This window comes from Hippoglossus hippoglossus, chromosome 12 (assembly GCF_009819705.1).
Source record: "Hippoglossus hippoglossus isolate fHipHip1 chromosome 12, fHipHip1.pri, whole genome shotgun sequence".
NCBI classification, from domain to species: Eukaryota; Metazoa; Chordata; class Actinopteri; order Pleuronectiformes; family Pleuronectidae; genus Hippoglossus; species Hippoglossus hippoglossus.
The window spans coordinates 73055-213526 of NC_047162.1; the positions used below are offsets into that span (position 1 = coordinate 73055).

General features: G+C 40.4%; 4 protein-coding genes across 7 annotated transcripts; all 4 read right to left on the bottom strand.

Annotated features, from left to right (window-relative positions):
• Window positions 1–5406: 5406 nt before the first annotated feature.
• sdhaf4 (succinate dehydrogenase complex assembly factor 4) lies at window positions 5407–8423 on the bottom strand. The gene is made up of 3 exons (XM_034602887.1): window positions 8260–8423; window positions 6142–6255; window positions 5407–5837 (listed from the first exon to the last, which is right to left on the bottom strand). The coding sequence occupies exons 1-3, from the start codon at window positions 8327–8329 to the stop codon at window positions 5728–5730; spliced, it is 294 nt and encodes a 97-aa protein (XP_034458778.1). The 5' UTR covers window positions 8330–8423; the 3' UTR covers window positions 5407–5727.
• A 22970-nt stretch (window positions 8424–31393) lies between these two features.
• ncapd3 (non-SMC condensin II complex, subunit D3) lies at window positions 31394–92720 on the bottom strand. Of its 2 annotated transcripts, none has more exons than XM_034602717.1 (35): window positions 92474–92720; window positions 86883–87052; window positions 85897–86059; window positions 84862–85028; window positions 84389–84547; window positions 83749–83810; window positions 83573–83660; window positions 81003–81136; window positions 80278–80350; window positions 79952–80077; window positions 78481–78733; window positions 78193–78231; window positions 75764–75856; window positions 75590–75663; window positions 75299–75433; window positions 74873–75093; window positions 74485–74676; window positions 74280–74377; window positions 74097–74206; window positions 69792–69899; window positions 69455–69569; window positions 65869–65964; window positions 65488–65726; window positions 54025–54104; window positions 53388–53525; window positions 53089–53222; window positions 52725–52933; window positions 49365–49475; window positions 47068–47235; window positions 45633–45745; window positions 45153–45211; window positions 37837–37884; window positions 36894–36956; window positions 33080–33128; window positions 31394–31817 (listed from the first exon to the last, which is right to left on the bottom strand). In XM_034602717.1, exons 1-35 carry the CDS (start codon window positions 92523–92525, stop codon window positions 31736–31738), a joined length of 4221 nt encoding a protein of 1406 aa, XP_034458608.1. In that variant the 5' UTR covers window positions 92526–92720; the 3' UTR covers window positions 31394–31735. The 2 variants fall into 2 exon arrangements, with proteins under 2 accessions (XP_034458608.1, XP_034458607.1); XM_034602716.1 differs by having other exon boundaries at window positions 33080–33137; window positions 92474–92718.
• Window positions 92721–104916: 12196 nt separating this feature from the next.
• Window positions 104917–111339, bottom strand: calhm3 (calcium homeostasis modulator 3). 2 transcript variants are annotated; one of them, XM_034602852.1, is made up of 5 exons: window positions 110983–111339; window positions 110517–110665; window positions 107055–107182; window positions 106828–106955; window positions 104917–105858 (listed from the first exon to the last, which is right to left on the bottom strand). In XM_034602852.1, the coding sequence occupies exons 2-5, from the start codon at window positions 110636–110638 to the stop codon at window positions 105400–105402; spliced, it is 837 nt and encodes a 278-aa protein (XP_034458743.1). In that variant the 5' UTR covers window positions 110639–110665; window positions 110983–111339; the 3' UTR covers window positions 104917–105399. The 2 variants fall into 2 exon arrangements, with proteins under 2 accessions (XP_034458743.1, XP_034458742.1); XM_034602851.1 differs by having other exon boundaries at window positions 110517–110805.
• A 17289-nt stretch (window positions 111340–128628) lies between these two features.
• ska1 (spindle and kinetochore associated complex subunit 1) lies at window positions 128629–137050 on the bottom strand. 2 transcript variants are annotated; one of them, XM_034602865.1, is made up of 7 exons: window positions 136997–137050; window positions 136391–136476; window positions 136131–136246; window positions 135196–135290; window positions 132568–132705; window positions 129509–129678; window positions 128629–128909 (listed from the first exon to the last, which is right to left on the bottom strand). In XM_034602865.1, exons 2-7 carry the CDS (start codon window positions 136470–136472, stop codon window positions 128761–128763), a joined length of 750 nt encoding a protein of 249 aa, XP_034458756.1. In that variant the 5' UTR covers window positions 136473–136476; window positions 136997–137050; the 3' UTR covers window positions 128629–128760. The 2 variants fall into 2 exon arrangements, with proteins under 2 accessions (XP_034458756.1, XP_034458757.1); XM_034602866.1 differs by lacking the exon at window positions 136997–137050 and adding an exon at window positions 136792–136912 and having other exon boundaries at window positions 136391–136488.
• Window positions 137051–140472: the final 3422 nt, after the last annotated feature.

Consider the following 140472-nt stretch of genomic DNA (forward strand, 5'->3'; position numbering starts at 1 on the left):
ATGTTGGGATGTGCAGCTCAGTTGCTGTTTGAAGTACTCCTGCAGGACATCGCGTCGCTGCTAGGAGGTTGCTAGAGCTTGGATTGCGAGGAGGAAAATAAATGAAAAACAGGTTGTCACGTTCACCATTTGTATTTTATTGCAAAATTAACATAATAAAGAAACAAAATATAAAAGTCCAAAGTCTGACATAAAGATGATAACTGGGATGAGGCTGAGGTCAATGATGGTTTGCGCTGTACCCGCCTTCCACGTCATGCTCTCCCTATTATAGGAAATAGCCTATAAAACTAAATAAAGCTAAATTTGCAACTGTGATTAAGATGTTGAGTTTTTTAATCACTGAGATACTCAAAATGTTGGAAAACGCTTGGAATTGTAAAATAAAGCTAAATTTGCAACAATGGTTAAGATATTGAATTGCTTATTTAGAGAGTTACTCAAAATGCAGGAAAATGCTTAAAACAGTGAAATAAAGCTAAATTTGTACAATGATTCCGATGTTGAGTTTACTAATTCCAGATTTGCTCAGAGTACAGGCAATACGATTGAAATGGTGAAATAGAGCTAAAAAGGTGAAGTAAGGCTAAATTTGCACCAATGGTTAGGGTGGTGGGGTTTTAATTACTGAGTTGCTCAGATTACAGTTCAGTAACTGAAATGTTGAAACAAGGCTAAATTTCCAACAATGGTTAAGATGTTGAGTTTCATAATCACTGGTTTACTCAGAATACAAGAAATCGCTTAAAATTGTGAAGTAAAGCTAAATTTGCAACAATGGTTAAGGTGTTGATTTTCCTAATTCCTGATTAAGTCAAAATGTAGGAAAAAGCTTGAAACTGTGAAATAAGGCGAAATTTACAACAATAGATACTCAAATGTAGGAAAAATCTTGAAATGGTGAAAGAAAGCAAATTTTTAACAATGGTTGAGATAATGAGTTTCTTAATCACAAAGTTACTTGAAATTTAGGAAAACGCTTGGCATGGTTAAATAAAGCTAAATTTGCAATGATGGTTGATATGTTGAGTTTCTTAATGACAGAATGCATGAAAACCCTTGAAATGGTGAAATAAGCTACATTTTCAACAATGGTTTAGATGTTGAGTTTCTAAATAACAGAGTTATTAATAATACTGGAAAACACTTGAAATGATGAAATACAGCTAGATTCACAACAATGGTTTTGATGTTGAGTTTCTGAACCATGGAGTTGCTCCGAAAGAAGGAAAATGCTTGAAATTTTAAAACAAGGCTAAATATGCATCAATGGCTAAGATGTTGAGTTTCTAAATCACAGAGTTATTCATAATACTGGAAAACATTTGACATGGTGAAATACAGCAAAATTTACAACAATGGTTGAGATGTTGAGTTTTGCAATCAGAGTTGCTCAGAATGCAGGAAAACGCTTGAAATGGTGAATTAAGGCTACATTTGCAACAATGGTTAAGATATTAATTTTCATAATTACTGAAATGTCACTCAAAATGATGGGAAATGCTCAAAACTGATTAAAAAGTAAAGTCAGCTACATTTTCATTATGGCAGCCATAACGTGCTCCTATTAAATACGATTTAAAGATCCTTAAGAGGTGACGAATCACTTTCACTTCACTCTTGTTCAGGATGACCCCCACTATCTGTATGTCAAGTTTCAAGTTATTTTACCGGAGAAATGAAAAGAAAATTAAATGGAAAGTCAGCTACTTTTTCATAACTTGCTCGTATTAAATATTATTTAAGAAATCCTTAACCCTTGTGTTGTCCCTGCTTCCCCCGGCTGTTGGCCCCCTCACATAGCCCACCCCATATTAGGACGCACACGTAGCGCAATAGACAAGTGAGCAGCCCTTGCAGATGTATTTGTTACACCCGCGGCACATGGTGTGAGTTTTACAGTCCTTTTTCCTGGGGCATATCTGACACCTCTTACTCGCCCCGAGCGGGGCTGCTGCTAGGGCTATGGAGGAGGCCGGACACTCGGGTCGAGCGTCGTAGTCAACAGCTCTCTGTGCGGCGGTGGCTTTTACAGCCTTCACAACCGCGGCGGACGCGTCCGTGCGGGGGATGCGCTCCCTTCGTGCGATGAACGGAGTCACGAGAGCCTTTCCCAGCTGCTCTAGGAACACCCTCCACTTGTTCCGCTTGCCCGGCATCCAGTCTGGGTTGATCTCTTTCAATATCACGAAGGCGTTGTAGGAAGAGACGTCGAGAATGTTGTGAAAGACGACCAGGGGCCAGCGCGCGGTCATCCTCCTGCAGCTGTACGTTCCGATCACCTTGTCTAGGTTGTCCACGCCACCTTTGTTGCGGTTGTAGTCCAGGATGATGACCGGTTTCCCGTCCTCGCGGTCGCTGATGTCGGCCTCAGGGTGCCGTGTGCTCAGGAGCACCACATTCCTGTTTTTCTTTGGGATGTAGGACACAAGAGTGGCAGTGGGCGTGAATGCGAACTTGGATGAGAACACCTCTCTTCCCTTGACCGCGAGCAGCCCGGTCGGGAGCTCGGGCTTGTTCTTCCGAACAGTGCCGACCACGGTGAGCTTCCTCTCCAGGAGCTGCCGCGCGAGTTCGTAGGAGGTGAAGTAATTGTTGCACGTGACGTTACGACCGTGCAGTCCCTCCGTTACATCGAGCACTACCCGCAACCCCTGGTTCCGTTCTGAGCGTCCGCCGCTCGGCTTTCCGGTGTACACTTGCATCTTCCAAGCGTAGCTTGATTTCGCATCGCAGGCCACCCACGACTTGATCCCGTATTTCGCCGGCTTGCTGGGCATGTACTGACGGAATGGACACCGGCCTAGGGAGAAAAACAGGAGGAGAAGAGATGAGAGGAGATGAGATGAGGACGAGGACTAGCAGCCGCTATCTACATAACATAACATAACTAACATAACATAACATAATAATAATATAAAATGTTATGTTATGGCCGCCAATTTGTCCGTGGCTCGTCTCGTGCGTCTCGTCTCGCGGTTGTCAAAGCGCAGCAGTCTGGAGTACGTGTGGAAGAGTTTTAGGGGCATCGTGGCACGTAATATCCCCCGGCCGCTCTCGGCGTCCCACAGGCTGGCGGCGGCCTCGCCCCGGGACCTGTACACGCCCGCTAAGATCAGCAGCCCTACGTAGGCGCGCAGGTCGGTCTCGTCCATCCCTTTCCATTCGTCACCGTATTTTCGACGACCCTCCCGATTCATCATCTCCAGGATGATGTTCTCTACCGTCGGTGTGATGAACAGGTGGAACGTCGAGGCTACGTCACCGGTGCGGGACGTCGCGTGGATCGTGGGGCCCCGGGGGACCCCGCTTTGAGCCGCAGCAGAGGAGGAGGAAGAGGAGGAGGAGGAGGAGGAGGAGCAGTGGCCCTCCTCTCGGCCGTACGCCCTCGAGGACCATGTTATTTCCCCGTTTCTTGAGGGGAAGGTCTCTCTTTCCACGAGTCCGGTGGTGGTGGTGGTGGTGGTGTCGCCGTGGTCTTGTCCTCCTTCTTCTTCTTCTTCTTCCAAGGAAGCATCACCCACTGGGTCGTAGTCTTCGTCACCGTCGTCGTCTTCGTCTTCGTCTTCATCGCTATCGCCGTCTCCGTCTCCGTCCTCTCTGTCTTCTTCTCGGTCTGCTTTTCTGTCTGCTTCTCGGTCCGCTTCTCGGTCTGGCTCTTTCGCGTCCTCTTCGGATTCAGAGGATGGTTGCTGGGAGAATAGCTGTTGGAGAACCTGTTCTCTGGTGAAACGCTCCTGACGCGACATCGTGCCATGGTCCGTGAGAGAGTGGCACACTGAGACTTATATGTGGGTCTAATGTACCCCCCCTTGATTTCAATTGGAATCAGGTGTGGGTCTAAATGACCCCACAGAGCACCACAGCGCCCTCTCTGGGGGTCTAAATGACCCCTCCCATGACAATCGAGAATGACAATCCATTGGTCTCAATTACCCCAGGAGAATTGGATAATGACAATCCTTGGGTCACCCTCACCCTAACCCTGACCGGCCAGGGCTTGCGTATGATCGCACGCACGCACGCACGCACGCACGCACGCACGCACGCACACGCACACGCACACACACACACACTCTGGGTCGACCCAGGAACAACACAAGGGTTAAGAGGTGACAAAGAATGTTCATCTTTATCTGTATGTCAAGTTTCAAGGAATTTTACTGTCGAAAGTTAGAGAAGATTCATCCATTCACCCACTCACACACACATACAGTGCATCTATGGGCAGCACTTTTTCTACAAGGACACTTCGGCGTGCAGAAAACTGGGATCAAACCTCCGACTTTCTGATTAGAGGACAACAGCTCTACTCATTCAGCCACAGCTGCCACAAAATGCACCCATATTCACACCATTTGAAACAAAACCATTTGGCCAGGAGAAAACAACTAAAGAGTTAAAAGGGTTCTGTCAATAACCATTATAAACAAATCACCTACTGATTTTAAGGGTGTAAAGAAAATTGTTTCATTATGAAACTTAGACTATGGCAACCACCGGTGACAAATGGGAAACACAGATGATACAAAATACATTAAAACAGGATTGCTGTGGAACTCAAAATGTAAACTGTTCCATTATTAGTCTATGAATTTCTGATAATGTTACTTAGCATAGCACAACAAAGAGATAAATATTATGCTTGTGTATTTTTATCGAGTATTTAAATGCCAAATAGAACAAGCCTTTTCCCTAAATTTTGATGTTGAATAAGTAAGATTCTCCCACATGTAGTTCAGAAGCCCAATATTATTGACCTCTGACAATTAACTGTCACTTTTTCCTTGTTTCAGTGCTGGACATTGTGTGCAGAGGTTTTTATACACACTATGGAGCACTGTGAAGTTAGAAAACTGCACGTTTATTCTACCAGTTTTTTCATAAAATAAAACTGAATTTGTGTTATTGTTCACGTATGTGGCTTTTATATTAGTTTGAATGATTTGCTAAGCTGGTGTTACTTTTTCAAACATTGCCTGTCAGCTATTTTAGAGGTCTGTTAAGCAATCGATACAATCTTAAGACCCAAGTTCACAACTTTTCAAAATAAAATCTCAAAACGAATGTTGTGCTTTTACTTGGGACAGTATTGACTCTGTTGCAACAATGAGGATTATGTTCATGATTCTGATAATAGCAACAAAACTAAGTAAAAAGTAAGAGTTAAAACAAACAGACAATCTTTCAACAGAGGATTGGATTGCTTTTCTATGGAAATATAGGAAGCCAAATGGTCTATTTGAATGCACAAGTAATACACAACTACCTTTACTGTAAAGAATGCTGTTTAAGACATATTATGTTATCAAGACTATCCAGTATGAAATTCTTGTTTTACCTGAACAATGGAAAAGCGTCATGCTCAGATGTTTCGAGCTACAAAAATTGATAGACTCGTACAAAGACTCACATTTCCTTTTATTGATCAACACAGGACCAGTTCACACTCACCTGCAATAATACAACAATCATATATCAGATTTAAGATGATATTTTACATTAACTGCAAGGGCACACTTAACACGCTGTGTAAAACATTTGTTTTGGCCGTCATGTATGTTTAGAAGTATGAATACAGTGATAGGCAGAAACAGTGTGTGTCTTCTTACATTCTGTAGTCTTCCAACACTGACTTCTGGCAAAAACAACCAATGATTTAAGAAGTGTCACTGACTCTACATATTCATAATGCAGATGTGACACATCAGATTTATCAATAATGCATTAGAAGTCCACACAGCGGCCTTTTCTTTCCCAGTCTCCATAACGGGTGGGTTCTGGACCCCGAGGGCCCCCCTTCTCCTTGGTTAAAGGGTTAACATCGCCTGGGAACTCTGGAGAAAAATAAGATACAAAACAACCAGACTGACTAAAAGATACTGCTTTAGTTTACATGTGCATTTACTCTAAAAATTAACAGCTCATGTTTATCCAATGGATGATGTCAACGTAATATGCTTTCTGATCAGACACACTGATCATATTTTTATTAGAGATGGTATTTTAGGTCCAGTAACAATAACTGATGTTTTTGCTTTTACTAATATCGACAAACTAATCAAGAGCATTGTTCTCACAAAATTTGTGTGCAGTTTGTGTCCAAACTATAGAAATTGTCTAATGTTGCATTGTCCTCACTTTCCAGAACATCTTTGCTTTTGTCTTCTGGGCTGTCAAACCGACCCTTTGGCGTTTTAGCTTTTTTCAGTGGCTCTTTGTCCATCACTGCTCCGCTGGCTGCTCGTGAACAACCTGAGAATAAGACATTTAGAGAAAAGAGACAGCCGTGATATTAGTTTAAGGTTGAATAATGGACAGGATCACAGGACTTTCACTTGGGTCCTGTTCAGACCTGGTATTAACATCCACCTTGAGATCTGATCACAAGCGGGCAGCATTAAGTACGCATGTTCGCACCTGACATTAAAATGCATCCTGAATGTGTCCCCTGTGATCAGATCTTACTTCCCCACTCTTTATTCAAATAATTGTGTACGCCATTTCTGTCAGCAAAAAACAAATTATGTTATTTTGATGAAATCTGGGTTTACAGAGGCCTGTAATAACGAAGCAAGTGATGATCAATCTAGCTCAGAGTACATCTCCTCATTTCTCCATTAATAGACGAGTCAAAGAAGGATGCAACATTTCCCCGTTTGTATTTATTCTGGCAGCAGAAATTTTGGCAATTCATATAAAAAAATTCTGACACTCAAAAATAATGTTTTTGATGAACAAATTATCATAAGTCAACTAGCTGATGACACCACTATCCTCTGTAGAACAGAGTAGAACAAATCCCCAAGGTTTTGATTTTATAGATGTTCTTTAAAGCATCAGGTTTAACCATGAATTGCAACAAATGTGAATTAATGGATATACATGATTGCAACCTCACAGAGGTTTACAACATCCCCATCAAGTCATCTGTAAAATATCTGGGAATTCATGTAAAAACAGTCAGAGTAACCTTAAACATACAAAACAAAATTCTTGAAATAAAGTCCAAACTGAATATGTCGCTACAAAGAGACTTGACTGTTTCTGGAAGAAAATACCTAATCAAAATGGAATCCTTAGCAAGGTGCATTTACCCCGCGTATTCAATGGCAATACCCAATAAATTCATAAAATACATCAATCAAATAAACTGTCCTTATTTCACAAACAGGCACTATCATCCAATGAATTGCTAAGAGTGAGATTTAAAATTGATCACAATAACTGCAGCTTTTGTGACACTGGAATTGAAAGTACTGATCATCTGTTTTTCCGATTGCATGTATTCTGTTACATTCTGGGAAGACTTACAAGACTGGCTGTCAACTAAAATCCAGCTGCCCTCTCAAGAGAAAACATTGTGTTTGGTATCGGCTCGGGAGACATTAAGAGTGGCCTGATGGTTTACAACCTGATTCTCCTGACAAGAATTTTCATCGAAACATCTAAATGGAGGAAAAATGAAACCCATCTTCTCTGTGTTCAGAAGGGACCTGATGGACAATCATCTCAGTGCCTTAAAAATAATGGAGGTGAAACATGCAAAGTCTCTTCTCAGAGCTTATGAAGACCTTAAAATATATGAGGACCTCTAGTGGAACTAAAAAATAACTTAATTTGGAATTTATGTATTTACTCATTGACTTTTTCTTAATTATTTTAAATGTTATTTTATGTAATTTCATTTGTGCATAATGTGCCTTGTTATTTGGTTGTATTTACCATGGTTTCAATGCCTTGATATTTGTAAGATTCAAGTTTTCAATAAAAAAGATCAGCGGCTCGGTCGCGTAATGACATCGTCATCAGTCTCGGAATTAATACTGTTTCGCCATGTCGTTTCGAATCCCTCTCAAGTTTTTTATACAATATTTATTTTTCTACCCTTTGATTTATATTGTTATCTAAAGCTGATGTTGACACGGACATGTTATATCAACTCGTAATGTGTATTTGTTGATGTTTATTTCAGCAAGACCTTCAGTATACCACCACACTTCTGACACAGGCGCTTTGTAAAAAATTACGAATCTGCGACCAAATCTGAAATAGACAGGAATTTATTGTTGGTCCTGAAGTAAAAGTCACTTCACCGCGGTAAATAACGAGGGGCGAGTGAAGTCGAAGACAACAAACAGTCGTGTCAGATATGAAGACATCGTGGTAACGGTCACTTAAACAAGGGCTTGAACATGCAGACGTAATAATGAATGAAATAATTAAACTCAGGAAGAGACCGAGGCCCGTTTAGCTAACCTGTCCACCCGTCCACCGTTAGGCCCACTGAGACGATGTGTCTTCCGGCTGAAGTGTAGAGGCGCGACATGACAGAGTTGTCTGTAGCTGTCACAAACAACTCCTCTCTGACCCAGTACAAAAGTATGCTGTTGTTGATTGTCGTACTTCATCCACGCAATTTTCATCATCACCAAGCGACGGAAAGTGTAGTGCCGTATTTATTAGACGCCAGTAGAGGGGGACAAAGCACTGCAAATATCAGACCACATACCACAAATTCATCTATAAGGGAGCCAGAAGACAACGCGAGGGAGAGAGTATGAAAACCAAGACAAAATGAAAGAAAAAAGAGGGGGAATTCCATTACAATATCTCCTACTATTTCCCAGATCTAGTTTATCTCGTTTGCCCCTGAAACAGAACTAGGCTACAAGGGAGGGAATGAGAAAGTAGAGGAAAGAAAATCAGAAAACAGAGAAGGGAGCACAAATTAATAAACAAGGCAGAAACATTGCATATACAATATATTTGCAAAAAACCTATTTAGCAACATATGAGGGCATTATTCTACAGCCCACAGTTTGGTGGTGTGAAAGTGCATAAAATGGTTTGACATAACAATAACAAGTAGGCATTAAAGGAAGCAACTGGCGAGATCAATCTGTAAATTGGGAGTGCAGCTCTCCAAACAATTACACCATAGCGCAAAGATACAATATGATCTTATTCGATCATGTGACGCGAAAAAAACACACATGCTGTAAAATAGCATGTGCAAGTTTGTACAAATATCAATAGTGTTAACATGAAACAAAAAGTACAAGGGGTCAAATCCAATGTGCCTTACCATCGCAAATACAAGCTTCAAATGAGTTCTATTTGGTCAATTATAAATCTTGAATAATTGATGAATAATGATTGATGAACAATAAACTGTACATAATATCACACAAACTTGCACAGAAATAATTTTGTATCGTATACACATACTCCTGTCGAAACAGCTATAGCTCTCTCCTCTGTGGCTTCCTGCTTGCTCTCTATCTCTTTGCCCAGGTCTACTGGGCTGCGTTCAGAAAATCCAAATAGTCTCCTTTCCTTGTTTACTTGTTTACTTGTTACTCATTTTTATTTGATAGGGTGATTAAATACAAGTCTTTTAATTTAAAGCTGAGCAAAAGAAGGCTTAAATATTGGTTACCAGATTGGTTTTGAACGTGGGTGAAGACGTGGTGAATTCATATTGCTGACTTGCTGTTTCCCTAAGAAGTTGGGGGCAAGGCCAACCTGTTAAGAGGAAAAAATTATCTCATATGAAGCTGTGAATGGTAAATGGTAAATGGTTTTGTATTTATATGGCACTTTTCTAGTCTTGATGACCACTCAAAGCTCTTTACAGTACAGTTTTACATTCACCCATTCACACACACATTCATACAGTGCATCTATTAGCAGCACTTTTTTTTCTATGAGGGGCAATTCAGGGCTCAGCATCTTGCCCAAGGACACTTTGTTTTGCAGATGAGGAAGACTGGGATCGAGGACAACCGCTCTACCCCTCAGCCACACAGCCTCATTCCGATCCGACATCATCATAATCAAGGTTTTGTTTTAGGAAAGATAATAGTTTCATAGAAACGATAATCTTGGTTTTCAGTCAACACAGTAAACAGGAAATTTTCTGCCGTTAGGAATCTTTAAATAAAATAAAGTTTAAAAATAGATGCAGCTAGCCACAGTGTGAAGTAGAGTGGGATCATGGGAGTTGTTGTCCTCAGGGCTTGTGGTTCAGGAGCTAAATTCTCCTCAAAACAAACAGAGCCATTGATTTAATCCAATAACAAACTGAATACAGAAGCTTTTATGTTGAAAATCTTTGCATTGAGAATCTGGAACCATGAAATGTTTGAGGTTTTACTTTGTACATGAAAAATTGCTAACAACATAGTTGACTTTGACTATAAAGCTGCTGTGAGCCGAGCTGCTGCTGCTAACGTTTGCTCAGAATGTTTCTCTGATAACTTTAGATCCAGACGTCCAACGACAAAAATTCTTCATGCTGTTTAAATATGTATTATTAAAAATCACAGAGGTCTTATAAGTGTGAAAATGTGACTTGAAACTGGATAAAAAGTCCATTTAGACTTCTGTCAAACAAACACTACACTGACACATGCACAAAGGGAACATGATGCCAGTGACAGGCGACCAAATGAAACACACTGTTACCTTAATATAAAATGACATATTTCTCCAGATTTGAATATATAATAACACAAATCAACAACATATGTAACAGAAGTCTAGTTCTTCTTAGACTTTTAGAAAAGTTACATATTATATCTTTTAAAATGATTGGCAATTCGGGGTTCAGCATCTTGCCCAAGGACACTTCGGCATGCAGATGGGGAAGACTGGGGATCGAACTGCCGACCTTCAGGTTGGAGGATGACCACTCTACCCCTCAGCAACAGCCGCCCAGAAGAAGGAAAAGCGTAAACGCCTTGCAGAAATAGAGGTGCTGCTCTCTGAAGCAGAGAAGGCATACCATTCCTCTCGTTCCATGAAATATCAATATTACATTACAAAATTGAAGAGTAAATATAACATTATTTTGAGTGACCAGGTTAATAAGCAAATACTTTAGTTGAGACAAAAGCAATTTGAATTGAATGATAAGTCAAGTAAATTGTTGGCCAGGCAGTGGCAGGGTGCACAGGCAAGTAGGTCCATTCTTAAACTTAAGTCTTCCACTGGTCAAACGTTAACTAATCCACGTGATATAAATGAATACTTTAGAGAGCTATATTCAAAGTTATACAGCTCTAGCTGTAATGCATCTGATGAAGATATTGAGAATTTCCTGGATTCTGTTGAATTACCGAAAATAAGTGACTGCTAAGCTTGATCTAGATACAAATTTAGTTTGTGAAATTAAAGAGGCAATAAAATAATTTCCAAGTGGTAAGGCTGCAGGTCCAGATGGGTTTGTTTTTTTAAGTCCTACAGTGATTTCATTGCCCACCTGCTATCTAGAAAGATTAAACATTCAATAGCCAATGAGATATTTCCACAATCTTTTTACGAGGCAAATATTAGTCTAATACTTAAGAAAGGGAGGGACGATTCAGATCCGCTGGCATATAGACCCCTCAGTCAATTAAACTATGATCAGAAAGTGTTAGCAAAAATGCTGGCCACTAGGCTGGGCAGGCATATATCCTCATTAATACAACCTGATCAAACAGGCTTTGTATCGGGCAGATTCTCTTTTTTTAATACCCTGAGATTATTTAATATAATGTATGCAAAACATAAAGTAAATGACAAGCTTGTAGTTATCTCGTTAGATGCAGAAAGGGCGTTTGATCAAATTGAATGGAGATATATGCACGCCACATTGAGACACTATGGATTTGGTGAATTTTTTCTATCACTCATCAAGATGCTTTATGCTTGTCCTACATCTGCCATTCTCACTAATGGGAACAGGTCATTACTTTTTAACCTGAAGCGTGGGACAAGGCAGGGCTGCTGTGCCAGTCCTCTAATGTTCAATTTAGCACTCGAGCCTCTGGCTATTAGTATAAGACAGCATACTGATATTAAGGGAATTAAGAAGGGCGATATTGAATGTAAACTATCTCTTTATGCGGACAACCTGTTAATCCCTTCCTCCACTCTTCTCGCTAGTTAAATGCTTTGGTAGCCTGTCTGAATATTCCATTAATTTGAGGAAAAGTGCATTTATTCCTCTTTCAGAAAGTTTAGATCCTCTTTTTCTTGAATCTCTTCCTTTTGAAATTGCCATGGATCAGTTCACTTAATTGGGCCTATCTATTCCTGTAAATCCGACACTCTTACTTAAGAATAATTTTACTATTCAGTTAGACAAGCTGAAGGACTTTGCCTCTATCTCTTATAGGGCATGTAAATACGATTAAAATGGTGTCACTCCCCAGATTTATGTACTTGTTTCAAAATATTCCAATCAACCTTCTGTTATCTTTAAAAAAAAAACTTGACTCAATAATAAGGCTGTTTGTCTGGGGGTATAAACCACATCGTATTGCCAAGACCCACCTACAAAAGCCCCAAAAACTGGGGGGTTTAAACCTTCCAGTGTTCCAACATTACTATTTGGCAACTAATGCCAGAGCCCTAATATATTGGCAAGATCAGCTTCCCCAGACATATGAGCTCCATGATGCACCCAAGTGGTTGCAATTGGAATCGAATGCTGCAAGAAACAGCTCTCTGTCAGCTCTTCTTTTTTCTACTAAGGATTATCCAATGCATCTAGTTAAGGACAATTTTGTTCTCCAAAATTCACTTAAAATTAAAAAAAAAAGATTAAAATGGTGCTTCAAGCTCCCGAATGTTTGTAACATTCTCCTATTTGTTCAAACCATAATTTTATTCCATCTCAATCTGATCAGGCATTTATTTACTGGAAGGGCAGGACTGACTACTATTGCAGACTTGTACATGATAATAATCATTTTGCATCCTATATGGAACTGAAAGAAACCTTCTACCCACCTCAAGCTCACTTTTTCCGTTACTTACAAGTTAGACATTTTGTTAAAAGTTATGTAAAAAACTTTGAAAACCCACCCAGGAACACTCTTTTTATGTTTTAATAAAACAACATCCTAATTCTAAACATCTTGTTTCAAAATTTGTGACACTATTTGCTAATGAGTCTGTTGTTTCATCAGAACATACAAATTCTGCCTGGGAGGCAGATCTAGGTGTAGAGGATCCATTTGGGCTCAATTAATGCCAGGTTGCAGTTGATTCATTTTAAAGTCATGCACAGATTACATTATTCCAAAGAAAAAATGTATCTGATCTGTATGTGACGGATGTAAATCTTCAAAAGGCACTCTAGGCCACACCTTTTGGTTTTGTCCTAAGATTGTTTCCTTCTGGCAGGATATTTTTAAATGGTATTCTAAAATGTATGATCTATTGAACCTGACGCACTGGTTGCCCTGTTTGGCTGATCTGTAGCTTCTCTTGCACTGCCACAAACTCTACAGCAGACCCTTATGTTTGGTATGCTAATTGCAATGAGAATAATACTCAGTGAATGGAAAGCTACCAGTGCTCCTCGTTTCTCCAGATGGTTAATGGAACTGGTTTCAGGGATACATCTTGAGTGGCTTCGGACCAACACGCATGGTTTTCATAAAAAATTTGAGAGCACTTGGGGCAGAATGATTAATATAGGCGGTAACGCTGTAGCTTATCTCTGTAGAGTCTGGCTTCTTTTCTTTTTTTTTTGTCCTTTGTGATTATTGTCTTTTATGCTTTTGTTTGTATTGTATGTTTCGTCTTTATTTTTTTCTTTGTGAAGTTAAATATAATTTTAAAAACACACAAAAAAAAAAAGTTATCTGACCACAACAAGATGCAAACACTGCTGACAGTGTTTGGAACTGGCTCACTGTGACTGACCTGCTGTAGTGCTGCAGCTGCTGCTGACAGATGCTGCAGACAAGGCTGATGACTGGGAGTAAGAAGGAGATGCTCACAGGAGATCGATGCTACAGGAAGAGAAAATCAGATCCCAGATTCAAAAGATTTGTATGAAATAAAGTGAAAAGGGAACATTAGTGGGGGAAAGGTTGGGCGCGAGTGTGTGAGTTTGTGTTTGTGTGTGTGTGTGTGTGTGTGTGTGTGTGTGTGTGTGTGTGTGTGTGTGTGTGTGTGTGTTGGCACCTACTAAACATCACAGAGTAGCAGTAATCTTACCAATAAGTGGAGGAGGTTTATGTACAACTCTTGATTGAATTCAAAGCAGTAGCTTTCTGTTGGCCATGTCCTGAAAGTAGTCTATGACGTCACTGTGGTTGATTGGAATATCCTTTTCAGTTGCCAATAAAAGAAGGTCTCCTCTTTGCAAAGGCTGCAGAGTTTGGTTTTGACCAGCTTCAATTTTGAGAAAGAACATTCCACAGTTGCTGTGGACACCGGAAGTGTGCCATATGTCTTAAGCAGCTCAGTCATGTTAGGGAAAACCAGATCTGCATTATTTTCTTGGACCACTGAAAGCATAGATGTCACACTGGTGGGGGGCATGAGTATGACGTATGGAAGACCTTAAGTACAGTCTGCAATTTGTCCTCCTCTTCAATGTAATAGAAGTGGCAGAGTTTCTTCACACCTTGGAGTGCTTCTGTTGTAATTTTTGCTGTTTTCCAATTCTCTGGGACTATCTCGCAATGGTAGGCATTCAAGATTTCCCATGTGGAATTATTTCCTCCTTTAAAGAATCTCTGAAGCTCTTGTGTCATTGTGTCCACAAAAATATAATACACTTTAACACTTTTACACTTTAGTACTCTTCCAAAGTTTGGAAAGCATGGTCAGCAGTAGTTGATGTGGCAGCAAACTTGAATTTGCTGCCCCACACACACACACACACACACACACACACACACACACACACACACACACACAGTAAAGCCCACCGCAAACCTGGGAAAATCCCCGTAACTATCTTTAAAATGGTGGACAGAAGTACAATTCACCCATGACAAAAGAAAGACATACAGAAACAAAACGGCCATCATACGTGTTTTCCTCAGGCAGAAGCAGCAGTGGTTGGCAGATGTCGCCTAACGTTACTTGTACAGGCTGCGCAGTGAACACAGCAATATAAACCACAACCATGCATGTTCATTGCTCACTGCGTTCATGTAGAAATACACCAAAAATGTGCAAACCCCAGTTATCGACGTTGAAGTTTATCGTCCAGCTGTCTCAGTTGACGCTGGGCATCTGCAGTGTCCGCGCGTGGTCGCATCTGCGGAAGACGGGAAGAGGGCATGTCAGGTCAGGTGAGCTCAGGTCAGGTGAAAACTCATCATGTGACTGACGGCAGCCAGGTCATTTTATTTATAGCTAAATTATTATTAATTGTTAAATGATCTTCATGAAGGGCCATGGGCATGATTTCATACAAAATCAAGGGCAAAGGGGCAGGTGCTCCAGCACCTCCTGTCCCCCCCTCTGTACGTGCATGGTGAACAGAGTCATATCTGTGGCGGAGCTGGTGAGGGAGCTATGGGCATATTCTACCCAAGCCAAGTGGGAACTCCAGGATGAGGGATGTCGGGCAGAGACACAGCGTAGAGCTGCCTCCAAATCCTGGTTGGCCCGCTCGGTCTGCCCGTTGGTCTGAGGTTGATAGCCGGAGGATAAGCTAACAGATGCCCACAGTGCCAGGCAGAAAGCCTTCCACACCTGGGAGGTGAACTGGGGCCCTCGGTCTGAGACGATATCCAGGGGTAGCCCGTGTAGCCGAAAAACATGCTAGGTAAGCAGGTCAGCTGTCTCCAAGGTTGAGGGGAGTTTGTGACGAGGGAAAAAGTGTACACTCTTAGAGAAACGGTCTACAATGTTGAGTATGGTAGTGTTACCTGCCAATGAGGAAAGACCAGTGACGAAATCCACAGTGATATGGGACCATGGACGGTTGGGTATGGGTAATGGTCGAAGCAGTCCAGAGAAAGGTTGGTGGGAGACCTTTCCGCTGACGCAGACAGAGCAGGCGGAGACAAAGGACTTTCCTAGGCGATGGTAGGCCACCAGAAATGTCGCCTGATGAATTCCAGGGTGCGTTGGACTCCAGGATGGCATGTTAGCTTGGACACATGTTCCCAAAGGAGCACTTGAGATCTGAGAGGGACAGGGACATAGAAGCAGATAGGAGGACTGTTTCGTGGGCCGGGATCAGTCTACTGGGCCTCCTTAACCCGGGACTCCACCTCCCAGAAGGCAGCTGCCACAATGCACGAAGGAGGGAGGATGGGCTCTGGAGGTTTGCTGGGGGAGAGAGGGCATCAGGTTGCGGGAACCAGGTCTGTAGGTCAGAGTAAAGTTAAATATACCCAAGAACAGAGCCCACCTAGCTTGTCGAGGGTTTAATCTCTTGGCTGACTGGAGATAAGCTAGGTTCTTATGATCAGTCCAAACGATGAAGGGATGCTCCATCCCCTCCAGCCAGTGCCACCACTCCGCCATAGCCAGCACCACCGCCAGTAGCTCACGATTACCAATATCGTAATTTTGTTCGGCTTGGGAAAGGCGATGAGAGAAAAAAGCACAGGCGTGTAATTTGCCATCCTCCACAGAGCGTTAGGAGAGGATGGCCCCAACCCCGGTGTCCGAGGCATCAACCTCCACCACGAACTGTAGGGAAGGGTCTGGGTGAATGAGAACTGGAGCGGTGGAGAACAGAGCCTTAAGTTGAATGAATGCTTTAACAGCGTCAGGGGACCAGGTGAAAGGGATAGTAGATGAGGTTAGTATTGTGAGAGGTGTGGCTACCTTACTGTAGTCCCTGATGAATTGACAGTAGATGTTGGTGATGCAGGTTTCCAGGTCTCAGGGCAGGGCCACTCCACAACCGCCAGCACCTTGGCTGGATCTGCCCGGATTTGTCCCTTCTCAATGATATAACCCAGGATAGAAAGTCTCTGGAGCACTAACCTGACATGCTGTTGATGTTGTGGCAGACTTCTGGAGAAAATGAGGGTGTCATCTAGATACACAAACACAAAGCGGTGAAGCATATCCCCGAGGACATTGTTGACTAGGTTCTGGAAAATGGCGGGGGCATTGGTGAGGCAGAACAGCATCACCCGATACTCAAAGTGTCCCGGAGGGGTGTCGAAATCTGTTATCCATTCATTGCCCACTTTAATCAGGACCAGGTGGTAAGCGTTGCGGAGGTCTAGCTTGGTGAAGATGGAGGCTTCGTCAAGGGGACCAAAAGCTGAATCAATCAGAGGGGGTACTTATTCTTGACCGTGATACTATTGAGGGCTCGATGGTCAATACAGGATCCTACAGGGGATGAGGATGGTCGGATAAGTCCTCCAGCCAGCGCTTCCTGGATGTATTGTTCCATGGTCTCCTTTTCAGGTTTGGACAGGTTGTAAAGTCTGCTGGAGGGAAGTGTGTGGTCAGGGAGGAGTTTGATGGCACAATCATAGGGTCTGTGAAGGGGTAATGTAAGGCTGTAGTTCTTACTATAAACCTCCTCTAAGTCGTGATAAACTGAGGAAACATGGGATATGTCTAGGGATTTAGAAACAGGAGAGTGACGGGAACCTGAAGACGGGCAGGATGATCAAAGGAAGTTGGAGTGGCAATGTACGCTCTAACCTACTACTACGCCGCTTCTCCAGTCAAAGTGGGGATTGGGGAATTGCAACCAGGGTTAAGTGAGGTGAGTGAATGACTAAGAACTGGATGGACTTTTGTTGGTTGCTGAAAGTGATCAGGGTAATAGGGGTGGTTTGGTGGGTGATTTTAGCCAGGTGTTTGCCATCTAAGGCCTTCACCTCTATGGGTTAAGGAAGAGGCGTGAGAGAGATGTTGCTCTGAGATACTACATTAGAGTCCATGAAGTTCTCATTAGCACTTGAATCCACCAAGGCCTTGAGGGGGAGAGAGAGAGAATTAGTAATAACCCTAGAGTTAGCAGAGCTCGGGACGGGGTTCTGTTGGTGGAGGATCTTGTCTGGCTCAACAGGGTACCTCCTCTGCCTAATGAGCCTAATCTTTTGGCCGATTAGAACACTGGACGAGTGTGTGGCCAGGCTGGCCGCAGTAAAGGCAGAGCCTCTCTCTAAATCTTGCTATGGTGAGCCGAGTCCGTCCCAGCTGCATGGGCTCCTCAATGGGTTCAGCAGAGGTCGAGCAGGGTTATGGATCAGAACCCTAACCCTAACCCATTGTGGCCCGCGAGTCAAAAAGTTTGCCCACCCCTGAGCTAGCCCGTTCACCCGATTTATGTGAAATTTGGTCAGGACAGCCTAAAAGAGTTGGTGATGCCACAGAATCAAACTTGTGAGTTTTCATCAGGGGGCATGCCCTTGGGATGGCTGCTAATCTTGCTGTAACTTCAATGTTTTCGCTCCAATCAGTCTTAAATTTCAATTTTGTAATGAGGAATCCGCCCTGAAGAGTTATATATGCAAATATACTATGATAGTCACACAGGACTGGTACTTCCTGTTTTATACTTTGACATGTTGCTCCTACATTTTTCATTTGATCCACCTAAAAATTGGTCAGGGAAACTTTGAGATGCTGGTGACGCCGTGCTGTGACCCTTAAGCCTTCAGATTGAACCCGCAACAGCGTGCATTTCGATGGAACACCAACAAACAGGAAGCGGCTGTAACGTCACTGCACATGCTCCAATCTGCCTCAAAATGCACATGTACAATGAGAGTCACTATGTGAACAATGTTGGCAATATTGACAATATTTGGCAGCTGAGGCAGAATAGCTCAACAGCGCAACCTAGTGGAAACTGGAAATAGTCCCTCTGGTTCAAACTTCATTGGAATAACCTAAATTTTTCACAGCTGACTCAAGACCTCAGCTGAATCGTGAGACATGATCAGTGAGCATTCTCAGGCGCCACCCGATGGACACAGGTACATGGACTGACCCTGTTCCCATCGAGTTTCAAGCGAATGCCTCTTCGTGGGGTAGATGGGGTGTACACGGTTGCCTCGGTGCCGTGGAATCACATCTCCGCGGTGGCAAGGCTCGGGACCGCATTTTACTTGCAGTAGTCTAGTTAATTTTGTTTTTACAACTTGATGCAATATGTATTTTGAAATATGTTTTAATCACAATCCCTTGCCTTTTATACCAAAACTGTGGTTATCACATTTATTATCGAACATAATTTGATCTAATATTGACAGTTTTATCTGAATAGACACCAAGTAGCATCTGTCTTGTATGGTTTATTGGCGGGTGGCAACCAACGTCAAGGTGCATTACCAACATCTGTCTCAGTTGTAATCCTCAAGAAGCCACACACAATATTAATGTCTGGTTGTTACATGCACTGCTGTCAAACCCACCAACATATGTGCACTTGGTACTGTGTAATACTGTTGTGTGACTACATGTGGTGTATATGTAAGAAGGAAGTATATACCAAATAAAAACAGTTTCATTACCATTACAACTTGCCTACTCTTTTAATATGGGTTATATAATTAATGAAAATAATAATATTAATACTATGTATAATTATGTTTAGCCTATTGCATTGGATAGATTCTAAAACAAAATTATATTTATCAAACCTAAATAGGGACATATTGATAACAAATTCAGTGATTTTGCTATCTCAAAAGTGTGTTTTTGACAACATGGGGTATGTTCACAAGCCATCTTGGCTGCTATTAGCTATCTGTAATAATAAAGGCCGTGGATGATATGCTCTGCCGCAAAGGCGATCAGTGTTAGAATCGTTTGTTGGTGATCGGCGCTCGAATAGTTTGGTCAACCTTTCGTCTTTACTGAGTGATCAAAGTTCAATTTTAGTGGTTGTCAAACCCATGGGCGTCGTCATAAATACAACGCCGCTTTTTATGTAATCATTCATTTGCAATAAAATGGCTAAAAATATTATTTAATGATTAAAAAGAGATTGTTTCATCAAACGAAACACTTAATATCTCATATCAGAGCAAATTTGATTTTCAATGACACGCATATTTCACAAGGTTTCAAAGTTGCGTCCCCACTTTATGTCAACACCGTCTGACATTCATTAAAATGTAATAAAATCAGGCAATATTAGGGGCAGCAGTCAATCGGAAGGATCCAGGTTTTCCATTCAAGTTTTATAGTTTTAGAATATTTTATATTTATATGTATTTTCGGAGATTGTTTAGAATGTTAAGATCATTTTATTCCCCTGAAGTAGGTTTTGTTAGTATCGAGCATCAAGCTGAAAAGAAAATGGCTGCTACAAGAATTCCATTTGTTTTGTGAACAAAATGACTATTATGTCAACACCGTCAGATGTTGACATTCAGTGGGAAGGAATAATTTTTTTGTTTTTTGAGTCATTTGAGTCAAATATAGAAACAGATTAGTTTGTCTTATAATCTCTAAATACAAAGTATGTTGCATCAGCATTTTCTGCTTTTTTATGACTTTTGTGAATTGATAGTCATCAACTCTATCAGAGTTTAGTAGAGGAAACATAGGGCTTACACACATAATGGTGAAGGTACATAGACACATGTATATGGAAATATGGTTATTAATATTGAGTGTGTTATTTTGCCTCCTCTGTTGTATATCGGTTACCGCCGTCAGATTAATATTATAATATAATAATAATATTTCAGTATGATATTTCATATTTTTGGAGGAATTGTTGGTCATATGTGAAAATGTAATCCGTCTCCTAATATGAGAATGTGTTTTTAAATCTCTCCGTGTTTTTGGTGTTGACATAAAATAAGTGATGGCAAGGCAAAAAGCACATTTTGTTAAAAAAGAGGTTGTATCAAAGCATACCTCAGTAGCTCAGTACATGGTATATACATATATTTAGTTCAATTTGTCTGAGCTTAAGGTTTTCTTTTTTCAATATTGGATCCTGTTTCATCCCACTTCACTCTAGAACGTGATTCAGGGGACCTGTTAGCACCACTTAATAAAATGCATGGCTGAAAAACTAAAATTCTAATTTATTGATTTAAATAAACTCTCTAAGTTGCAAACCTTATTTTGTTGGGTTATGATGAAATAATATTGTTGATAATTACATCAACTTAATATTGTTTGTAATTCTATATCAAATGTCTGCATTTGTTGATCTGAAATAAAATTTGTGGTAACTTCATCAAATTGGCCGGACAACTTAATTTTTCTCCAACTTAGTTTAGGATTTTAAGTCCCCTAAAAATGCCTGGGCGGGGACTTCCGGTTTGCAATGGACTAGAGAAGACACATGGTAAACCGTGCTCCCGGACATATCGCAATTTACTGAAAAAATAAGATGAGAACATTCAAGGCAAGTATCATTTCATTTACAAGTAAATTCTTAAAAAGCAATGTATGGGGGACTTCCGGTGTCACGGCGGAGTGAGGACGCCTTCTGGAAACTCTCCTCACCCAGCAAGGCTCCGGTTGCTTTTCAACGGAAAGAAGTACGAGTTTGAAACCCCAACGGAGGCGGCTGCTTTTGTCAAGGCCAAGATTCTACCAGCGGTGACATCAGAAAACGTGATGGTATGTAGGCTCACTACAGCCAGTACAAGACTGTGACAATGTGACCCAATCTATAGCGTGAGGGCATACTCCGTGAGACAAATGTAGGCTAACGTTACATCAAAATGCACAGTTATTTACGTTAATGCTACTTCAGAATTTCTACTGCCCTGTGTTCTATATTTCTATTTTTCCTTATTTTTTATTATTTTCTTTTGAATGGGCCAATCTGGGAATAGTAGCCTGCCCTAATTATATTGGAATATTAAAGCTCAATGGCCTGTTTGTAGAAGGTGGGATGTTTGATGGAAAAATGTGTCAGGCAGAATATAGCCTCGTGACAAATACCAGACAGATATGTTATCAAAGGAGGTAAACAACATAATAATTGACTTTTTAAACGTGTTTCGTTATCCTCTGTTAGATGAGGAGAGTTAGGTGCAAGCGTTGTTTAGCTAAGATGCACCTTTTTGCACTTGTTTTCTGGGGTTTTAATGCACTTAGTTTGGGTAAGTGCTGGGGGAGGGGGGGAAGCATCCTTTTTATTTTGCTGTCTTTTTGTAATGTAATGTACACGTTGCATCTTTTTGTTTTTTTGAATGTCTTACTATCTACGGCCATCCTTTTTTATTGTGACACTCTCTTTGTACTACATAGCGCAATGTTCTGTCTTCCTGCCCTATATATGCTAGTACAGCACAACTCTGTAAAGTATGAGTACAGTTAGGAATAGTGGTAGAAAAGTGAAGTTCATCTCTTGGAATGTGAAATCGCTGAATCACCCTGTGAAGAGGAACAAGGTACTGGCACATTTAGGTCAACTTGGGGTAGGGGTAGCCTTCCTCCAAGAGACACCTACGAAGGGCAGATGTTTCGGGTATTCAGAGGAGTTGGGTGGGGAAAGTCTTTCATTCCAAGTTCAACGCTAGGGCCAGGGGCGCAGCTATTCTTATACACAAAAGTGTTACCTTTGATAGTGATCAGGTAATTGCAGACACAAATGGCCGGTTCGTCATAGTCACCGGTCAGCTTTTCAATAAACCTGTTATCCTCGCCAGTGTATACGCTCCAAACTGGGACGACAGCACTTTTATTAACTCTTTTTTCTCTACTGTCCCTGGGATCAATAGCCACCACTTGATTGTTGGGGGTGACTTTAATTGTGTTCTCTGCCCCAGTCTTGATCGGTCTTCTACCAGACATGCACCACTGTCTAAAATGGCCACAGCTATTAGTACCTTTATTGAGCAGTATGGAATGGTTGACCCCTGGCGTTTACACTTCCCTACAGGAAAGGCTTTTTATTTTTTTCACCAGTTCACCATACATTTTCCAGGATTGATTATTTTATTCTAGATGCCCGGCTTATACCCTCTTCTAGCCCTCCCACTTACCATAGTATAGTTATATCTGATCACGCTCCCCTATCCTTTGAACTAGATTTCCCTGATCATCCTGCCCCCATATAAACAGTGGCGCCTGAACCCTCTTCTACTCTCTGACAGCGCTTTTGTAAAATTCATCCAAACCCACATACAAATTTTTATTGAGACCAATGCATCACCGGAGGTATCTCATAGCACCATATGGGAAGCGCTGAAAGCATACTTGCGAGGCCAAATTATTGGCTATGCCTCAAATACCAAAAAGGCAAGGATGGCCAAAAATTGAAAGAGCTTTCTGTCAAAATTTCGTTTTATGAGTTTGGCGACAAAGCAGGCCGGCTTCTCGCTCACCAAGCCCGCCAAACTGCAGCCTCACGCCAGATAACTCAAATCAAGACCACCTCGGGTTCAGTGACCACAGACCACAAGGAGATTAATGATGCTTTTGTAGCGTTTTATACAAACTTATACTTGTCTGAATATGATGATGAGGCTTCCGATTCAGAGTCGTTTTTTTGGAATTTGAACCTACCAACCCTTGAGGACTCTCAGAAAGATGCCCTCGATTCCCCCCTGAAGCTGGAGGAGGTTTGTGATGCCATTAAATATATGCAATCTGGCAAATCCCCTGGACCAGACGGGTTCCCAGTGGAGTTCTTTAAGAAATTTGCAGAAGACTTATCCCCAATACTACTATCAATGTTTAATGAATCATTTTCAATTGGCCATCTCCCTGAAACCCTGAACCAAGCCTCCATCTGTCTCCTACCTAAAAAGGACAAAGGGTCTCACAGACCGATTTCTCACAGACCGATTTCCCTTCCAAATGTGGACTGTAAAATTCTCGCTAAGTCCCTTGCTCTGCGGCTTGAAAATGCTCTTCCCAAGCTGGTGCTACCTGACCAAACCGGATTTATTCGAAGCAGACATTCCTATTCTAATATCCGTAGGCTGTTCGATATTATTTATACTACCACCAGTTCGGATGATCCTGAGCTTGTAATATCCTTAGATGCAGAGAAGGCGTTCGACCGGGTGGAGTGGGAATATTTATTTATGACCATGACGAAATTTGGCTTTGGTGATGATTTTATCTCCTGGGTTAAATTGTTGTACGCCTCTCCCTTAGCCTCTGTCCATACTAATGACTCTCACTCAAAATATTTCCCACTACATAGAGGCACGAGACAGGGCTGTCCTATGAGTTCACTGCTTTTTGCTCTGGCGATTGAACCGCTTGCGGCTTCTATTCGTCAATGCCAGGCAATTGAAGGGATAACTCGAGGGGACACAACACACAAGCTCTCGCTTTATGCCGATGATTTACTTTTGTACATTGCTAACCCAGTATATTCTTTGCCGCATGTCCTGTCTACCTTGGAACGATTTGGAAAGTTTTCAGGTTACAAACTGAATTTAGAAAAAAAGCGAACTTTATCCCATAAACAAAGCAGCTCTCGATATCCCGGCCACAGCCTTCCCATTCAAGAGAGTGTCTTCCCATTTTAAATACCTTGGGGTGGTGGTGCCGCGGTCTTTTCACAAGTTATATAAACTAAACTTCACACCATTGTTGTGCAATAATAGGTAGACTTGATGTTGGCTAATTATTAATAATCATAAAATATGATTATTAAAACAATAAATTATTTATTAAAATAATAAAATTATTAATTAAAAACAATTAAGTTATCAATTAAGAATAATGAAATAACTAATGAGAAACAATAAAATTATCAATTAAGAATAATACAATTTGTAATTATAATTTATCAAAGACGGGGCACCACCCTGGTATCAGGGACCAACAATCAATCTGTAAAGATCAGTCTCATAAAATCTCAATATTTACTATTAATGATTGTAAAATGAACAGTGAAGGTTTAAGTTCAAGCACTGGCTATCATGTTCCAGCTGTGGTCACATACATATGCACAAATAATCACAAAATACCGGTACTTTAAATACAATAGAATTTATTAAAGATAATAACATCAATGTTAATTAATGACTATTATCCTAACAAGAATCCACTATATCAGAGATCACAACACTAGCACTTAACACGATTTATAACACACATGTAATACCTATGTGTAGGTCTATGTATGTATGTATGTATGTATGTATGTATGTATGTATGTGTGTGTGTGTGTGTGTGTGAGAGAGAGAGAGAGAGAGAGAAGGGGGAGTCAAGATGGCGTACGAAGTCACGGGGGATGACGTCGTATTACTGAATTCAAGATGGCGGTCTAACCACGTGATTTGACGTAGGATCGAATTCAAGATGGCGGTCTAACCGCGTTGTTTGACCAACAGGAAATGGAGAACAAAGGGATGCTTTTGTCTATCTCGTGGTTCAAAGCGCCGAATGGCGTCGAGATGCGATCGCACTCTCTAAGTCCCCGGACAAGTATAACACATGAATTATGTGGATGCAGGTCGGAACGTGTGTGCAGGCGGGTTTAGGAGAAAAGAGAGAGAGAGAGAAAAGGAAACATGCAAAGAGTGATCAGAGGAGACCTCAAACAACGTCAGAGACAGTTTTGCGGGGACTATACCACTCGGTACCCAAGTGGACGAACTAAGATCCGTCCAGCTGTGTACCGATCTTTTAATGGGTTAAAATCTCCGCAAAATTGGTCTAACGGTAAACAGTGCCGCGATGTGGCCGGAAATGCAGATTCCGTATATCACAACCACAGCAACATGTGGATACACTTACTCTGTACAATTTACTTTGACTGTTGAATTGGCAAGGTGCACCATTGTGGACCAACAAAACGTTTCAACGAGTGTTTTGTTTCCAAAAATGCATTAGCTTATTGCAGTGGTCACCAACCGGTCGATCATGATCGACCGGTTGGTGACCACTGCAATATCTTTGAGACTTCCCAGTAGCTCCCAAAATGAATAGAAAAAAGAAGAAAAAAAAGTTCAGTTTTGCAAGAGCATCACCTCGCCCTCCCTCCCTCCCTCTCTCTCTCTCTCTCCCTCCCTCCCTCTCTCTCTCTCTCACTCCCTCCCTCCCTCCCTCCCTCTCTCTCCCTCCCTGTCTCTCAATCCAGCTGCTGTTTTTTTTTTAGAGTACCAGGGGCTGCCTTGACCAATGAGATAAGAGAGAAGTGCTGGTACGTTATCTGTCGTAAACCTCAATATACGGTGCTCACCGGTGATAGGTCGCTAACAGTTAGCATGGCTGAGGCTCCACGAAAGAAGATGAAAACATACAATTTCCATTCAGAATCGTAAGAGGAATTTATTTTTACTTTGGTGAAAGACAAGTGTGTATGCATGTTGTGCGACCAAACACAAGCACGGTCTAAAAGAGGAAATCTGGAGCGGCACCACAACACCAACCATCAGAAATTTGTAGACCACTACCCGACGAAGAGCGAAATCCATACAAGGAAAGTTGACGAGCTAAAATCGGAGTTGAAGGCTCAGCAAACGCTTTTCATAAAACCCGCTACTCAAAATAAGGCTGCTACTGAAGCAAACATTTTGTGTCAGTCACCTTTTGGCTAAACACAAGAAGCCTTTTACAGATGGCGATTTATTCAAGGAAGCAATGGCCAATACCGCAGAGACTGTTTTCAATGACTTCAAAAACAAAGTTGACATCAAAACCGCACTCTGTTGTATATCGCTTTGCCCTGCAACAGTAACAAGGAGGGTCGAGTCACTATCAGAGGACGTGGATCAACAAGTGTTAAAGGACTTGTCACTCTGTGAATATTTTTCAATACAGTTTGATGAATCTCGGGATGTAATGGACACAGCTCAGCTTGTTGTATTTGTCAGATTGGCTTTCCAGGATTCTACAACAAAGGAGGACTTCCTCACTCTTATGCACTTAAAGGAGAGAGAAGGAGTGGTGAGGATAATGAGTTTAAAAAATCTGTTTGTGAAAATGACTTCCCCATTCATAAACTGGTGGCAAATACTACTGATGGGACCCAGGCAATGCGCGGTGTGGACTCTGGTTTTATAGCACTGTGCCGTAATGACCCTGATTTTCCAGACTTCGTAAATTATCACTGTGTGATTCATCAGCAGACCTTGGCTGGTAAGGTTGTGGACTTTTCTCATGTAATGACACTGGTGGTCAAACTAATAAACTCAATTCAAGCAAAAGCCCTTCAGCACCGCTTGTTCAAGGCATTATTGGATGAGGTCGATGCTGCTTACAGAGACCTCCTTCTCCATGCTGATGTCCAGTGGTTGAGTCGTGGCAAAGTGCTGCAGCGATTTGTTGACTTGCTGCCCGAGATAATGACCTTTCTGTCAAGAAGGAACGAGGAGCACTGGGAACTTTCAGATGATGCGTGGCTATTGGGCCTGGCGTTTCTGACAGACCTAACGGCAAAACTGAACGCACTCAACAATGAGCTCCAGGGAAAAAGCCAACACCTGCCCCACATGATAAGTGCAGTGAATGCATTCAAGGCCAAGCTCGGAGTTTGAACCAAACATTTAAAGAACGGAAGGATGACACACTTTCCCAACCTGGAGAAAATGTCATAGGCCATCGAAGATGAGGATGCATTTCACCCTGAGCAGTAGTGTGCTCACCTGGACAATGTTGCAACAGAGTTCAATCAGCGTTTTGGTGAGTTAGACGTCATGTAAGATATTGCTGCATTTGTGTCAAATCCATTTCTGCCCATTGAAATAGAAAAGTAACAGCCAAATACCAGCAAGTATTTGCTTTGCCATGTGGAGTTGACATGGAGATGGTTGATTTGCAATAGCGCTGAAAAACAGATCAAGGGACAGTGACTTTTAGGGACTTGTCAGCAGAGATAAGTTCCTCTCCTCACTACATGTGCACAAGAGTGAATGCCTACTTTGGATCCACTTACCTCTGTGAAATGGCGTTTTCACAAATGAAAATTGTGGAGGTAGCTGGGAGAGCACTTTCACCTACACCGGAGGATCAATCAGCACAGGTGAGAGCCGTTAGCTGATTGATCCTAAGATTTAAAAGGCAGCAGCGGAGCTGCCTCGGCAGACACACTCTCAGGAACGAGAACACTGGAGAACACTCAGACACGCAGGGACAGACACTGAGCTGCAAAGCTAGACGTCTAGCAGAAACTGCTGGACCCCTTTGTGTTAAGTTTAATTTGCTTATGTTTGCTCATTGTGGGTGGTCTTTAAATAAAGAATGCTAAAACCTGAATGGTCCGCGTCTCTGGCTGCGTAGAGCCCCACGTTGGGCGCCAGTGTGGCAGTAGACCATGCCACGCGCTCTCCCACACACAGCTAGAGACAGTTCTGTTGCTTTTAAGCATACTTTATTTACACCCCACACACACGTGAACAAACATAAATGAATTAACTTAAGTCCTTTCTGGGTTTGTGTCTCTGTGACTGCTCTGAGTCCGAGAGTGTCCTTCAGTCCCGTGTGTCTGAGTTCCTGAGTGTCTTGAGAGTGTTCTCTTAAGGCAGCTCTGCTGCTGCCTTTTAAACCTGACGATCAATCAGCCAACAGCTCTCACCTGCACTGATTGATCCTCCAATGTAGGTGAAGGTGCTCTCCCAGCTACCTCCACAAAAATAATCAAATCAAAGTACAGGAGTCGGCTTACTGACAGACACCTCACAGACTGCCTCAGACTGGCTGTCTGTAACTATAAGCCAAACTACAAAGCACTCACAGACAATATTCAGTCACAGCCATCACATTGACTTGAGTGAGTGACATTACTGCAACAGTTTTGCATTCTGATGGCTTTGTGAAAAGTGATTCTGCACAAGATGGTGTTGTTCACATTACAGATCTACTCTCAAAATGCTAATTGTAAACATAGTAACTTGCACAAAGCTTCAGAGGATAAACATTTACAGTTAACACTGGCACCTAATGTGATCGGCTCACTGCAAGTGGGTTGATTTGTTTTCCTTTGTTGTCTACTATGAACAAAAAAAGTTCCTTATACAAAATAGGCCACATGCCTTTTTTTGGTGTCGGAATGAAATCAAATAATGAAACTTAGAATTTAAAGTGTATTGTAAAATTCTTAAAGCAAGACAGGCCCGCTTGATATGCTAGTTACATTGTTTTCTTTGTTGCATTAATTTGAAAGTTGGATCAAAGCATTTCATGTAATTCAAATACAACTACCTAAATAAAAGTCTGCAAGTTGGAAGTTCAAACTGGCCATTTTTTTCTCCAAGGGCTTCAACAGGTAGATCTTGCCTTTCACTAAGGCCAAGGTCAGGGATCTTGAGCTTAAAAAAGATGGTTACCACTGGCTTATTGTATTTATCTGTAGAATTGAATGCTGCACGACAGGTCTCATTGCAAACATCAATGCCACTCAAGCTGGCAATGTTTGTATTAACAAACAAAACTTTAAAGGCCAAAACAATGTCAAATTTGTGATTTTCAATTTAAATAGTGTTATAATTATAATAAGTTATGTAAGATAAATGTTTTCTTTTGAAACTTTTGTACATTAATTCATCAGCATTTATCAGAAACATTTTTGATATCTGTGGATCTTGGACCATAAGGCTTCATCTGCTCTAGCTTCTTCAAGTCAAGAGGAGATTTTGGTGGCATGGAGGGAAATTGGGGAAACTGACTTAGTATGAAGTGCCTAATTTGTAGATACCGGAAGACATTATGTGTTGGTAAAGTAAACACGTTCTTGATTTGGTCAAATTACATAAAAATGCCTTCTTTATACAGAAGTCTAATGCCCAAAATATCCTTATGGAACCACTGACCAAATGCATTGTCCATAAGGGAAGTTGGAAAAATATAGTTGCTTGCAATTGGAATATAGGTAGACATGGAGAGTAGTCTGTACTGTTTTCTAAACTGAGACCAAATTTTTGAAGAAATGCAAAATCACAGGGTTTTGACAGGTCTGAGAGGTGTGCAAGGGAACTGATGAACACAATAGTGCAAAAAGCGAAAGAGTGTAAGAGCTAGATTAAATTAGATTAGCTATGAGCTTCAGTAGTTATAGTTGTCTGGCTATCCGTGCTTTACGGACAGAGACATTATAGGAGATAATCTGACCCCTCAGCTTTTAAGGTCTCATAAAGTAAAGAAGGCAATATTTCTCTATTTAAGTTAGTTTCCAAAAATATGTCTATTTGAGTACTAATGAAGGTAATAAAAGACCTGATAAGAGGAGTGAGTTAAACCTCCAGTGGCATCTATTGGGCCTATAGTTAGGGCAAGCCAATTCCAAAGTTAAAGAAAATTACTCATACTATAATATTACTATACTTTTTTAAGTACATGTACCAAAGGTAGTAAAGTTTTATCCAAAAAATAATCTATACGTGAAGAACTATGGACGACAGGTAAAAAGAAGGAATAGTCTCTTAGTCAGGTACAGAAATCGCCATGGGTCAGACATCGCAGATAACTTAAAAACTATTTTGGCACTCTGACGTTTAAGATCTGGTAGTCGTTCTATTAGAAGACCCATCCAATAGAGCAGAAATGTCAAACTCCAGGCCTGTGAGCCACTTCCAGCCCGTGGTACAATTATATCCGGCCCGCAATAAAATATCATATGTCTATCTTAACCGGCCCGCATCGTGAACGATGAAACCGAACAAATTAGTTTTCATATGATGAACGTGAACGTAGATGACGTTCACTCCAGCAAGAGCGGAGCGACACTCAGACATGCTCCAACACCATTGATTAATAACTAAACACGTGACCAGAAGTTTGTCACCTAAATCATGCAATTAAAAAATGGAACAAATGAAAGTGAAGTAGTTCATTTTTGGAACCGTGAACTTAGCTCAAATTTTGTTTTAAATTAACTATGAACGTGAACTAGTTCATTTTAAGTGTGAACTGGCACAACACTGCATACCTGTGTGAACAGCTTTTCTCTGTGATGAAGACGAACAAAAACCCACACAGGAGTCGTCTCACTGATGCACACCTTCACTCCATCTTGAGGGTTTCCACAGCACAGAACCTAACCCCAAACATTAATGAACTGGCAGCCAAGAAAAGATGCCAAACATCTGGCTCACGTACATAAAAAAAGAATGTAGCCTACCTAAATATGTTTTCTTTTTGCACTTTATCCAATATCCTGTCTATCATGTTTAATAAATGTTGACCCTCAACGTAGTCAGTTTTTAATTTTGGCCCTCTCTGTGATTGAGTTTGACACGACTGCAATAGAGGATAGGATAGATCAGCTGATGAGTGTCTAAGTGTGGGATAGATGACAGAAATGTATTCATTAATTGAAAGTCATCCCAGTTTGAGGCGAAAAACACAGGCAAGAATCACAGGTGTGTTAAGGAGTTACAACTGCTTCCCGTTTGTTGGACAAATTTCGGCTGGACCTGGTCAACCTACGGAGGGGTATGTCACAATGTAAAACATGTAATTTCTTGTTGACAGTAGCTATGACTATGAAGGTAGTTTAAATTTTGTAGGGTGCGCCATCAAGCCAAATTTGCAAAAGATTCATAACTGAACACCGACCACATCTAATGGGTCCTTTGGACAACCAATAGATATTAGTGCTGTATGAATGTGTATATGATTCCATAATCTGTAATATGTAAAGTTAAGTTATTTAATTGAATTGAGCAAAGACTTTCAACGTTTTTTTTATTTTTTTTTTTATAAATAGTTCAAATTTTTCAATAGTATTCTATAGAAATACAATTTGTTGTCACAGTTTAATTGTGTTGTATACAAAACTCGGGAATTTAACAAAATGTAGGTTTAATTAAACTAATAATTTCACAATAAGACTTCATAAAATGCAGAATTGAAAAAAGGACCATACAGTAGAAATTCAAATTTTCCCGCTACAGTAGTCGGAAGTATATTATGCATCCATACTGGCAGATTGTGTATCAACAACATTTAGTATTGAATCTGTCCACAAAATTATGATGTCAAGCACACATTTATTGCAAAAAACATTAACAACTAACAGTAACACAAACACATTCACAAGATAAACATGACAAAATGTCAATCAACATCATGTGTATGAAAATAAAGATATAACATGTTCCAAGAGTAGAACATGAAGTTGCATGTCAGCTTACTTGGCTAAATTTTTAATCTTTTTTATTTTCTTCTTGCAGAGAGGTGATTGCACGTTCCACTGCCTCAGTCGAGAAGCTCTGAAACAAACAACAGATAGGAAAGAATGGGATTGAACCAATCACAGCCGCCTCACAATGTAATAAACTCAGTATGATATGTCCAATAACTAGGGGTGTAACGGTACATGTATCCAAATCGGTACGGGCCTTTCGGTTCGGAAATTATTTGTGTCCTTCTGGGATGTGCTGTAGACTCGTGGTCATAGTGACCCCAGACAAACAGGAGTGTGAAGACCCTCTCTCATCATTTAAGTCCACTGTGTGGGAACACTTCAGCTTCACAGTCACTATAATGACGACGGACAAAGACAAGTGGATCTTACAAAAGCACACACTGAAAGTAATTCAGCCCTGTTACGAGGTTCCCTCTCGTCCGCATTTCAGCCAGCATGTCATACCAGGGTTGAATAAAAAGAGATGAAAAATCGTTACCGAAAAACGTACGGAACCGTGACCTCAAAACCGAGGTACGTACTGAACCAGGATCTTTGTGTACCGTTACACCCCTACCAATAACTAATAGATTCAAAGTAATCTGCATAGATAAATACCACCAATACTGTGTGTGTGTGTACCACCAATACATACAGTATTGGTGGAAGCTATATCTGATTTTGACTATTTATTTTAATTGCATTGTTGTAACTGTGCACTCTTTGAAACTACATGGAAAAACTGTGTCTCAATTCAGGGGCAGCATCCTTAGGAGGACTTGGTCTGCCTGGCCCAGGAACACTGCCTCCTTCATGGGCTACGAAGACCAGGAAGGGCGAACTGAAATCAAACGATCCGGTCTACAGAGGTTTTCTGTTTAGTTATTTCCTTGCGCAGTTTGTCCCGCCCTTATTGCTGTTTCTTAGCTAGAAAGCTGAAGTTGGACATGACGAGAACGTTTTAATGCCCTTTTTTTTTTTTTTTTAAATGAACGTACTGTCAGTGGTTGAGCTGAAGTGTGATACTCAAGCATTGAATCAACGTCTTGTTGCTTGCTGGCACCATTACCTCTGAAGCACAATGAATTAAATTGTATTTTTATAGCGCCAAATCATAATATACATTATCTCAAGGCACTTTACATAAAAGGTCAAAGACCTTAAAAAGTACACGCCACATTTAAAAAAGGAGCCTTCGAAATGGGACAGCCTTGTCATGCCACTTTGACGCAATTGGTCTTCGAATGCAGCCTCCAAAGGATGTAGCCCCTGAATTGAGACTGTTAAAGTGTTAATGAAAATTAGAAAAAAGACTGTGGAACCAAAGACAGAAAATAGCTCACTTACTGCTGCTCATTTGGTTGCACATTAAGAACATCGGTCTCCCGGACAAGACCTGTCAGGACACAATGGAAACACAGATATAATTGTAAACCTTACTTTTGACTGATTGTTTTTGGTTCTGGAGGACATAATTGAATTGGGGGAGCATTTGGAGCAAATGCTCCTGTACCAAACAGGCCATAAGAAAGGTGGTGAGGGTTCCTGATTGCTGGTATATCTCATCGGAATGGGTAGACGGGCACCATTGATCCTGCTGGCTGTCTTCACAATCCTATTGGTGTTGTTTGTAAGCCTTGCCGCTACTGAACAAGGAGGTCAGTTTGTAGGGTAGTATGCTTTCAATGGTGCCGCTGACCAGAAATCACTTCAGAGGGTGGTGAAAAGCTTCTTCCCCTCAGCAGTCCGACTGCTGACAAAGAACTCTGTGCTGTCTCACACTGACTAGCCCATACTGTCAGTAACTCACTCCTGTTATAACTGGTCTTGTATAACTATATGAACATAGTGTATATACCTCTTAGTGTATTTTTGTATTACTTACACTGTACATATATAACCTCCCCATATTTAACTGTTCCCCTATCCAACCCATTCCTTCTTAACTGCTCCCATATCTAACCTTCCCATAACTAACCTTCCCATTGCACTTCTGTATATTGTTATATGTATCACATATGTATATAATTGCTGATTGCACTTCTGGTTAGACCCACCTAATTTCGTTGCATTGTGCCCCTATTGTGTCATGACACTAAAGTGAATCTAATTTAATATAACAATAAAGCGGAGACAAGTCATCAAAAGTGTGGGAACACTTTACATTTAAGCCTTTTGAGACTGTTAACTTTGTAAGCTGATTTAACATGGATCAGCAACACAATATCACTGTGGTTTAAACCTGTAGAGAAAAGATGTTTGAGCCGCTCTTCTTCTATCAGTTTACTGGAGGATGGTAAACAACTTGTGGTTCATATCACAGTGACGTTGTGCTGCTGTGTCATGTGAAATCAGTTGGGGGGGGGAGAGACTGAATGAAGAGTTTTTTTGAGTTTTTGTTTCACTTTTGGTTCACTATTGGCGCTCCAATAGTGAACAAAAAGTGAAACAAAAACTCAAAATGTAAATTTTCATTGAATAAAGTCCTCTCTCCTCTCAAAATGATTTGAACTCTGACTCTTCAACAGCTGTCTCCTCTATTCCTCCCTCCTCACCTCTACCACATATGTCTTTCTTTGAGCTGGAATCAGATTAATCATCATGTCCTCTTTTCTTCTTACCTGGCTTACCTCCATATTGTTGTCACTATCTTCTACGTCAAAATCTCCCAACTCTGAATCACTCACAACATTAGCTGTTTCTGCTAATGTGTTTCAGTACCAGTCAGAATTCCTCAGTCTGATGATGTGCTTCTCCCTTTTCACTACGATCTCAATCTTTTGAGTTTGTCATCTAATTAAAATGGTTAAAACCATCCCCTACAATTATGATTATGATAAGATCAAAGTCATTATGACAACACCTACAAAAGACCTCATAGCTATAGCAACAGATGAGGAAGGCCCTTTTTCATGCCCCTCAACTGTTGCATAGCAGGCTAAGACAGCAGAAGGTGGTGCAAATGATGACACAAAAAAAGCAGCTAGAAAGACAAATAAAATATCTTTTGGAAGTTATTTAAAAAAAAAAAAGTCACATTCTCTTCCTCTTCTCTATAGCTTTAAGTTAGACTCTTTGGCCAGGTTATTTAATGTGAATCCCAAGCAACACCGTCGTCTGCAAATTATAATCAAACTTTTTCTACATGTATTCATTTGTTTACAAATGGTATTTTTCCTCGAGTTTTCAAAGTGAATTACTTTTTTCTGGTATATACTTTTGCAATACTGGACTGATCTTGAATTTAGTCAATTGTTTAGAAATACCATACTATCGTTTGTAGCCGTTTTTGTACAACATGAAGTGAGTATTTACAAATAGTTTTTATGTGCATTATTTGACTGGGTTAGATATTTGTTTTGCCTGTATGCTGTTTGTCCACTGCTAAATTATAAAGCTTTTGAGTTTTCATTTAACAGTATGGACACTTACTATACACGTTTTTTGATGGTGCGAAACAAGAATCCCTTGGGTTCAGCTATTTGGTCACGAAGTGCGTGGCCCATTAAAAGTGTTGAAAGAGAAGTTGCTGTCTGGGTCTTCGCCCAAGACTGACGTGGTTAAGTTTGTTTCCCTGTTTTGGGAGCATTTACAGCGTGCGTCGATGTTGGCGAGGGAAGCCCTTTCTTCCTCCCAGGACAGCATGAAAAGAGGTTTGACAAGACAGCTGTTGAGCAACAATTCAAGCCTAGTTATAAAGTGCTGGTTCTGTTGCCTGTGCCTGGTTAGGCTCTCACTGCCCGTTTCTCAGGTCCTTATGTGGTGGAAAAAAATGTCTGACACAAACTATGTCATCTGCACACCTGAGCGCAGAAGGAGAACATGGTTGTGTCATATTAACATGCTCAAACGTTATCTCTCCAGAGAATTTGCCCAGGGGAGCAGGGAAATACTGTGGAGAATGTTGCCCCCAACGTAGTATCTGCTTCCTTGATTTGGACGGGACCATGTCTGATAATGTTCAAGTCAATCAGAGAACTTAATCAGCAGCGGGTCTGACATCAACCTGTCAGAAATACTCATTGCAAAACTCAACTCAAGGGAAACCACCAGGACCCTGTGAGGTTACCAGCCACTGAACCACTGTCCAAGTTCCAAGTGAAAATGTCCACAGCACAGTGGCACTCATTCAAGTAGGCTGGGTCCAATCATTCTGCTATTATTTACTTATTTAATATTGTTACCAGAATTATGATCTATAAATGTATCTTCATAGTTCATTCAGTCATAGATTATTTGCCTAATCTATATGATTCAATCATTCTATTTAGCATTTTCCTGTCTTATCCTTGAAAATATTCCCTTCCTAGTAGTTAATAAATCTCATATTTTTGTTTCTGTTGTTGCATTGTGTGTTGTTTTAAAGTAGAGCTGTGATCCATTCAATAGAGAATTCATGACTATGACTTGAGACTAATTATTAATTTCTGCTCTGATAGCTGGTGCACCTTTTCCATAACGAGAGCACATTATTCATAATGCTAAACTTCTCTGTGACTCAATTCACTGTGTATTATTCTCCTTTCTTCTCTCCCTGCTGTGAGTATCTCATTCACAGACTCACTGCTATAATACTCATGATATTCACAGATTTGATTGGCTGAGTGGCATCACATTAGTTGATTTACAAAACATGCAATTGGACTGTTATTTTCCTGGACTGCTAAACGTGCTATAATGGCTAGAAAAGCAGAGCCGGTTAGCGGTTACAGGTCCGGGCTCAGATAAGAGTGCACCTGGGTCCAGATTTGGACCACAGTAAGTGTACCCTGGCCTAGAGGAAGATACCCAGGATGCCATTGCTACCATTGATGGCTTTCAAGCTGTTTTGGTGGAGAGCAAAACATTAAAAAAAACGGTAAAGCTGGTGACGGGATTTCTCTATAGTACAGATTTCAAATGGTTTCCTGTAGGGCTTTGTCTAATACAATTCTGCTAATCTGGCTAGCTGGAATGTGCAATCATACTGGAACTTACTAAACAATTTGAAATTCTGATTTCCCTTTGTCACAAAATGTTGCAACTAAACATGTGAAAAAAAGTGATGGTGTTGATACAAATTACACTTTTCATTTGTTTTACCTTACTTTGTCCATACTGTGATTTTACATTCCACAAAGACTTTTACATTTTTTGCATTTCTGTCATAGGAGTAACTTACTTGTTCCTTGGTCACTGAAGATTGCACTGACTCCTTCATCAAAAGTTAAATTGACACTGCCACCTGAATGACAAAGGAAGATGGAAAGGTGGGGTTGAGTGGCAAGAAGAGGGGAACAGAAGTTATAATGAATTAAGTAATGAAATGAGTATATCTGCACCTTGGCAATGAGATAAAGATTTCAGTTTGTATGTGTATGAAAATATATTTTACAATTTTTCAGTATTTTAAGTTTAGATATCCACACAAAGATTTTGTATACTTGTGGTTTTAAGTAAAAAAAACAAACATAGAGTTTTACATACCTAGCAAGACTATGGTAAATGGTCTGTATTTATATAGCGCTTTTCAAGTCTTGATGACCACTCAAAGTGCTTTACAGTAGTCTTTTTGCCATTTACCCATTCACACACACATTAATACAGTGCATCTAAGGGCAGCCCTTTTTTTATTGAGGGGCAATTTGGGGTTCAATATAGATTTTATGTCTCTTACTCTTATTGAGGGTTAAGGGCAGAGGATGTCACACCTTGTTAAAGCCCTATGATTGATTGATTGATTGATGTCTCTCTAATGAGTCTCTTTCAATTGGCTGACTCTTCTGAGTGATGCATCACCAGGTATGGTAAAGCTCACCTGTAAATGCAAATAGAGATGGTCAATGCCGAAATGAGCCAAACTTTGACTAAAAAGTTTTAGTTTAGAAAAAAAAAAAAAAAAAGGGTTATACTTTTCTTCCAGTTCTTCTGGCTTCCAGTTAGGAATTAGTTGTGAATAATTTTCTTGACATTTTCTTTTCTTGTAGCTTGCGTAATCAATAAAGTAAAATAATGGTTGCCAATGGCTGGGTGTTCAAGTGCCACTGGAAGCATATATAACACTAAAGCCCATTTGTGGTGCTGGAGCATTATGTGGATATCTGAATATCAAGTTGAACCTTTACCTTTGGGTGTGCTGATGGCTCTGTCATTTACACCTCCTTGAGGAATCACTGGACACAAGACATACAAAACAAGTCAACCAGGATAGATTGCTGTCACTGCCCAAGACACAAATGTTGAATGTAACATATTAATTATTCCCTATGATGTGAATGAAGTGCACAGTTGCATTAACAGGCATCCCAGAGGCACCCCTGATATTCAGGAGGTAAGTAGTTAGAAGCTAGCTGTGAACTGGCAATGTATATGAAATGTATGTGCAGTTTAAACCACTTAACAGTAAAGACCCAGGACAAGATATTTACGGGTGCTGCCAGCAACATTCAAAGAATTACTTTTCTTTTAGTAAAATAGTAAAAAAAAGTAAAAGTTGTTTTGTTTGCTGAATTACAAAGGTTCTATTTTGAAAAGTAAAACAGTATTAACATAAATTCAGACTTATTTTATGAAACACATTGACTATTAAAATCGATGCAAAAAATGAAAAAAGATCTGGTTGATCATGAACTTGGCTTTACTGCAGATAAACCAGAGGTCTGTACTATGAAGCAGGATTTGCGCCTATCTGATTGTCAGTCCTTACCTCCTATCAAGGTAAATCACCATGGTAACTAATGCTGAACAGCTAACCTGCTCCGGAGCAGGTCAAGTTCGAGATAAGAGATCAACCCATATAAAAGCACTGCCCTGTAGATATTGAAATTCTCAATTAACCCCATAGGTTGTTATTATTCTCCCAATTAAGGAACTATATTATTTATAAGAGAAGGTATTCATAGGAAGAAAACATTTTTTTCCCCCCTTTCTGTCCACTCAAATTATATAGAGGATAGGCAGAAATTATTAGCCGCTGCAAAGTCAGTATAAGGGTGTATATCCTCTGCACAGGTGTAATTTCTTCATTTGAAAACCAGATAAATACTTTATGAATTTGCAGAAAGACCAAGTAGACTCCTGGCATTAAAATTAAATCAATTTGAACATGTGGCTTCCATAGATTGTATCAAAAATGTTAATGGTGTATTATGTACAGTTCCATCTGAAATAAACAACCTTCACTTCTTTTATTCTGATTTATACAGTTCTGAAGGCCAGAAGAAAAAAAAAATTGTTATTCTACCTACTCTCTCAAGCCTCCCAACTAGATGCTCCCATTACCTTAAAAGAACTTAAAAACATTGATTCAATGCCTAATGAATCAAAGCCTCTCTCTCAGCTATGGCACTTATCCTTCTTGACTGTTTAATTTTCGCTCAAGGTTTTTTTTTTTTCATGAAGACCAGAAAACTTAAACTATTTAACTTCTTAAAAAGGGTAAGTACCCTCAAGAATTCTCCAGTTACCCACCATTATCTATCTTGAACTATGATCTTAAACTGTATGCAAAAGCACTTTCTAGAAAACTCGATTCCTGCATAATGTCTCTGATTCACCCAGATCAGACTGGTTTTGTTAAGGGTCGTTTGGCCTCTGACAACATACGCCGCTTATAACATAAGACATATATAACATATATAAGATGCAGAAAAGGTGTTTGATCGTGTGGAATGGACTTATTTATGGGCAGTTCTGTGATGCTTTGGTTTTTTCTTTATAAAAATGGTCTCTACAGTGAACCATAAACTATGGTCCGCTTTCTACGCTCTGCTGACAGAGAGCTCATTCTACGCACTGCACAGAACAATGCAGAACTGATTCAGGATGAAAACCGCATCATGATCTTCCTAGATTTCTCCAAGGCCTCTCAGGTGAAACACCATAAATTTAAGGAATGCAAGAAGGCAAATTCCCCATTGGGGGACTAATAAAGGATTATCTTAAGGTTGTATATGCTTATAACGTTACGCCCTGAGGATCAATGAGAGTGCTTTGACAGTCCAAAACATGCAATGGAATACATTCTGACATGAGGATATCTTTAAAACAACAGGGCAATATGGGAGGCATAGCTGCTTTCCATACAGCCCTTATAGGCTTGAGGTGTATAGGCAAACAGTAATAATGATGCAGTCGATCTGGGTTACGTGAGCCAGTGGATCAGTCGAGGGTTTGCTCATTTACAAGGGGAAGTGCAGGGTTCAGAAGTACGCGCTGTGTTTGGTTATTAATGGGTTTTATTTTGGAGGAGTCTTCCCATGGTAAAGTTCACACGCATATATTTTAGAGTTGGCTGATGCATTTGGTTAAGTTAATTATTTAATGTAACTGGTAACTTGAATAATTTCTGCATTTCCACCTGGAATGTTAAGGGCCTGGGACCCCTCAATCAAGAGGAAAAATATATTTTCTGTTCGGAAGTCGAAACAGTATGATGTAGTCTTTCTGCAGGAGACATCTCTCTTCAGAAGAATCAGTTAAGCTCTGTAGTGATTGGGTGGGTAATGTCTTCTACAGTGTAGGATCTAGTCAAATATATAAAGCAAATTAAGGACACAGCTGTAAGGGTGCTTATAATGCCATACAATTATTCTGCCAAATATATACGCTCCGAATGGAGATGAAACACAATTTTTAGCTGATTTGGAGGCAAAAATATGAGAACCTGGAGATTATAAGACTGTTATTAGCTGTGATTTCAATTTGATAATGGACTCTACTCTAGATCGCAGGAGATCTCGAGCTGCAGTGGCTTTAAAGGCATATGACCTCGGGTTATATTGATGTGTGGAGGGATTTCAATCCAAAAGGTAGAAATTATACTTTTTTCCCAGCACACGCATAACATTCTCAATTAGGGTTTTTTCCTAATTTCCAAAAGCCTCCTAATGTCAGTGGCCACCTGTTCCATTGGCTGCATATTAGTGTCAGACTATGCCTTGGTAAGACTAGAGCTCCTTTTTCAATGTGCCTAGATGGAGATTTGATTAATCTCTTTTACAGGAATCTGAGTTTAAGGAGGCCCTGAGAAGACAAATTAAACTATTTATAGAAACAAATTAACCCACAACATCTTCTGCTGGAACTACTTGGGAAGCTCTCAAAGCAGTGCTGAGAGGCTTTGTTATTCAATGCAAACTGTGCTCACAAGAAAAAACTGATTTTAAGAGAAAATAAGGATGGCCTTGATAGTCTTAAAAAGGAACTTCAATATGACGGGTTTTAAGGTTCTAACACAACTTAAATATGATTATAATTGGAGTTTATTTACATAAAGGTATAGTATTCTCTTCTTAGACTGAGACAAAAATATCATGTATCGGGCTAGTTAAGTAGGGTCAAGCCTGGGATTACCAGGTACAGAATTAGTTTACTTTAAACATTGACACAGCATTATGTTGCAAACTGTTTCTTCTAATCAATGCTGGAAATACAGTAATTTTGTTGATGCGTTCAGTTACACGGGGCATCTATTGCACTTCTATAAGTCCTTGGAGAGGGATCCCTCACATGTGGCTCTCTCTAAGGTTTCCTAGTTTTTTCCCCCATTAATAAGTTTTTTTTTCCTTACTCATGTTGAGGGTTAAGGACAGAGGATGTCAAACCTTGCTAAGCCCTATGAGACAAATAGTGATTTGTGAATATGGGATATGCAAATAAAATTTGATTGATTAAGATGGCAAATTATTGGATAACAGCTTAAAACAGAGAGAGCTATCATCCCTTATTTCAGCCATTAGATCTGAGGTGGGTGATGTTAAAACCAAATCTGCAGATATTAAAAATATGTTAATAGAGCTCAACATTGACTTATACACAGCGAGGACTTGACCACGCAATAAGAAATTGTCAGTGTTAAGGGACTTCTGAATGGGAAAGCTCCTGGGCCAGATGGCGTTACAGCTGAATTTTGTACTTTAGCTGCCACCAACTTTAGCATTAATCACAATTATCCTTTAAAAAAAAAAACCAAAGATCCCAATGACTGCAAGAGCTATCGAACAATCTCCCTTATTCCACTAAATACCAAGATCCTGTCAAAAGTCCTGGCAAATAGGTTAGAGAAGGTACAGACCTCTCTGATACATGAGGATCTGGTGGGTTTCATTTGTAATTGCATTTTAGGAGAGAATATCAGAAGCTTCATATCATGTGGGCAGTCTCTAATACAAGTACAACTATTGCTGCAGTTTCCCTTGATGTCGAAAAAGTATACAAAATATTTATCAAGTGGGTACATCTACTATATAAATCGGCCAGAAGCTGCAGGACAAACAAATGGTTACACATCTGGATATCTTTAATTGGAAAGGGGCACGCGTCATGGATCACCACTTAGCCCCCTATTGTTCTGCCTGGTAATGGAGCCCCTGGCAGCTGCAATTAGGTGCGATGAAAATTGTCCCGGGGTGACATGCAATGGCTATATCTGTCACAACTTCAGTCAGCTCACAATTTTCATTTTCTGTTATCTTGTTTGCCATATACTAACTCTCATGTCGTTTCAGAACTCAGCCACTCCCCCCTGCTCTGAATCTCCTCTTCCCACGGATTCCAATTACCTGACCTGCCCGACCCCAGACTCACCTGCTTTCCATCAGTCATCAGTCACTGGGTATATATACCGGCCCATTTCCTGTGTTCTGTGCCAGATTGTCTAGTGTGTATTCCTAGCTATCCAGCGTTATTTATTATTCTTGTTCTGACCTGCCTTCTTGGACCCTGGATTCCCTTTTGCCTGCTCCCTATTGGATTAGTTTTCCCACTTTGACTGTCTGCCTGGTTTTGACCCCTGCTCGTCCATTAAACCTGAACTTTTGCTACTCCTAAACTGCTAAGAAAATTTCCTAGAATGCCTTGCGAATCACCTGCAGGATGGGAGACCCACAAATGTAGTATTTCTCCATTAATCAAATATATATAATTGTAATATATTAGTTATTGTTTTAATGTATTATGGTCCTTTTTTCACAACAACTTTAAGAAAATCGATATTGAATGATACTCCTGTATTTTCATATAATTACATGTCGCACCCCCTCTTTAAAGATATACGCCGCAATTGATTTAACCAGCATATAGCAGCGATTTTATTGAACTTAACTGCACCTCTAATAACAAAGCATCCTGACAGGGTTGCCTACAGACCACTGCTAGTAGCCTGAAGCTGTGTGCTTTAGATTTATACGTGAAATAGCTTTTCAATTTCCAGTGGATGAATGGCAAATGTCATTGATTCACCTGCATTAGCATAGATGTTATTAGTATATTATAGGTTTGTCACTTTAGTAACTTCAAGCAATAGCATTGGTTTATTTAAGATCTCAACAATGTTATTACAATGACATCCCCGGCAAAACTTTTTGTTGAGTCTGTTTACATCGACGACTACTGATGACGTGTCGGATTTTCGCTACGAGTACTGATGATGTAACGCCTTCTTGAAGTGCTGTCCCAATTCGTAGGGGAAGATTTCCACCACTAACCGTTGTAACTCCAATACAAGGGGTAAGATAGCCGTCAAAAAAAACAACGGGTAGGGGCAAGGAGAAGGGGTGAAATGGGATTGGGCCTTAAAGCTTTTGGCATTATGTTCCCCCCTAAATTGAATTGTAATCCAAATGAACTGCATCTCAAAGATTAACTACCTGCTTCCTTTTCTCCCATTAGAAATTCTGTTGCAATATTTTAAGAGATTTGATTGTATATTTAGGAATTTCTTTGGAATGGGAAGCGGCTAGGTATCATTATGGGGAAACTGCAGCAGTCAGTTATAAAAGGCGACTTAGGGCTTCCTAAACTTCTATTATCAAGCATTTAGCCTGAGACATGTGGCCCATTGGGCGCTGCCACCTGAGAGAGCACCACCATGGTACACTAAAGAGCAGTGCGCATCAGCTCCTCTCCTTTTATTACACTGCTTATCCACTAAATTATCTAAACTTGGGTGGACTCTAATTCGAATCCGTCTTCAGACTGTATGGAAAAAAAATGGATGGCTGATAGATAGTGATCCTTATATAAATAGCACCTTAAGTATTTGGCTGAATCCAAATTAATTAATAGATTTTTTAGAATTAATAAAAAAAATAAAAAAGATGTTATTTTGAAGGAATGGATGGAAAAGACTATCTTTACATTATATAAAACTCAGTTTTGGAGATATCTGCAATACAACATGTATACCAACCGACCTCCGGGTCGACTGTACAGTATCCAATTCAATTCTGCACTTACTTAGGTCAAGCCAGAATATAAAAGTTGGTCTCTTTTGGAAAACGAGTTTCTGTCAAAAATGAGTATACTTCCACAAATAAATTTCTTATTTTCTACGATCCCTCTCTCTCCCCCTTCTCATTTTCTTAAGGATCTCGATTCATTATGTAGGACATTTATTTGGAAAGGAAAACACCACAGGATCAACTTTTCTTCTCTTTTGCGTTGCAAAACTTTCTGAAGACTCCTTACCTAAACCTCTCCAATTAGAATTCAATATATGTGGACATGATAACCAATTCCTGTTTTCTGGCGAATCGAAAAATCCCTAACATTACAGATGCCAAATTTAGGTCGATTGTATGAAATCTGTAGAAGGACTTGGATTTTGTAGCACGTGTGATAACGCCAAAATCACGGCAAATTTGCATGTTTAATCCAAAATGACCGACTTCCTATTGGTTGTGGCAAAGAGTGGTAAGAGAATTTTTGTGTGCATGATACACCTGTGACCAATTTGATTTCTCTAGGAAAAAGTAAATTTCGATTCCAATAGAGTTTTTGTAGCTATAATAATCTCAACAAAAACCTTGGTGTTCGGGCCACAATAAAAACACAAATACCCAAAGTATCCTGTTTGATTCATTATAAGGCAAAATGTAAACGAGACAAGTATACTGTAGTCATTGAAAAATGTACTTAGTTCTGTGTATGGATTGTTTTCAATCCAAATAGAAATACTGTTTCTCCTATACCAACATGTCACATCAGGAAATGATTCATAAATAATAAGTGGACATTAAGGAAAAAAACAAAACACTGGCATGTTTAGGGGACTGATATCTTTTAGTGTCTGCAATCTGGGGAAGATCCCAAAAACAAAATGGATCTAGTGAATTTAAATGCGGTTTAACTGTTGGGCCTTGGCTGAGGTCTCTTCTAGTTAGTAACTAATTTCATATGGACCAACAGATTAGAAGGAGTAAATATAGCTTATGACACTATAAGGACTTGTGGGGAAAAATTGTTGGCTCTCTGTGATGTGCACGATAAAGGACTTCCGCATTAGTTTCACTTTTAAGATCTGGAGTTTACGTGTATTCTTGTATAGAGTCTATTGTATTTGCCAACATTTATACATATCCTTCAAAATAAATGTATTTTGGTCACCATCAAACATCCTTACACTAGTATAATGATAGTTTCAACATCCAGTGTGTCATACCTGTTCCTTCCAGAGTGATTAACTTGACAGGCTCCTCCTGCCTGGATCTGTTGGTACGTCTGACACAGACACACAGACACACAGGTTTTCTGACTGATAAACTATGCAAAAATAAAGGCAAACCAGAAAAAACTATTTCACCCTTAACTGACAGCAACAATAGGTAGATTTGACCATTCAACAGATAAAACAGCCCATGGACATCAGTACCATATGAGCTGGTATTCTCTGCCACAGGTTTAACAAGTAAAAGACACCAGACAAAGCCCATGGCCTGTGGAAATGTTGCCAGGTGATCTGCCTGCCTGCTAATGGAGGCCCCAAAATTCCCCGAAAATTAAGTATTTTAATTTACTTTCCTTCAATGCTGAACATTACAGCAGTATAATCAATTCAGATTATTTTTTTTATATGTTAATGGGTCAGATTGTACAATTGAAGACATTGGATGTCTTGCAAGAGTCTGTGATTGAAGCTTACCTGACAGTTTGTGACTGTCCCAGAGACAGACAACTGGGACGTGGTGGTTGTGGGGTGGCACAGCTAACTGAGAGAAGGGGCCTGCACCTGATTGGAGAGTCCTGAACAGAAACCTGAGAAAAAAAAACCAGAACCATTATGACACCTTGACTGCTAATGGGTAACTCAGAGACACTGTCTGTGTTCATGTTATTAATGTGAATTGCAGAGTGTCACACCTGTTTTCCTTTTCGCTAATTTTGTGGGCTTCGGTCCCCCAACAACTCCTTGCATAATTGAACCAACTTAAACTATTCAAACATCAAAACATTAAGCTGATATAGGTCATTCCTGCTACCATTTTTCTCCTTTCAACTCCTCGTTCTTTTAGAAATATTGAGAATTTTCTGCAAACTTTGGATTTTGTGTGATATCACATTCTTTAGATATTGGCCTCTACTTTTTACCATAATAGATTTTCAGCTTGATTCAGGAAAGCAATTCAGCAGCTCAGCTTTTTTAGCAGGAAATTAGTTTCTAGTTATTAAAAAAAATTACAATTTAATGACATTAATTTCTTTAATGAAAGTAAGATTACATAAAATTATGAAAATATCAGGAATTCTGCACTTTATTCTGAAACCAACTGCTACAAAATTATTACTGCAACTGCTTCAGGATTAGGGAGGACACACATTGGACTTAGTATCCTTGTACTGTGCTGGAGAGTCTTGCAGTACCCTATACCCCTGCTGGTGTGCGCTCAGTTTGCACTTTAACAATAAACACCAACACTACTGAAGTGTCCTTGGGCAAGATACTGAACCCCAAATTTCCCCTGATGGCTGTGCTGACAGCATGTGAGTGATGGGCCAGCTCGGTGCTGGGATATCCCCTTGACCCAGTGGAGATATTGGGACAGAGGAGGATGGGGAAGCCGTCATCTCTGATGGACAACAAATTCCACCCCCTGCAGGAAACCAACACAGCACTGAGCAGCTCCTTCAGCGACAGACTGATCCACCCAAAGTGTCTGAAGAAGCAGTATCGCAGGTCGTTCCTGCCTGCAGCAGTAAGACTATATAAAGAGCACTGCTCCCTTTAGACTAAGCGCACCAATTCTGGACTGCACTTCCGACTTTTTCCACTGTGCATAGGGCTGGGCGATAAAACCATATCGATAATTATCACGATATAATTTTTCCTAGATAGAAATTTAAGACATGTCGATATAATGCCGATAAAACTCACCCCATCCATATGGCCCCATATCTATATGGCTCGAAGGCCGGAAGTTCCCAACCCCCGATATACACTGTGGCGACCCGCCATATTCTACTTTTTACCACCATAATTTCATACTAAACCCAAATATTTTTTAAACTCCTCATGACATACATACATACATACATACATACATGACAAATCAGCTTAAACGATTTCAGAGTATCCTGACCTGTGCAGTGGGAGTTTTACCATCTCCTGTCAGGGTGCAGGTGTCCATCTGTTCTTCCATTTCTCTCTCCTTCTCAGCTGTCCTCAGAGCAAACTCCAGCTCAGCCATCAGCTGTTCGTCACCAGAGAAAAACTCTGTCACCTCATTACGGTAGTCCTGCATAGTCACCTGATGAGAAAACAGCATCATTAAATACATAGAGTAGTGTCACACATAGTGTCTTTACCTCCAAGTCATCTATAACTCTTTTTTTGACTCCACTCTCAACCTGATCACTTGCTGAAAAAGCAGGGATAGGGCCTATTACCACACAAGTAGAGTTACAGTCAAATCCTGCAGAAGTAAATTTAGATTTAAGGCTGTAGAAGTTCAGTGTGTGTTAAACTTGCCTAGTCTGTTTTCAGCTAAAAGCCATTACAGAGCCAGAACCCAAGATGCAATGAACTGGGACTTGCAAATCATTCAACATGCCTATCTTTCTCACACCAAAACCACCATTTGGGGCAATAAATTAAACAGGAGATGTGTTCCCCTTCCAAACAAACTACTTTGAACAAAACAAGAGGTATACAGTTTGGCTAACGCTGAGGAGAAGTTGAATGGACCTGGTCACATGAAATCAACAAGCAATGACACCTAAAACCCAGGCTAAACTCAATAAAACAGTTTTTTCCATCTAACCTCTCAACGGTGACTAAATATTATGGAACATTCCAATTAGGACTTTCTTAAATGACTCCTAATTTCTGTTTAATCAATATCTGTGAAACTACATCTCATTTTGTAATTTTTCAACAATTGTTAACCCTCAACTTCTACTATGTGCCCAATGTGAGGCAGAAGGGTTGAGATCAGAGTTTTAACATCTACTCTCCTGTAGTGTCTCCAGTGAGGGAGTATTTTACTGGAGACGAGAGCCCTTACAGGTGATAAGGGATGAAACAGCTACCGGTTTCACAGTTAACCATGGGGAAATTCACAATGGTTAGTGCTACCATGTGAAATTTAAAATGTAATTAAAACTGATGATTGCCACCAAAGATCATGGTAAAACAGTCCTGCATCAACCAAACAGGCACGCTTTTTCTCACAACACACAACAAATGCTGCGCCTCCATCTTGGAGAATTGCTGACTTTGTCTGATGCTGGACAGTCAACCAAATCATCATGATAAAGTGTTCTCACTTGGATTTTTATAGCAGTGTCACCTGGCACCACCCATCGCCTGAATGTTCTGGACATATTCCTGTTGGTGTGAAAGCGTCTGACCCAGGTTAACTCCTGCTGCACTTTTCATATGTAAAAAGCCAATGTCCGGAAAATGTCAGGACACTTTCCAGAGTTCATGTCTAAAAATGGTAAATGGTTTTGTATTTATATAGCGCTTTTCTAGTCTTGATGACCACTCAAAGCTCTTTACAGTACAGTTTTACATTCACCCATTCATACAGTGCATCTATTAGCAGCACTTTGTTGTTCTATGAATATAGCTCTAACCTGTGGCAATCAAGTGAATCCGGCCTCTGAATAACTCACTGTTGTACAGTGAACTGCACAGATGCTTATAGCACTGCAGAAAAGACTGTAGGCATCAGACTATCGTTATAAGAGACAATGTTTGGAAATGCAAACTAAACTTACTGAGGCAAGTCTGTACTATACTGCATAGCAGAGTAACCCCATCGTATTTATACATTGCAGAAGAAAATAAATAATTTTAGGGTAGTGAGAAATCTCTCATCCTGTTAAATACTGTCTGAAACTACATTTGTGTTACATCCAGATTGATGTTGGAAACTGCACCCCTGTTTTCATGTACCTGTGTGAATAACAATGCCTCTTTCTCCCTTCTTGATAATGAACTCATAACCAACAGTGTTCCTTACCCTGGAACCCCCATCCCAGCCTTCTGCCTTTAAAGTTATGTGAATTACAATGTCTGTACCCTTTGATTACAGCTACAATTTGCACACAAGCTGATCATCCCCTTCTCCCACGGTATAACTGTCCCCCTGCCCTTCACTCTGGGTCAGTCAGCTGTCTCAGATCTGTTCTATATAGCAGGCTCATCATATTCTGGAAAACCAATTTAAGACAAGAAACTTTGAGATTGGACCCGGGGTGATATTTCTTCAACAACCCAAAAACAGCAACAGCTACAGCCTCAAAATGCACAGAAGACGTAATATACAAAAGTAAGAATAAAATTGATTCTCGTATGTCAACAAAAACTTGATTCAAATGTCTACACGGAGAACAGGCATACATCCTCCACATGTCAATGGTGTGGTCTCACCTGCAAGTAGGTCATGAGGTCTCTGAGGGCAGGAGAGCGTTTCTGCTCCAGGAGAATCTTAAGGCTAATGATGAGAGGAACTGTGTTCTCTATGAAGGCCTTCTTCTGTACCTGTGGATCAAAGTTCAAAAGCTGAAATGAGCTCACCTTAAAGCTGGGGACTATTTCATAATGGTATTTAACAGTTGGGGCTTTCTCACAGGAAACCTGTGACCAAATACTGATTCCACCCACCTGAATGTTGGGTTGTAACTTGTAAGAGTAATGTGAGCACAGAATACATTTTTTTTATACAAAATTATAACTAAGATAAGCTTAATTTTTGTAACAAAACGTACAATATATTTTTGGATCAACTACTCCTTTAAACTCTCTAGTGTGATGTCCGTGGCAGATCAGATGCAAGTTGAAGGCATGTCTATGCGTTTAACAGATTACTATGGAGGAGGAGGAACTACACCCTCCACCAAAATGCTACAAATCAAATGTGAAACTTTTCAAGAGAGACAGGCATTTTGAAAATACATATACATAAGTCTTTGTTAATCGTGAACAACCTTGGAAATGCAATAGATGCCACGTGTAACAGAGAACTAGTTAATTAGTTTTAAGTGAGAATCCAAGGACAAATCAGGATCAAAGATGACTCCCAAATTCCTGACTGTTTCATTGGAAGCAAGGTCAATGTCATCTAGTGTAGCTATATCATTGGATAATGCATTCCTAAGGTGTTTAAGGCCAAGTATTAGAACCTCTGTTTTATCTGAGTTTAATTTGAGAAAATAGTGGGTCATCCTGGTTTTTATGTTCTTGAATCGTGCTTGAAGTTTAGTTAATTGATTACACTGTTCGGGTTTTATTGATGGGTATAATCGGGTATCATCCGCATAGCAGTGGAAATTTACAGAGTGTGTCCTTATGTTTCCTAGAGGAAGCATATAGAAAGAAGCACTCTGTTTCATGTTTGTCCAGCAAAAGCAATGTATTTTTGCCAGTTTGTGTGGAATTTTTTGTGAATTGTTAAAAAAGCATCTTTGTGCAATAAAAATGTTAATTAAACTGATTAAGTCTGGTAAAAAGCATGAACCCGTATTTGTACGCATCTTATTATCCGGACCCCAGAAGGAGAGGAGGGTTGCTTTCTGGACCTCTTGCAATTTTAGTTGAAGACCCTGCCCTACAGTATCTGGATCCACAAACAATCAATGCAAATGAGGGCGAAAACCCAGCATCGGTTTGCTAGGAAAATTCCCTCAGAACCCCCAAAATACTTTCCAAAGCTGCTTTCAGACATGTGTGAATGCAATTTTCCAAACGACAGCCTCTGGACTTTCTGCGGACCAGGGTTCTTGCACCATTTTTAAAGTAAAAATGTATGCTTTTTATGACCTTTCTAAGACCTGAATAAATGGAATTTGATAGAGAAGAGAATTTATATAAACCTATTAATAATATCAATAAGATATCAGAATAATAATATTGAGTCAGTAATTGTTGGACCTATTTACTGTTTTCTTCCGTGTTTGATAGTTAAACATTTGTTTATTGAGTATTTTGTTTAAATTAACTAGTTAGATTACGCCTTTAGAATGATAATAAAAACAAAAGTCATATTGTTTTGGATATATAATCACGATCAGCCAGCACGATACAGAATCTGCAATACAGGATCCACCATTACGATCACAATATCTGATACGCGACACGCGACACACACACACACACACACACACACACACACACACACACACACACACACACACACACACACACACACACACACACACACACACACACACACACACACACACACACACACACACACACACACACACACACACACACACACACACACACACACACGGAAGGGAACCTTCCTTTATGACAAAGCTTATAGTTAGAGCTGGTCCAGGCTTGTCTTAGACCTGCTCTTAGTTATGCTGCTATAGGTCTAGAATGTCGGGGGACACATGACAAACAGAGCTTCTCTTCCGAGCTTCTCCTTCCTTATTACATCAAAGAAATTAATATCTCATCAATACATGTTACTGACTTGACTTCTTCCCCGGAGTCCCTTTGCTTTATCGTCCGCAGATCCAGGGCCGTGGCTGCGGCCGCATCGTGGATTACGATGGTGGATCGCGTATCAGATATTGTGATCGTAATGGTGGATCCTGTATTGCAGATTCTGTATCGTGCTGGCTGATCGTGATTATAATGGCAGATCCTGTATCTAGCTGGCTGATGGTGATAATAATGGCGGATCCTGTATCGTGCTGGCATCTGATAGTGGTGGTGGACCACGATTGGGGTGGCAGCTGATGGTGGATCCTGCAGTGTACAATGACTGTGGACTATGGTGTCATCCGATCGTGATGGTGGATCATGACCGTGGTGGCTGCTGACCATAGACTATGATTACAACAAGACTGCCTGATATACAATATGTCTAATCAGATACTCTACCATTACAATTCATTGACCTTCCATAATGATACAAAGTGCTTATTCTAATCAATGCAGAAAATACCCTTATCTTTCTGATGTTCTCCTTTACATGTGGAATCTATTGCACTTCTGTCCGTCCTGGGAGAGGGATCCCTCACATGTGGCTCTCTCTGAGGTTTCGATGTTCTTTTTACCCTGTTAAAGGTGGTTTTTTTGTAGTTTTTTCTTAACTCTTGTTGAGGGTTAAGGGCAGAGGAAATCACAGCTTGTTAAAGCCCTATGAGACAAATTGTGATTTGTGAATATGGGCTATACAAATAAAATGTGATTGATTGATTGATTTTTTAATAAAATATTTTTTAACTCAACTGTCTTATTTGGCCCTGTACAGATCAAATTGGACTGAATTAAAATAAAACCGTACAAACCATCCGACATTAAATTGCCAAGCATCATATATTTTTTTTTATCACATGGAATCATGTTAAATTTCCTAGTGGTGATTTTGTGTTTTATCACACTGCATCGCAGTAGGGGTGGATTATTTCAAATTACCTTAGTGGTGGCCTCATATGTATATTCTTATGCATCAAGATATGTATTACATAGTCCGCAATGATAGAGATCCACATCCCTAGTGTGTAGTCACCAGGGCTAAGCAAACTGCTGGATAGTCTGTGAATTTTAAATGTTGGCTGTCTGCATTTTAAAATTAAATGTGTTATCTGTATAAACACAGAAAAGATGTGTATAATTTTCATTTAAAAAAATCTTACAGAGACTGATGAAGTTGATCAGAAAATAAAAGGTAAACTACCAAGTTATGCAACATATTACTTTTGCTGCTGACTAGGGGAATGCAATCATTTTAATTGAGATCCGTTTTCAGGTCACTTTGCCAGAATTACTTGCCTGGGACACCACCTTCTTCTGAGCGGCCTGTACAACTGCCTTAGCCATTGTGGCCATGTTCTCTTCCTCTGTTTCCTCCCCTGCCATGACACCTGCTGGAGCAGATATGGCCTGCAGCTTCATCTCCTTCAGGCTCAAAATGTTGAATGTCTCGGATAACATTTCAGCACCATCTGCATCCAGAGGTAGCTCTTTGTCCACAAAGCATGCTGGACAAGAAAGGGTAAAGGAAATTCACAAGAAGAACCAGAGTCAATTTTGTTATACACAACAGCAGAAACTATTTTGACCTAACAATTCTGTGATCTTATGTACAAATAGTTTGAGGCTTAGGTTGATATTCCAAATCCAAACCAATGCTCACCTAAGACAGTCTGGCTGATCTTGTTGGTGATGTGAAAGCGCTGGGCGTCTGTGAAGTGCTCCAACAGGAAGCGGTAGATCTGAAAACGCTTCTCACGGTACTGAACCCCTTTCAAGGAGAACTTGAGCTTTTCACTGCATAGACATAAGGCGATGAATGAACAAAACAAACTGAATTCCTTTTTCAAACCCTTGCATGAATCGTAACACAATACATACATTTTTCTTAATTGTACAATCTTTTTAAAATATCACAGAAATAAAGACAAACATGAACATGAACTTCCTACAGCTTGTTACCTCTCACTTTGAGGGAACTTGTTGTAAGACTTGTGTTTGGTGTAGGAGTTGAAGAAGAAAATACACTCAATGAAGTGCTGGCTGAACATTTCTGGGTTCTTCTTCAACAGCAGGTGGAGCAGGCAGTATTCACAGAGACTGTGACAGGAAACAGCAGGCACTTCAGTTTGATATTCTTGTGGAATTTCTTTATTTGATACAAGCTCTATGAGTCTGTTTATTTGTTCACATGCAATGTGCAGTGACCAGGGCATTCACTCATAACATTTAATAACAGATTTGCAGCACAGTGTAAGATCTTCTTCTGGTACATTTAGATATATAATGTCCCTTTGCACTTGGGAATATTACCTACATCCAAAATAAATACTGATATGATTTTGCCATTATGTAATAGATACTCCAATTTAAATAAGTGCCATTGTCATGTAGTATTACAGCTTTTTTGTTGGGTTCTTTAAAGTATACAATACATCACGCAAGCATGGCTGCATTGAATGCTGAAGCTCAACAGCACCTTACTTTTAACTTTTCATCACAGCTGGGTATCTTGTGCTCAACATAGTTTTATCTGATGTTTATAGATTGTAAAATTATGTACTCAGTGATCTTTCGGGCAGTACAGGGTGTGATTTACCTGGAAATGACAGGGACTGGGTCGACCAGCACCACCATGAAACGAAAGAAGAGGGAGCCCTTCCATTTCACAAAGTCCTCCTAGAAAAAGAACACAGAGGGTTACAAATAGGGCTGCTTGACTATGGCAAAAATCAAAATTATTTAACACAATTATTCATTGACTTTGGAAACATCACACATTTATTAACCTTTAAGGAAGAAAAAAAAAAAAAAAAAACTATTTCGGTGCCCATGATAACAGATTAGAGGCTAAACTGCCAGGGTTAGCAGGGATTGACTTCTCTCCTGTCTGCAGGATTGTTTGTATCTGTGTCGCTCTTGACACAAACTGACGATCAAATTTTATATTAATTGATGTCGGATCATGAATCCTGATGGCTTCAGTTACTTTAATCCTGATCTCCTGGCCATGCATGCCACGTTATGTCTCTTGTGTGCGACAGGTGAACTGCATGTGCCCAAAATGTTTGACTTTTTTTCAATGTGTTTAAGTACGCATCTCATAAACTGTAGAGTGAATCAAACAAACAAAAAGTAAACTTCGAGTACTGTACGTGTCCTATTTGTAAGGGAAACTTTTAGATCTAACTGTTTGACCTGAATATGCTCAGTGAGTTCAGTTAAAATAGCCTGTATCAGCATTATGCTCTACGCAGTGGCTGTACACTTAGGAAAGAGAGGTCACTCAACCCTTTTCACCGTCTGGCAGGGCGTGGGATGCGTTCAAGGATCGGTAGTGATGGGACTGAGGACAGCTGGGTGCTCTCGACTTGTGCATAAGAGCCATTTGTCAGATTCTTGACCCTGCCGTGGCTTTAAGAACTCTGTCCCTATTTGGCAAAATAGTAACACTGTAACTTTGATATGTAGTTTCCCTTGAAACTCGGTTGAATGTTGATTTAATCATTCAGTGTACTAATTCAATTCCTCACCAGGGGATTAAATTAAAATTCCCACCACAAATTTGGCAACGAGGATGGGATTAGACGCGTGATCTGGACTCCGTCGGACGGACATACAATAGGGAAATTCCTCCCACGGGTGGGAAGCTGTCGTCCAGCGGAGCCCGGATTGCCGATCCAATCCAGATGGACTGCATTGCGAAAGCACACGGTTAGGAAACTTAAGAGAATTTGAACACAAACAAAGTCAGAGAAAAGATTAATGGTACAGGAAAATACCTCCCAACCGGGATTTTTGTTGTGTTATCCATTACTGTTGTATGCAGCACTATCGGGTGTAGTGTCGCACAAGGAAAGAAAACACAGTAGGACATAACTGGGTTGTTGACAGACGTGTCATAGTAGTCTTTGTCGTGATGTCTAGTACTGTTGTATGCAACATTATCGGGTGTAGTGTCACGAGGGAAAGCAACACGGTAGGACAGAGAGCTAAAGATGAGTAAAGGCCTGGAAAGACGAGTGCTGATGGCGTGACCCCAATTCTGCCACATTTATTCCCAGAAAAAGAAAGTTGAACTAAAAGACAACTTGAACAGTTAAAGGAGAAATTGGAAGAGAGGGAGACAAAAGAACAACAGCGGATTTCAACTCTGTCCAACTTAAAAGCCCAATATTTTACACCTTTCTGGGATGTAATTTGAGGTATTGGTCCCCCTAAAATGATATATCAGTGGTTTAAAGTCAAAAACAACTGCTGCAATGTGTATTTCCATGTCCTCTCTTCTGCCTCTCTCTGGAGCTGCAAACAGAACAGGCTATTTTAGCCTGCCTCTTGACCCCCATCCTCTGATTGGCTGACTGCACTTTGAGTGACACTCGACAAGGCCCATCACCGGTCTCATTCTTGCGCATTTGACGATCTCTGGCTGTAAACAAAGCTGAAAGTCACATTATGTTTGGATACCGCTATAGAAGACCAGCCACATATTCACAGTCGGTTACAACAGGATGTTTCTGAACGGTAAGTTACACCAACCTCATGTTTGTTCAAGTTTTAGCAAGACAGTCGGCCAATGTAGGATTAATGTCCAGAGTTACAGTACGGAGTTTCACAATGGAGTTTCAATACGGAGTAACGAGTAACGTAGACTTTACGCCGTACTGAGCACAGAGACACGTCAGAAGACATAAAGCGTAACCGCTGTTCTGAACAGTAACATTCTTAGGAGGAAAGTGCACGGACACATTCTCTTCCTTGCATCCCTCCATGCTGCAGTGTTTCTTCAGTGTTGTTTGTTGTGGTTAGCCTTTGGTAGCTAACAAGCTGCTAGCTCAGCAACAAGTCTGCTTAGTGTGGAGGGGTGGTGGTGTAGGAGTTGGCCGAGAGCGGGGGTGTAGGGTTCGGGCGCTGGACTGGTACCGGCTGAGAGACGAGTCCGAACCCATATGACTCATACGGGGGAGGAAGTACGAAACGTGACGTTTCAATAACATATTTCTTAGAATGGACTGAGTAAAAAAGTCTGTGGAGTGACTGTTTTCATACTTTGAGGGTCCCTACTGACCCCCTCAAGTAATTACGGATAGTAAAAGCCCAGAAAATGTATTTTCCTGCAGCTGTAACCTCCATGCCCATTGTGGAAGTGGCGGGAGCAGAAGACCAAATAGTGGTGTTCAGACCCTGGTCAGATGCTGGCATGGCAGAGGCGATGAATTACATCTGCAACCCCAAGGACAATCTCACTAAATGGAAAGCTGATCTGTTACAGTTCCTGTGCCTGATAAACAAGCCCCTCACAAATGACTATCAGAGGATTCAGAGCGTGTTTACCCCTGCAAGAATGACCGCTCAACTGGAAAACCCAGACTTTAAACCCAGAGATAACGCTGACTTGCTGTGACATAGTGGGGGACGAATTCCCTCTGAGACTGAACTTGTCAACTATCACCAGCATGACACAGAAGCCACAGGAGTCATGCAGTTCGTTTCTGGAACGCCTGACGACAGCTTTCGACACAGTGGCCTCGTCAGACCTGACCCAATGGGCAGACAGCTTTATGAACAGGCAGTAAGATGCAGATAAGAAGCATGATGACTGGTAAACAAGTGAATGAGACTGTCAGTGCATTCTTGCAGATATTTCAGCTTCCTTTGACCTGCACATTGGACTCACACATCCAGCTAATATGGGAGCATCCCATTGTCTCCCTATTAAGTCCACTTAAAAGAACACTTCTTAAGCAGGTTAAGACCCGAACTCTCCAGTGCCGTCAAAATCAACTCTGTGACTTGGAAGACCTGCTCACTGGCTGACATCCTGCACCATGCAGAACACGCTGAAGACACCATACAGCGAAAGAATGAGCAGCAGGAGTAACGTTGCTAGGACAAGATTGATAACGCCCTGCTGACGATGTTATCAGCTTTCACAGGTCCAAGCCAGAGGGGAGGCAGATGGATGGAGGAGAGAGGGTGGACCCCAGAAATAGACCACCACACACACCGGATAAACAAGTAACACAAACATAGCTCAACACACATGTTGATAAACAAGAAGTCTTTGTTTTCACAATGTACACTTATATTGAAGGATATAGAAAGTTTCATCAGTTAACTTTGTTTATCTCAGGACAACCTCTAGTATCTCTCAGTGGATGTCTGCACACCACCTGAAAATCAACCTTGACAAGACCGCACTACTTTTCCTTCCAGGGAAAGGCTTTCCCACCCGTGACCTGACTATTACCTTTGACTACTCCGTGGTAGCCCCCACCCAGACTGCTAGGAACCTGGGTGTGACACACGACAGTCAACTCTCCCTTACTGCAACAGCCTGTTCCTGTAGATACATGCTGCACAACATCAAGGGAATACGTCCCCTTCTCACTCAGAAGGCGGAGAAGGTTCTGGTCCAGGCTCTGGTCATCTGACACCTAGACTATTGCAATTCCCTCCTGGCTGGTCTACCTGCTAGTGCCATCCGACCTCTGCAGCTCATCCAGAATGCAGCAGCTCGACTGCTCTTTAACCTACCTAAATTCATTCAAACTACTCCGCTCCCTTCACTGGTTACCAGTGGCTGCCTGCATCCCTTTCAGAACACTAGTACTTGCGTACCGTGCTGCAAACGAAAAAAGGTATTCTGTCATGACTAGACCCACAGAGCATTTCTGAATGGGCAGAGGTCCAATCAGAATTGTGGGCTTAACACAATTTTGAGGTTGTATTGATGAAAAACAAAAACCACTGTTGGTATCAAACTGTTTTTTGAGTCATTACTGCAAGCGGGTGTAATCCCTCCATGTGATGACTCACCAGTGTGCACCCTAATATTTCCTTTAAAGAAAATCAGAGATGTAGGTTAACCTCCCGAGTGTTGATTTGTCCTAGATTTGCAAGCAGTAAATACTGCAGTACATGCCCGTGCACCAGAAGTTGCAAATCCACACTATTTTATCTCTGATACCACCAAATTCTACACATTTTTCAGTTGTCGATCTGTTGAATGCATTCTTTTCTATTCCAGTCAGGGGGGAAAATGTGTGGGCCCTGTGGTCCCGTTTAGGTGCTATATTTTTAAATGCAGTTTGGATTGGTCCTAATGCTTAACCATGTTTGCCACATGATCTCTTCCTCGCTTATGCTAAGTTATCACATGGAAGACATCACGTGGACAAAGGGGGAATGTACACAGCTGTAAACAGCTGCTGGTAAACCAGAGGGTAACAATGTGTCATTTGTGCAGTAAAAAACTCTGCTGGTGCAATTCAAATTCCAAAACAAGGTCACCCCCCACCAAATATACCATTTGAATATCTTAAGATGGGTTTCATTGGATTAACTCCATCAGTAGGAAAGAAATATTGCCTGGTGACCTTATGCATGTTCAGCAAGTGGGTTGAAGCCTTTCCTACCTCAAAGCAGAATGCAGGAATGGTTGCAAAGATCTTATTGAGAGAAATCATTCCTAGATGGGGAATTCCTAGGTTGATCAGCAGTGACAATGGAATAGGATATGCCAACCAAATCATGGCAGAAATTTCTCAATATCTTGGTTTTACTATTAAACATCACTGTTCTTATCACCCCCAGTCTGCAGGTGCTGAGGAACGAGAGAATGGTATGATCAAAACAAAACTTTGATTGGGCTCGAACCCTAATTATAAACAGAAAATATACATACATGCACACATACATAGTTCTCAATCTTTTTCAGACCAAGGACCACTAGCCAATAAAAAAAAATTTGATGGACCACCAAACTTCCCAAATATAAAAAAAAACTAAAAACCAGGCCTATGTTAACAGTATACTGCAAATTACAGCGTTATCAAATGACAGTTAGCCTACTCACTCATCATTGTCTCTGTTGCCAATTTAATGGGAAGAATGCAGGTGCTTTCTCTGAGACATCAGCGCTGCAATATCTGGCTCCAAACTAGAGTTTGGGTCTCATATCAGGGTCCACATTAATCCGGTTGCGTTGGTTGTTTTCAGACCAACAAGTGTGAAAGATCCAACTTCACAGTTAGGTGGTTGGAAAGCATTAGCAGTTTCAGGGCAGAGTCAGCTAGCTCATGATGGATGTGGACCCAAAAGTCCATCAAACCTTTCTCTCTGAAAGTCATCTTCAGTAAATCCGAATTTAAAGTATGATATTTTACCTAATTTACTCGCGGACCACTAGGGGGTACTCGTCTGCGGACCAGTCTTAGAGAAAGGCTGCTTTAGTGCATCAAAAGCAATTTAAACAAAAGAAGGGTGTTTCAGGGAAATAACTTTCCCACTTGCCCAAATTTCCTCAAACTTGGTTTCCTGTAGCCTAATGGAAAAGGTGATTTGTTACATTAAATAAATGTCATAGATGATATCATATCAATCCTCCAATGATTTGGAATGTGGCTTTAACCATTTCCTTGTGATTGCTTTTCTTGCAGCTATGCTTAGAAATCTAAATAGGTATTTAGTTTTATTATTTTTCGGAGTTGACGGCATAGATTCAAAGAGAAAGGAGTTCTTCCCAATTGAAAGTAATCTTTGTTCTGAAAATATTCTCCAATTTTGAGTGAATCTTATGCCAGAAGGAATTTAAATTTGGACAGGCCCAGAACAAATAGTAGTGACTTGCTTCGACAGAACCACAGTTTCTCCAACTGCTGGAGGAGCCTGAGTGGTGAGACTTCTGGGCAGCTATAAGAGTTTTCCATTCTAAGGCTCTCCATGAGGTTGAGCAGTTGTTTGCAGTAATTTGCAGACACTTCCCCCAGAATGCAGTTGTTGGCTTCCCTTTACCATTTTTGTTAAATGTAGATAGTCCTCTTTGTTATAATCTCCTGAAGTCCTTTATAGATAGATCTGTTTTCAAATGCCTTTTTGCTCTCTGTGATAGAATTATTAATATATTGACAGACTTGAAGAAATTTAAATAAATAAAAAAATAGCGCATGTACTCCTCTCGAAATCACTCAGTCATCTGATTGTAAAAAGTACAGTATGCAGAGAGTCCCTGGTTAGCCCATGTTTTATAGGTTACATCCAACTTGTTTGGCATGATGTCGAGATCACATATCTTTCTTTGGTTATCAATTTCAGCCACATTTTTAGGGATAGATTGATCCACTTGTTATCTATATCCATTAAGTTTTTGCTTAATCTTTTATTGCCTAACCTAGCCTGAACTGGTACTGCCCAAGTTACGTTCTCCTCAATTTATTTCCATTGTGCTTTATAATTAAGGTTATGATTCAAAAATCATAATTTGTCTCATAAGGCTTAAAAAAGGTGGACACCCTCAACAAGAGTAAGGAAAAACTACCAGAAAAACTGGGGGAAAAAAAACTTAACAGTATTTACAACACTGATTAGAAGAAACAGTTTGTAACATACTGGAAAGTTAATGAATTCAGGAGTTATTGTCAATAATGGTAGAGTATGTGAGTAGGCCTATTGTATATCAAGCAGTCTTGTTGAAAATAATAGTCCACGATCAGGATCCACCACCACCAAATGGTCCCAATATTAAAAATGTTCACCCTATGCAAATCTCTTCTAATACTAACTAAGGTTGCTACTCCTCTCTTAGAGCCCTAACTACAACAAGTTGAAGATTGATTAATTCTCCATCTCTTAAGTTTTCAAGGTTCCAGTTCATTTTGAGTGTCGGAAGAAAGCTACCTCTATTCCTTCCCTCTTCAATTTATCTATAACTTTACTTCACTAGACCATTTACATTATAGATGACTACCTAAGATGATTTGCTGTTTTCCATTGTGTTTTTTAAAAACGCTTTAAGCCCTTGCACGCCTTTGGATAACACATTTACACCCCTAGCACTACAGAATACAGTAAAACAAGTGTAATATTTAACCAATTACACAGTCACACAATAGAAAACACTAGCATTAATAGTAAGTTTGACTTCCAATAGTCAGGCCTCCTGACTCCGTTGGAGTTGAGTACAGAGGGAGAGTCCCTACCCTTCCCACCAGAAAGACTGGAGCCGTTCCTTGTAACCTCTATTAGAGCCTGTATCTCGGTCACGTCGCTTTTCACTGGGTTGCCAAGTCAGCTGTTAAATCTGCTCCAAAAGGGATGATTGATTTTTCAGGACTGTCACCGGTATACCCCTCTCTACCATATCCACCTTGGCCACCTCTGATGAACTATAAGTCATCATACCATCATGGTAGAAAAGCCTCAATCTGGAGGGGAACGGATCTGGAATCTGATGTTTTGGCTTCTGCATACTGCCTCCACTTCTTCATCAACTCCGCAGCATAGTCATGGTCTAAATGTACTCCTTTTCCTTGGTAATCAAAACCCCTTTTCTGCCTGGCACGTCTCAACACATCCTTCTTCATCCTATAGCTTGAGAACATGACAATTGATCTTGGGGGGCTTCTGTTTGAGGTTTAGGGGCAAGCGCGTGCTTGCGCTCCCTCGATATTTAGCACTGTGGAGGGAGGGAGCCCCAGCCCTTTCGTAATCAAATTCTCCACGAATGTCGCATTTCCCTCAGCTACTTCTTTTAGTCGGTGTAGTCTGACATTGTCTCATCGTAAACACCCCTCCAGGTGAGTTCATTTAGCCTCCATTTGTAGTACTTCAGTACTTCTGAAGATCTGATCCTGTTTCCTCTACTCTCGTTGATTTTGCTGATATCCTCTCTAGTGCTTTTCAGTTGCTGACTGGAATCATTTCTGTATTCCCGTAGCTCTTTTAAGATTTGCCCAAGGTTGGCATCGCGGTTCTGTTTCAGGTCGGAGTCCAGCTGTTGCATTTTGCCCTCAACATTGCTTGTGACAGATGTCCGTCCTTTTAAAGTCGTGGTCTTTGCTCTGTGCATGATCTGTCTTCCCTTTTTTCCGCATTTTCGTCAACTGCTGTATCTACTCTTGCCTTACTGCATTTCCAATAAGAAACAGAGTTGTGTGGGCAACTTTAAATTATTTCTGCCGGGAGCCTGTCTTTCTATGCTGCCATCATGTAGCCAGCTAGACCGAATGTCACTTTATAACACTTTTAATAAAAAATGGCCTTATGTAGTGGTGAAGTGGAAATATAGCCAGAATTCTTATTATCTATCTACCAAATACCTAGTAGAAGTTGAATCAGATCAATACCTACTGTATCTTGACTTGCCCATGGTCCACAAATGTGAGAAAGACTTTGTTGAGGGTTGAGGAGTAAGAATGGGTAATTTGCAATTATTTGCATATTAGGTTCAAAGATATTGGTTCAAATGAAAGAGAGACTCATTTAAGAACATTTTGAATGGAATGTGCTGGATTTTATACCTTCTCCTTGTGATATCTTTCATTTGGTGTGCAGTTTTTTGATTGCCAACGTCAGATTTTCCAGGTAAGAGAGAATGCTCCCCTGTGGAGGAAACTGGTGTGCAAGTGTTTTGCCTATGTAAGTGCATAATACAATTTTGTTAATAACCCTTAAATAACGGAGCGAAATACTGCACCACTGACTTTTGAGCGACCATACACCATTTGAAGATCAACACACCCATGGGTGCTCAGAGAGGCACAAGAAAATGACAGCTTTGCATTGGCTGAAAGTTGGGTCCTCAAGTAATTCAAATTCAAATATTTTTGTAGTCTTATCTTTCAACGTCTTCAGTTTGCCTACAGACCGAACAGGTCCACAGACAACGCCATCGTCTTCACAACTCACAGCACTCACACACCTGGACAAAAGGAATACATATGTGAGAACGCTATTCATTGTTTATAGCTCAGTGTTTAACACCATTATTCCAACAAAACATAACTCAAACCTCACTGATCGTGGCCTGGAAACCTCCATCTGCAGCTCAATATGACGTCCTCACAGGCAAGCCCGAGGTGGCGAGAATAGGCAGCCACATCTCCCCCAGCTGATCCTCAACACAGGCGCACCTCAGGGCTGTGTGCTCAACCCCTCCTGTACTCTCTATTAACCCATGAATTCTTTGCCAAGTACATCAGGTTTGATCAAGACACCTCCATAAAAAGGGCCTCATCACGGACAAAGAGGAGATGGCCGAAAGAGAGGAGGTGACGTCACTGAGCAGCTGGTGCAAGGCAAACAACCTCACTCTCAATGTCAGCAAAGCAATGGAGATGACTGGACTACAAAAGATAGCAGGGGGTGGACAAAGATTATGCTAAGATTGAGAGGGTAAGTAGCTTCAGGTTCCTTATTGTGCAGTCTGTGCACATTACTGAGAATCTCTCCTTGTCCCTCCACAAAGACACCATGGTCAATTGAGCTCATCAGTGGCATGAATGCCAGCATCCTCTAATGTTTCTTACCAGTACACATTACTGAGAATCTCTCCTTGTCCCTCCACAAAGACACCATGGTCAATTGAGCTCATCAGTGGCATGAATGCCAGCATCCTCTAATGTTTCTTACCAGTACACCATCTAGAGCTTGCTGACAGGGTGCATCACAGTCTGGTATTGGAACTGTTCTGCTCACAGTCGTAAATCCCTATAGAGACTGGTAGAGGCGGTACAGCACATCAAAGTAAACAGACTCATTGCCAATCAGGACATCTAATCACCAGCAGTGTCTTCATAAGGCACGCAGCAGCATCATGGTAAATGGATTGTATTTATATAGCACTTTTCTAGTCTTGATGACCACTCAAAGTACAGTACAATTTTAGTCATTCACCTATTCACACACACACACATTCATACAGTCCATCTATGTGTAGCACTTGCTCTATGAGAAGGGGCCATTTGAGGTTCAGTAATTTGCCCAAGGACACTTCGGCATGCGGAATGGAAAAGACTGGGATTGAACTGCCGACAATCTAAGTTGGAGGTCACAAGGACCACAGCCATCCAGCGCAGACTGTTCTCTCTGTTACCATCTCACAGACAATACAGGGTTAGGGATCTGAAATTATAGTTCAATTCACGTCCAAAAATCCTCTGCATATCTGCTAACTGTCTTTTTTCACTGATATGCTTACTCACCTCTGGAAAATGTGCAATAACCTTTTCCTATACATTATAGACTTGTCACTTTGGTTTTACAGTTGATTTCTGATTATAGACAGCTTGTGGGTCATTTGCGGTCCCGAGTCAAGGTGTAACTGGATGTTGATACCTATAAGTGAGAAATATTGAGTGATTCCGAGCATGCTACACATGTCACTATCGAAATCACCACAGGATGAGGGGTGGGACCTTGGTCCCTTGGATATTACAAAATGAACATGACTGGTTCATTTTTAGCTGTATGAACTGAACTTTGAACTAGTTCTTTTTAAGTGTGATATAAAGTAAGGTGACTTGGGCTGACGAAGCAGAGACAGCATTTTATCAGCTTAAAAAGTGTACCCATGGCTACCTGACTACAATGAATGTGCCCTAATTGTAGTCAGGTATGATGAAGGTGAATCAGTGCCTCCCACCGTCAAGTAAGGTGCCAAGCTACCAACACATTGCCTGCATCAGACAGTCTCAGGCTAGTCAGCCACCAAAGCGCTTTGAGAGGAGTCTGATGACAAAGGTGGGGTGTAACCACAAAGAGCACTCGTCTCGATCCCTGTAAACAAAACAACTAACTCTCAGAGATGAGCAGAGGCTGGGTTGAGGTATAGACTGTGAAGTTACTCTATCTGCTTATAAGCCAAGAATAGTTGGTTATAGGGGATGTGTCGAAGGAAGTGGAGATCAACCGTTGGACCCTGATACATGAACACCACTGTTGTCACAAACGAAGACTCAAGAGAAGGGTTAACTGCGGTACGCCTGACCTTACTGCAGAACACACGTATTGGCTCAGCTGACCACAGCATCGGGAGGTGTGTGAAATAAATAAATAAATAAATAAATAATAATGATTGCCTAATTAGTCCAAAAGATTGTGGAAAGAAAACAAAACAAAAAACAGCCTACTGATAACAGTGCTAGTTTAAAGTATGCATGTGCATTATTGAACTGGCATTTCACTCAGCCACAGAATAAGTAAAGGCTTTTGTAGGTCTACCTGACCTATTATTACGTGTTTGAAACTATGTGTAGAGTAGAATTTATAGAACAATTCCCACCTGGAGCAGGTTGGTCAGCATTATAAGAGTCTGCTCCCTGATGACAGCTTCATCGTCTCTCAGACAGGCAGATATGTTGGGGATGTAATGATCCACGATGGTAGTGTATCGAACACACAGATCACACATGATCACCACCAGGTTGTTGCGCACAGCAACATCTGTGCCAACCTCCAGTTCCCTGGCAAACACTGGCAAGTACTTCTGGACTAGTTCCTCGTGCTGTAGACACAGTTTACCTAAAACAGACCACAAGAGCAGAAACATTACATGTATGATGAGACAGCAAGAATACATGGAGATCAAGGCTATTTCGCATTAAGAAAATGTTACAGATTTTACTAAAAGAGAAACAGAAACAAAGAGCAAAAGACAGTTTACCTAAAGTGATGACTGCATGGGCTTTGACTCTAGAAGGGAGAGAGTTTGCTTTGAATTGGGACAGAGGCAGCGAGGCTGGCAGTTCCTCCGGGCACTCTGTCAATAACCAGCATAAAGAACAAGTCAGCCATGTTACCATACAATAGTTGAAAGTCCCTTAATGCAGAGCTTGACTTATTCATTGTGCAAGAGGTTTGCAAAAATGGTACAGAAGAGATCAAATAGAATTGTAATGTATGTATGATTCATAATGTTGGATATTAATATCAAAATAATTTGTATAACTTTTTGTGCCTAAAAAAAACGAGAAGTTAGAGCAGCTCTTGGACATTCAGAATAATATCTGCATTGGAGCTAAATTAATAAGGTCCAGGTCCATATATCAGCATAGAGTAGTAAACAAATACTAAACTTGTTACCACTTTACCTGTTTCAATTTTTGCTTAAAACATATTTTACAGCAAAGCCTTTTGACCCCTGATTTTTAAACTGGTTTTAATGTCTTTTATTTGTTTTTAATATTTAATTTTATATTATCTTTCTTACTTTTGTCTTGTGTTGTTTAATTCCAATGTATCTTTAAAAGAATGTGTAACCTTATTTAGATGGGTGATATAGAAACAAATCATTACTTACATAGCACATAATTAAAATGTTATTATTATATAATGTTATTGGTCTATAGGGAAGCTGATCACTCACTGTAAATGTACAGAATCGTTAATCTAGCTCAAAGGACATTTAAAAAAAAAAAAAAAAAAACCTAGTCCACCATACAAAACTGTTGATTAAACAAAGAATCTCAGGAATTTGTATCAAGAATGTTGAGCAAGTCAATATTAGTGTTGGCCCCCCAAAGACCAGCGGTGAAAGTAAATTAAGGTTCTTGACGTTACTACTACCGCAAACTTTAACGCTACATATTCTCCTCCCGCACCCTCAGAAATCAGAAACACTTGACATCATGTGCAGTATAGTATTCATTCATGTGTTTACAAAACTAATTAAAAAAAATTTAGTTTTAATTTAAGTTTGATTTATGCTCTGGGGCTCTACTGCAGTAGCGGCAGGAAGGAGTTGTGGTCCTGATACCACCATCGGAAATGCTCAAATACTACCAAAAATGCCAGGTAGGGCAGTGGCATGAATGCTAATATATACCGATCCAAAACAAACCCTTTAAATTATATTAGTTTCACCCAGAAAAGCGGGAATATTATTTTCCCAGAAATCACTTAAAAAAGCGGTTGTGCTGCACGACCACCATAGACTGACTGGCAGTCAGTCTAAAGTTTTTGGAGCGGCAAAGTGATTTTCGGTAGTGTAGCATTAGCTACGGCTAGCGAGTATCAGCAATTTGGCAAAAGTTTACAGTGGAAAGTCCAACAAGGTGTGTACGATACATATATAAAGAAACTTAAAAGGTATTCTATTTTTATAAACTGTGGCATCATTTTGACACCTTTAAAAAAAGGAAATGTTTATTCATAGTTTATTCCTCTGTGTTCGTTATTAGTAACAGTTTTATTAAGTTATGTCAAACAAATAATTAAATAAGTTCTATGGTATTTATTCTCTGTATGATTTTCATTTTCAAAGAGTTTAACCCGAGCCAGGCCATACAACATTGAAAGATATGATCACTTTCATACAGGGTTAGTAGGGTAGAGCTCATAAAATAAGTTATACTCTTCCTACACTGAGGGAGCAATCAACAGAGTGTATTTGTTTTATTAGTATTTTATCCCACTTTTAAACTTTATTTCTTGCATTTAGAGTCCTTCATTGGTATGCTCCTACTTATATTATTGTTTATGTCTCTAAACTTGCATCATGTTTTTGTTATTTCTTTTATGAGACTGTGTCACAAGGTAAGAGTTGGGGTCAGGTATTCAGCTTGGGAAAGCATTACATCAATGAAAGTCCTCACAACTAGATAAAGAGCCTTTCCCAATTCACCTCTTATGCCATGTCCCAATTCCTCTCCCTTGGCCCTACCCCTAGATATGAAATGCCCTTTGCAGGTAGAGTCCCCCTCCAAAAGAAGCCACAAAGGGGTAGAAAATCTTCCCCTAGTAATTAGGACACCACTCGCTATGTCATCAGCCGCCAACCAACGTTATCAGAATTAGGGCTGCACCTATCGTTTAATCTATTGATGAATTTTTCGAGTAATCTAACGATATATTTTAATTACTTGATTAATATAATAATGAATTTATAAAAAAATATATATATTTTTTAATTTATATTCACAATTTTTAAACACCATATTTTAAATACAAGCAAATTTGACAATAAACAAAGTATGCACTGCAAGACATTATTCCACAACAAAAAACATCGCCCAGTCTGGACAGCTAATCAGCCATTTACAGTCCCAGACAAGATCTCAAGTTTCCTTCTGGAGGAATATCAAAACAGTGTAAATTCAAGTTGAGCATTCTATTAAAAAAATGTATCTTGAAGTAGCCTAGTAGTTGTATCAATGCCTGTATGAACTGACTGTCAAATAAAATAAAGTAAGTACAATTCAATAGTATTTTAAAAATGTTTAATATAAATTTTCACACAGAACTGGAGGGTACTCTAATAATAAAATAAGACTTAAATAAATGTTCTTTTCTCGTTTCAAGTAAAATAAGCTTTGCATTACAAAAATTTTTTTTATAAAGAGCTTTTGAAAAAGGCATCTTAAGTGTTTAATTTTTGAAAAAAATAAAGTTTACCCTTACTATTCTTTTTCTTAATACATAACTACATTACACATATAAACCAAATATTAACAACTAAGCAGCTTTAACTTTTCTTTTTGTTCCCACTTTCTCTTGTTCAGTGAGAGAAGTAAACTACTATGTGCTGCCAGGATTTACTACCGTAAAGACGGAAAAAGCTGCGCAAGTTAAAATAAGACTACTGTAAATGCAAGAAAAGTTGCGCAGGTTAAAATAGAAATAGAAATCTAATAACAGGACTGGGTCTGTATAGAATGGCATCTGGGTCCATTCTGGCCTATTGGTGACCTATGCTAGATGAGCTTGGGCGACTTTTTTCGCTTCAGCTTAGATGAGTCCATGCAGAGAACTACCTAACTTTGCACAACTCAACGTATTTACGTAATCGATGACATCCCCAGCCCTAATCGCAATATCAACTAACGTTATTATAATAACAACCGTTATCAACCAACATTATAATAGTGACACATCTGACAACTGAAGGACAGATGGGAGAGATTGATCTATCGATCAATATACAGTCAGCGTGTTTACATGGGTTATTAAAAGTAACATTAGTCCTGTCCATACAAACTTCTGCATCACACTGAAAACGGTATAACATGAGTGGGGAGGTTTTTTTCAAATTTCATCTACGGTACACCCTACCACTTGGCCCAACCCCTTCATTTTGCACGTGGCCGGGAAGGGGTAGTGTTGTGCCATTTCGATGTGTTCTAGGGGCACTTCATATCTAGGGATAGAGCTAAGGGAGAGGAATTGGGACAGGCCCAAAGACAAACGTGTGTGTGGATGTGTCTTGACAAATCGGCATGGTGCCAGTTCATTTTCATGTCAATTCTCCATACCTGCCAGTTTGTCAGAATGTATTGTGAGGACAGACTCTACCAGCAGCACTGTCTTTTTGCCAACTTCAGCAGGGCAGTGGAGTGACACCACACCAAGCGTGTGGAGATGTTTAACCTTGAAGAGAGAACATTTTTTATTATATAAGAAGTGCCACTAAAAAGGTACTGACCTGGGATGATGTTGGATATTGGGTCTGATGTAGACAATACTGAAACAAAAATCTAAATCAAAACTTTAAAATATCCTAACCCTAAGTCTTTTACAATGACAGCAATAACTTCAAACTGAATCCTGACCTTAACCTGCAAGGAAAAGCAGCATAGAGTTAGTTCCCACCATCAGCTCCTCGTTGAGGTTCTCAGCTCCCTTTTCAGTCAGGATGACGGATGATAAATAACCCTCACAGAGTGACAACAGCTCACCGCCATGCTGATTCAGAAATGCCTGAAGAAAGAAAGCAAATAACACTAGAGAAACTGCAAGCTTAGGGGTTGGAAATAATTTGTGATTTTATTCAATCATGTGATAACAGTCCGACACGAGCTTTTGTCCTCTATAGGTGACAACAGAGTGGTAGGTACTTGGTATTAGCAGTTGGTATTAGTTATCTAGCTATTATATATCTTTACACCCATTAGTTCTTTGCAAAGATAATGTCATTACAGTCAGTGATTTCAATATTTATGTACACCAAGGGTGGGGAACGTCCTTCCTAAAGATTGTTTGATCTGCCCCGCAATTCATAAATACAAAAAAAAAAAATTGCACAAATGCAACAACAAATTTCTGACACACGCACGCACACGCACGAGAGAGGGGAATTCCGTAAAGTTAGACACAGCAGTACAAAAGTTAGACACAGCAGTATAACCAATATAAAAAGTTAGTCTGGTGCAGTTTGTGCCATGTCACTGTCTGAGTGTCCTCCCTCCATGCTCCTGCTTTCACGTTACACTTTAACAATAAATACCAACACTCATCACGAGCTACAGTATTAGAACCTGAGCAGTACTTGAGTTTACTTAGTGTTGATTCGCTCAACAGTTCACAAGACACAAACACCAACACACACATATATGCACAAAACACACAATCCTAGGTGAAACACTGTAATACTAACCTAATACAATATAAACCAAAAAGCTAATGTAAATCATCCCATCCTATTTACTGACCTGGTAACATTTATCCGGTGCCACCTTGTGAATCGGAAATGTATCGATTTGGGAAATCAGTGGCGATACCCAGCTCTAATTAGGAAATTACCAATGTACATGGGAAATGACAAGAAAGGGTTTAATAGGTGTATTATTGCATTCCAAACAGGCTCAGTGAAGAATTTTGGGTGCACCCAAGTTATGTGCTGGTGCACCTAAATGAAAAAGACCAATGTTAAAGGTTAGTCTGGAGCCCTGGTGTGATTTATGTGGTCATGATCGTAAGGTTCTGTTACAGAGAGTGAAACAACGTGTAGGGATTAAAGGAACAGCACTAGGCTGGTTTAAGTCATACTTATCAGATATTTTCCAATTTCTTAATGTTAACAATGACTCCTCCATGCACTAAGAAGTCATGGAGTTCCACAATTCTGTCCTTGGATACCTTTCACATTGTATATGCCTTCCCTCAGCAACATTATCAGAAAGCGCCACATACACCTCCATTGTTATACAGATGACAAGCAGCTGTGCTTATCTATGAAGCCTGATGAATCCAATCACTTAGTTAAATTCCAGGATGAAAGCCTGGATGACCTATAACTTTTACTTCTAAATTCAGACAAAACTGTACATTGTACTTGTTGGCCCAGGCCACCTCAGAGGAAGATTGTCTGACCAGATAGTCACCTTGAATGTCATTAGCTTGGCCCCCAGCTATATTGTGAGGAACTTTCTTTGTAAAAAACCTGTCTGCAGGAAAGCCTTCTTCCACCTGCGCAATATCATGAAAATTAAAAACATTAATTTTAAACAAAAGTTTAAACAAGCTTTTGTTTGACTGGACTGTTGTAGTCCTATATTATGTGATAAGCCTCCAATTGATCCAAAAAGCTGCAGCGCAAATGCTGACAGGAACTAGAAGAAGATATTACTCCCGTCTTAGCTTCTCTGCATTGGCACAGGTAAAATTCAGAATAGAATTTAAAATCCTGCTCCTCATATACAAAGCCCTTAACAATCAAACCCAATCCTCCTATGAGGGAGGTTTTTCTCTCTACAGTCACTGAAGTGCTTGCTCATTGTGAGAACTGTTGGTTTCTCTATAATCTTTTAGGTCTCAACTCTATGTAAATTGCCTTGAGATAATGTACGTTTTGATTTGATTGATCTTTTCCCCCAAGATATGATCACATCCCTCAGACCACATGCAGAAGTAGTCTAGAAAGGATTGGGTGTTATTATTTTAGCATTGCATTTTTAGCACATTATTTCCGCTTTATTGTGCATCGTTTTTCATGCAGTTTACAGGTAGTAGTGAGGATTGATCAGAGGTTTCATGGTCTGTACTATGGCCGCTCCTCCCTCCCCTGTTTGTGTTGGAATGAATGTGTATGCATGAGTTTGCAGGTGTTCTGATTAGTGTGGCATGTGCGAGTGTGTGTGTGTGTTATTTGCAAGGTAGGTCTGGGCAAAGGTGTGGCTCTACTCTGAAGGTTCCTGGCGCACCTGCAGCTGATTCCGACTAATCATTTCCTTAGTATAAGAACACAGGTCATACCTCCACTCATCGCCACATTATACAGTCTGACTAAGTGGTATTATCCCTCAGTATTGGCTCTTACTGTTTTTATCTCCCTGCTTGGATTCCAAAGTCATACTCTGTGTCTTTGCCAATCTTAGAGACTGATCGTTGAGCTGCTTTAGTTTGCTTGCATGTATCCTGCCTGCCTGTCTTCTGCCTGATCGTTCAGTGATCACTCTCCTGGCTTCTTCCACTACATCGCTGCATTGCTCATTCTCACCATGTGGCACACCATGTCACGCACACTGGCCATGTCAGAGACTTCCTGTTTCCACCATCATCAACCTGTGCTTGAGAAGTCGTTCGGATTGTAATATTTTATTTGAAATATGGGTCCAAGATTTTATATGTGCATAGAAAGCTGCTCCACAATTCCACAGCCAGGATGGAATCCACATTGCTCCCCATTTATTGAAGATTCGACAATCGACCGGAGCCTCCCATCAAGGTTCCTGAAAGAGACTTCCCCAGGGATGTTGAGGAGTGTTATCCCCTAATAATTCAAGCACACCCTCTAGTTCACCTTTTTGAAAGTGGGAACCACTATGGGTCTGCCACACCACAGATACTGTTCCCAACCAGTTTACAACAATAAAGAGGCATGTCAGACTCAACAGCCCAACAACATCCAGAGCCTTAGACATATCAGGGCAAATCCCATCCAACCCTGGCACCTTCCAACCAGGGAGCTTTTTACCTAACTCAGCTACCTATGCCAGGGATAAAGTATGGGCGAGGCTTCCCCTGAGGCTTCAGACTCTGCCTCATCCTTGTAGGGCAGGTTCAGGAGCTTCTTAAAAGTGCTCTTTCCACTGCCAAGCACAGGTCAGTAGTTGGGCCACACACTGGGCCAAGCCATGGTTTCCCTTCCTGAGTTGAACTTCTTCGACACCACCCAAAAGTCCTTCTCCATTGCCTCCTTTAGCCGGACGGCTTCCCTCACCACTGGTTCCCACCAACAGTTCTCGGGTTGACACCTCAATAGACACCAGCAGCCTTTTGACCACATATTCCACCCGTGTAATGGAGGCCATTAACATGTCTCACTTAGATTCCATATCCCCTATCACAGGCAGCCATTATAAGAAGCTAGTTGAATCTACCTACTAATTCCACAAATGTCTGTCTTTCTGTATGTGGGAACGCATATCTCACAAACTGTTCATAAAATCAACTTCACACTTGGCATGTGCATTCTTTGTGGTCCAGGGAAGTGAAATGAGATTTGGACACATGATTCACTCAATATTAATAAAATTGCAGTGTGGACAGAGAAGTGTGCCTTCAGTCTGCAGACCAAGTTGAACATGTCTTTTTCTACGTCCTCACAAAAACTACAGCAGCCAATTGTTTGGCCCGTCAAAAAAACACTTCTTATTTCGCAAGTTGTCTTCAAAGTAAAAGCACAACAATCATAATAAACAGAATTACAGCGAATTCAGTTTAATTTTATCGACCATAAAATTCTATAAAATCTTCATTGCAGATAAACCAGATAGGACGAACACAAACTTACCTCTACACCATAGAGTCTATATGAAAAGCTCTGCACAAAATGTCCAGCACGCAAATAATAAAAAAGTGACAGTATATTGTAGGCCTGTTGGAGAAGGACTCACTATTGACAAGAAAAAATTCTATATTACCACTGGTTGAGTTAACAGCCCATTCCAAACAGGCATGTAGCAGTGCAAATGTTCTCTAAATAGTAAGGAAAGGAGGTTCAATGCATCCTGTCTTATCTTCGTAATCATTCACCTTAACAAAAGAAAAAGGAGATATCAGCAATTCCTAAAGACATTTTAATAGATAAATGTATCTTTTATTTTCTATTTTTATTTGACATTCTAATTAAGAACAGATACTAAATCATATCAGTAAGAAAGCAAGATGTCCAACCTGAGTCTGTTTGATGTCATCACTACGGCCGAGGTGATAAAGAGTCTCCACAGCAGCACTGATCACCTCTAAAGCCAAGTTGAAAGTCTTCAACCAAGACATCAAATCATCTGGAGAGAGATAAATTATAACCTTACTGCTGACTCCAGTTAATTTCCCATTATGTCATACCACATCACTTACCAACTATCCTGTCCTTGGTATCTTCATTCAAATATGCAGCAATATTTCCCATCACAGAAAGGATGTGACAGCAGGTTGTCACATTTTCATCCTTTGAACTAAGAACAAAAACAAATGTACAATAAATGTATGTACTGTAATACTCTGATTTTAAGAAAATAAAAAATGAGCTTAAAGTTCAGATAAATAAATTTGTCCCTCACACCTGATCATGTTGTCCCAGGCTTCCAGGATCTTGCCATAAGGCAGTCTGGGAGACAAAACAACAGCCTTGGAGAGAAATAGCCAGGCCCCTTCAGCATGATCTGCCTTAGTGTGTGAGATGAGGTTGGTGATGAACGTCGGTGTGAACTTGTCCTGTTTGGACCAGATGGTGAAAGCCCTGCTAAAATAGGGGCTTGAGAGCCGGGAACAAAAATAAAATCAGGAAAGGTGATATGACAATGCTCCAAAACTATTTAAAGTCGATAAAAATTGTTTTGGAAAGACTGCTGCAACTGATTATGTTGAGCTAATAAACAGCATTCATTTCAACAATATGACGTGTATTTTGTATGAAAGGAAAACTATTAACTGAACGAAGTTTGTCCAACCTGAGATTCTGGCACTTGTGACAGAGCAAGCACAGGAGGTCCCAGGTCAGCTTCTGACTGATATCCAAGTGGCAGCTGGCAGAGTATGGCTTGACCTGACTGAGCACGAGCTGATCCAGAGCCTCCAGCGCCTTGTCCTGCACAGAGTTCTCAGAGTCTGCCAAAGCTGGCACCACTCCTTGCAGCCATGCTTTTTGCACCATACTGCAATCTGGTTTAGCCTGGTGGTCGGGACAAAAAGAAAAACATTACTTTTTTCAATGTTTTTTTTTTCTTGTCATTAGATTGTTTGAGAGCATGCAAATTGTTACTTTATGCAGCAAGAGAAACAATATCCGGTTTGACAACTAACAGCCCCTGTTAGCGTTTTGTTCTGTTTTCTGCCATCTGTTTTAATGCCTCTCAGATTCGCTAGCTGAGACTTACCACAAGTAGGTCTCCCATACACTGCAGGGCCTTCTTCCTCACAGACACAGCCGGGTCTCTGCAACGCTCTGACAACGTAGTCAAGTTCTCCCAGCTCATGGGGATCACAGCATGTTTCATGAGACTCATCAGGGCCTAGGAAGTGACCACAGAGCACCTAAGTTAAAGTAATTTGTGCATCTATTGTTTTACCACTGTTTTACTGCACCTAAAGCACTAATGAGTGAAAATAAACATACTGGTGACTGATTTGAAACATGATGCTATCTGACAAAGCTCAGCTCCAGGTACCTGCAGTGCAGATTTCCTCACGTTAGTCTTAGAGTCTTTCACATGCTGCAGGAGAAGAGTCGTGTTCTCTCTTGCTGCATTGAAAATATATATCAACTCATATATCTTTGAGTCAAGCTCAGACTTTGAGTGGGTAATAATTGATGCAAAAGAGGCATTATTTGCTTATCTCACCATCACAGCCAAAGCTTTCAGTGCTACTGATCTCCACAGTCCTGAATGGCAGACTATGGTAGGTTTTCTGAGTCGGTTGGGAAGTTAGAATACCTGAAACATAATCACATCTATTAAAAACACTTCAAAAAACATACAGTGCACCAGTCCTGGGATCCAGTTTAGCTTAATTTAAATGCACTTGACTGAGACTTTTTTTTTTACTTACTTCAAAAATACATGTATCCAGCAAGTAGTATACAGTATATCCATGTGTTCAAAGGAACATCTCTTCAGAGAAACAGTTAGTTACTTGTGATAGTTTTAACCAGATATCACTGAGAATTATTGCAACAACAAATTCTTATAAAAACTGAATAATGCTGGTTTATTACATCTAAATTCAAATTTTCATAATTTTAACAATCATTTCTATGGGTAAGAACAATAAAAGTGTGTGGACAGATTTTCTACAAACTTGTTCACAAAATGGGGGGATAGCTGAGAGAGGGATGGCAGAATTGGGAGGTTATCAAGGGGGATGGATTTTCGATAATTTAAGTTTAAAGTAGAGGGCATCACCCACTGCATAGAAGCAAACCCCATGCTGTTAGAATTATACTTCAGCGTGGCTTTCGCATTTCCTGCATCTCCCTAAACCCCACAAGAATCAAGAAGATCACCACTTCGCAGAGTGTCATACAACCTTGTGCTAGTTAAACTTTGGACAACCTCTAAAAGTTTTTTGTCTTTCCCTGCATCCTTGTTCATCACCCACGCCAGCCATCATCTCCAGTGCTCATAATGAACACACTGAAATTAACGTGCCCAGTTAGTACACACAGCCACACTCTTCCTAGAGCTCTTTGTTTAGAGTGGATCTGTACCTCAGGACCACAGAGTCTGAGTTTACTTTGTCTGGACAACCTGTTGTCGTTAGTCCCAGTTTGCAATATTGCTGTGTCAAGCTTGCTCTTGTATTAAATGAAAAAGATTATGCTTTTTCAGTTTTTCCCTCAAGTGTGTTATTTTGTATGGAAAAGATCTGTTCTCAGTAAAGGGAGCTCATATGCCCCACAGAAAACACTGCTCTTGAAACAACTTGTCAGTTGTCCAATACTTCCTTCTTGCATAATGCATGTGTAGCAGCTACTGTGGCACAGCCCCCAACAAAGCGAGCTAACAAGCGAAAGCAGAGGCCAGAGTTTCCTACAAGCGCTGGAAGCAGTTCAATCACAACAGAGTGGGTCAGCTCGCAAATCAGAGCAGACTAGGCTTTAGCGGGAGGGGGGTGCTCACAGAGAGCTTAAACCAAGCATTTCAGACACAGGTTGAAAGGTGTTTATGTCAAAAATCAACATGACAACATGAATCTAATTGTGAACCGTGTGTTCCGTGTCAAGGTTTTAAGATTATTAGGACACAAGCACCGTCCTATTGCTTTTCGTTTGATTGTTCAGGAAAATTAATCCCATTTTTGGAGGCTTAAACAAACTCACCAAACTTCGTCAGGCCTGGTGAAAATGTACATATTCTGGAGTAATTGGAAACTGGTGTGGCAAAATGGCTCAACAGCGCCCCCTAAACCGAGCAATTTCCGATTTTCACGAAATTCAGTACACACGTAGATTATGACCAGACGGGAAAAAAAGTACCAGGCAATAATTTGAATAACCGTAACAGGAAGTCAGCCATTTTGAATTTAGTGGCCAGTTTGGCCTCTTTACACGCTGTGTATTTTAACGAATTCCTCCCAGACCTATCATCAGATCAATTTCAAATTCAGTGAGTGTCCTCTTGAGTCCTTGGAGATAAAAAAAAAAAAAACTGTGTTGAGTCGCCAAAGAAACACAAGGTTGTTGTATTTCGGACATACATGGTCCAATTGACTCCAAACTGGACATGTATGACAAGCATCCCGGCCTGCCATCTACACAGAAATCATGACTTAAAGTCACAGCGCCCCCTGGTGGCAACAGGAAATGTCTTGTTTTTTTACACTTTGATGTACTCCTCATCGTCCATTGACCAAAACTATGTCAAACTTTGTCAGAATGCTCTCAAGACATTAATGATGAAGTCTGAGTTTTAGTTGAATGCCATGTTAGTGGCGCGGCGTCAAATTTCAACAAGTCGCCGTGACACACGAAATTGCTGTAACTTTAGTGTACTTGTTCGATCTCCCTCAAACTACATTTGTGTAACAACAGTTTATCCTTCCAGCGGTGTGAAAAACGAACGCAAGACAGAGCCGTTACGCCCGCCCAGTATACTGTGTTGCTTTAACTCGATGAGTACAAAGAATAATAATAATAAAACTATAGTTGTAACAAACCAGAATAATCCTTTACAAGTAAGTTGACAAGAATCAAATAGAGTGATATCTATCTTTCTCATGTGGTTTGGGAGGTCTCAACTTCAACTCAAACTGCAATAAAGGAAAAGTGTACCTTCTGTGGTTTCACCATCCAACAATGTCTGGGTTCCAGCTTAGCAGAGGAGTAGACAGGTTACTTTAGTGGAAATGTGTCTACTGAAACAGTTTATGATTTAAACAAGAACTCTTAAAATAAATTCTCTGACAATTCAAATATAATCCCCCATGCGATCATGCATATACAAAAAGTATTGTCTGAAACAGGTACTAGACTAAGACCCCAAGCTAGCCCAGATTATTCACATATGAATGAATTTCATAGGAAAATACAACTACATATGGTGTTGGGTGTTTTTCTCACTGGCAGAGAAGAGGTCGTGGATGGCCCGGGTGACATCGAGTGAAGGCAGCTCCAGACACTGGGCCAGACAGGAAAGGGCATGACCTTGGACAGTGGGCGATTCATCCATCTGCTGTGCGAACAGCATGCTCTGGATCAGAAATTTGTGTGGCAGGAAGCAGGCAAGGTCCGGTTCCTTACACTCCCCCGGCCTCCTCTCAGGCTGCTCCAGCAGTACCATTACCACATCCACAGAGAAGAGTCGGCACACCATCTACACAGAAGGTTTCTCGTAAAAAGGTTTGTAGATATCTCTCAAATACTGAAAAGAAAATGCTACTATCAACTCATATGCAGGCTGGTACACTTTCCACATCAAGTGGTCCAACCAATGTTAAACTAGGAATATAATATTTTAGAATTAGAGTGTTTAACAATTTTTTTTAATATCCTTATGAACTTGAAAGCAAGAGTAGCGGTGACTAAAACATGTTCAATCAGAATCCATTACAGTGTATCTAACTGATATACTGCACCCTGCCTATTCCACTGGTAAGTACTGAATATGATCTCATGTCCTGAGGTGTCCTTTTTTTGATTATTTACTACTTTTGATTTAACTTATTTAGTTTTCTTCTAAAAAATAAAATCTAGGTGTAGCATGTCACAGTATAAAACATGGTACTTCCTGTCACAGCTAGGGGGCGTGGAGACTATTATAGTATATTGGCATACAGATATTTTCAGGGCGGGACCCTTATCACAAATATGAAGTCTGACAGTGATTGGAGCAAAAACTGTGGAAGTTACAGCTACTTGAAGTTGTATGGCAAGACATCGAAATTTGCAGCAACACCATGGACACGCCCTGATGAAAACTAAGAAGTTTCATTGTACGGTATGACCAACTCCTTTAGGCTCTCCTAAACAAAATTCACATGCATCGGGTAAACGGGCTAGCTGCAGGACACCAAATGTAAACATGATATTTCCTGTTACAGCTAGGGGGCAATGTGAATATTATTGACACAAAGGACATGGATCATATGGATCCGTCCAGAACAGATCCATATCTTTTGTTGTACATGACAAGTTTGAGGCAGATTGGACAATACACATGGACGTTACAAGCATTTCCTGTTTTCTGGCAAATCATTAAAATTCGTTTCCACACAACCTGCACAAAACTCGCTGAAAATACAACTTTATATAGAAAAGTCCCAAACATGACATATACCAAATTTGAACTCTATCGGATTAAATCTGTAGTAGGATTTTGTCCAAAGTGTGAAAACGCCATAAATCACGCCAAAATGTCATGTTCAATCCAAACATTACATAAGTAAGAACTAACATAAATGACAGAATACATCTTTGGGAAAAACGTTTTTTAGTTTGGTTCAATGCCCTTTCCACTAAGGCGGGATTTAGGACCTTTACTACGCATCATGTTGTCCATCTTTGTATACAGTCTATGACTGGGATGCATTACCTTTGAGTGTCTGGAAAGGTTGAACAGCCACTTGATGAAGCAGGCATAGTCTGTGCTTGTCATCTCAGATGTCAGCATACCCACAGCCTGGGCTCCATGGATTCGAAACTCACTCTTTTCCACCATCTAAACATCCACAGCAGAGAAAGGCTATGCGAATGCATCAGCTAATAACAATCTAACAGCAAACTATTCTAGCAATACATTCATCACATTTGATGTGAATATCCTCATAACTTTAAAACAGAAATAGCTGAGATTGGCACTATACTTTAGTCATTTTTTTATGGCGAGTGTGTATTTGCAGTGTGTGCTGGATGATTCACCTGGAAGCAGATATGCTGCAAGAGGATATGCAGGAAAGGTAATGCCAGCTGCTTTAGCTCATCCACAAGATGACTGTAAAGATATAAATCATGTGCAAAGTAATAGATACATTTGTGACATGTCTGCAGTTTAAAAGTTGGACATACACTAAATAGTTCACAATAAAGACCAAGTGAAGCATTAACATTTTATATACCAATCATACAGATTCCCATATATCCATATGGACGTGGGATTGGTTCATGTCACCATTTTCACATGCTCGTGACAATTGTAATGTGTGATGCAACTAATTAGATACAGACAGGCACAGTTACCATGAAGAAAGCATGTACTGGTGGCTTTATAAAAACCAGTGATAAATTATTTTAGAATTTAACATTCAAATTTTGTTCAGCATGCCTCAGATTTTGATGTGACATACATTTTATAAAGCTAAAGAATCACAAAACATAATTTCCTCCATTTAGCAATGTTTTGACAGGTCGTCATTGTGACCCGTGAAAATTGTTTCAGTCAAGCCTGCCATTTTAAAGTTAAATATTGGCCTTCACTGAATCTCTCATAGCAATAAATCTGCTGATGTGGATACAAGAGACAAAAAGATTATTACTTTATGCCACTATGCATCACTTGGGTCAAATATCATCAAAATTACTATATCAAATTTAGATAAGTAATTTTAGTGTTTGGTTTAACATTTGATAAAATCACAGCTGTTTACCAAACAAAATGTATGGCCTGGTCGCGGGTGGAGAGGATGGCCTGGCTGATTACGAGGAGGGGGGGTTTGCCCCTGTTGCCTTTATTCATCATCAGAATGACGTAGAGAAGGCAGTGGAAAACCCTCCGCAAGGACTGGACAACAGACATATTTTTAGATTAGAAACATCAGAAACACATTTGTTAAGAACACAATTGTTTATATTTGTCATGACTTATTTTTGACCAGAATGGTACAGTCAGTAGATTACCATTTTGAAAGTACACTAGTATTTTATTATATATAAAATATGTTTTATATTTTATTCAAACAAATCGGTTTTATTTGTGTTCACTTCTAGAGCATTTGTGGCATCAATAATTTGCCCAACGTGCTTTGTGAGGAATAAAATGCTGCACATGGATGCACTGCATGAGTGTGTGAGTGAATGACAAACTATACTGTAAAGCTCTTTGAGTAGTCATCAAGACTAAAGTAATACATAAATACAGACTTTTGACCATTTATATTTATCAACTTAACCTCAGAGTTGTGTATTGTTTTACTTGAATAGTTTTAGAGACCAGGGGCCTGTACTACGAAGCAAGGTTACCGACTTCAGTGTTTCAACTAGGATTCATTTTTTTTTAACTCGCTAGATTCCCCCTGAACTGTGCATAAGACAGGCATGTGGACTAAATAAATTTAGAACTACAAAATACAACTATATAAATACTTTTAAACTACTTTGTAGCATTTGTGCTAAAAACTAATATAACAGCATGAACTCACGCAGCCTGAGAAGGGATATAGAGAAAAAACATGTACTTTTGCGAGTTTTTCATTTAGTACTTCAAAGTACTTACTTTTTTTTAAATGTACTTCCGGTAAAGACAAAGGAGAGCTTCTAGAACTCATTCTCCCATGGTCCTTCACACCTAAGTGTGAAACCTGCCCTCTGGACCCAACGTCCAACCACTATTAGTCACTGTGTGAGACTGTGAGCCGGGGAGCCATGCCGGAGCCCAGCATCGCGCAAGGAGGAGATGCTACAGACCTGTCCCGTCCATCGTCATGGGTGATGTAAGATCTACCCAATAAGATGGAATAGTTAGCGGCTTTCACCAGCCATGAGAGGGACTACCGGCGGTGAAGCATCATGCTGTTTACGGAGACATGGCTAATCACAACACCACCAGACACGGTCACCACACTGGACAGATTCAAGCTAATACGGGCGGACAGTGGAGAGAGGAACGCACTATTCTGTTATGCTCTTCATACTTTCTTTTCATGCAACTAACTACTTTCTCTGACCTGGCACCAACATCTCAAAACACATCTTGCATAGGTCGGTCACTTGTGAAGACCATCATCATTTCCCCCCGAACGGATAACAAAATAGCAGAAGAAGCAGATTTGCGGGCTGACCGGCACGGAGAAATGCGCTTCCGGTGTGAACAGCTCGCATAAGAATTTTCGCTTCGCGCCGCTTCTGCCTCCAGTGTGTCCCTGGCGTAGCCAGGCCGGAGGCACTCTGACTCTGAGTGGAGCATGTGCGAGGCGCCTGACCCTACAGTAGATTTTTTTTATGGGTCAATGCAGTTCACTCTCTTGATTATTTGAGAGAGAAATACGGACATTCGTCCGTCAATCATATAAACAGTAATATGAGAGTAATTAGAGCAAAAACATGGAAGTTACATCTACTTGAAGACTCTTGGCAAGTCATCAAGATTCACCGCCATGCCAAGGACATGCCCCCTGATGAAAACTCACAAGTTTGACTCCTGACCAAATTTCACATGTATCGCGTGTTTCACATGAAATTTCGGGGGCCGCCACGGCCCCCGAAGAAAACTCATAGTTAACATAACTTTTGATCAGAAAGTGTTTAACATCAATGTTGTAAATATTGTAACTTTGTTCAGCTAAACGCAGCATCTATTGCACTTCTGCCTGTCCTGGGAGATGGATCGCTCACATGTGGCTCTCTGAAGTTTCTGCGTTTTTCTCCCAATAATGTTTTTTTGGGGTAGATTTTCTTTTCTCTGAGCCAAATGTGATTTGTGAATGTGTGCTATACAAATTGGATTTCATTTATTGATTCTATGTTGAACTCGCTTCGTAGTACAGGCACCAGAAAAAAAATAAAAATAAAAGATAATTTCTAATTTCCTTTCTTGTCATCATGTTGGTTTGTCTGTGGTCATGGCTTGTTTTTAGCCCAGTTACAGTACTTACTCTGGTCTTTAAAATCAACATCCCCTTTGTTAACAATTAACAATGTAAGAATTTCTGTGATATAAAATACAAGCAAAGTACTTTCTATAAGCCATTGGCATCACAAAACTTCGCTTGGCCTGAACTGGCCCTGTATATCTTGCTTTTCATTCATGTCTTTGTGAATGGCATGTGATTTCTATGTGTCACTACAAAAAGAGAGAAAAGGCTATTAGATTCCAGTCACACCAGAGCAGGTGGATCAAAAGTTTCCTATTTTTGCAGCTTGAATCTGTGAGATATGTTGGAATTAAAATCAAACAAGTTGGCAAGTTGTGGCCCCACTATGATTTTGCATTCGATTTTACTTCTCTCTGGTTTCCGTGTTTTGGTGAGCAGAGCAGCTGCAGGCCATGGAAAGCCATCTCAGGAACACTCCTCAACTTGGTGATATCTCTGTGCAAAAATAACACAATTACCGTCTCCTCTTTCATGTCCTGGATATATTCTTTTACATGACAGAGCAAGATGTCAGAAAACTCACTGTACAGCAGCAAAGTTAAAGTGTCCAAGGACCGGCTCAAAGTAAAGCAGCTTACTGAAGATCTGCAAGGAAATAAACAATGTTTTTTTCTATCTTTATTCAAGTTGTGTCCTTTCCGTTTAAGAGACAGACTTACAGTTTTCGCATTCAAATTTTGTAAGCGTTTTTTCTTTAAGAGTCCCAAACAAGTGGTTACTGTATTCAGGTTCATGCACTCCCACCCTCCACATCTTTATTACACGTACTGCACTTCCCTTCATTTAAAACTTTTGGAACAGCAAAAAAGCTGTAGAGGGCGGGAGTACATGACCATGGTTAAAGTAACCATCTGAGTAAGTCTCTCAAAAAAGTAAAGCCAACACCCACGAAGAATGTAGGACAATTTAATTTGTCAACACTACACCTTACATTCTACTGCTTTAGGGAAACAGAGCTGTTACACGCCAAAAAATTTGAAAACGGAAAACCAGGGTTTTGAATGAAACAATTACAAATCTGAACACTAAATCAATTAAATCCTGCTCTCAAACCGAAAGACCACACTCTTGAATAAAGATAGAACAACACCTCCCCCCCCCATAAAAACAGGTCATCTTTCCAGTGTAGTATGAAGTGAGGGTAATGGTGGACCTGTCGTTACCTGGGTGCAGTTGCTGGCACTCTGTGGTCTGCCTTTGAGTGAAAATGTCTGCAGGAGTCTGAGGAGGGTTTGAACGAGAAGAAATACAGCATCTCTGATCTTCAACAAGTCGACACCAGAGAAATAAAGCTCCTCTTCCTCCTCCTCATCCACCTCCATCTGAGGATAACAATAAGCACCATCATTTCCAAACATTTAATTATAATACATATCATACATTTGGTACATCTGTGCAAGATACAGCAATGATACAAATGTAGTTAATCCATAATCTAAAAGATATTCATTTGTATGTCAAATTTTTGTAAATCTTAGTGATGCATACATGGTATTTCTAACTAAAATCTGAGCAAAAAATTGAATGTGCAAGAAGAAACTATATGTAAAGTTAGTGTATAAAAGTCTCAAATGTTGCATCATCACATCATATAATGGTCCCATGGGTTTGATTTGTTTCTGTGAGAGGATCATACATCTGGAGTGCCTTTTTGCTGCGGTTTGGACCGTTTGCCCTCTGTCTGAGAAGTCTTAAGGCCATCCCTCTTGCGCTTTTTTCCAGAGTCGTGAGGCCAGCAGTGAGAGCTCAAGTCAGAACATGTGTCCAATAAAACCTCATGGAAAACTTTGTTGGCGATGCTCCCTGGACGCAATAAACACAGATAGAAGGTCAAATAAAAAAAACAGCCAACAAACAAATGCAAATGTGCAGCACTATGAAAATGTAAACAAATATTTTGTGTATTCAAGAAATCGTTATCCATTAATAGCCAATTACAATGTCCTTCAGTTTACATACCTGCCTACACCTTATTTGTTGCCAAACTTTCAGATTATCTGACTGCACAACTCAACCAGAGGCCTGTACTACTAAGCAAGATTTGCTGTTATCGAAGTAACAGCAAGTTTAACTCAGATTTTTCAGTCCTATGAAGCTGGTTCCCTTTTTTTTTACCAGAAGAGATCGCTGTGACAACCACTAATCTGCTCAAAAGCATTTTAATGCGATAACAAATCAAAACCGGTCAACGAATATATGATACAATGGGTGATTCACACAAGCACATCTGCAAAAAAAAATTGCGGGTTATACTGTACTTATTCCAAAGAAAAAATGTTAACTATTTTAAACAAATTTTACCTTGTTACCATGTGTTTTTGTTGTATCGTAATGGTACAAAAAAATAAATAATTAAATAAATCACACAATATCATGCTAAGCGGGACGATGTATATGCAAATGCCCGTGCAGATTTGTTGTGTTACAATCTTTTGCCAGCACTACACGTTTGCAAGACTTACTTACCCCAGCACATAGGGGCACAGCACGCACACACAGGCAGGGATATATCATCAATCGACAGTTGTTGGCTGTACTGACATTATAGCATATCACCCAACCCAAGTTTTAAGCAATGATTTAGAGGCATTAGGGACATTAGGGAAATTTAGGGGCAGCCACTGCAAAGGCTGACAAGCCAACTTAGTCAGGTATTTCTAGATTTCTTCACCTGGGATTCCCAGCAGCAGCAGGTAGAGTGAGGCAGCGTGCAGGCTGCTGACTCTCTGCTGGGTATCTGCGACTTTGTCTTTTCCTGTTAGGACAAAGAAGGAAAGCACAGCCACCAGAGATTTGACTGACACCCTGTCCTCCACCAGAATCGCCCAGATATTCTGCAATGCAACATGAGATTAATTCAGCACTTAATGTTGGTATCACATAGGAAACAAAAACACTCATAGAAAATACATCTTCTCAAAATTCAAGCTCAAGGAAAGATTTTATTACACTTAACAAAATGACTTGTCAACCTATCTGTCCTCTGCTTCTCTTTGTATGTCAGGGCAGGAAATAAGACAAGCCAAGTAAAACAATTAAGACTGACTCTGAGCTGAAATTAAACAAGGTCAGAAACATAAATAAAGTATTATTATTTTATAGTTTTTTGTAAATCACCCTTTCACCACAAACCTTAAAGTTTAGTGTGTGTGTTCTGATAATTGCAGATATGACATGATTAAAAGGTAACCAAAACTGAAGACCTTTACCCTAAAGAAAGTTGGGATTTCTCTGGTTTTTAAACATTGTTGAAAACATTTTTGGATAAGTGCAAAGGACAGGTAAACATATATTTAGGTTACATAATATATTTAAATCACAATACCTCCCCTGGTGCTTATAGTATTTTTTATATTAAAAATATTTTTTGTATTTATACTTGCAAAAATACACCACAGCAAATTCCTTGTATGTGTAAACCTGCTTGGCAATAAAACTCGATTCAGATTTTTGATGTTCAGAATTAACTTTGTGCATCTGCAAGAATTAATGAAATTCTGTCCGTCTAGAAACTTACAGAATGATTTGGAAAATGAGCAACAGAAACGTGCATGCAATTTACCATGCATATTTTCTAAGTAAAAGTAAAAATGTTGAACTGCCTGTATATGAGCCACGCATATAAGTTCCGTGGAACAGAAGACAGATCAGTTTTACCTGTAAAGTGCCAACGCTGCTGACAGACTGCCCGTCAGCAGCATAGGTCAATAAACATTCATAGAGGTTTCGGAAGGCCTCATCTCCACTGGCTGTCAGTTGTTCTTCTATGGTGTCATCGAGTGGTTGTCTCTCTGTGAATTCTGAATTCCAAACTGCATCCACCCAGGCTGAAATTATAAACAGTTATTAATTATTTCCATTTACTGTTGATCAAGCAATCAATCAATCGAGTATCTGCAGTAATTCAACACCATAACAGACAAGATGTCATCATGATGAACAAGATAAGAGGAATTAGTGAACGGTAATAATTGTTATTAATTTTTGATTATTATTTATTATTCAATTGAGATATAAATGTTGGAGGACATCTGTGGTAAATATTAAATTGACTGCAAAAGCTATAAAAAGTGACTCCATTTATAAAGCGCATATGTAGTTTTTTCGGCTAAAAGCACTTTACAGAACAAGTCACTTTCACCCATTAACACAGAGCAGATCGTTTTTTGGACATTTTCACAGATTTCCCAGGGAATTATGCATGGATCAAGATTAAAACTAGAATAACCATGCTCCAGTTGTATGCCTCCGCAAACCAGTGCAGTTTCCATGTACACATTTCTACTTTTTTTCAGATTCATATAAAGTGACTGTCACTTTTGACTACTGAAATCTAATCACTTCATCTTTGAGTCCAAGTGATATCAATAGTTAAAGGGCCCACATTTACACCTTTCTTGGATTTAATTTGAGGTATTGGTACCCCCCAGATGATATCAGTGGTTGAAAGTCAAAAAAAACTGCTGCAATGGGTATTTCCATGTCCTCTGTTCTGCTTCTCTCTGGAGCTGCAGACAGAACAGGCTGTTTTCACCTGCCTCTTGAGCCCCTCTGATTGGCTGACTGCACTTTGAGTGACACGCGACCAGGCCTATCACCAGTCTCATTCTGGCGCATTTACGATCTCTGGCTGTAAACACAGCTGAAAGTCACATTGTTATGTTGCAGCTATAGAAAACCAGCCACATATTTATAGTTGGTTACAACAGGATGTTTCTGAAGTTACACTGTCCTCATGTTTGTTCAAGTTTTAGCAGGACAATCAGCCAATGCAGGAGAAACGTCCCGACTTACAGTACAGAGTTTCACAACGGAGTTTCAACACCGACATGGCACGTCAGAAGAAATAAAGCGTAACCACTGGTCTCGAACAGTAATGTTCTTAGGAGGAATGTGCACAGACACATTCTCTTCCTTGCATCCTGCCACGCTGCAGTGTTTCTTCAGTGTTGTTTGTTGTGGTTAGCCTGTAGTAGCTGACAAGCTGCTAGCTCAACAACATGTCTGCTTGGTGTCACCTTCGGTGTGGAGGGGTGGTGTTGCTGACAGGGTGCGGGGGTAGTGGGTTTGGAGGCTGGACTGGTACAGGCTGGTGGGACTGAGAGACGAGTGTGATCCCGAATGACTCATACGGGGAGGAACAACGAAACGAGACGTTTCGATAACCAATTTCTTAGAATTGACTGAGTGAAAAAGTCCGCGGAGTGACTGTTTTCATACTTTGAGGGTCCCTACTGATCCCCTTCAAGTAATAGCGGATAGTAAAAGCCCAGAAAATGTATTTGACACAATATGGGCCCTTTAAAGAAATTCCCTCAAGGAGCTCTTTAAATATCACATTCAATAGGCCAAAAACCATGACCTTGTCCTTTGACTACCAAAATCTAAATCAGTTAATCAGGGAGTCCGAGTGAACATGTGTGCCAAATTTTTTGAAATAGTTCCCTTGAGGTGTTCCTGAGATATTACATTCACTGTTTTGGAGGTCCAGTGACCTTGACCTTTGACCATTAAATACGAATCAGGTCATCCATGAGTCCAAGTGAATTGCCAGATACAATGAAAATCTCTACGGGCAGTCTTAATATATCACATTCACAGGAACATGAGGTCACTGACTATGACCTTTGACCTCCAGGCCCTGAAATCTAATCAGTTCATCTTTGAGTCCAAATAAATGTATGTACCAAATTTTAAGACATTCCCTCAAGCTGATCTTAAGATATCACGTACAAGAAAAACATAACATACTTTGTGAGGACACTCTAACCTTGACCTTTGGCTACCAAAATCAAGTGAGTTAATCCTAAAAGCCTCGAGTGCAGCTAGGGCTAGGCGATATGGAAAGAAATCGTCACGATAATTTTTTTACATCAGTCGGTAGATATATATCACGATATAAATCAAATAACCAGAAAAAAACTTTTTTGCACATTTGCGTTTATGTACAGTGTTTTTCTTATGTACAAATGTTTTTTCTTATGCACAAAACAGATGCTTGCTCGTACAATCATCCTGTGCCACTGCAATTTACTTATAACATTTCATACAAACCACTGCAGTGAAAAGTTTATATAAGTTCAATATATAATGTACATACTCAGCATGTTTTTAATTTTATTTATATTTCTTTATTCTGTCTACCTCATTCTGACGTGCCTGCTGCTGTAACAACGTATTTTCCTGGGGTGTGAATTAATAGAGTTTTATCTTATCGTATCTTATCTTAAATGAGCGCCACTGCACTGAGGTGCATTACTCCGCTGGTCAACAAGTTACTCTGCTCCTCTGATGTTTTCTAATCACTCACACGTAGAACTGATCTTTAAAAAAACCTGCCAAACCCATATTTATTTTCCTGGATAAACGGGGCTTCGCTTCTTCTGCAACAATGAAGTTAAAACACTGCATTGCATCGTAATCTGCGGGAAGAACTGTCTGCCGGAGTGTGTGTGTGCGTGCGTGGGTGTATTTAGTTATTAATCAATGATGCCGGATCGTTCCAGTCACTTTAACTGTGATGTCCTGAATGTGCGCGTCACATTATGTCTCGTGTTGTGTAGCAGGTTTAAACATGTATCTCATTAACTCTGGATCGAATCAAACAAACACAAAATAAATGTCAGTCCTGTACGTGTCCTAATAAATAGTGATGGTGTTTATTGTTAAAGTGTAAAGTGAGTGCAGGTCAGTGAGGGGGTGAAGAGGAAGCAGACTCCGACATAGACACAGGACAACCGGACCTATAATGTGCGTCTGTCCTCAATAGCGGTGTTATTATTATTATTCAGCGGTGGAAAACAATTAAAGTAGCTGAAAACATGAATATGTTCAGTCACTGCATCGATGCAGAATCGTCCTCCACTCTGCAGGAGCCCAAACATTAACACATGTGCTGTTGCTCCTCCTCCGCTCTGTGGGCGTCAACCTAACCTATGGCTGTAACTATTCCAGACACAGGATTGGTTCAGTGCAGCGCTATGCTCATTATCATCTGTTGTTCGTGTTGTCAGTCAAAACATTGATGGGACGAGTTCTATTGACGTTATATCGACCTGTCTTAAATTTCTATCGAGGAAAAGTTATATTGCAATAATTATCGCCATCTCTACTACAATTGCTGCCCTAGGTGCAGCACACAAGTCTAAACTAAATGAATGTCATATCAGTGTAGAGAGCACTGACGCCTGTCATAGACTTACTGTTGTAGTCAGATTTTTAAATGAAAACCTTATTTTGTAAATTACAGCTACTTGTAAAAACAGTCTATAATACTTTTAAGGAGTTCATATTTGTCTGACTGGTTGTATTAATTGATTTTTTTTAAAAAGCAGTAATATAGAAAATTGAGGATGTGATACATTGAAATGCATCAAAATAAAAACAAATTTAATAAAATATTATTTGTATAGCCCATATTCACAAATCATTATTTGTCTCATAGGGCTTACAAGTTGCGACATCAAATTAATTGAGGAGTTATTGTCAGTAATGGTAGAGTACGTGAGTATCGTATGTGAAGCAGTCTTGTTGTAGTCACAGTCCACAATCAGCTGCCACCACGATCAGGATCCACCACCCCATCCATCATCATGATCCACGATCAGCTGCCACCACAATCATGACCCACCACCAAGATGCATTGATGCCTTGTTGTACATTCGATCACTTAATCGTGAGGCAAGTGAAGATGCACATCTCTATCAGAAAATCCCACTACACAAGGTTTCATATCAAATGTCTGTTTCTGTCTACCCAACTGTACGAAACCTGTGTTATTGGTTAACTTTTTGACAATTAACTAGAACATGGATAGGGAAAACACGACAGCAGATCATATCAAGAGAGACAATGTTACTAGAGATAAAGTAGAAACAACATTATACTGCCAGGGATGTCTGTGCGTGCCAGGCCGTTTCAAGTCGAATTTGAATGTCTGGGCTGAGGACACTTGGATGACACCACAGGAGCAGTATGGAGGCAGTTTGTTATTTTTATGTTTGAAGAAGTGGTCGCCATTTTACTTACGTAAACTTTACTTTAGTCTGGGGCTTCACAATATGTTTGTCAGTGTTTAAAAATACATGCGAATCAATTGGTGTGTGAAAATTCTCACACACAATGTCCTACCATTAAAAACGTCTTTAAAACACATCAGACTTTGTTTACAGCGCACATGTTTTCTCCACATTCCAACTTCAAAATACAAACAATAAAGTCAAAAGGAAGACTTCACAACTCAGGGAAAAAGACCTTCCGAGGAGCAGATGAATGAAAAGCCTTAGTTTATGTAAGGGTTCTTGCACCATTTTAAAAGTCAAGTTTCATGCTTTTTATGACCTTAATTAATGACACACACACACACACACACACACACACACACACACACACACACACACACACACACACACACACACACACACACACACACACACACACACACACACACACACACACACACACACACACACACACACACACACACACACACACACACACACACACACACACACACACACCTCAGCCGACCACATTTGAGAATAAAACAACCAAAATGCTCATCAAGAAACAGTTTGGATTTGGCAAACAGCGGTGGCAGGGGTTTTGATTTAGCTCGACTCAATGACAACTTTAGTGTGTCCCCCTCCACGGTGCGTATGCTTATCGATGCTGAATGTAAAGCGGGTTACTACCCTAACAGGTACAACAAGAAACTTCGTATGATAATAATATTTTGTTCAGTATAGAAGATGTAATGCTTCCACACTTAAATGTCTTTGCTGAATCCCTTGTGGATATCTCATGTGTGTTATGTTCCGTCACAATAGCATAAATAATATTTAAGATCGACCTTCACTAGGTGTACATGTCTCACCTTTAGCAGCATCGGGTTTTTGAATATTCTTTGTTACGAGGGCTTCAAATCCCATATCAAAACTTATTACATTTTTAACGCGAGTTTTGACGAACGCAATTTTTAACTGATACGACGAATCTGCGAAAATTTTGAATTTGTCCCGATATGCTAACAAATTTCACCAGTTAACGTTTATCACCAATTTATCAGGATCACCGGGCGTAATAGCTTCCAAAGCAAACGGTATTGACTAACTTGATATGCGGATGCAATTCTTCCAATACACCAGGACCATGGAAACGGCGACGTTAGCACCCAAAGCGAAAAATAACGTACCGCCATTGAATAAAAAGAAAAGGGTGCGTACAAGAAAGATAAAGTTTAGACTTACCTTCTGGTACTTGATGTAGTTTAAGAAACTTCAGAGCAGAGATTAACTCCATTTTGCTTATACTTTGAATCAGTCCGCCACAAATGGACTTCCTCTATTTCCTTTGGCTTTTATTAGCGGTTGGCAAACCATTTGGTGCATTACCGCCACCAGCTGGTATGGAGTGTTGATCAGAAGAAATAGATTTTCACACATGCGCAGTGAAATAGTGAGGGGTGCGATCAAATAGGCAATTTCTCCAAACCCAACACGATCCGCTTAGAACTCGCCCTTGTTCTGAATTAAACAGAGACAAGAGAGAATTGTAAATAAGCGGACCAGAAACCGGAAGACACTCAACACAAGCATAGAAACTCTACCGCAAATTGTGTTTCGGCAGTGTAATTGCAGCGCGACTCATACACACCTAGAGAAACATCCTATATATATATATATATATATATATATATATATTGTTTTGGGTTTTTTCTTGTTTTCTGTAAAAAGTTTTTTTACTTTATACTGATTTTGTGTGCTTTTTAAAGGAAAAATAAACTTGAAGAGCTTTTGTTTGACCTTCATTTGGGCACACAGCCATGGGAATCTGAGTAGAGATACAGAGTGCTGCTTAAAGCTGTTCAATGTTATGCCACCAGTGTATTTATTGGTCTATCATAGAGTACTGAAATAGATTTTCAGCCTAGATGATGTTAATATGAATACTAGATGTTCAGTTTCCTTCTCTTAGTGGCAGGGCGTTGCACGACACATGAACTTCATAAGCTTGTATTAATTCAGTTTAATGTAGTTTATTGGTTTGAGTGTAGATTAGGAAATGCTAACATATTTTTTTATTCAATGGTTGTTTATGGCTATGTATGTTAATTGGTGGATTTACAAATGACATAAACCAATATTACATGAAAGGGCACTTTATTATTATACTTGTAGAATTGTACACCTCCCGCATACATGCACCGAGACATATATGCTGCCTCAGCTCCATCCTCGGGTGCTCCCGCAACGGCCGGTACCCTTCTTGTTTTAATACTTTTTCCACCCTGTTGCAAAGTGTTCTGTTTCACTAATAAAAACAATGACTAGGATAATACACACAATTTCAACCTTAACCCCTACATTGAGGATAAAACAAACAGTATGTTAGAGAAAATTACAATGTTATACAAAAGTTTGGGAGCCCGTGATCAAAATGTTGTTACTGTGAATAGTAACTTGAGTGGGATATAACTGATCTCCAAAAAGCATAAGCATATAATTGAAAACGCTTTTCATCATCATCATTCATCAGTTGCAGCCCACCACGACTGAGAGGGCCCAACCATTGCTGCTTGCAGCTTTAATAATAACAATACTAATACTTCGAATAATACTACTAATAATTATTATTATTATTTTGAATGAGGGCAAATAGGAGCAGATATTTCCTGACTCGCACCGTGTCCGTCCACCAAATTGTGTTCACTGTTTTTTTTGTAATCCTGTTAACAGACAGACATAAAAAAAGAAAACATAACCTCCTTGGTGGAGGTATTAATAATCAACATTGATATTCAGGGAAGACAATTAGCCTTGATTTTATTTAATGTGAGCGGAAAGGGACTGGTTGGACTAAATAGGTTAGAACCATTGCTCTAAATGTTGATGAAAAGTTGATGATCATTCTAAATATCATGCTAGAATGGCTGTTACTTTTATTTGTCACTCATCTGTATATCCTGCTACTGTATTCTTGAACACAAATGCTTCACCACATCGCTCACTTAGCCCTTAAGGAAATAAATGGATACAGTTATCTTCAGAAGTTAGTGAAAAGGAAAACATCAAACTAGCTGGCCTATAATTTTTAACATTTATTTGTCAAGACTCTGGACTCATTACATGGACTTTGCTTCTTTTACTGAGAGTATTTTGGATTTGTTGTTTTGGTTTGATTATCGACTCTTTGTTTGTTTTTGCCTGTACCTTTGTTTTCATGTGTTTGGATTTGTTTTCTCCCTGAGTTTTCAGTTTTCCTGTTTTATTTTGTACTTTTTGCTCCCCTTGTGTTTTCTACTTAACATCCTGTCTTTGTCCTGTTGCGCTCTTGTCATTGTCTGCACCTGTTCCTCATCTGTTTAACCTGTATCCAATTACCCTTGCCTCCCCTGTGTATATAAGTCTCTTTGCTTTCCCTCCCCTCACTTGTGCGTTCTTTGTGTTTTCCTAGTGTTTCCATGTTTTTTCAGTTTAGCCTTTTTGAGTCCTTGTAGGAGCCATTTAGCATGTTTATTCTATATTCTAAATGGCTCCTACACACCGGCCCCACAATTGTGTGGGTGTGCACCTCAATTACCCTTTTAAGACAATCAAAAAGGAGCCAAAAGGTGTATGTGCATGTGTGAATCTTCAATCTTCTTTTGATTATAGGTTACTAGCACAAAGTCAAGTTGGAATCTGGTCTTTACCACCAGGACGTATGCCTCCAATAGCATTCAGAGTTTAGTGACAGGCCTGTCCAGGTAGCCTGTCTTGGTTCTCAATTGCACAGAGAGGACCAGACCGCTCTTTTCAGGATAGGTCTTGGTTACTTTTCCCATAAGCCAGGAACCACTTGGAGCACTAGGATCCAGGATGACTACTATGTCACCTACATACATTGTCCTAATAGGGTAATTGAGGTGCACACCCACACAATTATGGGGCCGGTGTGTAGGAGCCATTTAGCATGTTTATTCTATATTCTAAATGTATGTAAATAGTTGTGTGTGTATATGTTTGTAGTCTAACATTTTTACCACTAGATGGTAGTATGCACTTGATTATGAGGTAACACTGGTCAGGTGATGTTGGTCAGGTGTTTAAAGGTCATAGTTGAACAGGAAGAAATCAGAGCATAGGTGGCAGGGAACATACGGTTCTTACCGTAAACGTAAATGTAAACGTAAGCGTAATCGTAACCAGCAAATACAATGGAACATAAATCTAGTAACTCTGTTAAAACAACAAATCATCATTTCACGTTCATTTCATCACGGTAATTCATTTTTGTCTGTAACCTTCAGTCTGCAATAAATGGGAACTTCACCCAAAGTTATGGAATTGTTTGGACATTCACTCAATGTATACGCGTCAAGAACATTCTTTTTCACCTATGCAAGTGACTATGTTGGAACATTTGAATTGAATCGATAGTCACTACAGTCCTTTTTTTTCTAGTTTTGCAGTGCTTTTTCTGTTTTGTGCATTTTTTGTCAACCTAGTCTTGATTAAAGGGCACTTTTTGTTACACTTTTCTTGTTCAGCATTTTTTGGGTCCACCTGCTTCAACAAAACCCGACATTACTAACCATACTAGCTTACAAAAAAGATTTGTCTGTGGCCCCAAAACCCTGGATTTAAGAAAGAATGTGTCCTGTTGCAAATTAATTCAGAAAGGGAAATTGTTGTTTTTTTCTTTCTTTCAGAAATTATATAGTCTCACTATAAACATTTCATCTCACTACTAAAATGACACTCAGGGAGCGCATACCTCAGCCAACAGTCTCATTATAAAACCACATTTAAGTTCAACATAACCAAATTGCACAATCTCATAAATACTCACTAAACATACCTGTTATAAGTAAGTGTTCACATGTGTCCACAGTTGTTACAGAAGGATTGTGTCAGGCTGTACTGTTCTGTATGTAATTACACTGGGGGTGCAGTATCACTATTATGCCACTGTGAGGCGCTGAAGCGCTAAGTAGGGAAGCAAGCTTGTGTCATCACTGTTAGTGAAGAAGTGTATGTCTACCTGATGTGCAGGTGCTAAGACAATAAACACAGCCACGGGCTAAACAGTTCACCCTCTCCATCAAGTGTTTTCTCGCCGAGTGCAACGCAGAAGAAGCTGCCATCATTAACGCAAAAGGTTATGGGCCCAGGAGTCATTCGGAAGGAATGTTTGATGTTTATCGCCGTCAGAAGGTCGCAATGAACCGCGTGCTGACGGGATAGCAAGACAAGCTAACACCATGGATCATCAAGGAACAAGCAGGTTGCCTCGACTTTTGTTCAACGGAGATGAGACTAAGTATGAACTGTGGGAGACCAAAGTGTTGGGACACCTTCACCTATTAGGGTTAAAGAATCCGATTCTGAAAGAACCAAACAGTGAAGTGAGGTAGCGGCAGACGGCAAGAAAAATGCTGATGCGTATGCTGAGCTAATTCAACTTTTAGACGATAAAAGCCTCTCGGTGATTATGAGGGATGCGCCCGACAATGCAAGAGAAGCCCTGAAGATATTAAGGGGGTATTATTCCGGGAGGGGAAAACCTTGGATAATCAACTTGTACACCATGCTGACATCGCTTCAGAAGACAAGCAGAGAAAGTGTCACGACTATATCATAAGGGCAGAAACCACCATCACAGCGCAGGTGATACGTTAGGCGATGGCCTACTGATAGCTATGGTCTTAAAAGGACTGCCTGAGGAGTTTAGAACATTTGCAATACACGTGGCACATAGTAATGATAACATAACGTTTGCTGAGTTCAAAACAAAACTACAAAGTTTCGAAGACACTGAAAAATTAAGCACGGCAGAGTCGAGTGCTAATGTGATGAAGACTGAAGCTAGACCCGGACGGTGGCCAGCCAAGCAAAGTGCATATGACAGGAACAATGAAGACGCAGATATGGTGTGTTTTAAGTGTGACACCAAAGGCCACAGAGCGAGAGCATGTCGGCAGAAGACATGGTGTAGTCGCTGCAAAAGTGACACACACAAAGACGCCACTTGAAGGCGTAAAGACAGACAGGATGGCGCGAGAAAAGTCTCTGAAGAAAAAGGCGGCGACGGCGCAGATTACGCCTTCAGGATCAAAGACAAAAATACGGGGATCCAGCGGCAGCCAGCACGCAGCATCCAGGAGAGGGGCCTGATGGTCGACACAGGAGCTAGCTCACACATCATCACGGACATAACCAAGTTAAAAAACTTTGACGACAAGTTCAAGCCAGAGACACACTGTGTAGAGTTGGCAGACGGTACCCTGTGCAACGGCGTCGCACAACGCAAGGGAGATGCAGAAGTTTGCCTGGTTGACAGTAGAGGACGAAGACATACCACAACGCTGAGAAAGGCGTTGTTTATACCATCCTACCCCCAGGACATCTTCTCAGTGAAGGCAGCGACCACCAGCGGAGCCACGGTCGTCTTCAAACAGGAAAAAGACGTTTTGATACACAAAGACGGTACCATATTCAACATTCATGTGCATAACAGGTTGTATTATTTACACACTGAAGGTGAGAATAGTGACAAGTGCAACGCTTATCACGATATACAGACGTGGCATGAGATATTAGGCCACTGTAACTATGAAGATGTCTTAAAGTTGCAAAATGTGGTTGAAGGTATGCAGATTAAGGGCAAGACAGATAGGCTCGACCAAGAATGTGAGGTATGTATTCAGGGTAAATTTGCCCAAACCAGAAATAGAAACCCTGATAGAAGAGCAAAGGCTCCCTTACAAATGGTACACACGGACCTAGCCAGTCCGGTAACTACAGAATCAATAGAAAGTTATAAATATGTGTAGTCATTCACTGATGACTACTCAAGCGCAGTGTTTGTATATTTTCTAAAAACAAAAAGTGAGACACAGTACAGGCAACGGAAAAATTTCTAGCAGATACAGCCCCATACGGGGAAGTGAAATGTATTAGGTCTGACAACGGCACGGAGTTCACAAGCAGAGATTTCCAAATGCTGTTGAGGAAAAAACGGGATTAGACATGAGACATCATCCCCGTATTCACCCCACCAGAACGGTACCGCTGAGAGGGCCTGGCGTACTCTTTTTGAGATGGGTAGGTGTATGCTAGTTGAAAGTCAGCTACCAAAACAGCTATGGAATTACGCAGTCCAAACAGTGGCCATAGTACGTAACAGATGCTTTAATAGACGTACAGGGCAAACCCCTTACCCAATGCTGACTGATAAAAAGCCTAACTTATCTACAATGCAGAAGTTTGGGTCTGTATGTTACACATACAAACAAGACAAGGGAAAAGTGGATTCCAAGTGTTACCAGGGACGTTTTGTGGGTTATGACAAAAACAGCCCCACGTATTTGGTCTATCACCCAGATACTGATAAAGTACAAAAGCACAGGCTAGTTAAGTTTGTGAGCAAGGTAACTGTAGAGAAACAGACACAGACACTTGAGCCAGACCAAAATGATCACTATGACAGTGTGATGCAGCCTAGGGCTAGCAGGATCACACAGGGGGTTAATGAGAGGACAGAGAATGCTCAGGAGCCAAGCATACGAAGTCAAAGTGCACAAAGTGATGGTCCAGTAACTATGTCTGACGACAGTAACCAAACCCAACCAAGTGTGACAATGGTGAATCTGAGAGGGGGAGGTAACCGACTAGAGACAGGAGGAAACCGAGTCACTTACAGGACTTTGTAACTGATGACAGTGATAGTGATGGGATTCATACTACCATAGACTAATGCTATAGAGCAGTATGTGGCCTCCCACAGACATTTAAGGAGGCTATGACATCAGCTGACATAGATTATGAAATCTACATCGACCAACCAGAGGGTTAGGAAGAAAAAGATGAAGATCTAGTGTGTAAGCTGGAAAAATCCCTTTATGGTCTAAAACAATCTGGCCGAAATTGGAATAGGATTTTGCACGATTGACTAACTGAAAATAATTTCACACAAAACTCAGCAGACCACTGTGTCTATGCCAAAGAGACAGAAGAAGGGAAGGTGATAATAATTATATGGGTCGATGACCTGATAATTGCAGCTAGCAATGAAAAAATATTGAAGGGAGTGAAAGGGATTCTCTCAGACAAATTTTAAATGAAAGATTTAGGCAGGCTAAAGCACTGTCTGGGTATCGATTTCAATCAGTCTGATGGATGTGTAAAGATGTCACAGGAAAATTATGTTAACAAGATACTGGAGCGGTTTAATATGCAAAACTATAGACCCAGAGAAATGCCCTGTGATCAGAAACTAGACTATACCGACAATGCAGTAAAAATGGATGATGTCAGGATGTACAGAGAGGCGGTAGGCAGCCTTATATACCTGACCACATGTACAAGGCCAGATTTGAGCTTTGTGATAAGTAAACTATCACAGTATTTTGCTGAGCCTACAGAGGAGCAGTGGGTGTACTGTGAAACACATACTAAGGTACCTCAGGGGCACTACAAAAAGAGAGTTGTGTTTCAGAAGAAACAACAGTGAGAAGCTAGGTCTACTAGCCTACAGTGACGCCGACTGGGCAGCTGATACCACTGACAGGCGTAGTACCACAGGATACTGTGTAAGCCTCAGTAAGAACAGCACTTTAGTCTCATGGAAGACTAGGAAACAGCCTACAGTAGCGCTCTCCACTTGTGAGGCGGAATACATGGCTCTGGCCTCAACCATACAAGAGTGTATATATCTAGAGCAGCTACTGGAAGGTATCAATGATTACAAATACACACAAACAATAGTGTATGAGGACAATCAGGGAACAATCGCCCTAGCCAAAAACCCTGTAAGTAGTCAGCGGTGTAAGCACATGGACATAAAGTACCATTTCATAAGATCTACTGTGAATGAGGGGAAAGTAACTCTGGTGTATTGCTCTACTGAAGAGATGGTGGCAGATAATATGACTAAACCTGTAACTAAGTTGAAACTGAAGAAGCTTGCAGGAAACATTTTTGGAGTTTAAAATGTGTGAAGAGGTCCACATTTAATCTTTGAAGTACTGCAACCTGAGTACAAGTGGGGGTGTTAAGAGTAAGTGTTCACATGTGTCCTCAGTTGTTACAGAAGGATTGTGTCAGGCTGTACTGTTCTGTATGTAATTTCACTGGGGGTGCAGTATCATTATTATGCCACTGTGAGGCGCTGAAGCGCTAAGTAGGGACGCAAGCTTGTGTCATCACTGTTAGTGAAGAAGTGTATGTCTATCTGATGTGCAGGTGCTAAGACAATAAACACAGCCACGGGCTAAATAGTTCACCGTCTCCGTCAAGTGTTTTCTCTCCGAGTGAATTGCAGATGACACGGGGGAAATTTTATGTATATCTAATGATAGTTGTAAAACAAAGCTTACTCCCTGTTGCCAGTAGGTGGCGCCATCACTATTATTACATAAAGACTAATAGATCCGTTCAAGTAGGGGCTCTGATGTAGTGTGAGCAATTTTAAGTCAATTGGACAATGTTACAACAACTTAATTTTCACACTGATCAGTAGGTGGCGCTATGATTCTGCACTAATATTAATATATGGATCTGTTCAGGTCAGGATTGTGAGCATAGGTCAGAAATTGGGGGCCGGTTGGATAATGCAGAGTGGATTTACAAAGTACTTCCTGTTTCATGGCGAATCAGTAGGTGGCCCTATGATGCTGAGGAAATATTGACACATAGAGCTGTTCAGGCTTGGACTCTGATCATGTGACAGAAGTTTGGTGGTGATAGGACAATGCACAGTGGAGTTATGACAACATCGTCTCCTTTGGCGAAGGATGAATCTTCGCCGCACCACAATGTTTACACGGTTTGAGGAAATGTGACAATTCTGACCATGGTCCTATGACTTGTCTCAGCTCATTTGAGCTGCATATTGTAAAGCAGCCAGGAGCAGTGCATCAATGTATGAAACATGCCACTTCCTGTAGCCAGCAGGTGGCGCTGTAATGATGAGTCAATATTGACACATGGATCTGATCAGGGCGGGACTGTGAATGTGTGAATGAGGTTTGAGGCTGATGGAACAATGCAGAGAGGAGTTATAATAAATCCCTCTTTTTTGGCGAATCATCAAAATTCTACGTCACGCCACGGTCACACCGTGTGATGAAATCATATATACCGAGGTAGTTTATATCTCCATCTTGTTGAGATGACACTAATCGAAATTGAAGTTGATCTGATGAAAGCCCTAAAAGGAGTATGTCAAAGTAAAAATGTCTAAAATGGTCAAAATGGCCACTAAAGCCAAAATGGCGGGCTTCCTGTTTGGTCTAGCATATCTATCCAAGAGACCTTTTTTGTTTGTTATGAAAAGACACATGGCCCTACCGATTTTTGTGCATGTCGGCCAATCGTGGTGCCGGGACTAGACTTTAGGGGGCGCTATTCAGTTTTTTTGCCACGCCCATTCCTTAAAACCATATGAATGTCTGCAGGTCGGGGCTGTTGTTACACGAATGTAGTTTGAGGGAGACTGAACCTTGAACACTGAAGTTACAGCAATTTCGTGTGTCACGGCGAGTTGATGAACTTTAACGCCAAGCCACTAATATGGCGTTTGACAAATACTCACAGTAATCTTATGCCTTCATTATCAAGTGTAAGACATGCAAAAACCAAGACATTTCCTTTTGCCACCAGGGGGCGCTGGAATCTTAAGTAATGATTTCTGTGTAGATGTCATCAGGCCGGGACTCTTGTCTTACATGTCTAGTTTGGAGTCAATTGGACCATGTATGTCCGAGATACAGAACCTTGTGTTTTGATGGCGTGTAATCAAACTTTGACGCCACGCCACGGTCACACCATGTGACGAAAAATCTAAATTCGAGGTAGTTTTTATCTCCATCTTGTTGAGATGACATTCATCTCAATATGAAGTTGGTCTGATGAAAGCCCTGGGACAAGTTCGTCAAAGTAAAAATGTGGAAAATGTGGAAAATGGCCACTAAATCCAAAATGGCGGGCTTCCTGTTGTGTTTTTCACAATGCACCTCCAGACGTTTTTGTGCGTCTGGTCATGATACACGTGTGTCCCGATTTTTGTGAAGATCGGTGAAAGCTAACTGAGGGGCTTTTCCTTAGATGGCGCTGTTGAGCCATTTTGCCACGCCCATTTCAAATTACTCCAGAATTCAAATACTTTTTAGGGTTTTGAATTTCCTGCAAACTTTGGTGAGAATTTGAGCATGTCTATGCCCTGAAAAAGCCCCAAAAGGGAAATACAAATCCTTCGAAATACAATAGGGCCTCCCACCGTCGGTGCTCGGGCCCTAATGATTATGAAAGTAGGAAGAGAAGTCCTGACAGGCAAACAAAACGAGAACATAGCATCCTTGGCAGATGTAACTAAAAGGGTGCTCTGAAAGTGCATACCTCAGCAAGAGTAATGCTCTATTTCACCTTGACAAAGCAGTACCTCACATTAATTATGCAGATTTGAGTGGGCCACCATATTGTAATTTGGCCCACCTGTTTCAGAATGTACCAAAATATTTTTCTTACACTTCTCATAATCTCTAACTTGGTGTTTGCACTTTTGCTGCATCATATGGCTATGTGCAGCGGTATTTGCAGCATAATTTGCCGAATGCTTGCTCACGTATGGTATCGTCCATGTTGTTAGCGTCCATGCAGACTGACAGACACCTACAATCAGACCTCATAGTTTATGCTGCAGTTGTCCGTGCATCCACTAGTGGCATGCAATGCAGTCCTCTCTCTCATGTGAGAACTGGACCTGTCGGAAAGTCAAAATAATCTCTTTTCCTAACGGGTATTCCTTGACCCCAATAGAAAACTTCATGTGGTCAAGGAAAGACATGAAGGAGAAGGAGTAAGGAATGCAGGAAAGGATAACCACAGTGTGAAGAAAATCCAACTGCACTGCATTTTATTTCCAAGTCCACCATTTAGAACTGAAAATACATACACTGACGAACTCTGCTGTACACCTACAATGTTTCCCAGCACAGAGAGGAACTGAACGTTTATGATACTTCCTGTGAGTTTGTAACCAAGAGCAATGCCCTACACTTACAATTGGTACCTTGTTAATATGACATTAGTTATTATTTAAGGTTTAAAGCCAAGTAAACAAACATAAGTAGAAAATATGATTTTGTGTGTATGTAAAGTTTGGTCTGCCATTTGCATGTTTCCATCAGTCTGTGTTGCTCGGTTCCATGGCAACAACCTGTATGAAAAACAGCCATGCCGCCCGAATCCAAACATATTCAAATGATCCCACACCATGGTTTGGTCCTATGGGGAAATTTATTTTAGTAATCCCTGTCACAAAAGACTTAGATCAAAGACTAGCATGATTTACACAAACACATTGTTGTCCTTCGGGGCCAAGAGTGGATGAAGCTATTTCGAGGTCTGGTGGAACCACCTTGGAGACTTCTGAATCATTTCTCTAGTGGAGTGGAGACTGAAGAGAGTGTGTAAGAGCGTTGCATTTATACATAAAAAACGTATGCTGGAAAGTATGAAAATGTATCCAAATTTAAGTTCAACATGGGATATATGGAGAAGGATACCAGCTGCGGCCTACCAAAAGACTTATTGACATTAACCAGCCAGTCATCTTGAAAAGAAATAGAAATAAAACCATGTTTTAAAGCTTAAAATCAGTGCCCTACAATAGGAATAAAGAGAAACAAAAGAATATGATGAATATTTCACCTGATTTTGAAATAGATAACATAATCGTGAATAATATGTAATAAAGACTGAGTTGTCCACTTTCAGGCACCGCTTAAATAGAACCCAAAAGAAAATTGGTATGAAGGAAAGGCATTATACATTCTTGTTTTCATCACATTTATTAATCCACATGGTAGAATGTCTGTTATTTCTGTTTTTATTTTATTATTCATATTTGTTTAGTACATATCAGGAATGCTTTTTTATTAAACAGTTTTTCCTATTTTCGATTGACAGCTCAATAACAGCAAATGAACAACAACAAAAAAACAATTAAAAGAGATGTAAAATGTGCCAATTAGTTTGTGTGGGGACTATGTTGTACAAAGAATTCTAATATTGCGTGTAATGCTTTAGATTACAGCCTACAACATGCAGCAGAATTACTCTGGATTTAAGATGAAGCCTATTGTACTAATGGTGTATCAGTACCATATGTACCAAAGCTTATACGTAGGTACTTGGGAAAAAGATGTAAATTTATGAAATAAGGGGGTAACAATTTGGGATTTTCCAAAGAATTAAAAATGAATCACTGTAGTTATTATTTAACTACTTGGTACCTATTCTATTATGATGATGCCTTAGATTATAGCCCTAGTATTGTTTAGTCAAAAGACTATATTAAAAAAGGTAAACTTGCAAACCAAGGAGTTGCAATTGGTCAAACACAATTTCCAGGGAGAAAACTTTCATTGTCTTCAAAATTTGTATCATTTCTGAATGATTTACTCCAAAACAAGTGAATCACATTGAGAGTGGGTGAATTCGTCCAGCCATGGTCACAAAGCAATAAGTGAACATCCATAATTGAAGTTTGATGATGAGGTACATAACAGCTCAGACAGACTTAAGAGGCTGACACTAGCACTGACAATACACTGACCTGTGGACCTTTGTTCTGAAGTAAATGCACAGGTGTTTCCCATCGTTATTTTAAGAAGCCTGCCCCAAGATGATAAAGAAACAATATAGCAAAGCAGTTTGTTGGTAATAAAGTTGTTGAAATAAATCTGATTTATTTAAATCATTACTTCATCTTCCCTGAAATGTCCAGAGTTTTGTTCAGTTTTATGCCATTTGGTACCCTTTAATATTGATAGAATAAGTTACACATTAACTACAGGATAAATTCTGTCTTTGTTGAAAAAAAGATAATTTTGAGACCTGGGAGGGTGAGGGCGAGACATTTTGCACTAACTAAACCCCCTTTGCATTTGCTTATCATACCAGAATGTTCTGTGCACAGGGTGAGGGGAAGTTCATGGAGTAGCTGTTCATTGAGTACAAAGTTTCACAGACAGTTCAAACTTCCATTAAATATGAGCACACTTATTGATAGTTCATAACAGTGGATTAACAGTCAGCTATTCTTGGGTGGGACCTCTCAGCTTGGCCAAACAAAATGACCAATAGAAACTAAAACAAGAGTTTTGGATCACAATAGGCCTCTCCTGCAACTACACAGCACTGTGTGTCCTAGATATCAGAATCCCTTCATGGTCATCCCAGGCAACACACGTCCTAGGTCTGTGGGCAATCCTTGTCACGTCAAGTTCAGGTTTACTGAAGTACCACTTGTTGAAAAGCTGGTCCACCTGCTCCTGTTTTGTGATCCCATGAAGTCTTTCCTCTTCTCCATTCTCCCATTCCTCTTTGGAGCTTGTGATGAAGGGTGGATGGGGAAGAAGGATTATGGTGTCCTCCCTGATTTCCTCAAAGAACTGTACCACACATTTCCGGGCAAAGTCACGCGCATGCAGTACACAGGTTTCGTCAAAGAGCTTCTGCTCCATGTCGAGGTAGTTGCTCCAGTAACGTGTCTGCAGGAAGCTGGCATTGTCATCAAAACAAGGCTTGATGAAGCGTCCCAGTGATCCCAGTACAATCAGGAAGAGAAGGATAGACCAGCCAACTGCCTAAACAGGGTGAGGATATTTAGCTACACAAAGGCTACAAAAGCTCTTAGTGGTGCAATGACTATGACAAGCCCACAAGGGGCTGTCAGTCAGCTCCAATTGTTCCTGATACCCCACATATGGTTTTTGTGTGTGCGTGCAAACACCTTATATAAGCCCAATCAGCTATGACAATGGTTATTTTACAAAGGACTCCATCACTGCAGTCTCAGATGCTAAATATACAGCTTGTAATCTGATATGAAAGATAGTGTTAAAAAGGGTTTTGGATTGATAATGCGTGTACTGTTCTTTAGAGCACAATGTTTAGGACCTTCCTTAGAAGGTATTTGATCTGATCACTACCTCAGTTCTCTCCATCACTCTCTCTCACACGACACACACACACACAAACATATTCTCATCAAGACACATTTGTATAGTCGGACAGGCTTAAATACAAAATTTTGTCTTTAATTAATCCCAAATGGTCTCAGGAGATGCATTTGTGATGCAAATTAATGCCAGGTTTGAACTGACATATAGAGCTGTCCACTTGTGATATGATCCCTCAGGGTGGATCTTGATCACAGGTCTAAAAGGGCAGAAGACAATGAAACCCAAATTACCCCTGGTGGCTGTGCCGTCAGTGTGTGAATGGGAAGATAAAGAAGCTTGTGTACATATAGAAATGATGTATGAATATGTGGGAATGGGTGAATGTGACCAATATTTAATTTCCATTTTAGTTTTCTTATAATACTCCAACAGCTGGTGACACAATTAGTGGAGCATTTTGTAAACAAACTATCACAGACCTTATACTTGCTTTTTAAGTCTCAAAGTCAAAATATTCATTATTTATTGAAGTAATCCTGATCTGGTTCAGGGTTTATTTTTTCCATATGAAATTCTTTATGAGGATAAAAGTACATAGATGTGTATGTAGCCTATTGTAAGTGGATGCATGCTGAGGGTATGACACCTTACTTGTGAATAGCAGCGAACATAACGAGACACTGCTTTGCGGAAAGAGCTGTTCCTGAAGATAACATCCTCCTTACAGGGGACTTTTGCCATGATTTTGATCACATCGTGTTCTGTATTGTTGGGCAAACCTGAGAACCCATTATAAAATATACAGACCAAAGATGTATATTTGTACAGTATAGATTGTTGTTATGACATTTATTTAACATGTGGGAATATACAGATACCTGAGAAGAGTGCAGGGTCTACACTCACACTGAAGGCACAGATGAAGATCTTTCCATCAAGCAAAGTGACCAGGATCCACACCATTGGGGCCAGCAGGGCCCTCTGGATTATGGCTGAGAACAGGTACCTGCAGTAAAACATTATAGAACTTCAATGAGGGAAATCTATGAGGGAAACACTGTAATATTATCAGAGGTATATGCCAGAAAATACATTCACAAATGCAATAATTTTAGTCAGTGTGACTGCTGCTGTGGTCCGTGTTTTCAAGGTTTGTGTAGTGCACTCAGCAACTGCTGAATCAACACAATTCACAGAACGCTAGCATCAGCAGTTCACATTATCTTTAGAAGATGTGTAATTGGCCCAGAACTCAAGGTTTTAGCTGTTACAAGCACAAGTATTTTTTTATGTAGTCATTGTACATTTGTTAGAATAAATCAATCAATCACATTTTATTTGTATAGCACCTATTCACAAATGACAATTTGTCTCATAGGGTCAACAAGGTGTGGCATCCTCTGCCCTTAATGGCGTGATGGCGGTGTGCAAGGACACAGTGGCCTGAATTAGGACATGTATATTCCACTTTTTCCTTATTCTACATCTAAATTTCTATATTCAGCTAAGACTATATCTCACCACATACAGCCTGCAGGAAATGTTAGTCATTAGAGCAAATGGTTTTATTCCATCTCCACTTATGAAATAAGGACTACCACTCAGGTGAGACAGCACAACCAGAGTTTTGCCTGGATTAACTCATCATGGAGACAGGGCAGTCGGAGATGACACAGAAAGCAAAAGTGAGGCAAGTGACCCTGCATCCATGCTAGGCTAAAGAGCTTACAGAACAGGCTACCGCTACCTAGCTAGTTTGTTGCAAACACCCAGTCTTATAGTCAACAAGTTTGATGAGCTGACACTGCGGATTTCCTCGCATCAGATGAACAGCTGTACCACCTTTTAAACAGAAACCTGGCTGAATCCTAACATCCATAAAGCTAGTAGGCCGGACTGTTTACCGCTTGGACTGGACAGCTAAATCCTGGAAACAGAGAGGCAGTGGGGTGTGCATATATGTGCGTGCCTGGCGCACATCCATGAACATTGCTGAGAAATTGCAGACCGTTTCATCTGTCAAGAGGATTTACCGCTGTGTTTCTAACTGAAGCCTACATCCATCCAGAAGCTTATGCTTAGCTAGGACTGGCTAACCTCCATGACGTCACAAAGGAAATGTTACATTCTCATCGCGATGGTCTGTATTTGGTCAGTATTTATATATCGCTTTTCTTTCTTTTCTTTTTGTCTTAATGACCACTCAAAGCTACTTTACATTTCAGTTTATTGTAATTCACCCATTTACACACACACATTCATACAGTGTCCCTATGGGCAGCAATTTTCTATGAGGGGCCAACTAAAGGAGACAGTAAGCTACTAGATCATTTTTATTGCAACATAGCGAATGCTTATAAAGCTCTCTCCCCATCTCATTGACCGCATTACTCTGTTCCTGACCCCGGGATACAAACCCCTCATCACCACTATAAAGCCCACAGTATGGACTGTCAGAGTATGGCTAGTGGGGGAGCCATGCCCAGACTACAGGACTGGTTCGATCTCTCAGACTGGTACCTTGAGGCCACTCACAACAACTACACAGAATTAAACACCTATGCCTCCACCTTTGTGGACTACCTCAACTTCATAGACAATGTTACTTCTGTTAAGAGCATTCGCACATACTCCAACCATATCCCATGGATAAACAAGGATGTTCAGAATCTGTTAAGGGCTTATAAAAAATTAAATTACAATCTAAGTAATGGCATTAAAAAAGAAAAGCGCAGCTACAAAATACGGATAGAGGAGGATTTCAACAGCTCGAACTCCCGGTGCATGTGGCAGGGCATAAAAGCAATCACAGACTACAGAGGTAACAACACCTGTCCAACACACACAGCAAACATATCTCTCCCTGACAATCTGAACCATTTCTTTGCACGGTTTGACAGAGACAACAACTAACCTATTATAAAGCTAACATCGCAGGAGGCTACATCATGTGCACTGTTGCTGAGCTCCCACGAGGTGAGACAAGCCCTAAGCTATACCAACACTAACAAAGCTGCTGGACATGATGGGGTTCCTGGATGAGTCCTGAAACACTGCAGTGTTCACAAGCCTGTAAACAGTGGGGATTGAACCTTCTGTTCAGAGGATGACCTGTTCCATCTCCTGAGCCACTGCCGCCCCAGTGTGGTACCTTGTAACTTGGTTGTACCATCAAGAACAATTAGGCACCTTTACCGCATCATTAATGGGCCCATATTTTACAACTTTCTTGGATTTAATTTGAGCTATTGGTACCCATAAGAGGATATATCAGTGGTTTAAAGTCCAAAAAACTGCTGCAATGGGTATTTCCATGTCCTTTCTTCTGCCTGTCTCTGGAGCTGCAGACAGAACAGGCTGTTTTCGCCTGCCTCTTGAGCCCCCCCTCTGATTGGCTGACTGCACTTCGAGTGACACGCGACCAGGCCTATCACCGGTCTCATTCTGGCGCATTGACTCTCTCTGGTAAACACAGCTGAAAGTCACGTTATGTTTGCAGCTATAAAAGACCAGCCACATATTTACAGTCGGTTACAACAGGATGTTTCTGAACGGTAAGTTACACCGTCCTCATGTTTGTTCAAGCTTTAGCAGGACAGTCGGCCAATGTAGGATTAACGTCCCGAGTTACAGTACGGAGTTTCACAATGGAGTTTCAATACAGAGTAACGTAGACTTTACTCCGTAGTGAGTACAACGGCACAGCACGTCAGAAGAAATAAAGCCTAACCGGTGGTCTTGAACAGTAACGTTCTTGGGAGGAATGTGCACGGACACATTCTCTTCCTTGCATCCCTCCACGCTGCAGTGTTTTGTTCATTGTTGTTTGTTGTGGTTAGCGGGGTGGTGTTGGGGAGCGGTGGTGGTGGGTTCGGAGGCTGGACTGGTATCGGCTGGGTGGGGCTGAGAGACGAGTGCCATCCCGTTTGACTCATACGGGGGAGGAAGTATATTCTTAGAAACATATTTCTTAGAATGGACTGAGTGAAAATGTCAGCGGTGCACAGTGTAATATTTTAATATTTGTAGTTGTGTAGGAATGGTGTTTTACAGTTTTTCAGTTTAGCCTAGGCTGTGCTATAAAGTCATAATAGTGACTTGTTTTTGCTTTACAGGACTGGATGTACAGTATATATTATTCATATGGTAAAAGGTGAAATATGGCCAGAGCACCAGTGGGTTTTTTAACCGCATCTTCATTATGACTGAGAATAGACTGAGGGAGAAAATTTACTAATGGCTTTCACCTGGTATCAATCAATGATATTGCTGCAATTAACCGAACTTACATTAATTGGTAATTATTTTTTTCATTAAATTATATTAAAGTTTTGACTCACTTCACCACAGCAGGATTTTTAGATCTGTTCCCGATGGGTCGCATCCACTCGTCAGTCATGATGCCTGCATGTTTGTTGACCAGGACCCCCAGAAAAAACAGAATGATGGGTGGGATGATCATCACTCCCAGAGAGTAGAGTTTGTTGTACTGAGGAAGGCATGGGCAGTTGAAGTCAAAGCTGGTGTAGATCTTGACGCTGACCAAGGCCAGGATGATACAGATACCATTGGAGATCGACTCAGAGTTGGACTGGAAGTACTGCAAAACTAACTTCAGACGCTCCATAGCTTAAATGTATGTTGAAAAAGAATGCAGAGGAAGATGTTGGGGTTTCTAATTTAATTAACAATGAAAACATAATTAGTATGACATACAATTCCTGCAGCTAAAATTGTTTTAGTTCCTGTAAAATATTACAGTAATTTTTAAATTACGTACTTAAAATTGTAAACATTCAATCCTACCTCAGAATATGAGCCAAGATATTCTTGAATCCACAAGTTTACAAATTAAGTAGACAGCCTGAGCCTTTATGTGAAGATACCAGCTATGGAGTGAATCCTGTAGTGATCTAGTGAGTAGCAGAATGCATGGATACACCTTTGTGGCCACACCTTGAGGAGGAGCCACAGCAGTAATTACCAGGAAGACTTCATCTTATTCTATTGAATAACTGAATGGGCCCCAAAATCAACTTCAAAGTATTTGGAACGGCATACCACCACCCTCTGCATGTAATGGCAATATAAATGTGTGGAGGTGGCTCGTCAGAGCACCTCCAGCTGAACCAGGGAAAGTGGATTGTCACAACTGAGTTTAGTTGGCCAGTTACTCTCTCTGGATTAAAATGCAGCAGAAAAAGCAGCCAGGACAAAGGACAAACACATGAGACAGAAGAGAAAGAAAGACACATGAGCTGCCATGGTAGCAGCGGAAATTGCTGGGCAATTTATGTTTATGCCTGTTAATAATAATAATAATAAAACTCCCAATATATTTTGATCAAAAAACGATTTTTCCTAAAATTGACCTTTGACCTATTTACTTAAAATTCGATATGGGTAAGAATCAAAGTGAGGGAAGTTAAGGGGAATCTGAATTTGGCTCTGTGGATGATAAATCCTGCAGTTCTAATGTTAACTTCATGCGGAATCATCTTGCAACCAACTTTCTTTCTGGATAAAAGAATGTGGTTTTAGTTTGAATCAACTCCAGCATTTTCAGAACACAACTGGACAGGAAAGAAAGAGCCAGAGAATGAAAAGGAAAATAAGAGATTCATTGCAAATTGGAAGGGTTTTCGTGTGTGGTTAAAAGAGATATCAACCTCGACTCCACTCCGCAGAGAAGACAACAACCCCAGCAGCTACAAGGAGCGGCAGTGGCTGCAGCAGCTCCACCTGCACCACAACCAGCTCCACCAGTCAATCCACCAAGGATTCCATCTGTTCCAACTGCAGAATCCAGGTCCACCTCATTGTCCAATAACCCCAGTCTTGCATCTTCCAATTTGAAAGAAAAGGAGAAAGCCAAGACAGGCCAGAGAAGCAAGGAACTGCACCAAGCCACACTGACTATGTTCCAGTCGGCTGCTCCAATGCAAGGGCGCGGCAGAGGAGGAGGATGATTCAGACGAGGACGAGGGGGGCCGTACGCCTTCATCTGAGGACGTATGTTTTATCTGCGACAGAAAGGGACATTGGGCCAAGGATTGCCACAAAAGAATGACAACAACCTCAGATTGACTGCCTGGTGGAGTGGAGGAGGGGGAGAAACCGATCTGCAGCCGCCTGGCACATCGTTCGGGTGAACACACCACACATGACACAGACACCTATCACATCTGAATTCACAGACATACCACACACATTAACAGTGTGTGGTGTATTGAACGAAGAGACGTATACGGTGCTTCACTTGAACTTTATTCTTCTGTTCTACCTTTCACCTTGCATGTCACCGCTCAACCTTACAGCGCCCTCTGGCTACAATAACAGGACACAACGGGTGGCTGTGGCTGAGGGGTAGAGCGGTTGTCCTCCAACCTGAAGGTCGGCAGTTCGATCCCCAGACTTCCTCATCTGCATGCCGAAGTGTCCTTGGGCAAGATGCTGAACCCTGAATTGCCCCTCATAGAACAACAAAGTGCTGCTAATAGATGCACTGTATGAATGTGTGTGTGAATGGGTGAATGTAAAACTGTACTGTAAAGAGCTTTGAGTGGTCATCAAGACTAGAAAAGCGCTATATAAATACAAAACCATTTACCATTTACCATAACATTTCCCCTTTTCTTGAAGGAATTACCTCTTATGTAATTTAGTAAAAATGTAACAGTTTAGTTGACAAAACATCCTGTCATAGTAGAGACAAAGGTAATGTAAAACTGAATGCAAACTAAATCATTTATAATACAGTACAAAGTAACTATCACATTATGAATAGAAACATGAATATACACATTCACTTTTGGTAGTCCAGTTTTATAAGGTTCTGTAAACATTATCCATAACTCAGTCCTCAGAACAGTATGAATTCACATAACAGTATTTTACTTTCAGTTTGGGCAATATTGTCTGTCACTGGCCCTGTTTTCTTTTGGTTTACCTTAGAAAACCAGTTAACCACTGAGGTGGGTTTCTGACTCTAAAGATTTGTCTTGGGCCCGGTTCCAGTGGATTAGGAACCACATTCTCTGGCAACATTAGCCCATCAAGCACAGTCTCATTGTCCTTACTGGTGCATGCTAAAGCCTGCTTTGGAAAGTGTACAAGTTTTGATGCATTCCACTTCAGTCCATTACTGAGCAGGTAAGTACTCGGTCCAACTTTCTGTCAGTCAGGGGTTCTGTGAATCAGGATGATTCCTTATGGACATGTTCAGGTCTGCAGACACGTACAGCATCATTCACTTGAGACCTGGGCACCTTTGCCCCAGCTTTTCTGTCTGCTTACTGTTTGCTCTTCTTTTGCTTGTGTTTTAAAGTCTCCTCCACTTGCATGTGTGTTTTGGTTTTGTGTGTAACTGGAAGAATGTTCAGCTTTGTGCGCATCTTCCTGCTCCTCAGCAACTCAAATGGAGTAGCGCCTGTCGTAGCATGAGGTGTAGCATGATAGTTCTGCAAGAACTCTGTTTCTGCTTGTTTCTATGGTCTGTGCATTCTGTGTGCATTCTTTCAGCACTCGGTTGAATCTCTCAACGGCTCCATTTGCTCTTGGATAGTAGACACTGGATCGTAGGTGCTTTATCTCTCTCTCCCTAAAAAATGTTGAAAATGCATGTGAGGTAAACTGACATCCGCAGTCAGAGACCAGGTAGGATGGATTTTCCTCACGACTGAACACTGAAGTTAGGAAGCTAGTGACAGTAGAGACAAACGCCACCTCTGGCCACTTACTATAATAGTCTGTGGGAGCAATGGTGTAACAGCAGTCCCATGTGGCCCTCTCAAAGGGTCCTGTTATGTAAATGGCTACCTTTTCCCATGGTCCATCTGGAAGCTCCACAGGTGTAAGTGGTGCAGGTGCAGCCATGGCTGTTTTGTGATTGTACTGACATGACTCACATGAAGCTATCTTAGTGTAGCCGGAGGCGCGCTCCCTCCCTGCCGCTGCGTGGCGCTGTGCCTGCTTTCATGGCACGCTGGTTGCTAGGCGACGTCATGCGCCCCCATATTTAAAGGGGACATAGCATGCAAATTCCACTTTGTTAGTGCTTCTACAGGTTAATGTGGGTATCTGGCATGTCTACCAACCCAAAAACTCTGAAAAAAAAAACACTTGCGCATTTTGTTATGGTTCCTCTAAGTCAGAAACGTCATGCTTGAGTGACTCGAATGAGCTTCCTGTGTTTTGTGTCGTAACAATACACTGGAAGTCTCCCTACATGGCCTTGGCCCACCCCCTACCTCATCCCCCCCACCCCCCCACACTCGTTACGCCGGGTTTACACAGGACGCAGCGAGGCTGCGAGGCAGCGCAGCGCAGCGCCGTTCCCAAGCACGCAGCCGCCTGGCTGTTCACACAGGACTCGCATTTCTCCGCTGGTCAGCCCGCGATTCACTCACATGTGGCATTTGTCTGGATCGTTGGGACTGGGAGGCTGCAGCAGTTGCTCGGGCGCGACCGCTCGCTCTCCCGTGCGTGAGCTGGAATTTGTGTCAACGCCACACAGCCAGCAGTGTGGAAGACTTCCGCAGTGTTCAGCACTACTGTAACACTGGCACAAACACACAGAGCCCCCCCACTCGTTACGCCGGGTTTACCCCGGACGCAGCGCCGCTGCAAGGCAGCGCAGTTCTCAAGCGCGCAGCCGCCTGGCTGTTCACACGGGACGAGCATTTCTCCGCGCTGGTCAGCCCCATAGACTGTATATATAAGGTCAGCCCGCGATTCTGCTTTCTCCGCTTGTTGTTGTACCCGTTGAATGTCGGGGTTCGGGGGTAAATGATGGTCTTCATAGCCCCCCCCACCCCACCCCTCTCTTTCTCTCTCTGTCTGTCTGCTTGTGTGCTTGTAGTGGATGGGCAGAGGGGGACATTTAATTATGTGATTGGGAAAATTAAAACTCCAGGACAACAGAAGGGGAATACAAAGTATGGGATGCATATTTGATAATTTATATCATATAAAATATGTAATTTATATCGTTTAAAATCATGGGGGGAGAGGGGGGAGCTGGCTCATTAGCATTTAAAGGAACAGGCACTCAAAACAGGTCACTCTGTGGAGGGCTGTTTTATACAGGGTAAAAAGGGTGCTGTTTTATATGATCCTTGTGGTATTTTGACCAAAGTATGTTACAGACATTTCATTAAGACCCCAAGGAACCATATCAACTTGTGGTAAAATGGGCATGCTATGTCCCCTTTAAGGAAGCAGCCGTGCATAGCTCTCCCTCCTTCCGTTTCCACTTGTCTCCTGTGGCGGAGTCTTTTGTTTGGCGTGGACGAAGTCGTCTCGTTGCCGTGGCGAAGTTGGCGTTTGGCGCAACAGCCAGCGCACCACTCGGATGTCCCCTATACACAGGTAATGCGCTCTGCCATCGCTTGTGGCTGCTGGCGTGGGTTTGCTCCGCCAGGGACCTTCGGGGCGCAGTTGCAGGTCTGCTTCGTAGGTAACGTTGTCTGCCTATCTGTCTGGCCTATTTTATCCCAGCAGATGATTGTTGTGCTACAGCTTGATTCAGCTACGGCTGTGGAGACTCTGACCCTCCTGTTCTGGCAAGGTGGTACGTATGGTCCCATTACTCTCGAAATTGTGTACTTGTCATTTTATTTACTAAATCTGTTTATTCACCTTTCTAGAGGCCCTGGTCCTTCGTCGGCCGTCATTGGCCACCACGCTTCTGACGGCTCTGCTGTTCTGGCTTCTAAGGGATCCCTCACATGTGGCTCTCTCTGAGGTTTCTACGTTCTTTTTACCCTGTTAAAAGGGTTTTTTAGTAGTTTTTACTAAAAAACCCTCAACAAGTTTTTTCCTTGTTGAGGGTTAAGGGCAGAGGAGGTCACACCCTGTTAAAGCCCTATGAGACAAATTGTGATTTGTGAATATGGGCTATACAAATAAAATTTGATTGATTGATTGATAAGGCACTGTTCTGGCTTTTATGGAACTGTACTGGCTTAAAATGAACTGTTCTAGCTGATAAGAGACTGTTCTGGCTTTTATGGAAGTGCGCTGCTTTTAAAGAAGTGTTCTGGCTAAGCTTGGAGTGACCACCTCAGAGGGACGCCTGACTTTTATCAATATTGTTATCCCATTTTTGTTACCTGAGTTGACATAATAATCATTTTGTACGTAGTTATTGTTTGTTACTTTCAAATTGTTCTTTATATTGGTTTGGATTTGGTTTATTTTGTTATTTTGTTTTCAGTGTTTTGTTTGTCTTCACCAGTGTTGATTTAACACTTGTGACATGTTTTAATTATCTTTTTATTGTTGGACAGGTGCTGTGGGCCTGAGGTGGCGACCCAATCCCTGGTGGTTTGCAGTGTCATGGTTGGTTAGTTTATTAATCCTTCCCTTTTTCCTTTGGTTTTTGTCGCCGTGGTAAGTCCCAGCCCTGTACCTTTTCTCTTGTCTAAAGTGTTTAATTTCATATGATAATTTGTGTTCTGTTGATTGTTTGTTTCATTTTGCTTTTTGTTGATTTATGCATTTGAGTTAAATAAAAGTTTCTTTTCTACGAGTAAAACACGTCTCTTGCCCCGTGATATCAACGAACCTGTGCTGTTGCAAACAAAAGAGTTTATTTTTTTCCTGGAGGTGAAATTCCCCAGGTGGCATTTTTGTAATCCCTCATTTTCCCCGCTTCCCTCACGCTACATTCGTCTGTACACATTTGTCCATTTGCGGCCACCAATATAATTTATGCAGTCTCTGCTTAGTAAGATCTACTCCCTGGTGTCCTTCATGTGCTAAGTCTATGACTCAAGACCAGTGGTTCTCCACTGGTCTGGCTTCGGGACCCACCATCACCCCTTAATGACAATGACCCAAATCGAGGAAAATGTTCCACTTCTCAAATTTATTTAATAAAAAGATGGTGCAGTTTGAACCTGAGATAGTACAGAATATCACTGTATGCCAACACAATAAAACAAGGTTAATGATAAACCAAAACGACCAGCAGGTGGCGATGCTAGAGAGGGAAATATTCCCTTTTACACTCAATTAGCTGCATTTTAATTAAAAACCAAAAAGTGCATCTTAAGGACACAAGGTAATACAACATGCATAATTCAGTAACTTCAGCCATTTTTAACAGACTCAAAAGTGCTTTCATGCACAAACATGATATAAAAAGTCCAACTACTGAGAAGTTGTTTCAAAAGGACTAAAATTATGTAGCTTTAGCTGAGAATACTCACTCACTGAATATATGACAGCCAACACTTGCACTCAATTTTTTTTTTTGCCCAGGCAAAGGCCTGCGACCCACTTTTGGGTCGCGACCCACCAGTTGAGAATCACTGCTCTAGACCATAGTGAAGTGGGAACGACCATGCATTAGTGCCTCTCATGACAAGTGAGCTATCTACTGCCAGTTCATCTCGCACAAGAAAGTACGGAGCAAGTTCTGATCACACATTCTTTCTGCATTTTGGCCATCCTGCCTGTATTTGACGTTGCAGTTGTGTTAGTGCAGGAGAAATCTCACAGGCCGCAGTGAACTCTGGTACAGACATGTCATGCAGGGATTCTTTGAAGACAGTAGCTACCATGTCCGGTCCCTCAGCGGCATCTGCTATGATAGGGCAGTGGAAGCCTGGACAGACAGTCGGCTGTCACACTGTCTTTCCCAGGACGGTAAGTAACATCATATGTAAAGCAAAGTAGTCGCGCTGACCATCGTGCGATGCGCAGTCCAGCTCGACAAGTACCCTTGGATGTGAGCAGGGTTATAATTGCTTGGTGGTCTGTACATAGCACAAAGTGATGTCCCCAAAGATAGGTTCTCCACCTTTCTACCGCCCAAACACATGCGAGTGCTTCATGTTCAACAGGAGAAAGCGTCCTGGATGCAAAAGCTATGATTCTCTCTGTATCCTCTGGGTGAAGATGAGTAAGTACAGCCCCTAGTCCATAGTCAGAGGCATCAGTAGTCACATAAGTAGGTAACTCAGAGTCATACAGTGCTAAAGCAGGGCTCTCAGCTATCAGTCTTTTAATCTCAGCAAAACTGGACTCAGCCTCGGCAGTCAACTTGAACTTCAGGTCAGTAGAGTCTCTGAGGCCCGTACGTAGTCACAGCCTGCCTCACAGAGAATGGAAGCCTCCTCAGTTTCTGTTTTACTCGGACAGCATCTGGTTTAAGTTGTATTTTAGTGCCCCCATCCTTTTGCACATCCCAGGTTAGTAGGGCTGTTACTAGTAACCACTGTGTCACCCCCCCACCCCCCTTGATGTGTCTGACTCATTTCCACATTTCTTTGTAACCAATGGGTAAGACAATGTGTAGCATCTGAAGATTGGCAACGAACTTCTGATCCTGCAGTACAACCCAAGTTTGAAGGTGCACAAAAGTTCTTGTACTTCTATTGTTCACACAATTAGATCTGTCCAGCTTGTTTCATTAGAAGGACACACGGTTGCAATGACATCACCTGAAACATCTATGCGCACACCTGTACAGATTCACCCATCATTATCAGACATTCCTTATATACTTTGGGCACGAGACAAACATGATGTTGGTCTCATTAAAAAACAGGGATCCAGTAATTATCACACCAAAATCAGATTATAGACCATGTCAACATCAATATCCACTGAAACAAGAAGCCATCGATGGTATAACAACAGTTTTCAACTCCATATTGAAGAGAGCTCTCCTGTGGGCACACCTATTTTTCTGGTTAAAAAGATTTGTGACAAAGGTCAACCAAATGAAGGGCGTTTTGTTCAAGATTTATAAGCTGTTAATGTGGCAGTACAACGGCGATCTCCGACTGTTCCAAATGTGGGGGAAAGTAAGGGGGGGTGTTGTGTTTCCCAAAGGCTGTGTGTGGGGGTTAGGGTTATGTGTGTGTGTGTGTGTGGTGGGGGATGAGACAACAGGTAAGGGGGGTCGTGTGTGTGTGTATGTGGAGGGGTGGGGGGGATAAGACCAACATCTGGGTAAATGGAAACAACCCATCCTGCCCTAAACAGTCAGGTTCACGTGGTCTTTAAAATACTGTATAAGGCCAAAGAAAGTTGTTTATTTACCGCCTTTAGGGAGTGGTCTTGTTGCTGTACTCCTATATAGTGCAGAAGTGTGTCTGTCTTGTACCAAACAACGTCGAGAGGACCAATACATCCCTTATATCCTGTCTGAGATCTTTTTTTCGTAGTAACCTTCCTATATACGCTTTACAATCATGGAAGATGCAGGTATTGATTCTGTTTTATTTACTCCAAAACGACGCATACAATTATCTGATGCTCCATTGCTTTTGGCTCCTAAAAAGAAAATGACTATATACATGTAGCCCATTTTCTGAACCAAAAATCAGGTGCCCCAGTGATTGAGATGGACAAAAAATCATGGGCCCCAGTCTATGAGTCGGATGTAAAAGACTCCAGGATTTAGCACACACAGGATCTCCACAGGATCTCCTGGTACAAACAAAAATGTTTGTACCAGGAGTCACACTTCATATCCATTTTTTTCCAAAAGACTGGGCTCATTTCAGAAACACAATTTGTAAAGAGCTGAGTAAATCAAAGGGTGTGTATACATCACAATGGGATGATTGGTGTCTGGTGAGACCTATAGTGTAGAAACAGACTTAGAGGTCTACGATGCTGAATCCTACATATTTTTCAGACAATGTCTGGACAACACTGTTATTCACAACTTCTGGAAGGGTACTCATGATGAAGAAAAACTCTACCCTCTCACCTCAGCAGAATAGGAATTATGGTTCACCACAGGGTTTTTAGTTCCGTGGAGTGAATGGAAGAGAGCACTGGATGCATTCTCAGACATTGACATTTTATTTCGATAGAACAAGATTTACAGTACCAAAGCCTCAATTTCTCAGTGTAAGACTTAAACAGCTAACTAGTGGACAAAAACGACTGAACACTGTAGTTCAACAATCTCTGAAAATTTGGAGTGTGAAGTTGAAAATTAAGGATAATGGGAAATCCATGTAGTCTGATAAATTACGTCAAAACATGGTATGTTGTGTACAGGATGAGAACCCTGCTGTGTGAGGCTGTTGATATTGCTGCACATGATACAGACAGTATATGATGTCATAGATTTAAGAAGCAGATGGACTGCGTTAGACAAGTGTCCGTCAATTGGTATTCTATGGTACACACGGTTGCAGACAGAGATGTAGATGTAAAATCTGCTCTTGTCGATATTATAAATTGTTTTCCTTTAAGAAATTATGAATTTCACAAGGTCCATGTTTTTGTGCTTTTAGTATTGATGGGTGTGTTTTGATGTTGAACAGAAAACAAAATGTGAATGTTAAGGTCATGTTATGTCTAGTGTAATTCCTAATTAGTAAAACACAGATGCATGTCTTGATTTTTTAAAATCTATATCCTTGTAAAATAAATATGTATGCAGACAAGTCCTGTGCAGACAAAACTGTTTGTGTGTGGCTGAAATAAAATCCCTTAACACAAACGACAAGTGCTCATATGCATAACTACAGTCATGGAGGAGGTTATGAAAAAGATATACTATGCACCAGAAATGCAGGGGGATATGAGAGCAAGCAAAAACTGAAACAGGGTGTGTTTGAAAATACGGGTATTCGTTTAGCATATTCGGACATAGAAGATTGGCTCTTAAAGCAGGATGTTTACACCCTTCATAAAATGGCCCCTGTACATTTGAAGACGAATAGGGTTTTAGTAAATAAAATAGGTGGGCAGTTTCAGGCAGATCTAATGGACATGGAGGCCTATTCTTCAGAAAATGAGGGGGTATGTTATTTACTGACGTGTATAGACGTGTTTTCAAAATACGCGTGGGCTCGATGCTTGTGGTGAATGCGTTCTTTCAGCATTTAAAGACATTTTAGACGAAGGAAGAGTACCAAAGAAGTTGAAAACAGACAAAGGGAAGGAATTCTTAAACAGGAAATTTTAAGCATTTGTTAGAAAAAACAATATTACTCACTTCACCACCTCTATTGAGACAAAAGCCAGTGTGGTTGAGTGTTTCAACAGGACTCTTAAAACTAAAATGTGGAAATATTTATCGTCTAATAATTCTAAACGTTATGTGGATGTTTTGCAAGATTTAGTCAGCGCATATAATCAGAGTTACCATCGCAGCATTAAAATGAAACCATCGGAGGTAACAAAAGATAACGAGGTCATTGTTTTTAACATCTGCATAAAACCAAAGACAAACGAGTGACTACTTTTAAATATAAAGTTGGTGATACAGTGAGGATTTCTAAAATAAGAGGTTCTTTTAAAAAAGGGTATGAGCAGAATTATACAGATGAATATTTTACCATATTAGAATGTGTCCATCAAAAACCCCCTGTATACAGGTTGAAAGATTACAAGGAACATTTTATGAGCCTGAATTACAAAAAGTTATCGTGGATAAAAACAAAATTTTCAAAGTAGAAAAGGTTTTATCCAGACAGAGAAGACAGGGGCAAAACATGGTATTAGTCAAGTGGGTTGGATGGCTGGATTTTTGGAAAAACCATAAGGGTTTTCTGACATACTGCATTCAAAGACGTGTTATCTTTTTCGACATGGATGGAAAAGGATTCTTTGTTATATTACCCAGCAACTCTTCAACTGTGTTTTACCCTAATAACACGATAGGAAATTTGAGAACAAAACAGGACAAACTTTTGAACTTTGAAATCCCCTATGAAGTGGGTTTAGTGGAAATTCAGTATCCAAAAACGTGGACGTCCACCAGAAGATGCAGAATTTTATGTCTTTGACAAAAAATCTAAAAAGAAGGTCCGTCTAAAAGCTACTTCAGGATTCTACACAGATCTATATCAAATTACGAAGGGGATAAATAAATTTCTTTCTACGACTGGGTTGAGTCACATTAGACTAGAATATGACCCAAAAAAGTTTTCGTGTTACCAATAGGAGACGCTGTTTTAACATTTCACGGAAAACTTGCTCAAACGTTAGGATTTCAATCAGGTGTATCCTTTCAAACTCCAGAACCCGGTATAATACATTATCAAACTGAGGGTGATATACCCAGTTTAAAGTTGCAAAAGTCTGCGGGAAAGGGGTATGTATCCTTGTATCCACTCCCGACGAGTCAATCTTGAGTGGAAACATCTTCTAGAATATATCAGGCTTCATATCCGGCAGATATAAATGCAGGGATAAACGATACTTTTGTCTATACCGACATTATAGATTATCAAACTGTGGGTGACAGCTATGTGCCCCTCCTAAGATAAGTACATAGATCAGGTCCAAAAAATCAGATGATCACTGTGATGGAAATTCATCTTGAGATTTGAAATAATGAAATTCTCAGACTGGAGTTGCCTTTGAGTCTTTATAAGAGTAAGCTCTGCAGAGGTTACACAACAAGCACGGGTGCTCAAAATGGAACTGGCCGCAAGTTCACAAAAGCCAGAACTTATACAAAGAGGCGTTTCATAAAACATAATATGAAAAAAGACATGAAAGACATGAGATCATCTGTGTCTGTCCGTCCGCTGTAGCAGTTGTAAGAAAAACATCACCAAATAAGGGCATGCACCCTGTTGATCAAGGTCATAGCAGTGAGACACCACCAAGTAAGGGTTCCATCCTGTCAGGTAGACAGTATCACAGCAGTTAGACACCTGGTCAGGGGGATTTCCAATACCTTAGACACTGGTCAGTTGAATTTTCCAATACATCACAAAAACTTACAACCGCCGACACTACCTTAGACTCTGTAAAACGCACATCGACAGCATTGAGATATCTCTGAAGTCGGACCAGAATCAATGCATTCCTTTTACATACTGGAAAGTAATAATTAAACTTGCCAGTGAAATATCAATTTAAAAAAAGAAATGGCCATATATCAGCCATATGTACACAATACAGACAAATATATTGCATACTATACAGCACAAGCGGGTGGAGATTTACCGGGATACAGCGGTCTTGGTTCACAATATGGCGCAGGTCTTGGCGGTATTTTTCGTGGATTGTTTAGAATGGCATTTCCCTTGTTGAAAAAAAGGACTCACAGTTGCTGTCCCGCATTTAAAGACAGACGCTTAAAACATTTTTTCTGATGTTATTACCAATGCTGTGAACAGCTGCAGGGGGCAACAAGAGGGCTCTGGAATAATATCAATGTCACAACGACCAATAAAACGCCCTCCAGGACAAAGGGGGAGTATCCAACCAACTAAGTACAAACGTAGAACAAATAAAAAGAGCGTCGCTAAGACGACAAAAAATAAACGAGGAGAGAAAGAAGTCGGTCAAACATCGCAAGACAAGAGCTAAGGACATCTTCTAGCAAGAATGGCTTTGGTACAGAATTTGTCAAAAGAATGTGTAAAATTGGAATTGGATCTGTTTAAGGTAAGTGTAGAGAAAAACATCTAGGTGGAATTACCACCTCTTACTGCAATTTCTGATTCTGCACCGCTGGAATTCTTTGTTCTTTGTTGCAAGCAGTGAAGACTATCTGGATCTGAACAACACTTATCTATATACACGGGTTTAGATCACCAAGGTAAACGGTGGAAATTAAGCTCAAGGAGATGAAGTGGGGTTTATTAACTACCTGGGGTGTACGTTGTTTTCACAAGTTGACATCTCGTTGGGGGATAAACTCATAACACAATCATCAAACACATACCCTTACCGATGTATTATAGAGTGTCTAATGAATTATGGAAAGGATACTTTGTATACACAGTTTGGATCGGGACTGTTTTGCATGGATACAGCAGGACATATGGAGGATACAATGGCGGGAGGAAATAACACAGGACTTGTCAAGAGAACAGAGTATACAGAAGGAGGCCGGGTGGTAGAACTGATTTCCCCCATACACTCTGATCTGTTTTTTCAAGACAAACTGTTGATAAACGGGGTTGATCTTGAGATCAAATTTACAAGAGCCCATAACGAGTTTTGTTTAATGCGCAATACTGCGGACGACTTTTGGGTCAATATAAATTCAGCAAGTCTGTTTGTAAAAAAGGTAACAGTATCCCCGTCTGTTAAAATAGCACATGCTAAAGATCTAAATCAGGGGTCCTCAACGTTTTTCAGGCCAAGGACCCCCAAACTGATGGAGAGATGGAGCAGGGACCCCCTACTATATATATTGTATAAAATTGTGTTTTATATTAAACTGGGCCTAGTGCCATGTATAAACATAGCTAACCTCTTATTGTGCATTCAATACTAAGCTATTCAAATAATACACAGGTTCATATATTCATATTTTTATTTTAAACATGTGCAAGGTACAGGGTGGCCGTGCCACTGCCATTTATAAACATACATCTTGCATACAACACTGAGCTATTAAAATAATTCACAGATTCCTGTTTTTATTTTAAACATACATGTAGAAGGGACAGTGAATCCTCAAGCCATCTGTGGATGGCACACATACTCCCACATTAGTGAGATGTCTGACACTGATGAGTAGCACGCAACTTATCTAACATTGGACGGATGGAGGTTGTCAGGCAGAGGGTCATATCAGCCTCAGGCTGCAGTCTTGAGCATGTTAATGTGTATTTAAAGACATTTAAATTTGTGGAAAAAAAATTACTAATTAAAAAAATATAAAAAATTGTCTAATCAACCAAAAATGTCGTGACCCCCTTGCAGTACCTCCGCGGACCCCCTAGGGGTCGCGGACCCCCTGTTGAAGACCTCTGATCTAAAGCATTCTAATGTGAAATACCCGATAGACAGTCTGTCTTAAAAAATGTTGCATTCCGGCAGGCACACGAGTCTGCAACCAAGAAAATATATTCTTGGGACAGATACCTAAATTTATTATTGTAGGATTTGTAGATCATGAGGCTTTTACAGGCAGTTATACACGTAACTCATTTGCCTTTAATCATTATGATATAGAGTTTTTGAGCCTATATGCCGACGGGAAGTCGTACCCGTCAAAACCTTTTCAACCCAATTTGCCACAGGTTCATTTTAGAAATATGCTACCACGCACAATAAATTTAATTTGTTATTCATCTTACTTGTCAATTTTGGAAATCTCTGCCCGCAAACAAGTTGAACACAATACAAGAGCAAAGCATCTTTTTAGGGGTGTTTGCAAGCGATCAGCTTCCTAAAACGGTTCAAGAGCGACCTGCTATGATGGTTGTAAATACAGACCCCTCCTACATGATTGGTCGTCACTGGGTTGCTATATACATTTACAATCATGGCATGGGGTCATTCTTTGATAGTTTTGGGAACCCCCCTACCTATTCGCTTTTTCCAGACTCATTTGTTGTGTTTCTCAAAAGAAATTGCTCAGCTATTCAATATTCAGCAAGACAAGTACAGGACATGTGCCTGTCAGTGGAAAACATTTTTTTTCTTTATTATATGGATAAAGGGCTAACCTATGAGGAGTTGAGGAAATACAATAGCAAACCTTCCAGAAATGACTATGGTTTGCAAATTTGTGAAAAAAATGAGTGTGAGATGTGGAGACATTCTTTATTAAAATCATACCTATGAGAACCCTTCACAATATTTCCTTTAAAAACAAACTCTCCGTGTGTGTTAAGTGTTATGTCTTGAAGCATTCATTTTTTCCAAAATATGCTGCGCATTATTCCTGTTGTTTTTTGACATGTTTCTCAATTTCATTCATCACAGAGTCTTTACTTTCTTGATTAAAAATGTTGGTAGGTTCAGAACCATCTGCATCAGTAGGGAGAGACAAAGTCAAGGTATTCTGTTCTCTTTCACCTTGCTTTACCAGAGTAAGAAATCTCTGCAATGCCGTAGAATATTTTTGGGCCTTTTCATAAATATCTCCAGTCTTATTGTGACTCCTGTTTAGTCTTAAATGTCAGTACAGGTGAACATCAATGATAAAGCCAACAGTCAGTGTGGGTCAAAGTGCCATAACAGGCTGGTTTATTCAAAAAATAATTAAAAGTCGCTACAGTGGTGTGGCACACCAGTCAGCAGGCTGGTACACTGGAAGTATGCTATCGTGAGTAACAAAAACTATACACACACATTAAACCCTTTTCCCAAACAGAAAACACACCAAAACTACTACCAGTGCCACAGCAAACCACAAATCAACAAGTGAACTTCCACTGCACCAGCCACTCCTGTGACTGGGGGCCAACAACAGCTATAGCACTAAAAGAGACAAAAAGGCAGATCAACACTATGCTTAAAATACAGGAAATATAAAATAAACATAAAATAAACAGCAACCAGCACTTTGCCTGTAAAATAAACACAGCACATGTTATTTTCAGTCTAATCGCCTAACACAGTTTAAAAGTAAGATGCCGTTTCATACCTGCACTGCAACTAATTCTGGACCGTTACGACCCTTTACAAAAGAAACAATATAAAAAGTAGTGATGGCGACATGAAGCTTCATGCAGCATTGACGCTTTCCATCCAATTGGTTCACTCATGGGCCGAAGCTTCATGGTGCTTCATTTGCTCCACTGTGCCATCAAGTGGACAATAAATGTAAAACAGGCAGAGTGATTATAATGACACCATGTCTTTGGTGTGTGAAGCTTTGAATTGAATAAATGAATGAATGATGTTTGTGATGCCAATACATACATTATGAACTTATTAATATGGTGTCTGTCTTTATGATACAATGGCGGGGTCAAAAGGGAAAGTGGAGACAAATTGGGCAGAGGGTTGTGAGGTGAATGTGCTTGTTACTTGGTTTGTGACTGTGCTTATGTAACTAGGGACAACATGTAACACGTAAAATAGCGACAAAATTGTATTCATTTTTATTTAAAAATAACTTTACCACAGTGCTGGGTTTCAGGCGGTTTCTTTTTTTTTTTGCAAACAATCGCGCAATAAAGTGAGTGTGTCTGTGTGTGCTTGTCTGCTCATCTCTGTCCCTCTTCACACGACCTGATAATCACATGTATTTAGTTATTAATCGATGATGTCGGAGCACGACTCCGGATCGTTCCTCTCACTTTAACCCTGATTTCCTGACTGTGCGCGTCACGTTACGTCTCGTGTTGTGTAGCAGGTTTAAACGTGTCTCAAACTCTAAAGTGAACCAAACACACCGCTCGCTTCATGACAAACGGATATCCTTATAGGAAGAAAAAGAGGCGTGGAATCATGCTAATTACAGAGCAGACACGCGCCTGTCAATTTAGAATGATTCTGATTCACAAACATACGCATGGTGGCAATAACAAAATCGGCTGGTGCGATTTTGCGCACCCACTTATTTTCTGCGGAGAGTAAGAACATTTCCGCGCACATGTTAGAGAATGAGGACCAATGTGTTTTAGTTCCTCCTGTCACCCCCACATCTGACTTACAAGAACTGCAGTTACGCAAAACTCCTGATGAGACAACTGTGGAAGTAAAAAGTGGCTGTGTTCTTCGAGATGGCATCTGGATTGGCCCTGATGGGGAAAACTGCCCTTCCAACCGCCAACACCAAACTTCAGCATGACATCAAACTTGGTGACTAGATCGTAAAAGACTTCAGAAGAAAATCCTGGCGAAATCAACGGTGGCTTGGCCCCTACCAGGTACTGCGAACAGCAGTCAAGGTTGCAGAACGTGCCATCTGGATCCACTGGTCCCACTGCAAACAGGCTGTAACATACACACACTTAAATAAGCACATAAGAGACTTTACTTCTTCGTCTCAATCGCAGCATCCACCCTGACTGTGTGATCCTTTCTGCAGAAAGCTTTGCAATAAAACTTAAAAGACAACTTGTCTCAGAACCTCATTTATTGACCAATTTCCACCACACTATATTGAAAAAAATCTTGTTAGATTTCCATGTATATTTGAATTGTAAAGCTGCTCCAGGTTTCCTATGTATACTGTGAAAGTCTCAAAAGCATTCAATCCCATATTCAGAAATTGTGTCTTAAAATTAGGACTTCCATATCTTTGTGATGACAAAATGCCCTGAAAAATGCACCCACCATGACGAGTATTTACCTGACATCTTCTATATTTCATTTGATCACTATCAAACAGTGCTATTAGTGTTTTATTTGGCCTTTCAAACATTTTTTTTCAGTTTTCAAAATCTAAAAATACATGGGCATCAGAACTTCAAATGAAGCAAATTTGGGACCTTTATACTCAAAATGGGCAAAATGTCTTGAATTGACTATCACTTTGTAGTTTTAGCTTTATGCATGGGCTTACTGTCTTGCAGGAGATCTAATCTCGCCAGCAGCTTTCCTGCTCACTGCATCAGAATTTTTTCTGGAACATTTATGTATTTTGCTGCATTCATGGTTTAAGTGTGTCCTATTAAACAAGATGGATACTATGCAAATTTCTAAAACATACTGAGCTAATCTCCAAAGAACCTTAGCGCAATCCTGCATCTGTCTCATACTATCAAAGTAAGGCTATTCTAAAAGATCAAGATCAAGTTCAAAGAAGTAAATACACCTAATGTAGCAGACATTTCAAATGTTATTACACTTTTATTTCAGCAATTTAGAAGAAAAATAATCTGTAATACACACATTTACAATCACTGTTGGTTTGAAAAGAAAATCACAACTGAAAGCATAATGTGACTGAGTCTTCAATCATAACAAAATATAGCGGGTGAGGCCTCTCCCTCGCTGCTCCCGCAGACGCTGGCAGTGTCGAAGCATGTTCAAAATCCCCTGAAATCGTTTGTCCACCCTTGTTGGTGTAAATTCCCGAATGTCATCCTCCACCACAAAATACTGACCTGCAAGATATTCCAACACAACTGTGAGACCAGTTTTGTGTCATATACAAAAAAATCGTAATTTGTGTATCAGGTCCTTCCTTAACAACTTTAACATAATTTAAGTCAATGTTTAAATATTTTCAGGGTTTTATTAAGCCAAGCTACTCAGATCATCAGTTTGACAATGCAAATATCCCATTTCAAAAAGACCATGAATATAAGTGGATGTATTAGGGAAAATAGCCAATAAAGTATAAGATTTCATATTCAGACATTATATATTACTCAGAGACTTGGCTAAAGAAGTAAAAACCTTCAATCATTACAAATTGTTTGCTATATTTTAGTGTGCCTTAAAAAAATATTTTGTGATCCAGCAGTTTTCTTATGCTGCAGTGTGGAATCTTGTCTGCTGCTGAAGATGGTGGATGAATGAATGTTTTACCCTATGGGGCATTTCATTCACAATTATATTAGAGTCCCAATATAAACAATTGAGGTCATAACTATATTGGAATAGGATAACAATTTCACATGGGAATTCAGTCAGGTCTGAACTCAATATTGCAAACAGATGTCCAAATTAATTGCCAAAATCCATCATTCACAAAATGTACCTTTTGTATCTTTCGTGTCCTGGTCCTTGAAGCGTTGGTGAAGTTTGCGTGCATGACTACTCAGAGTTTTCACTGACTGATGGAGGATCTTGTACTTGGCTGTTACAGCTTTGTTAATGCTCTGCACCACAGCATTAATTTGATCATATGAAACGCGTCCTTTCATGTACCTGAGAGGGACAGGGACACACACACACAGAAAAAAATTGCATTTAACGTCCACATGTAGATCTGGAAAAAGTCAAAACTAATGTATGCTACTTCAAAAAATAACAACTACAGTGCAATCTAGAAATCTGTCTGTGTTCATTAGACAGCTGAAGTCATGACAATAAGACAACAAAGAATTAAAAACAACATGCAGAGTTGAGTCTTACACATTTCTCTTCTATTAGATCAGTCACCCATTAAAACCCCCACCACACTGTTTATTATTTGTGATAATAATGGCCTACACATAATTTGAAAACATATTTACAATAACACAAGTACAATACCAATTTTGCTTGGATATGAAAGAAATTCTCAGAGAACTAAAGCTGTAAATTGTGCAGGGAAACCTCTAACTTGGTGCATTATTGAAAAGTACTTTCACCCCCTCCCGCCCCAGCTCTCAAGAGCCATTGGTTGATTCAATATAACTTCATTTAGCTTTAGTTCCGAATATAAAAAGAGGTGACTATCTAAGGAGCAAGCATTCCAAAAACAGGGTTTCGTTGTTAAAATATATTGATCCCGGGCAGTGTTGTGCATGAACGGCTTCATATTTTTTGTGAACGTTGAGTTTCCAAATAATGAACGCTCATGTTTTTATTTAGTCATCATCATATAGGCCATCATGTGCAATACCAGGAGCAGTCGCAAGTGTCACACAAACACGCAGTACAAATTGTTGTTTTCTTTAACCTAGAATGGGCCCTTTATATTTAAATACTTTATATTTACATCGGGGGCGGGTCCCCTCTACAGAGGCAGCCATGTTTTTTTACAGTAGCCCAAACTGGACAAACTAAACACCTAACGCTCACAGACAGGACTTAGTGTTAAAGTGACCGGAAGATCCAGATTCATGACCCGACACCATTAATTAATAGGTAAATACAAGTTTGTCATTTAAATCATAACCATCCCAATAAAAGATGGAACAAATGAACGTGAACTAGTTCATTTTTGGAACCGTGAACTGGTGCACATGAGAAAGTGGTGTAGAGGAGAAATTTGCACTGGGATTATTTAGTTTGAGGGGGTGAAATTGGATTATTTGGAAAATAGTTATATGTGCTGCCATGACTCATGACCCTTATTGAACAAACTAAATATCTATTTCTATATTGGACTCAAATTACTCAAAAAACATCCCATTGAATGTGAACTCCGCAATAGGCCTGACACCGCTGTCAGACAGAAAATCTGACGGAGTTGACATCTGACGGTGTTGACATCTGACGGTGTTGACATAATAGGCATTTTGTTCACAGAAAGAATAAGAGTTCATGTAGCAGCAATTTTGTTTTCAGCTTGATACGAGATGCTAACAGAACCTACTTCAGGAGCATAGAATGATCTAAACATTATAAACAATTTGCTCAGAAATTGGAAGACGGTATTGACATATCATGGTTGTGACACAGGAAATATTAAAATTAAGATTTAAATACTCTAAAACTATAAAACATATTTTATCCTGTCTGCTATGGATGCACTCTGCATAGGTGGAATGTGAAAATGAGTCCTTCAGGGTGACTGCTACCTGTAATATTGCTTGATTTTAATAAATGAATGTCTGACGGTGTGGACCAAAAGTGGGGACACATTTTTGAAACCTTGTGAAATATGCTCTGATATGAGATATTATTAAGTGTTTTTAATTTTTTTTTATAAAATAAGCTCTTTTTAAAATCATTAAAAAACCTATTTTTTTGCACATGAATAACTGAACCCTTCTCTGTGGACATGCTGTTTTAGATGTAGTGGGAAAACAGTAACTTTAATAGATTTGATATAATTATTTAATTAAATTGAAGGAGATAATTGTGTTGAATACATTCCAGTATTAATCCCTCATTACATTTGAAAATATATTCATTTTGAAACATAAATAGAAGTTTCAACTGCTGGACGTGTTTTGTCCCATGTCTCAAGAATCAGTAAAATACCAGTAAAGGGTTCCATGACTGAATATTTGCATGTAGCGGACTTCAAGCAGGGACTCATATTATATATTATTATAGGTCAACAGTAATCTGGATATGGCCATGTTTAGTACTTAATTTAACACAAAGGCTGCACGATTAATTGTAATAAAATTCTAATCCCGGTTCACAGTTCACACCCATAGGCAATCTAATTTCTAAATGAATAAAATCTGCAGCATTTCGACTCTGGAAGACAGCAAGTGAGAGAAAAGCAGAGGGAAGTTTGTCTAAAAATCAAAAGAAAACACAGCTGAAGGTGATGAGAATCAGATAAACAACCCCACTGTGATGTGTGACGGATGAGGATTTTACCCATTTGAAAAAAGATTTAACACGTAGTGTTCAGTGTTGACATTGTGTCGGTGGCCCAAAAAACAAAATCAATATATGGACACTGAGAAGACTAAAAATACTTCAGATTCATTTTGATTCTGCAACAGGTCAGTGAAAGTCATAACCAAGTACTTTACATCCATTAATATGAAGCAAACTGCATGCAAACTACACGTAGTGGTGTTAAAGTATTGCTGTTATCAGATATGTACTGTGGAGGAACTCTTCAGAATTTGGAAGGGACCTTCTCCTCAATATGCCTTTCACACTTCCAAAACACAGCAGGAGATTCTCTGCTCAGAGGCGGAGGCGTGGTGTAGTAGTTAGAGACAGGACGTAATGTATTAAATTTCCGCTGCGGGGATCACATGTTTTTGTTTACAGCACATCGACACGGGTGTCGACTCTAATTACCGCAAACTCTCTTCTGCTGACTTTATACTGGAGGGCCAGACAGAGAAAGTCTGCAGAAACTCTGAAATGTTTCCAAAATGTCATAACATGTACTGGATATCATTAAGAGATACTTACTGTGGGATGTTCTCAAACTCTGGTACAGTGATAAACTCCATCTCTTTGACGTAGCTTTTGTTGGTCTTTTTGTCATTTTCTGGTTGGACAAGTTGAACATCTGCTGCTTCATTCTTGTTCAAAACAGGTTCATTTTCACTGAGAGACAAAACAAACATTCGACATTCAGTGCTGGAGGTTGTTTTCCAATACCACGTAATCATATAATACATAGTCAAATAATACCTACATAGTCCTTCATGTTTTTAAGAGATGACAGATACAGATAAGCAATAGCTTCTACTTTTTGCACATACTGTACATGGAGATGCAGGGGTGAGCTCACTGAGTGTGATGTTGACTATCAAACTTCAATTCAATATTATTTGTATAGCGCCAAATTAGGGCTGGGCGAAATGGAAAAAATCAGTCAATATCGATATATCGCGATATAAATCAAATCAGCGTCACTGCACTGAGACGCATTATTCTGCGCAGGTCAACAAGAGACTCTGCTCCTCTGAGGAGGATCCTTAGAACTGATCATTATAAAAGCCCAGTTTATCCAGGAACATACATACAAATTCACTGTGACTGTGACTGTTTTCATACTTTGAGGGTACCTACTGACCCCTTTCAAGTAATTACGGATAGTAAAAGCCCAGAAAATTTATTTTACACAATATGGGCCCTTTAATGTGCATCTGTCCTGAAGCAGTAGTGGTTATAATTATTTAGTGTCCGCGTCGCGATGCATTTGAGAATGGAGAAATGTCCACAGCTCTAGTGCTCACCACTGTGCAGGAGACATGGAGGGAGGGAGGGTAGAGACCAAGTCTAATCTCCTGACCTGATATTTAGTGTTTTTAAATGTAATCAATCAGTATGTATGTTCGACAGGGAAGCTGTGCACAAGCAGGAATATAATATTTATTTATGTTTCCTTATTTATTTTTTTCTGCATTTTTTACTTTTGCCACCATTAACCGCGTCAGTATTGCAGCCCAGGCTTAATTTTACAACATCGTCACTCCAGAGGACATGCAACAGAAAAGTGTGCCTTTTGTGGCTTCCACCTACGACACAATTAAGTGTTATTAAATCAATTTCTGCTGTTGTGAGATTCTGATTCCAAAACATACGCACGGTGGTAGGGGTTTGCGATATATCGAATATACACGATATTTCCCAGATGTTCAACGTGAGATGTATTAAATGACTATATCGCGACCATCAAGTACAAATTGCCACGTGAATGTTTTAAGCTGTCAGCCTGAAATTCTCAGGAAGTTTTGCTTCTTTGCTCTCTTCTAATGCCCCTCTCAAAGCAGACAGCACACTCCCTCGCCCATCCAGAAAACTTTCCTGCGCGAATGCGTATTTTTGTATCAGGAGAGGAGCGAAGAGAGCATGGAGAGAGCAAAAGAACGAGTTCACGAGTGTTCAGAGATGGTTATTGACAGTGTTGTTCATATTTTTTTTGTGAACGCTAAACTGAACGAATCAGTTTATAAATGATGAAAATATTTTTTTAATCATCGTATCAGGTCATCATGTGAAATACCAAGAGCGAGTCAAAATGTGTGTGTGTGTGTGTGTGTGTGTGTGTGTGTGTGTGTGTGTGTGTGTGTGTGTGTGTGTGTGTGTGTACACATACAGGCCCCCACTCACTCACATCAACACAGTGAGATAAGAGGAGCGTTAACGTGAAGCCAATAAGTGACTTTGTTAATGAACAGTGGAAATAAACAGTGAAAACAGAGTTTCCTCTATGATCCACAGCTGCTCAAGGATCAGCACCGCTGCTTCATGATCAGATCACAAGCAAAAGTTGGTTTGTATTGTGCTGAAGTTTCCTGTGTCCTCCACTCTACTGCTGACCTGCTCTCACTTTAACTAATACACACTCAACACCAGTTATCAGGACCTGATCAGTACATGAAGTTTACTAAGTGTTGGCTTGATTTGTTCCAGAGTTTATGTGGCTGCATTTAAACATCATGAAAATGAGTCATCAATATTTTGTGCTCAGTACAACATGAGACGTGACGTTAACAGGACTGAGTGTTAAAGTGACGGGGTGACACATATTTATCATCCTACACCATTGATTAATAACTAAATACATGATCGTAAATTTGTCATCTAAATCATAACCATCCCAATTAAAAAACGGAACAAATGAACATGAACTCGTAAATTTTCATATGTATGAACTGAACTATGAACCAGTGCCACAAATGGCCACAAAAGGTAGCATATGCTCCCACTCCTCCTGTGATGTGAGTGTTATTGTTCAGTGAGGTTTTCACAGTCACAGCCTGGACTTCTGCCTCTGTGGTTTGCGCACAATGCAATTTTTAATTTAATTTTCATTTACCATTTTTAAAATGATCTGTTGTTACAAACACGATCAAATAGAATAGTGTCATGAATCCGGAGGCATTTTTGTGCACGCACTTATTTTGTGCGCAGAGTAAGAGTTGTTACTATGCGCACAACAACTTCTATTCAGGTCATCCTCTAAGTGAATATCTATCAAGGCATTCTTGAGATATCCTGTTCACGGGAATGGGACAGACAGAAGAACGGACGGACAACCCGAAAACATAATGATACATAACATAATAAAGCACATGCTTTTCTCACTTTGTTGGGACTTTCATCATGGGCATGTGTGCAGGTATGTTGTCCTTCATGTGATGAACATCTTCCACCTCCTTCTTCAATACCTTCTCAAGTTCCTGAAACACAAACAAATTATTTGTGCTTTGTCATGGGGCTGCACGATATTAGGAAAACATGCGATAACATTGTTTAATATCGCGATGACGATATGACTTGATAAATAAACAAACATTCCCTGGCTACGGACGCAGAGACGATGGACAGCAGGGACAAGGCACACAGCCCGACCGCAGCGCCACCAAGTCCTGGGCAGACACCAGGGAGCCATGCACCACTAAGTCCACGAATAGTGTTAATTTGGGGTCTTTCCATACATGTTTGGTCCATGATTTGTGTGTTTTTTTTTACAGTTTTTAACATCAGTAATGTACTGCTCCTCTGCATCTCTATCATTCACGCTGTAAACCAAACCGATGTGATTATCATTATGTGATGATCAGTGTTGATATTGTGGGGACAAACAAATCAACTTTTAAACTGGAGTGAGTCAGAGATGTCAGCTGAAAGAGGGAGACACACACACACACACACACACACACACACACACACACACACACACACACACACAGTAAATAATGGGTGAATCTTCATTTTTCGGTGAACTATGCCTTTAAGTTACAATTCTTCAATAACTACATTTAATAGACACTTAAAATGCATGTTACAAGTTAATGGTAAACAAATCAATATTAACCTAATAAGGTAAAAAATATCAAAATTGGCCTAAAAAATTATCATTCCATTCCAGGCTCAAATTTTGACAGCAATTAAAACAAACCTAATAGGGCATGTGGCTGCTTGTACCTCGTGCATAGCTGGACTACTTTTACGATTAAGCAGCTGCACTAATTGCTAATATTACAGTTACTTAGCTAGAGAGTGTGTAGCCTGTTTACCTTCAAATGCTTTAGTTTCTCCTTCTGTTGGCCGACACGTTTTTCAAACTCTTCTAAAAGGCTCTCCAGGGCAAACAGTTCTAGTCCAAGTTTCCTATTCTTATTTTGAGGCAATTCTGCATGAGAGAGAGAGAGAGAGAGAGAGAGAGAGAGAGAGAGAGAGAGAGAGAGAGAGAGAGACCAAATTTCTTTATCAATGACACTATACACAAAAAAACAACAGTTATATGTCTTGTCTTATATAAATCACAGTTTCATACCAACAACTGATAGATCCAGCATGCGTTGTAAGGATGATATCCTGTCATGAATGTGAAGACTGATATCCTCCAGCTCACTCATTTTCCTGAAAAGGGGCAGAGTCATTGCATTTACAACAGTGCTTTGCACATTGTAAACTGCTACTGTAAATTACGCTAGCAAAGTAGGTCTACCGTTACTAAATATAGAAATAACAATATAAGGTGATATGAACCTGTATAACTACATCCAACACAGACTGTAAAAAGATTACCTTTCCCGAAGTCAAGATCATGCTTTAAAAAAAACTTGATCCACACACCATTAAAAATCTCAAACTGTGCGAGCAGGGCGTGAATTTATATTCAGGCACAAAGAACAACAAAGTTAAGCACGACCTAACTAAAGGACGTCAGACAAATAGATTCATTCCGTTTACATCTTGGATCGATATCGTCAATAAAAGTTGATGTTAGCTCGATTTTGACAGCCAACAGCTTACATTAGCTAACGCTATAATTTCATCATAGACATATATCTTTAGGAGACAAATCAGCAAATGCAGAGCTACACTTTCTAGGCCGTAAGCAAAATATTAAACAGTAGGTTTAATTCGAGGAGCTTACTCGGCCACGCGATTCTTTTCCTCCTTCTTCTCCTTCTTCTTCTTCTTCTTCTTCTTCTTCGTTTTATTAGAAGTTGGCTAACAATGATTCGGTGCATTACCGCCCCAGCTGGTATGGAGTGTGGCTCAGGATGTCTTATAATTGTATTATCTATTTTATTGGGTAAACAAAAAAAACGTATATTTTCTCAATTATACTAATTATTACACCTCATTATATTCAACACTTTACTCTCTCCAGTTTTTGATGGTCTATATTGAGTAAAAATTCCTTTATCCAGCTATACATTTGACCCTCAATACTTAATTTTCAAAGTAGTTTCTCTTCCTCTTTTCACCTCTTCACTAATGTGAACTATGAATTTTAATAAAGGTTTTTGCCAACATCTCTGCTTTCTCATCTTTCACTGTTATTGTTTCACCATCATTTAAAACTGGATAACCATATTCTAATTTATTCCATTCATTCCCTACCAACTGAATTACAAAATTTCCTCCAAAATTCCTTCTTTGTATTTTTTTTAAATCCTCCTTACATTTGCTTGCAGCTTTTTATATTGAATACGAGTTTGAAAACTGTGAGTCTTTTTTTAGTACTTTGAAAGCTTTATTTCTAGACTAAATAGCTTCATCACATTTCTTTGTCCTCAAAGGTACAATCATTTTTTTGGTGCTTACCTCCCTTATTCTGCATGGACTGCTTTGCTGCCTCTAGAATAGCTTGACAAACAGAATTATTTAAATAATCAACATTCACATTTATATCAATTTTCTTAATCTCTTGGTCACTAATACTCCTAAACTTCTCTGAGTCAGCACTGCTGAAAAACCATTTCTTTAGTCCCTCGATCTCATCTTCTTCTAGACCCTGCCTATTCAATTATTGGACAATGATCACTTCCTACAGTTTTTTCTCTAATTATCTCCCATGAACTAATAACTGCCAATGAATCTGTTAAATCTTGTCCCACACCCATTATACATACAACTTTGTTTTCTTCTAACACCATTCCATTGTCATCGTTATTGTGCTTTGAGCATTTAAATCTCAACAACATAACACTTTTCCTTCTAAAAGGAACGGCACTGCATGTTCATCTAGTAATTATATTAATAATCTACTGCACGGTCTATAAGAGTTAACAATTCTCATAGTCCCTTCTCTTCTCTTGACCAAACTTCAATGATCAAATATTCCATCTCTGCTGCTTTCCCCAAAAATCTATACTGTATTCCTTGTTTTACAAATATTATACATCCTCTTCAATGACCCCCCACTATCTCTCTGCAAATATTATCATACCCTTTAATAACAAAGTCTAATGCTGGTTTAAGCAGCAGGTTTCCTGCACACATATGATTTCTGGTTTCTTTAATCAAATCTTTGAACTCTTGGCCGTTTGCTAATAAGCTTTTTGCATCCCATTGTACAATCAGACCGTCCTGTCCCCTGGACCTCCTGGCTTCCCATCTGCTTCAACCTTTTTATTAATACTCTCCCAATACACATCCTTTATCCCCAGAAATTGCTCAGCTCCCTTTACTATTATATTTATTTTCTCTGTTTTGTGTTTAACTTGATCAGTACAATTGATCACATATGTAATAAACAGAATCAGATTATCCACTGTCAGTGCTGTGTTGGTTTTCTCTGACAGACCTGCCTCTGTGTGTGGGCCACCACAACATTTATCCTGTCCATGATCCTTACAATCCTCAAACCTATGAGCAGCTCCACACTTCGGACACCTCTGTTTCCCTTTGCAAACTGCTGCTATATGCCCATAACTTTCATAGCAGCGAAGTGGCGGCGGGATGTAATGCCTTACCGGAAAACGTATACATCGATATTTGACTCTTTCAGGGAGCGTGGATTTCTGAAGTACAGACAAGCAATCAACTCTTTCTCCGTTAATGTTTTTTTTGCAATTTTTTCATTCTATTCACCTCACCCCCAGAAATACTTTTCCAAGTCCTCATCTAAAGGAATGCTAGAAGTCGAACAGACCAGAAACGGGGTGTGCTGTCAGACTCTGGGGAGAGCTCAGAGGACAGCTACAACTACATATAGTGTCCCTGTACTTGTGATCTTGTGATTAACAGCTCAAAGCATTATTCTGCAGAGGTGGCCAAAGTACTCACATTCTTTACTTAAGTAGAAGTATAGATACTTGTGTAAAAACAGACTCTGGTAAAAGTAGAAGTACTGATTCAACTCCTTTACTCAGGTAAAAGTAAGAAAGTACAGGCTCTGAAATGTACTTAAGTACAAAAATAAAGACAAATAATGAATTTTCAATGATACACGATGCCTCTTATGATTACTCGGTGAAACGAAAAAAGTTCTAGGCACACAAAATAGGATAGTTTTCCTCTTTTGTTAACAACCTTCACAGTGCTGGTTCAGAGAAAGAAAGACAAAATCACTGGACACAGTCTTGTTTTGCTGCAAGCCAAATTTCAGAAAGAATAATAAAGACTGAACTGTGCTTGCGTTGATAAAGTCCCTGCCCTTTGTACACACCGCCCGTCGCTACTACCGATTGGATGGTTTAGTGAGGTCCTCGGATCGGCCCCGCCGGAGTCGGTAACGGCCCTGGCGGAGCGCCGAGAAGATGATCAAACTTATTCCAGAGGAAGTAAACGTCGTAACAAGGTTTCCAAAGGTGATCATTACTGGTACAGCTACTCGACCTTGGTCGACCATGGCAGCCCGACCAACCTCCGAAAGCTTAGGGCCTCGCGCTGCCCCCCCCCCCCCCCGACTGCACACATGGCTTGCATCTGCGCGTCTCCCGTGGCAGGGGGCAAGCGAGTGAGTGAGAGGTGCGCTGTGCGTAAAAGCACGCGGTGTGCCAACTTCCGCAGCTCATGCAATGGATGGGGAATCTGTTCCGTCGTTGTCGGCAATGTTTCCTGGTTCACTTTCTTCATCCATGTTGCTGCTGGTATTTTTCTCTGTATCACAAACTGTACACTCACTCGACGCCTTCTCTCCATGGTTGACTTTCCCTCTCTGTGTTGTTGCGTCTTTTACGTTGTGTCTTCATCCGTGGAGGTTGAAACAAGTAACGAGCCAGTTTTGAGAATGTAAGCAGTAGAAAGTACAGATATTTGTGTTCAAATGTAGGGAGTAAAAGTAAAAAGTCGTCAGGGATATACGTAAATACTCAAGTAAAGTACAGATACCTGAAAAATCTACTTAAGTACAGTAACAAAGTATTTGTACTTCATTAATTCCCACCTCTGCTATTCTGCCAAAATCTACCCCCCCTTCTTGCATCGTTGCCCCAACAATGGATCAGTCAAGACTGAAAATACCAAAGCTAGCTCCAGGGCCTAAAAAGAGCAAAAAGTGCATTAGACACAGGATCAGGAAAGTTCACAGCCTAACCCACTGCTTCGCACATGGATCTTGGGAGATGGTGGCCATTGGAATGCTGGCCAGCAGTAGACCGTCGTTCATTCTACTGCCGC

Excerpts from the sequence above, each read along its gene's own strand:
- sdhaf4 (XM_034602887.1), bottom strand. The coding sequence starts at position 8,329 with ATGTCGCGCCTCTACACTTCAGCCGGAAGACACATCGTCTCAGTGGGC. Across the intron at positions 6,256-8,259 it reads AACGGTGGACGGGTGGACAG|GTTGTTCACGAGCAGCCAGC; the intron begins GTTAGCTAAACG and ends TCTTATTCTCAG. Across the intron at positions 5,838-6,141 it reads AAGCAAAGATGTTCTGGAAA|AGTTCCCAGGCGATGTTAAC; the intron begins GTGAGGACAATG and ends ATTTTTCTCCAG.
- ncapd3 (XM_034602716.1), bottom strand. The coding sequence starts at position 92,525 with ATGGAGTTAATCTCTGCTCTGAAGTTTCTTAAACTACATCAAGTACCA. Across the intron at positions 75,434-75,589 it reads TGAGGAAATCTGCACTGCAG|GCCCTGATGAGTCTCATGAA; the intron begins GTACCTGGAGCT and ends GTCACTTCCTAG. Across the intron at positions 45,746-47,067 it reads GTAAAACTCCCACTGCACAG|GTTTCTGTTCAGGACTCTCC; the intron begins GTCAGGATACTC and ends TTTTTTTCTCAG.
- calhm3 (XM_034602851.1), bottom strand. The coding sequence starts at position 110,803 with ATGGAGCGTCTGAAGTTAGTTTTGCAGTACTTCCAGTCCAACTCTGAG. Across the intron at positions 107,183-110,516 it reads AAAAATCCTGCTGTGGTGAA|GTACCTGTTCTCAGCCATAA; the intron begins GTGAGTCAAAAC and ends GTTTTACTGCAG. Across the intron at positions 106,956-107,054 it reads AGACCCTGCACTCTTCTCAG|GTTTGCCCAACAATACAGAA; the intron begins GTATCTGTATAT and ends ATGGGTTCTCAG.
- ska1 (XM_034602865.1), bottom strand. The coding sequence starts at position 136,472 with ATGAGTGAGCTGGAGGATATCAGTCTTCACATTCATGACAGGATATCA. Across the intron at positions 136,247-136,390 it reads GCTGGATCTATCAGTTGTTG|AATTGCCTCAAAATAAGAAT; the intron begins GTATGAAACTGT and ends TCTCTCATGCAG. Across the intron at positions 132,706-135,195 it reads ATGATGAAAGTCCCAACAAA|TGAAAATGAACCTGTTTTGA; the intron begins GTGAGAAAAGCA and ends TTTGTCTCTCAG.